The sequence below is a fragment of the Manihot esculenta genome, chromosome 11 (genome assembly GCF_001659605.2).
Source record: "Manihot esculenta cultivar AM560-2 chromosome 11, M.esculenta_v8, whole genome shotgun sequence".
Classification (NCBI taxonomy): domain Eukaryota; kingdom Viridiplantae; phylum Streptophyta; class Magnoliopsida; order Malpighiales; family Euphorbiaceae; genus Manihot; species Manihot esculenta.
The window spans coordinates 6,715,969-6,842,780 of record NC_035171.2 but is presented as its reverse complement, the minus strand read 5'-3'; the positions used below and the strand labels follow the sequence as shown (position 1 = coordinate 6,842,780).

The 126,812-nt window shown below is 39.5% G+C and overlaps 7 protein-coding genes and 1 pseudogene across 8 annotated transcripts; 5 read left to right on the top strand and 3 right to left on the bottom strand.

Annotated features, from left to right (window-relative positions):
• Window positions 1-742: 742 nt before the first annotated feature.
• LOC110626955 lies at window positions 743-1,323 on the bottom strand. Its single transcript, XM_021773155.2, has 2 exons — window positions 1,077-1,323; window positions 743-994 (listed from the first exon to the last, which is right to left on the bottom strand). The coding sequence occupies exons 1-2, from the start codon at window positions 1,234-1,236 to the stop codon at window positions 765-767; spliced, it is 390 nt and encodes a 129-aa protein (XP_021628847.1). The 5' UTR covers window positions 1,237-1,323; the 3' UTR covers window positions 743-764.
• Window positions 1,324-5,284: 3,961 nt separating this feature from the next.
• LOC122725001 lies at window positions 5,285-6,824 on the top strand. The gene is made up of 3 exons (XM_043961397.1): window positions 5,285-5,570; window positions 5,653-6,037; window positions 6,122-6,824. The coding sequence occupies exons 1-3, from the start codon at window positions 5,285-5,287 to the stop codon at window positions 6,822-6,824; spliced, it is 1,374 nt and encodes a 457-aa protein (XP_043817332.1).
• A 2,110-nt stretch (window positions 6,825-8,934) lies between these two features.
• LOC122725000 lies at window positions 8,935-10,590 on the top strand. Its single transcript, XM_043961396.1, has 5 exons — window positions 8,935-9,240; window positions 9,347-9,466; window positions 9,540-9,674; window positions 9,943-10,005; window positions 10,126-10,590. Exons 1-5 carry the CDS (start codon window positions 8,935-8,937, stop codon window positions 10,588-10,590), a joined length of 1,089 nt encoding a protein of 362 aa, XP_043817331.1.
• Window positions 10,591-49,199: 38,609 nt separating this feature from the next.
• LOC122724999 lies at window positions 49,200-79,360 on the top strand. The gene is made up of 2 exons (XM_043961395.1): window positions 49,200-49,905; window positions 78,387-79,360. The coding sequence occupies exons 1-2, from the start codon at window positions 49,200-49,202 to the stop codon at window positions 79,358-79,360; spliced, it is 1,680 nt and encodes a 559-aa protein (XP_043817330.1).
• A 63-nt stretch (window positions 79,361-79,423) lies between these two features.
• Window positions 79,424-82,611, top strand: LOC122724998. Its single transcript, XM_043961394.1, has 8 exons — window positions 79,424-79,747; window positions 79,834-80,464; window positions 80,550-80,684; window positions 80,775-81,268; window positions 81,347-81,473; window positions 81,559-81,852; window positions 81,942-82,046; window positions 82,132-82,611. Exons 1-8 carry the CDS (start codon window positions 79,551-79,553, stop codon window positions 82,609-82,611), a joined length of 2,463 nt encoding a protein of 820 aa, XP_043817329.1. The 5' UTR covers window positions 79,424-79,550.
• Window positions 82,612-83,498: 887 nt separating this feature from the next.
• Window positions 83,499-87,126, bottom strand: LOC110625556 (annotated as a pseudogene).
• On the bottom strand, window positions 86,777-92,614 carry LOC110627183 (phospholipase D alpha 1). 2 transcript variants are annotated; one of them, XM_021773453.2, is made up of 4 exons: window positions 92,360-92,614; window positions 91,838-91,937; window positions 88,702-90,601; window positions 86,777-87,559 (listed from the first exon to the last, which is right to left on the bottom strand). In XM_021773453.2, the coding sequence occupies exons 2-4, from the start codon at window positions 91,928-91,930 to the stop codon at window positions 87,126-87,128; spliced, it is 2,427 nt and encodes an 808-aa protein (XP_021629145.1). In that variant the 5' UTR covers window positions 91,931-91,937; window positions 92,360-92,614; the 3' UTR covers window positions 86,777-87,125. The 2 variants fall into 2 exon arrangements, with proteins under 2 accessions (XP_021629145.1, XP_021629146.1); XM_021773454.2 differs by lacking the exon at window positions 92,360-92,614 and adding an exon at window positions 92,257-92,309.
• A 21,499-nt stretch (window positions 92,615-114,113) lies between these two features.
• LOC110625505 (ethylene-responsive transcription factor WIN1) lies at window positions 114,114-114,787 on the top strand. The gene is made up of 2 exons (XM_021771121.1): window positions 114,114-114,193; window positions 114,277-114,787. Exons 1-2 carry the CDS (start codon window positions 114,114-114,116, stop codon window positions 114,785-114,787), a joined length of 591 nt encoding a protein of 196 aa, XP_021626813.1.
• The last annotated feature ends 12,025 nt before the right edge of the window (window positions 114,788-126,812 follow it).

Below are 126,812 nucleotides of genomic sequence, written 5' to 3'. Positions count from 1 at the left end.
TAATAAAAAATGGAAGAAAAATTAAATATATTTATTTTTCATTGTTTGGAAGGAGATAAAATAGAAAGAAAATAGTGATATATTTATAAATTTACCATTACACTTTCCATTTTTTTATTGTTTAAGTAGGGGTGTATATGTAAATTTAAAATAAAATTACATTTTTTTCTTTATTTTCACTCTAAAAGCAAAAAAAAAAAATATTATTATATTATTATTTCTCTGTTTGGATGTTTAGAAAAAAAAAAAAAAAAGCAAAGCAGTTTTTTAATAGTAAAATATCTTTTTTTTTCTTTTATTTATTATTAAAATAAATTATTATAAAAATAAAAATCTAATTTCATTAAATTATTATTCATTTTATGGAGGAAGTTGCTTGAGGGTGTCACGTAATATTTTCCTTACTTATTTTCTCTCTCTCTCTTTTATTTTCCTTCTTCCCAAACAAGTGAGGTTAGAAAATATTTTTATTTTTTTTCCTTATTTTTCACCAAGCCATAATAAATATGTGGAATTGACTTTTCTTTCAAAAATAATAATATGCAGAACTTAATATTTTCAAAATTTGGACATCCACCAACCAAAAATAATATTATCAGTGGAAAAAAAATAAAAAATAAAAAGAATAATTCAAGGCTGAAATTCCACCAAAAAAAAACCTGAGCAGAGCACTTTGCCCAAATTTTCCATTAAAAAAAAATCATAATTTGGACAAAGCTCTAATATTTACACCCTTTAAAAAAAAAAAAATGAAAATTATTAGCTTAACATGAACATTCCATTCTGTGTAATCGATCCCTCAAAATTCCATTGTAGAGAGCAATTCTATTGGGTGGGATTTCGTTTCTGCAGATTCTATCACTTCTTGTAATTGAATTCTCCTTCTTCTTCTCCCTTCTGTATTCTTCTCCGTTCCCTTTCGTATCCTTCACATTCTCTGCAAATTTCACTCTTTTCTTCTTCTTCTTCTTCTTGCTGTCCCTTTTCTTCCCCTCTGCAAACAACAAACAAGAGCAATAAATCTCTGCAAAAGAGAAAGAAGCCGAGAAAATTAAAATCAAAGAAAAGCCAGGTACCTGAACATAAGCAAGAGCGTAGATTTTGAACAGGAGATTGCGACTCTTGATTCCTGGAAGTCTTATGCTTAGAAAAAGCAAGAAACAGAACAGTGCTTGAAACCACCATGGCAGTGGCTAAGATAACAGATTGAGAGTTTAAGCTGAGAATAGAAGACATGGTTTCCGTTCAAGTGGAATGGAAGAATCCAGATCAACAGCACAGGGAAATTCACTTGGGTTGGTTGGTTAAGCTGTACAGGGATTCACCATTATATATAGAGAGAATTAGCAGACGTGATAAATTAATTTTATAATTATTATTTTAAATATTTATAGTAAATTACATAAAATTAAATTAAATAGTTTATATAAATGCTTTTTTTTAATTAAAGAGATATTTAAAAAAAAAAAAAGAAAAGAAAAAAGGGAGGGGTGAATTCAATTATATTTATCCTAAACAAGAAGTTGGTCGGATGGTAAAATTCAATCATTCCATGAATCAGCTCATACGTGTAGAAGCAGAATAGTTTTGTGTGGCAACCACGTGTCCAATCAATCATTTGTGTTAATGAAGTTGGCAGTCAACACGTGTCCTCTACACAATACTAGACGTTAGGGGAACATACTCATGCTCGCCAAGTGTCCTTTCTTCCTCTTCTTTTTTTGTTTTCTCTTTTAATGTCAAATAACATTCATATTTTTAATTTAGAATTATAACAAATATTTCTTTTCCCTTCAAATAACTTTCTATTCCATTAAGAATAATTTTAACTTTAATGTATTATCATGCATGAAAATTATTTTTATTTTTAAATTAAAAATTAAAGATAAAAAAATAGAATCTAAACTCTTTTCTATTTATTTAAATATAAATTTATCATTAAATTAAATTTATGAATGTAAAAATTATTTTCATTATGCGTTGTTAAATTTATCATTAAATTTTATTAATTAAACAAAAATTATTGAATTAAATTTTAATAAAGTAATAATTATATTATTATATTTTACATTTTTGATAGGTCATATACCTACCAACTTAATGTCCTTAACCTTCGAAAACAAAAAACTTAATGTCCTTAACTTGGAGCACATCATGCCATCTAAATTTCCAATAAGGTTAGTTTAATACAAATTCAATTTTTATATGAAAATAAATTTAATAAACGTTAAACTAAGTAATATATTGAAATTTAAACATTGAATTTCATATTATTTTTAGAAAGATTTACTATTTAGTCTCTGAATATTACTATTATTAATAAGTCAATTTCTTATATTTTTAAAAATTTATTAAAACATTTTTATCTTTTCTATCCATCAATGAAACAGTTTTTTCGTTCTTTTTTCCATTAAAAATAAATAAAAAATAAGAGAGAATTTTTAAATTTAATTTTGCCCTTAAATAAAATCTCTTATTTAGTTTTTAAATATTATTATTATTAGCAAGTCAATCTATATATTTTCAAAAATATATTAAAACGTTCTTATCTTTCCCCATATCTATTAAAATGTCTTTATCGTTTCTTTCCGTCAATGAAATAGCCTCTCTTTCCTCCTCTTCTTCCTCCTCAAAAAAAGAAAAAAAAAAAAAGAAGAAGATGATAATGAAGGAGAAGAAGAAGGAGAAGAAGAAGAAGAAGAAGAAGAATCACATTCTCCTCCTCCTTAAAGAAGAATAATAAGAAGAAAAAGAAGAAAAAGAAAAAGAAAAACTAAAGAAGAAGAAGAGGAGGAAGAACCGATGAAGAAGATGAAGAAAGAGGAGCACTACAAAAATTTATCGGAATAGTAACGAAAAATAGTAACGGAAAATTTCTGTTACTGATTAGTAACGGATTAATAACGGATATCATGTAAAGAACAACAATAGTAACAGATTAAATAATCCGTTATTAATCCGTTACTAAATTCTGTAACGGATACATATTTGTTACAGAATTGGTTCAATGGGCCCAAAATTAGTAACGGATGAACAAATCTGTTACTAAATTGTTTTCTATTCAGTTATTTAGTAACGGATAAACTATCTGTTACAGAAGTTAAATTTAGTAACGGATGTGTCCATTACTAAAATTGAAATCCCTAATATATGGAATCATGTATTTTCCCTTTCTCAATCACACAAATTGACTTCTCCTTTCCCGGCATTTGAACAAAATTTTCCAAAACCTTTCTTCCCGCTGTCAACGACGTTGCTGCGTCCGCTGGTGGTGGCTGCTTCTTCTATTTCCGCCACCGCTCCCTCTGGTCGTCGTCGTTGCTTCCGTCGGTCCAGTCCGTCTGCCATTCGGTGCTGCTCCTCGTCCTCAGTCACGCCGCTGCTGCGTCCACTGGTAGTGGTTGGTTCTTCTTTTTCCTCCGCTGCTCCCTTTGGTCATCGTTGCTGCATCATCTAATTCTCATCGGCGCATCCGCTGGTCCAGTCCTTCTGATGTCCGGTGCTGCTCCTCATCTTCAATCACGCCTCTGCTGATTTTTGCCTCATCCGCTGGTCCAGTCACTACATGTTTGAATTAATTTTGAGATTGTGATTTCAAATGCTCTCTTTTTTGTGTAAATTATTGAAATGGGTTGTTGAATTTTATTGATATGTTAATGTGAGATTATTGAAATGAGTTGTTAAATTTTTTTGTGTGATTATAATGTTTTGTTTTCTTGCTGTTTGCTATTTTCATTATTCCTTGTTGTGCATTCTTGTTGTGAATTTTTCATCAAGTGAATTTATTTGCACTCTTTCTGTTTAATGCTTTGGATGGTTGGTTGGTCTTTGTTGTGGCTGTTTTTCGTGATTCCAGTAGCTTTTGAAGAAAATCCATAAAACTGATAACTAGAAGAAATATTAAGGTCTTCTGAAATTAAATATAGAAGAATGATATTTTGAGCAATATGTCTTTCATTAAAAATTCTAAAAGCTAAATTAAAATTTAAAAAATTCGACACAATGATAAGTTACTCCATAATTGAATTAAATTTTCAATGATTATTCCAAATATTGAAAAAAAAAACTCGATTTCCAATTCATTAAATATTTTGAACTTTTCTTTTTCTGGTGGGATGTTGAAATAATTGTCATGTTTAAAGGATTTCTTGAAATCTTGTGTAAAGTATCTCTTGGAATCTTTTTAAAATGAGTGTTTAAACCATTCTGATAAAAAAAATGAAATTTTAATTTTTCTTTGAGTGAAATGTATTAAGGTTCCGGAAACAAATATTTTCTCAAAAACAAACTTATTTTTTAATTTTTAATTTTAATTTAAAAATAAAATATATTAATAAATTAATATATAGATGTGTTAATAAAATTGTCAAAAGTACAGAAAATGACTCTTTTTAAAAAGAAGTCATTTTCCTTAAAATAGTTAATTTTTTCTTTCACCAGAAAAATATTTTCCATTAACTAATTTTTTTGAATGTTTCGAATCTTAGGAAATGTGAAAAATATTTTTTTGGAAGATGTTTTATGTGAAACAAATGGATGCTAAATGTTCAATTCATATTCTGTGACACAACGTTGTATGAACATTTGAAGACCGATGGTAACTGTAAAGACTTAAATTGACTAATTTGGGTAAGTTTGATGTCGGTCATTGTCTCGACTGAATGTTTATTTTGGAGGTGCTGATAACAAGGCTTATGGTCACCTCTTCCTTAAATTTAAAAATATTTCATGGTAGTTACATTTTATTTTCACTTGATTATTTAGATGAAGTGTAGTCAAATGAACTCAAAGTATATCAGACTTGGTAGATTTTCCTGGTTTTGTAGTGACAAAAGTTTAATCAAATGGACACAAGGTATATTGAACTTTGTAGATTTTCCTAGTCTGGTTGAGTTGAAGGGAGCTTCTCTTTGTCTTCGTCAACTTTCAAATTGATAGTCATTTTCTTTGGTTGGATGAATTAATTGATATAGTCATCCTTCAATAACTTAGATTGTGATTGAAATTCAATATGCAAAAATGATCCGCCCATGACACAAAAATAAACCATATATAGCAGAACCACCACAGATCTCCCAATTAGATCAATAACTCTTAGCTTCTGTTTCACTCCTTTAAAAAAGGCTTCTCCTTTCTCATTTTCTTAGCAGATTTCCGGATGAAATTATTTTTTTTTTCAAATTATATTACTTAAATACAAGTACATATCAATTTAGTTCTTTTTAGATGAGGATGTCGTTTTGACCGTTATGACCAACTCTTTTCTAGGTACAATAGGTACAATATGCATTCTGATAGAGGTTGGATGTATGCAAGACTAAAAGATGGTCTACTAAATCCTTTATTCCTTGAAGGATTAAATGAATTCATATCAGCTGCCAAACAGTTTCCAGACTGTTTGAATGGAGAACTAATTAGGTGTCCATGTAATCGATTTAAGTGCCAAAATCGCAGTTTTGAAGATGAGAATACAGTTAGGTTTCATCTAATGAAATATGGGTTTGTTAGAGACTATTATGTATGGTATTTGCATGGCGAAATTCAAAACTACAATGTGATCCATAAAAGAAGTAATGATTTGACTGACAACACTTTGCAATGTGGAATATCAACATGGTGAGTTCTCTAATGCTTATGAGCAACTAGTTGCAGATGCAGCAGAGCCTAGTTTCTCCCCATCAATAAGTAATGAGCCTTCAAACCAATCTATTCAAAGATTGTATGACATGTTGGCAGCTGCTAATCAGGAATTGTGGCCAGGTTGTGAAAATCATTTGCAACTGTCAGCTGTGGCAAGGATATTGAATATCAAATCTGAACATCATTTGTCTGAACGTTGCTTTGACAATATTTGTCAATTCATCAAAGAAATTTTACCTATTGATAATTTATTTACTGATAATTTCTACTCTACAAAGAAATTACTTGAAGGCTTGGGATTACCAATTCAGAAGATTCATAGTTGCTTAAATGATTGTATGATTTATTGGGGTGAGGATAATGAATTGCTCAGGTGTAAGGTGTGTGATCATCCGAGGTACAAATGATTGCGAGATGGCCAGAGCTCTAGTAAAACCCAAGTTGCTTATAGTAAAATGTATTACATGCCAATCACACCTAGACTACAAAGGTTGTACGCATCTAATGCTACAGCTAAGGATATGACTTGGCATGCCACTCATGGGACTGATGATGATTTAATGCATCATCCATCTGATTCGAATGCATGGAAAGCTTTTGATAACAATTGGCCTCATTTCAGTGCTGAGAAACGTAATGTCCGTCTAGGACTGTGTACCGATGGTTTTCAACCCTTTGGACAATCTGGTCAGCAATATTCATCATGGCCCGTCATATTGACACCGTACAAATTACCTCCATGGTTATGCATGAAAGGTGAGTATATGTTTCTCACTATACTTGTCCCAGGGCCTAGAAATCCAAAAGATAAGTTGGATGTGTACTTGCAACTCCTAGTAACTAAGCTGAAAGATTTATGGGAGAATGGAGTTGAAACATATGATGCATTCAATAAAGAAAATTTCAACTTGCGAGCTGCTTTAATGTGGACTATAAGTGATTTTCCTGCTTATGCAATGTTATCTGGATGGAGCACTGCAGGACGGACCGCTTGTCCTTATTGCATGGAAGATAGTGATGCGTTCACATTGACAAGAGGAGGTAAGCAATCATGGTTTGATAATCATCGTAAATTTTTACCTCCTAGCCATTCTTTTAGAAGAAACAAAACATCTTTTAGGAAGAATGTATCTGTTACTAAGAAAGCTAAACCACCAATTTTCGGTGAAGAATTACTGAAATAGATTGACGAATTGGGGTTTAAGAGAGTTATAGATGAAGATGCAGCTGAAATAAATTCCCGTCTATCAAAGTAATGCGGTTGGCGAAAAAAAAGTATCTTTTGGGATTTACCGTATTTGAAAAGTAATTTAATTCGGCACAATCTTGATGTAATGCACATTGAGAAAAATTTCTTTGAAAATATAATTAACACTATAATGAGTGTTGAGGGAAAGACAAAGGATAATGCTAAGTCAAGGGTGGACCTCAATGTGATCTGCGTTCGGCCAGAGTTGGAAATGGATCAAGTCACTGGGAGATATCCCAAAACTTGTTATACTCTAGATAAGCAAAGTAAGCAAGTGTTATGTGATTGGCTGAAAAATCTCAAGTTTCCCGATGGATATGTTTCCAATATGGGGCGATGTATTGATATGAAGAAGCTGAAGATGTTTGGGATGAAGAGTCATGACTGTCATGTTTTCATGCAGCGGATTATGCCAATTGCATTTCGTGAGTTGCTTCCTTTAAATGTTTGGCAGCCCTTAACAGAGTTGAGTAATTTTTTTAGGGAATTAACATCTACCGCAATAAGTGAGAGTAATATGTTGCAGTTGCATGGTGAAATTCCTTTGATCATATGTAAGTTTGAGCGTGTTTTCCCTCCAAACTTCTTTGATTGTATGGAACACCTCCCCGTCCATCTAGCATATGAAGCATGGCTAGCAGGTCCAGTGCAATATCGGTGGATGTATCCTTTTGAACGGTAAGTTCTTTTAATTTCACTTTAATTAAGTTATTTAATAATGTTTACTAATGTTGGTCATATATTTTATAGATATCTGCGACGGCTTAAGAATAATATCAAAAATAAAGTTAGAGTCGAGGGATCAATATGTAATGCGCACCTAGTAGAAGAAGCAACTTCATTTTGTGCGCATTACTTTGAGCCGTATATCCAAACTAGACATCGAAAAGTGCCAAGGAATGTTGACATTTCAGAAAGTAATGAAAATTATGAAGGTAATCTATCAATTTTCATGCAGTCCGGTCGACCAATAGGAAAAGGGACAACCAGATACCTTATGGAGGATGAGTATAAAGCAGCACAAATGTACATATTATTAAATTGTCCAGAAGTGAAATCCTACATTGAGTAAGTTATCGTAAATAAGTAATTTATATATTATTTTTTAAATTACTTTATCTAATTAAGTTGAGGTTTTTCCAGCATTTACATTGATCAACTGCACTCAAAAGATTCGTTAATCAATGATTCTCAGATTGACATCAAATTGGAGAGTGAATTTGCTATATGGTTCAACAACTTTGCTCATGATTCGTGCAGCAATATATCCAACAAGTTTATCATATCGCTTGCAAAGGGACCATTACGAAGTGTGACATCATACAATGGATATAAGTTTCAATCAAAGTCATACTGTGCAAGTAGAGCAACTATGAACAGTGGGGTGTGTATTAAGGGGTCAAATTACAGTAGCGAAGAGAGCAATTACTATGGACAATTGCTTGAAGTTATACGTTTGGAGTATCCAGGTCTTCCAATCCAGCGAGTTGTACTTTTTAAATGCAATTGGTTTGACCCCACTCCAAATGTAGGCACAAAGGTCCATAGTAAATATAAACTTATCGATGTAAATCATAAACGATCATTTAATAGATACGAGCCTTTTGTGCTGGGAGTACAAGCAATACAAGTGATATACACACCATATCCTAGCCTAAAGCGAGATAAAATTGAATGGTGGGCTACTGTAAAAGTTAAAGCACGTTCTGTAATTCAACTTCCAACACAAGAAAATACACAACCTGCTGAAGAACTATTTCAACAAGATGAAATGGAACACACTGCCATTATTAGAGAAATTGATGATTCAATACAACAATTAAATGATCCAACTGGTGATGTTATTGAAATTGATGATGGTGAAGAAAATGATGAAGATGAAACTATAATAGCAACAAAAGCAGATGATGATGATGATGATAATAATAATGATGACTTAGATGTAGATAGTGAATAGAAGGTATAACATAATTGATATCTATTTTTACTCTCAGTTATTAAATATGTTAACTATATGTGATTTGTTTAATGTAAATTTGTATAGGATGAGAGGACGAGGACGAGGACGTGGATCTTCATCACGGGGTCGAGGAGACCATGGCAGGGGTAGTGTCCACACAAGTGAATCAGAAAATGTCAATCAAGATTTGGTACAAGACACTGCTTTGATTCCTAGACCACCCCAGAGTGAGAGATCCACACGGGGTGCTGCATCATCCACTCCTGCTTTAGTTCACACATTTGCTACTGCCTCAACTTCCATAGGTTTGCCACCTATTGCATCTATTCCTACATCTGCATCTGCTTCTGGTAGTTGTGGACCTACAGGACACAGACCATATATTTCCTTGGTAAACTCAGTGTGAGTAAAATTTATAAGTATTTGTAACTATGCACATCATTTTTATGCTTATTTCAAAATAATTATTTTGTCAATTATTCCTTTACAACATGCAGCCTTCTGATCCGATTGCTAGGCGGATTACCTTGATCTTCAAGGAAAAGTTAGTAGCAGATGGCTTTTGTTGGAAAAATGTACTAGAAGAGGTTAAAGAATTCTATTGGCAAGAATTTAAGGTAATACAAATTTTACAGTACATGTGATTATTTTTACTATGCATTATTTGTCACTAAATGCGAGTAATTACAGAAATACTTCTTATGGGAGAAGGCAATAGAGCAACTTATGAAGATAGCTTGGAGGAAAAAAGCTGTTGAGCGGTATCGTAGCCTTATGTGTAGCGTAAGGAATGGGAAGGAGAAGAGGCTATCACTGACAGAAGGAGTAATAGATGCATGGCAATCCGCTTGGAGAGCAACTGAGTATAAAGAGAAATGCAAAAAATTCTCAAATAACAGAAAGAGTGAAACAGATGGGTAAGGCACTGGCCCATCAAGATATTGTGGAGGATCCATATCTCAGTATAGGCATCAACAACAGATGGTGTATATTATTTATTTTCACTTAAATTTTTTCAAATACTTTAAATTTTATCCAATTTGTTGTGAATTTATATTGAAGCATGTTATTACTATTTATATTTTACTTGCAGCGCGAAAGACTAGGCAGAGATCCTCTACCTCATGAGTTATTGAGGCTACTCATAAGAAGAAGGGTACCTCAGAGTTTGTTGATGCACGCTCAAAGGCCATTCATGTGAGAAATTAAATAAATTTATAGTAAATTATTTGATTTGTAGTTTATACTGTTATATCACATGGTTTTTTTTTTTAAGGACCGCTTTCTGACTTTGAAAGAGCAAGCATCACAAACAGATAATGATAGTAGTCAGGCATCCCGCATTGATGAGGCTCAGTTATACTTTGAGGCAGTAGGTGGAGAGAAAAAAAGAAGGGTGTACGGTCTTGGATCACAGGCTTTAGTTTTCTTCCCAAACAAGACTTCTGCTAGTACATCCTTCACATCAGCTCAGCAAAATCAGGATCTTCAAGATGAAATGGCTGATCTCAGACGCAAGCTACAGGAGCATGAGGATAATGAACAAGTATTACGTGAGCAAAATGTGCAGATTACCTCTGAGCTCTCACAGGTGAAGGATTTACTTATGCAGCTTGTGAGTCAAAGGCAAGGCAACCAGCCTTCAGCTCCCGATGAGGGAACTTCTTCACAGCCTCCTGATCAAGCAGATGAAGCTAATGATGAAGACGAGGACGAGGACGAGAACACTACACATTTATAGTTTCTTTTTTCATTAAACATATGTACTAGGATAATAAATAATTTGTTAATTTTTTTAGTTTAAAATTACACAACTTGATGCTTGGATATATGTTTGATTTGATTTACATAATATATGATATTGGATTTGAGTTCATTCATGATATGTATGACATTTGATTTTTACATTTTGTTATTGAGATAAGATGTAATAGGTGAGTGTATTTACATGTTAAATTGTCTGATTAGATTATATAATTTATAATATTTTATTGTAATTTTATAAATAGTAACGGATTAAGTTGTTACTGATCTGTTAAAAATAGTAACGGATTAATAACGGAAAAATCTGTTATTACCTTTTCACAATTAGTAATGGATTTCTATAACAGAAAAATCCATTACTAAAAAAATTCATTATTAAAATCAACTAAAAGGAAACTAAATTTAGTAACGGATTTTCCGTTACAAATCCGTTACTAATTTAGTAACGGATTAGAAAATCCGTTACTAATTTAGTAACGGATTAGAAAATCCGTTACTAATGTATTAGTAACGAGGTTCACTGTAACGGAAAATTTTCGTTACAAAATAGTTTTAGTAACGGATTTTTAATAATTAGTAATGGAAATTTCCGTTACTAATCCGATAAATTTTTATAGTGGAGTAGGAGGAAAAGAATGAGATAATTTGGTCTTTTGCTATATTTTTAACGGTAGAAATAAACAGAAGGACTATTTTATTGACGGAGAGAAAAGATAAGAACGTTTTAATGGCAATATTCAGAGACTAAATTGTAAATCTCTCTTATTTTTATCGCTCTCCATTTAAAATAAAATAATTTATATGAGTTTAATTTAATAAATATAAAAAAATTATTAAATTATGTAATTCATTTATTTTTTTTAATGATATATCAAACGAAGTTCAATTTTTTTTTTTTTTTAGGGCTAGAATCCCTGAAGAGATAGCACAAACAAAGGCATTTATCCTGAGGCACAAAACTGAACACTTGTACAAAGAATTGCCCCTAAGTTTCATCCAGTAATGAAATGTCATTTTACCTCACCTTATAAAATATGCCAGCATGGGAAAATACTAGATTTAGAGATTCTTCCAATTCGTTACCTATCTGCGGTGTGATTCACAGCCAACTGCCAACATGCTTGCTCACAATCGAATCAACAGGACATGTGAGCCGCTTCAAGTGAAACCCATGTAGAAACGTAACTAATTTAGGCATTTCCTTACGATTATTAAGAAAGGTGTTCCAAGGGAAATTGTGAGAAGTGCACAAAGTTCCATTATGTTGTAAGGATAGGAGGGAGCACTACAAGAATCCAACGGATCACTAACGGACTTCACCAACGGATTGAAGTCCGTTAGTGATACTAACGGATTCACCAACGGATTGAAGTCCGTTAGTGATACTGACGGTTAATTCTAACGGAAAATTTTAATCGTATTGTCTACCAACGGATGGAACCATCCGTTAGAAATCCGTTAGTGAAATATTAACGGACACTTTTCCCGTTAGAAATCCGTAAGTGAATTTTTGGAGCCAAATACAAAGACCTAAATGAAATCCCTAAATCCTTTGCTTGTAAAATCAAAATCAAAATCACTATGAAATCTAAACTTGCCTCTAACTTCTCGGTCGTTCACTGTCGCCGGCATCCATCGTCCGGCGCCATCAACAGTTCGCCGCCATCCACCGTCGACAAGTGCGCCCTTTCTCGGCATCACTGTCCACGTGCTCACTGAAATTTGAACTTGCGTCCAATGGAACGGTCGTTCACTGCCGCAGGCATCCAACGTCCGCCGCCATCAAAGGTTCGCCGCCATCTATTTCAAATTTCCCACTCCACGATTTCAAATTTCCTCGAGAAAACTTGTTCTTTATTGGAAAACTATTTGCTTCGATTTCTTTATCTATTTCCTCGAGAAATCTGAACCTGCACCAGCTCAAGGAAAACTTTTTTTTTCCAAGAAAAAAGAAAAGCTCATGGAAAAATAGATTGATTGTGGATTTTTGCTATAAAAAAAATGCATGCCCAGGTTGTTGGAAATATTGTAAAGCATGAAGATGGGTATTATTTTTTTTTTTTAATGTCTTATGCGTGCAAGATGGCTGATATTACACAGGAAGGAGTTTCATGTAAGACTTAGAAGAATGCCTCTGAAATTTGCGGCTGCTTTTGCTGTGTTCATTTAAAATATATTTTTGAAACATCTTTGGACTGTAAAAGTAGGGGAATTTTTTTTTCCTGTAGTTTCTGGGACAAAATTCATGGTAAAATGAATTTTAATTTTAATATGTATTTAATTTATGTCAAGAAGATCCTATGTGCATCAGGACCATGCTTATGGTAATCTCCTAAAGCACTTAGTTTTACCTGATGATCTCGGTACCTGTTTTTGCTGCTTCTGCAAATTCTAATGTCATTAGTGAAATATGTTAGATTGTAGTGTGGCAAGATATATCTTGTATTCTTTGGGTGAGATGTGCCATCATAGAATTCAATTCTCAAATATTTCTCAAGGTTGGTATAAAGGCTTTGATATAGAGAAAATTGCTGGTGGATAGATTAATGCCTCTTCAAAATTGTTGAGTGCTTGAGTAAGATATTATTACCATCAAAAGCAAGCAGAAGCAATTCCAAGCAAATGTAGATTAATGTGTTCGTGACCAGAAATTCACCAGTGTGGAAGATTGAGGACGTTGAAGTTATACCAGATAAGAAAGTGAGAATAAGACATGGGATTAGGATGACATGAGGATGGGAAAGGGTAGAGCAGCTCTGGATACTCTTGAAGATGTAGCCCTATACTAAATAGAATAGAGGAAATAGATCCATATTACCAACTAACTATTATGGGATTAGTACTTAAGTTGATATTTGTTGACAGAGTACTAAGTAAATGCAAATATTTTTCAGATACTGCAGATAGTATTTAGTTATGTTGAAATTTGTTGCTACCATAGTAAGTAGAAGCAAATATTTTTCAAATAGTGCAATGTATACTTTTGGGGAACAGATAATGTATAGGAAAAAAAAGAGAGAAAATTCTTTGGTATGACTTCTTATTGTTCATCATTAATTACATGATGCTGACCATCCTACATATAAATTATTTGGTTTAGATTGAGGCATCGGGAAAGCTACATTGCGGAAGATGTTAAGTTTCTGACTTTCTGTTCTCCAGAAGTTACTAATGTTGTTTTCCTGCAGTGGTAGAAGATATATACAGATGAAGACAGCCGCTGCCCTCCATGGACGCAATATATTTCATCCAACCAACTAAAGAGAAGTAATATACATACTTTTGGTTGACTGTCATTCATTCTCTTGTGCTTCTAATCCTGTCCCATTGTAGTAAATAGTAATTAAGGCCTTTGCTTTTCTTGCCTCTTGCTTTTATCACAAAAAAAATCAAAAGTAATAGTATGCTACAGACTAAATTAATTATTTTCTTAAAAGAACAGAAGTATGGAATTTTTCCTTTAAAATTTTGACTAAAAAACTACAGATTTGTATTCTTTTTTTTATGATTTGCATGCTTATACTTTTAGCGAAGCAGTACAAAAGAGTGTGGTTCTATAGTTGAAAATAGATTTTGCATACCCCCATTTGCTTCCCCATAAAAAAGAAAGGAATAAAAAGAAGTAATTGAAGTTAATTTGCTTTGTGGCAATAAGGAGTCCCTGAACTCCATTAGCATAAATATTCTTAGTTTTATATTGAATCATTAGCAGGTCCTCAGGTATTATCCGAGTATTTGACTTATGGAATTATTTTACAATAGCTGGACTTCACACATCTTCATCTCCAGGCAGTTGATTAAAATCTTCAAATAGACCTTTTGGATTGATAAACATGATACCTTAATCTTTATGGCATTTTCTCTCACAATTTTTGCTATGTTTGCATGATAGGATTACAAATGAACTTCATAACTTCATGGATTACATGGTCTGTTTTGATCCATATTTTTCTTCTTGTTCCTTTTTGTCAACCATTTCTGCCCCGCCCTCTCCCACCCCTCTCTTGCTTATTGCTACCTGTTTGAATTTATAGCATTTGGATGAAACTGATATGTTGTGCGTATCCTATAATTCAGGTCTGAGCATTGTGGTTGCTAGGCTACTTTGATCAGCCAAGTTTCAAGTCTGAGCTCGAAACCCAGATTCCTACTACTTTTGGTAAGCTAGCCACTTGAGCCAATGGACATTTAAAAATCTTGTTGTAACGACCCGAAAATCGGACCGCTACCGGCGCTAGGATCCAGGTCGGCTTAAGGCCGCCGGGACCCGTAGCAAGCCTGACATGCAACCTGCAAACCTGATTTAATCCCATACATGATCAACAACATACATAAAAATTTTAAACTTTTCTTTCATTCATACACCAACTCAACCTGTGCATGCACTGTACATAAACATAATCATAATCATGACCCCTCTGTGGGATCTCATCAATGCCCCAATGGGCGATACATCATACGTCGAGTTGGTTTACATAATCATCATAAAACATCTAAGATCATGTATTAAAAGGGATACCTTACACATAAAGTCAAGCACAATCTCTAATCCTCAATATCATTACATGACTAAAACTGTACCTTCACATAACATTAATACATTTATCATGTCCACACTATCTATTACATACACATGACTTCATTACTCTTGCGGACCTCCTGGTCTACCCTGTACCTGCAAACCTGGGGAATTTGGGAGAAGGGTGAGCTACTAGAGCCCAGTGAGCAGAATAATAAAACATTCAAAACATATGCTAATATGGAATGCATCACATCACAGCTAATCACATCAAGGATGAACTTGTCACCAATAGCCCTCTACATGGTCCTACTGTGCCAGAACGTAGAATGGGTCCTGGTCCTTCCCTTACATAGCATAACATAACAGTCCAACTGTGCCAGAACGTAGAATGGGTCCTGGTCTTTCCCTTACATAGTGCCAGCGAACGTAGAATGGGTCCCACTGGTCTTACATTCCGTACCGTACATATCTCATCGTCATATCATAGATCGAGGGCTATGGATCATCCAACATTCATCCACATCAACATTTAAATATGAAATGCAACATATTCGTGAATTCTAATGCAAACAACCTAAATCATCACATGGCATTCATGATGCATGAACATGCTCAAAACTTTACAACTGATTTGCTTTAAAACGTAAAGATTTATTCCACTCACCTCTGGATAGCTCTGACTAGACACTGGAGCAGTTGACTCACTGCTGGGGTCCTCGGGTCCGAACCTACACAGGTGGACTCAAATGAGGGACCAAACAACTAGAACATAACTCTAAAAACATCCCCCAAAAACCCCCTAAAACATCATGAAACAATCATAGGAAAACATGCAAGAAAGGGCTGGACAGGGCACTTTCGGCGGCAGGTTCGGCGGCCGAAAGTCCCTCCAGAGCCGAAAGTCAGGCAGGTTCGGCGGCACCTTCGGCGGCCGAAACTCCCAGACAGAGGCAAAACTCATGCATGTTCGGCGGCACTTTCGGCGGCCGAAACTCCCAGATAGAGACGAAAGTCCTCTTTCGGGGGCAAGCTTCGGCAGCCGAAAGGCTGGCCTCCCATGTAATACCCGGCTCGAGTCCGGCATCGGAATTCTGGTAGTCCGGTGGACTCTTGGGTGTCGGAACCCTCGAGAAGGGTCATACATATGTTTTCTTATGAATTTTGACTTGTTTTAAGGTTTTAAGTATAAAGGAAAATGAGTTTTGAACGAAAAGAGCCAAGGGAGAAAATGGCAAGTTCGGCCGCCGAAGGTGACTTTCGGCCGCCGAACCTTGCATGGTTTCGGATTCACGTTTGGCCGCCGAAGGTGGTCTGGCCAGCCACCTATAAAAGGGCGCCAAGTCGGTGGAAGGATGATATTTTGCTTCCATCTTCAGCCAGAGGTGAGTCCAACACCATCCCTAGTTGACTTTCATGATCTTGCTCAAATCTTGTAAGGTTTTGAAGAGTTTTCATGTGTTTTTGAAGGTTTTGAGAGTTTTGAGCAAAAGAACCAAGTTTTGAAGTTTGGAGAGTTGTGAGGAGATTTTTCCATATCTCCACGTTAGGATCACTTGATCTTTTGTTTGGAAGAGGTAAGTCAAGATCCAGAACCTCTTTGACTGATTTTTGAAGGTTTTATGGGAGTTGTATGGATAGTATGCATGAATAGGGTTTTGGTTGAGGTTTTGCATGATTTTGTGTTTAAGCATGTTTCAGTGTTGTTTGATATGTTTCTTGGGGTTATAAGTGAGTTTTAGGCCCTTTTATGCATATTTTATGGTATGTGCTAGTTGGGAGTAGTTGATATGCATGTTGGGTAAGTTTTGGGTTGAGTTTTGCATGAAGCAGAGCATGGCTCTGCCCATTGGGCAAAGTCAGGTTCGGCTGCCGAAGGAAGGTTCGGCCGCCGAACCCCTTGTGGAGGCAGTTTCGGCTGCCAAAGCTTGCCCCCGAAGGCTAGGCTTTCGGTTGAGAAAAGGAGCTTTCGGCCGCCGAAAGAGGGAGTTCGGCCACCGAAAGTGCTTGAGTTTCATCTCTGGACGAGACCTTTGGCCGCCGAAGGTGCCGCCGAACATGCATGAGTTTCGTCTCTGGAGAGGGGTTTCGGCCGGCGAACCTGCAGCCAAAAGTGCCCTGTCCAGCTTTCTATTGCATGTTTTTATGTGATTGTTTGGGGATCTTTTAGAGGGTTTTTGGAGAGTTTATTAGAGATGTTCTTGAGTTAGTTGGTCCCTCATTTGAGTCCACCTGTGTAGGTACGGACCACAGGAACCCCAGAGAGCAGCAGTGAGCACTATGTAAAAACCTGCAGAGTCAGCCAGAGGTGAGTGGAACTTCTACTTTTTAAAATGCTTTTAGCATGCTTCATGCATCATGATGATTATAGTAGGTTGATTGCACTAGTGTCACGAATATGGCGCATTGCATTGCATCATACGATGTATATGATGAGATGGATAGACCAAGGCGACCCCAATAGCCCTAGTTTTGTGTAAGACCTGGCCGGGCCAAGCAGCCTTCTGTAGGTAAGACCTGGCTAGGCCAGGCAGCAGATTATCGTAAGACCTGGCTGGGCCAGGCAGCAGATTATCGTAAGACCTGGCTGGGCCAGGCGAGCAGAGTTTGTAAGACCTGGCCGGGCCAGGCAACTTGAGGTTGTAAGACCTGGCTAGGCCAGGCATCCTCCCAGTGTTTGTGCTGTGATGTCTGTCCTTGAGATGGTGGTCATGTCTGTCTTTGAGATGAAATGTTTGTGCTGTGATGCATTCCATGAGATCATATTTTAATACCATGTTTTATAGTTCTACTCATTGGGCTTGTATAGCTCATCCCTCTCCCCTAACCCCAGTTGTGCAGGTTCAGAGTCCAGAGGGAGTCCAGCAGGGTATGGAAGAAGAAGAGTGCTGTAATAGCTAGTGTGGACATGTAATGGAAAGAGATAGTGTACAGTGTATAGACTAGTGCTTGACTTATAAGAGTTGTTATCCCTTTGTGTATGTACATGATCAGTTTATGTTTACATATTTTCCTTGTATGTTTATGAGAAAACCAGGGTTAACAGTATGAGTTTTATCCGCCTAGAGCAATGAGGAGCTCTAATAGGGATTGTGATAGAACAGAGATAGTGCATGCACAGGTTAAGCCTTGGACTGAAGAAACTTTTATGTTTTTACAGAAAATGTATGATCATGTATGGGATGTCATAGGTACACAGACAGTATAGCAGGCTTACTACGGGTCCCGACGACCTTAAGTCGATCTGGATCCTAGTGCCGGTAGCAGTTCGGTTTCCGGGCTGTTACAGATTGGTATTAGAGCCCTAGGTTCACATGATCGGACCTATAGAGATAGAGTTGGGCTCATAGAGGTTTAGTTGGTCAAGCACAATAGGAAAACATGTCCACTAGGATAGGATGAGTCCTGTCTTTAGGATGCTGTGGAATGCCATGATTTATGCATGTGCATTATTTCTATGTGATGTGTGCTTATGTGCTCTGTTATGTGTTGTTTTCCAGAGAGTTAAGATGCGAGGAACTCGTCGATCTACAAGATTGACTGGAGTCCCACCTGAAAGTGAGGGTATAGCTGCTCGTCCACCTGCATTGCCAAGGGCAAGATCTCATAGGTCAAGCAGGGAAGGAACGTCACAAGACCCTAGAAGGTCTTCTGACGAGAGCAGAAGAGGAGTAGGCAGAGGGGGAAGGTCAGAAGAGGAAAGAGTTGCTGTGGAGGGTGATCAGAGTAGAGATGAAAGCATGGGTGTAGGAAGGTCAGAAGAAGGCATGGGGGAGTCCCAGGGAGGCGCACAGGCCTCGGGGTTTGGCTATCCACCCTTTCCACAGGGCCCAGGGTATCCGATGGGAGGCACGTCGGATTACTCCAGCTTCGCCCCATATCCACCCTATATGCCATATATGCCCTATCCTTCCTTCTATCCACCATATCACATGTATCCACCCCCACCTTTTCATCCAAGTCCAGCACAGCCTGAAGCAAGAGAAACAGTACCTCCACCACCACCACCTGAACCAGTAGCCCATGTTGCGGAAGCACAACAACCCAGTTCTTCAGGGGGAAACAAAGTGAAGATGACGGAGTATTTAAAGTTGGATGCTCCTAAATTAACACGCGAGATGATCCCTTTGAGTATCTCAGTGCAGTCAGAATGATAACAAGTGAGTTGGGAGCAGAGGATAGCAGAGCCATTGAGATGGCAGGGTTCACATTAAAGTGCAAGAAAGCCAAAGACTGGTTCAAGAATTATGTGGACCCTAGACTTGACAGTATGACATGGGAAGAGTTCGCCAACGAATTTGCTGGGTGGGCTTTTCCTGACAGTTCCAGGGAGCTTAAGGTAGTAGAGTTTGAGCAGTTGAGACAGATCGACGAGATGAGCGTGGATGAATACACATATAAGTTCCTGGAATTGTTACCATACGTGGGTCAGGCGTATGATTCGGATCAGAAGAAAGCAAAGAGGTATGCCGCGAGGCTACACCCTAGGTATTTCTCCTTGATCCTCCACGCAGAGAAAGAGAGTTTCCACTCGATTGTGGATGTTGCTAGAAAGATGGAGGCCAGTGCCGTAATCTAGGGAGTAGTCAAGCAACCAAAGGCATAGTCTTTTGGTGCTAAACCAGTTTCCTCCTCACAGAGTACAAGAAGTGTGAGCAAGAAGAGATGGGATAAACTCAGAGGAAAAAAGGGGCAAGTTCTGGAGCAGGATTAAGTCGGGTCTGGGAATGAGTAGTGGCTCCAGCTCTGGCGCAGATGTTCCAGTGTGCAAGAGGTGTGGAAGACAGCACAGAGGAGCGTGTCAGTTGGGATCTACAGCCTGCTATAGATGTGGGCAGGAGGGACATTATGCACGGGAATGTCCTCAGGCAACTTTGGTTCCACCATCCCAGCAGATGACCTCAGGCAGTGTAGCACAGCCAGCAGCTTCAGCCGTACCACCAAGCAGTGGCAGAGGTAGAGGAAGAGGGGCAGCCTCTTCATCAGGGATGGGTTCCCGAGGTGCAGGTCCGTCAGCCCCAGCACCGATTTTCACCATGACTCAGCAGGAGGCAGACACTTCGAACACAGTGGTGCCAGGTAATCTCCTCATTGGGTGTTCAGAGGTCTATGCTTTGATGGACCCCGGTGCTTCTCACTCTTTCATTTCTTCTAGAGCCGCAGAGCGATTGGGTCTGATAGTCTCCGAGTTAGAGTGTCCTCTGTGGGTTAGTGGACCCAAATGTGATCCATCTTTGGCAGAGTCAGTCTGTCGGTTCAGTCCAGTGTGCATAGAGAGTAGATACCTTCCAGCTGACCTTGTGGTTCTAGAGTTGACAGATTTTGATGTCATTCTAGGGATGGACTGGTTATCTATGTATGTAACGACCCGGAAATCCGACCCGTTACCGGCGCTAGGATCCAGATCGGCTTAAGGCCGCCGGGACCCGTAGCAAGCCTACATACCTCCTGTAAACCTGTGGAATCCCATACATAACAACATATACATGATCTGTAAAAATTTTTCTTTTCTCTTATCCAAGCAAAACCTGTGCATGCACAAAATCATACATAAACCCCACACTGGAGTCCTCATCAAATACTCCAATGGGGTATCATCATCATACATATCAGCTTGGATAATCATGGTCATTAACATCATTACTCATTAAACATTCTGTACATAATGGGGATTCACACACCTCTAGGTCAAGCACTACTATAATCCTCAATACATCATCAAATCATTCATTACATTACATTACATGGTCATAAATACTCATTACATCATGTTCATGTCCACTACTATCTATCACAACATACATGACTTAACTTCACTCTAGCCGACTTCCTGATCTATCCTGTACCTGCAACTCTGGGGATAAAGGGAGTGGGGTGAGCTACTAGAGCCCAGTGAGCAGAATAATAAAACATCAATTTAAATCATGCTTTCATGTATGCGCCATAACACAAACATTTCACAACAAGGATGAACTTGTCACCATTTAGCCCCTATCTTTCTTACTTATACATGCCGGGGGCGTAGAGCCGTAGCAGGCACACCCGGACTTCCATAATCTATCATAGTGCCAGGGGCGTAGAGCCGTTGTAACAGCCCGGACGTGAACCCCGGCACTGTTACCGCTCACAGCCCGAGACCTTCCTCTGGGCCCAGCCACTGTGAGCAGCTCTTAACATCCCTTCACCCTCACGGGTTCCAGGCAGGATTTGTCCCTCGGGGGAGCCATTACGGCCCGCCCTAGCCCGAGTGGATTTGGCCCAATTCCTTCCTCTGGGAATTAGGTCGCCTCCCCCACTGCTCGAACCCTTGACCTCCCACTTTAAGGGAATAGTCTGGTGAGAGTGAGTACCAGTTGTTCCATGTAACAGCCCGGACGTGAACCCCGGCACTGTTACCGCTCACAGCCCGAGACCTTCCTCTGGGCCCAGCCACTGTGAGCAGCTCTTAACATCCCTTCACCCTCACGGGTTCCAGGCAGGATTTGTCCCTCGGGGGAGCCATTACGGCCCGCCCTAGCCCGAGTGGATTTGGCCCAATTCCTTCCTCTGGGAATTAGGTCGCCTCCCCCACTGCTCGAACCCTTGACCTCCCACTTTAAGGGAATAGTCTGGTGAGAGTGAGTACCAGTTGTTCCATTGGAACAATTGGTACTCACTCTCACCAGACTATTCCCTTAAAGTGGGAGGTCAAGGGTTCGAGCAGTGGGGGAGGCGACCTAATTCCCAGAGGAAGGAATTGGGCCAAATCCACTCGGGCTAGGGCGGGCCGTAATGGCTCCCCCGAGGGACAAATCCTGCCTGGAACCCGTGAGGGTGAAGGGATGTTAAGAGCTGCTCACAGTGGCTGGGCCCAGAGGAAGGTCTCGGGCTGTGAGCGGTAACAGTGCCGGGGTTCACGTCCGGGCATTGGAACAATTGGTACTCACTCTCACCAGACTATTCCCTTAAAGTGGGAGGTCAAGGGTTCGAGCAGTGGGGGAGGCGACCTAATTCCCAGAGGAAGGAATTGGGCCAAATCCACTCGGGCTAGGGCGGGCCGTAATGGCTCCCCCGAGGGACAAATCCTGCCTGGAACCCGTGAGGGTGAAGGGATGTTAAGAGCTGCTCACAGTGGCTGGGCCCAGAGGAAGGTCTCGGGCTGTGAGCGGTAACAGTGCCGGGGTTCACGTCCGGGCTGTTACATAAAAAGGCGCCTTTTTATATGTAACAGCCCGGACGTGAACCCCGGCACTGTTACCGCTCACAGCCCGAGACCTTCCTCAATAAGCTTGTAGAACTCCTTCACCACTGGTCTCCTCTCTGTTGCGATGTGGGATAGACTGCCTAGTGACTTCCGGCTAAGGCGAATGTCGTGGCAGACGCTCTAAGCCGGAAGTCACTAGGCAGTCTATCCCACATCGCAACAGAGAGGAGACCAGTGGTGAAGGAGTTCTACAAGCTTATTGAGGAAGGTCTCGGGCTGTGAGCGGTAACAGTGCCGGGGTTCACGTCCGGGCTGTTACAGCCGTAGCAGGCACACCTGGACTCACATAGGCTATCATGACATACAAGGGCTAATGGATCATTCAACATTCATCCACATCAACAACAAAGTATGCAATGCGACATATTCGTGAATTCTAATGCAAACAACCTAATATATCTCATGGCATTCATGATGCGTGAGTCATGCTAAAACATTTCATTAATTTGCTTTAAAACTTAAAGTTTATTCCACTCACCTCTGGCTAGCTCTGAAGAGGCTCTGAAGCAGCTGGCTCACTGCTGGGGGTCTCGGTTCCTCGGGTCCGAACCTACACAGGTGGACTCAAATGAGGGACCAAACATACATGAACATGACTCTAAAATACTCCCCAAAAACCCCCTAAAACATCCTGAAAACATCACATGAAAACATGCAAGAAATGGCTGAACAGGGCACTTTCGGCGGCAGGTTCGACGGCCGAAAGTCCCTCTGCAGCCGAAAGTCATGCAGGTTCGGCGGCACTTTCGGCGGCCGAACCTCCCAGACAGAGACGAAACTTGAGTTTCGGGGGCAGGCTTCGGCAGCCGAAACTGCCTCCACAAGGGGGTTCGGCGGCCGAAAGTCACTTCGGCGGCCGAACCTGAGTTTCTGCCGAAGGGCAGAAACTTGGCTCCCTTGTGTCCAAAGCCTCCAAAACGCCTCAAAACATGCATAAACTTGTTTCTACACATGCATACACATCATACATCACACCTAGGGGTCTCAAACTATAATATACCCCAACTACAACACTTCAAACAACACATTTCCAACATACATTGTTCAAATCACAACATAAACCTAACAACAAGCCTAAACATGCATTCTACCCCATCAACTTGCATAAAACTTTCATAAAACATAACAGAAGCATAGATCGAAGCTTACCTCTTGAAGATCGAGAGGAAGAACGACCCTAGCTCGGAAAATGGAGGGATTTAGCTCCAAGACTTCCAAGTTCCAAAACTTGTTTCAAAAGCTTAAATCTTCAAAACCAAGGGAAAACAAGTGAAAATCTTGAAAGATTTAGAGGAAGAACATCAAAAATGGGTGAGGGGCGGCGGAAAGCTCACCTTGGCCGAAAATGGGGAAAAACTCGCCCGTTTTCGGCTAAGGGACCCTTTTATAGTGGCTGGCCAGGCCACGTTCGGGGGCCGAATGTGCCTCCGCATGCATGCCATGTTCGGCGGCCGAACCTGGACTTCCCTCACTCATGCTTTCGGGCGCCTAAAGTCCCTCCGAAAGCATGCATGTTCGGCGGCCGATCTTTGGAGTTCGGCGGCCGAACCTGGGTTTTCCTCCAAGGATTTTCCATGCAAAATCTCATTTAATTTCTTACTTAAAAACATGAAATACATGAAAACATTTCATAAAATCATAGTTTTACCCTTCTAGAGGTTTCCGACATCCGAGGTCCCACCGGACGGTAGGGATCCCGACACCGGAGTCTAGCCGGGTATTACATTCTCCCCCCCTTAAGAACATTCGTCCCCGAATGTTCCTCAACTAACATACAAAGCATGGCATCAATCATAACATACAACATAGCATACAATATATCATTCATGCAACACATAGAACAACTAACACTCACCTCAAAACAGATGGGGGTATTGCTGGAGCATAGACTCCCGTGTCTCCCAGGTGCATTCTTCAATATTGTGGTGGTTCCAAAGGACTTTCACCATCGGGATTTCCTTGTTCCTCAGCTTTCTGATCTGAGTGTCTAGGATCCTCACTGGCTGTTCTACATAGGTGAGATCCTCTTGGATCTCTACATCAGGCTCACTAAGAACCTTGCTCGGATCTGACACGTACTTCCGTATCAGAGAAACATGGAAAACCGGATGAATTCTCTCCATCGAAGCAGGCAAGTCTAGCTTGTACGACACATTACCGACCCTCTGAAGCACCTCGAAAGGACCGATGTACCGTGGAGCTAACTTACCCTTCTTCCCGAACCGAACCACTCCTTTCATAGGAGACACCTTGAGCAAAACCAAATCCCCCTCCTGAAACTCTAGCTGTCTTCTGCGGATATCTGCATAACTCTTCTGCCGACTAGCAGCAGTCTTGATCCTCTCTCTGATTATGGGTACCACCCTGCTGGTAAGCTCTACTAACTCCGGACCCGCAAGAGTCCTCTCTCCTACTTCCTCCCAGCAGATAGGTGATCTGCACTTTCTCCCATACAAAGCTTCATATGGAGCCATCCCTATGCTAGCATGATAGCTGTTATTGTAGGCAAACTCCACCAAAGGTAGATGCTGCCTCCAAGAACCGCCAAAATCTAGCACACACATTCTGAGCATATCCTCTATTGTCTGGATGGTCCTCTTTGATTGTCCGTCTGTCTGTGGGTGGAAGGCAGTACTGAAGTCTAATCTGGTACCCATAGCGTTCTGCAGACTCCGCCAAAACCTGGAGGTGAACTGGGGCCCTCTATCTGACACTATAGATACCGGGATCCCATGCAGTCTGACAATCTCATCTACGTACACCTGCGCCAACTTGTCCACAGAGTAACCACTCCTGACAGGGATGAAGTGAGCAGATTTGGTGAGTCTGTCCACAATCACCCATATGGAGTCCAATCTGTTGGACGTCGCCGGTAACCCCACTACGAAGTCCATAGCTATATTCTCTCATTTCCACTCTGGAATCGGTAGTGGATTCAACATTCCAGCCGGCTTCTGATGCTCTAGTTTCACCCTCTGACATACATCGCAGGCTGACACGAACAGTGCCACGTCCTTCTTCATAGCTGGCCACCAATACACTCTCTTCAGATCCTGATACATCTTGGTGGCTCCAGGGTGAACACTGTACATGGTATTATGGGCTTCCCCCATAATATCTCCCTTCAGACCAATGTCATCTGGCACACATAATCTGTTCCCGTAGCGGAGGATCCCCTTATCATCAAACTTGAACTCATTACTCTGGCCTGACTGAACCGTTCTGGCTATCCTGACCAACTCTGGGTCCTCATGCTGTTTCTGAGCTACCTGCTCCAGAAACACGGGTGTCACTCTCATCTGAGCCACTAAGGCACCTGTGCCAGACAACTCCAACTGTAATCCCTCACTCATAAGTCTGTGGAACTCCTTCACCACCGGCCTCCTCTCTGCTGAAATGTGGGATAGACTGCCGAGTGATTTCCGGCTTAGGGCGTCTGCCACAACATTCGCCTTACCCGGATGGTACTGAATCTTGCAATCATAGTCACTCAACAGCTCTACCCATCTCCTCTGCCTCAAATTCAAATCTCTCTGACTCAAGATGTGCTGCAGGCTCTTATGATCTGTGAAGATCTCACATTTTACCCCATAGAGGTAATGCCTCCACATCTTGAGTGCAAAGATGACTGCTGCCATCTCAAGATCGTGTGTGGGGTAATTCAGCTCATGCTTCTTCAGCTGCCTAGAAGCATAAGCGATCACCCTCTCATTTTGCATTAGCACACAACCCAGTCCCACACGGGACGCATCATAATATACTGAGAAGTCATCATCACTTTTTGGCAGAGCTAACACCGGTGCTGAAGTCAACCTCCTCTTAAGCTCCTCAAAGCTTTCCTCACACTGATCGGTCCATATGAACTTCTGATTCTTCTTTGTCAATTTGGTCATAGGAGCAGCAATCTTTGAGAAGTCCTGAACGAACCTCCTGTAGTAACCTGCTAAACCCAGAAAACTCTTGATCTCGGTCACTGTGGTGGGTCTAGGCCAGTTAGCTACAGCCTCTACCTTCTTGGGGTCTACTTCAATACCCTGATCTGACACAATGTGCCCCAAGAATGAAATGCTCCTAAGCCAAAACTCACACTTGGAGAACTTGGCATACAAGCCATGCTCTCTCAAGGTCTGCAAAACTGTCCTCAGGTGATGGGCATGCTCCTCTGCATTTCTGGAATACACTAAGATATCATCTATGAAGACAATAACGAAGTGATCCAGATACTGACTGAATACTCTGTTCATGAGGTCCATGAATGCTGCAGGGGCGTTGGTCAACCCAAACGGCATCACAAGGAACTCATAGTGCCCATACCTGGTCCTGAAAGCTGTCTTCGGTACATCTTCATTCCTTATCCTCAACTGATGGTAACCTGATCTCAGATCTATTTTGGAGAAACAACCTGCTCCTGCTAGCTGGTCGAATAGATCGTCGATCCTCGGCAAAGGGTACTTGTTCTTGGTAGTGACCTTGTTCAACTGTCTGTAGTCGATACAAAGTCTGAGGGATCCATCCTTCTTCCTCACGAACAAAACCGGAGCACCCCAAGGTGAAGTACTCGGTCGGATGAAACCCTTATCTACCAGCTCTTGCAACTGTTCCTTCAGTTCTTTCAATTCAGCTGGTGCCATCCTGTAGGGAGGGATAGAGATCGGTCTGGTACCAGGCATTAACTCAATTTCGAACTCTATCTCCCTAGCAGGTGGTAACCCTGGCAGCTCGTCTGGGAAAACATCTAAGAACTCACTCACCACAGGCACTGAGGCGGGCTCTCTGACATGACTATCTAACTCCCTCACATGAGCTAGAAACCCCTGACATCCCCTCCTAAGCAACCTACGAGCCTGAAGAGCTGAGATCAGACCTCTAGGTGTACCCCTCTTGTCTCCTCTGAAGACGACCTCTGACCCATCCTGATCTCTGAATTTGACTACCTTGTCTCTACAGTTGACAGGAGCGGTTGTCGAAGCCGGTCAAAAATAACCTTCTAGGTTACCTACAAATACAACTGTAGACAGTGGTGAAGGATCGTATCCACAGAGAATTGATTACCTATTTATTTATCTTAATCAAGACCAATCAAACCAATTGAAAGCACAAGTGAAAGCAAGTGATTGCAAATAGAACAAAAGTAAAGTGCAAGGAAAGTAAAAAGGGGGGTTTTGAGATGATTTGGTTAACAACTAATGAAAGCAATTAAAACAATAAGTAATCTTAAAATAGGAGAGAAATCAATATGAAAAAGGTCTAGTTGAAGATATGGATCCACTTTGGTTGTTTGGGTTGATCACTGAAACATGGTAATCTTGATTAACTCAATAGGTTGGTTATGGGGGTGGAAGACGCTTCTCACCACCATGTCTTTCCTTATGAATAAATTGATTAGGGAACGTCCTCTAACCAATTACTAATTAACAAATTGCCAAGGAACGTCCTTGGGCCATAGGCATCAAAACAATTGCCAATTGCATGAAGAACAAGAAAGATCCAAACCCTAACTACTCAAACGTATGAGATGGTGTTAGATCATGCAATTCTTGGTTTTTACACCAAGTGTTCTATGGACAGAATATTTCCAGCAATTACGGACTAACAAATATCCTAATCCAACAATCAATTAACTTTGCAATCAAGAATCAAGTGGCCAATTTGATCAAAACAACAAAGCAATCTTAGAATTAAGCATCAATTGCATGAATATTGAATATAATCAAAGACAAAAGTTTCTGTTCAGATCTCACAACCCTTTAAACAACCTTAGTTTCAACCAAACTTCAACTAGAATAAGGGTTTCAGCCACTCATGGCTGAACCAAATAGAAAATAAAAGAAAAGAGAGCAAAAGATGAAGAACTAGGGTGAGAGAGGCCTTGGAAGAGGCTGCCGATTCTTTTAGGGGAAAAAACTTCTCTTCTTGTCTTCTTGAAGCCTTTAAATATGTCTTGAGAGGTTGCCTAGGGTTTCATGGAAGTCCAGGAGACTTTTAGAGGCTGTCCAAAGTGTCCTTGGTGTTGCATGTGCCTTGTTTGTGCACGAGTGAAGGCAAAAACGAGTTGCATGTGATTAAAGGCAAGTGGGGGCACTTTGGTCTTTTTACTTGCTGCCCAAGGTCTTCAAGATGCTGTACATTAAGTCCAAGAGATTTCCCATGCACTAATCAGGAAGATGGAGCCTTCTTAGGAAACTTGAATGAAGTGGGAAAGATGTGATCTTTGGATTTGGTTCATTTAATGAGCTAAATCTTTGAGATCCAATAATTAAATGTGAATCTTGAAGATTTGGATCTCAAGATACTTCCCTTAATTGGCTCCTCAAATATGGCAACTTGGGATATGGCTTCTTGAATAAGGAAGGAATGCATTAGAGCGCATTTTCGGCTGCCTAAATTGAGTTTCGGAGGCTGGACTTCGGTTCTGGTCTGAAGGTTCGGCGGCCTAAGGTTGGAGTTCGGCGGCCGAAGGAGGTCGACTTTCGTCTCTGGAGCCAATGTTCGGCGGCCGAAGGTGCCGCCGAAGGTGGGTTTTCCAGATTTTGCACTTTTGAGCGTTTTTAAGAGCATTTTCTCTTGAATGTCCCTTTTCACCTAATATCTGCAAAACATGATTAAAACCACAAAATTAGGTAGAAAAGATGTAAATAGACACCAAGAATATCATGATAATATGGGCTAATTTATGCTCTATCAAATACCCCCACACTTAAGCTTTTGCTTGTCCTCAAGCAAACAAACATAGTCAAATAAGTTTTCTTTGCTACTTGATCCTTATTTCCACTTTAAGCTCTTACTCAAGACACTTATGTTGAAGCATTGTAGTGAAGAGTATGTGCATGAAGATTACTTACCTCTTTTCCTTGATTCCCTTTGCTTACCATGGCTAGGATTTGTTTTCCTCAAGAGAGATCATGCATATTATTGTTAAGACTTTTTCCAGCTCTTGGTGTGACTTGCCCTTACCTTGAAGTACTTTATTCAGGCTTTTGCACTTTAGATCTTGCTTGGAAAGGTCACCAACCTATTTTTGATGTAACTTTTTGATATTTCAGTTGGTCACCTATCCAAGTGGCTAGTAGCCTTGTTCTTAGTCTTTTGACCATTGGAACAGTTTTTGAATTTGTGCTTTTGAGGGCTTTGCCTTTGCTGAATTTTCTTTCTCTCAATGACTTGGGCAAATCAACACCTATTGCTAAGCAAGTCATATTAAGTTCATTCACACAAATTCAGATTTTTCTCATCAATTGAGGGTCATCAATATGTTTTTCACCATGGCAAACTCAAAGATTCAATTCAAAAGGCACTTCTCAAACATGAACACAACCCACTGCAAGTGATTCAATATAAGTTTAAAGAGTTATAACATCAATGGGGTCAAGGAAAGAAAAGACTCATCCAACATAGTTCATAAGTTTGAGTAGAGCAAAACAAAAAGAAGAAGGATGGTTGTGGTTGTGTGTGTTTTATTGAAAGCAAAAACAAATTAAAATTCAACTGTGGCTAATTATCTTAAAATTGAAAGGAAAAAGAAAAATTTTTGCAATCTGAAAGCATGAGAAAATCGTAGAAGAGAAAGGAGGGAGGAGAAGAAGAAAAGAAGAAGAAAAGAAGAGAGGAGAGGAGATATGCACCCCCACACTTAAATCATGCATTGTCCTCAATGTATAAGAAACATAAAAGAACAAAGGACACTGAGTACTTCCCTGGGTGTGGTGTGCATGGCATGATCACTTTAGGCAGAAGGAGATTGTAGTGGAATCTCCTCCACTACTTGTACTGCGAATCCTTCAAAGTATGGTTTCAGACGATGCCCATTTACCTTGAAGATTTTTCCAGTTTCTATGCTTCGGATGTCAACAGCTCCATGTGGGTGGGCATGCTCCACAATGAATGGTCCAATCCATCTAGACCTTAGCTTTCCTGGAAATAGTTTTAAACGAGAGTCAAAGAGTAGAACTTTATCACCAACCTCAAATTGTTTTCTTGAAAGGTGACTGTCATGGAAGGTCTTGGTCTTTGCTTTGTAGTTCCAAGAGTTTTCATATGCATCTCGTCTTATTTCCTCAAGCTCTTGCAGTTGCAACTTGCGATGGTGTCCAGCCTCTTTTAGATCCATGTTGCAATTTTTCACAGCCCAATATGCCTTGTGTTCAAGCTCAACTGGAAGGTGGCAAGCTTTCCCATAAACCAGTCTATAAGGAGACATACCTATGGGGGTCTTGTAGGCTGTTCTGTAGGCCCATAAAGCATCCTCTAATCTTGAACTCCAATCCTTTCGGTTGGGAGAAACTGTCTTTTCAAGGATGGCTTTGATTTCTCTGTTGGACACTTCAGCTTGTCCATTTGTTTGAGGGTGGTAGGCTGTGGATGTTCTATGAATCACATTGTGCTTTTTGAGAAGATGTTCCACTACCTTATTGCAAAAGTGAGTCCCTCGATCACTGATGATTGCCTTTGGTACTCCATGTCTGGCAAAGATGTTGGTTTTCACAAAGTCAACTACTGCTTTGGCATCATCAGTCTTTGTTGCTCTAGCTTCCACCCATTTGGATACATAATCCACTGCAAGGATGATGTAGGTGTACCCAAAGGATGGTGGGAATGGGCCCATGAAGTCTATGCCCCATACATCAAATACCTCACAGACCATGATGGGATTCTGTGGCATTTGATTCCTCTTGCTCAGATTTCCAGTTTGTTGACACCTAGCACAAGATCTGCAAAACAGAAAAGCATCTCGAAACAAAGTGGGCCAAAATAGGCCACTTTCAAGTATCTTATGGGCAGTCTTTCTTGGGCCAAAGTGTCCACCACAACTGTAGGGGTGACAAAAAGCAAGCACAGAAGCTATCTCTTGATCTGGGATGCATCTTCTTATCATTTGGTCAGCACAATGTTTCCACAAATATGGCTCATCCCAAACATAGTACTTAGCATCTTTTTTTATCTTGTCTTTAGTGTGCTTTGGCATGTCAGAGGGCAAGTTACCTGTAGCCAAGTAGTTTACCATGTCTGCATACCATGGTTCATCAGTTTGAGCAAGGAAGATTTGTTCAAGGAGGTCATCCTTTGATTCTTCAGATTTAGAAGGGGGTTGCAAGGGAGATTTGGAGGAACTTGCTTGCGATGGAGGCTGCTGTGAAAGGTTCGGCGGCCGAAAAGGTTCTGGGTTCGGCGGCCGAATGTCTTCAAGTTTCGGAATGAGCTGCGGCGATGGATTCGGCTTCCGCAAGTCTTCTAAGTTCGGCGGCCGAAAGATGTTCGGCAGTCGAAGTGCGTCTTCTGTTTGCGCATTGTGTTTCTGAAGTGGTGCATCAGAATGCGATGATTGAAGCTCAGTGGAGTTCGGCGGCCGAAAGTGGTCTATGTTCGGCGGCCGAATGTCTTCTGTCTGTGCAACCTCAATTTGCTGAATGCTGCAGACAGTTTCTTTTAGTTTCAGATTTTCAATCCTGCAAAGGTCATCATCTAAAACAGAGTCTTGATTTTCATTAAACACATCTTGGCTCAAACAATCAATAATATCAAGACCATAAACAGGGGACATATCATGTGGATATTTCATGGCATCATAGACATTGTACTTAATTACTTCTCCTTCAAATTCCATGGTAAGAGTACCATCATGCACATCAATTTTAGTTCTAGCAGTACTCAAGAAAGGACGCCCAAGAAGAATGTCAGAACTAGTATTGCAACTATCTTCCTTAGTATCAATCACATAAAAATCAGCAGGAAAGACAAGTTCATCTACTTGTACTAACACATCTTCAAGAACACCTATGGGGTATACCACAGATCTATCAACTAGTTGAATCACAACTCTTGTTTCTTTTAAAGCACATGCATTAAGAGATTTATAGATGGAGAGAGGCATGACATTGATAGATGCACCAAGATCACACATGGCTTTCTTGATACCAACGTTCCCAATTTTGCAAGAGATAGCAAACATACCTTTGTCCTTGCATTTGGTAGGGAGTTCTCTTTTAATAACAGCAGTAACTACCTCACCTACACTTACTTTCTCTCTTTCAGCAAGCTTCCTTCTATTTGTGCAAAGCTCCTTCAGAAATTTAGCGTACCTGGGAATCTGCTTAACAGCATCTAGCAGAGGTATATTGATTTGCACTTTTCTGAAAGTGTCAAGAATCTCCTTTTCTTCTTTTTCTTTTTGTGTTCTTTCAAATCTCTTGGGAAAAGGAGGAGGAACGTGGAAACTTACTTTGGGATCAGTCTTGTGCGCATGAGGTGGCTCAGATTGAGATGGAGAGGCTTCAGGTGGACTTGGTTCTTTTTCTTGCTCATGATCAGTATCTTGAAGCTCTTTGCCACTTCTCAAGGTAATAGCACTAACATTCTGTCTGGGGTTGGTTTCAGTTTGAGAAGGGAGCTTACCTTGGGATTGCAGTTGGCCTATAGAGGTGGCCATTTGGCTTAGGTTTTGTTGCACACCTTGCATTGATGTGGTCATCTGGCCTAGGTCTTGTCGTACGCCTTGCATGGTGTTCACCATTGTTTCCATCATTGTTTGCATGATCTTTTCAAGGTTCTGATTAGGATTTGAGGGTGCTGGTTGGGCTTGATTTTTTTGGTAGCTTTGGTAGTTCTGATCACTGTTGCTCTTTCCATAGCTAAAATTGGGGTGATCTTTCCAACCTGGATTGTATGTATTGGAGTATGGATCATATCTAGGTTGGTTGTTGTACCTTCCCATTGCATTGACTTGGTGGTGATCTTCTTGGAGAGTAGGACATTGATCAGTGGGGTGTCCTACATGGAAGCAGATCTCACATGGCCTAGGAGGCTGAGGTGCTTGATTTTGTTGAGCTTGGCCAAGGGCGATCTTTTCCATAAGAGAAGTTAGTTTTGAAAGTTGAAATTCAACAGAGGATGTTCTTACCTCATAGATTCCTCTTTGCGCTTGCCCCTCTTCTTCATATTGCTTGGATGAAGCTGCAAGATTGAATATTAGTTCCTTCATCTCCCTAGGTGTCTTGTCTAGGATGGATCCTCCACAAGCTACATTTATGAGTTTCCTTTCTGATGGAATCAAGCCTCCATAGAAGAACTGAATGAGGGCTTTGTCTGACATATCATGTTGTGGACAACCTGTACATAGTCTTTCAAACCTTTCCCAATAATCATATAAGTCCTCAGTTGGTTTTTGCCTTATGCTAGTGATTTCTCTTATTATGCCAATTGATTTAGATGGTGGGAAGTACTTGTCCAAAAAGGCTTGGACCATATCATCCCAAGAAGTTATAGATCCAGGTGGCAAATAAAATAACCAATCCTTAGCATGGTCATCTAATGAGAAAGGAAAAGCTCTTAGTTTAACATGATCTTCAGAGATCCCTTGAGGTCCCATGGATGAGCAAATAATTTTAAATTCTTTTAAGTGCTTATGTGGATTTTCATTTTGCAAACCTCTAAATTTAGGAAGATGATGAATCAAACCTGATTTCAGTTCAAAGGGAACTGCAAGAGGTGGATAGGTGATGCAAAGTGGAGCATAATCACCTATAGGAGTTGCTAACTCCCTCATGGTTCTTTCCCTTTGTGCTTGTGGCCTATTTGCTGGATTTTCTTGAATTATCTGGCCTTGGACAGCATGTCCATCATGGGCAGCAGCTGGTGCTTGAGGTTCTGCCATTGGTGCGCAACTTGGTTGCTGGAGTGCAGGACTTTCGGCGGCCGAATGTTGGTGAGTTTCGACGGCCGAAGGTTGGGCAGAATGTTCTGCAGGTGCAGAAACTTGCTTTCCAAGCCTTCTAAGAGTGCGTTCAATTTCTGGATCAAAGGGCAGAGTGTCCCTACTTTCAGATCTGGTCATGTAAGAAGAAATAAACAAGTAAAATCAATTCCCCGGCAACGGCGCCAATTTTTGACAGGAGCGGTTGTCGAAGCCGGTCAAAAATAACCTTCTAGGTTACCTACAAATACAATTGTAGACAGTGGTGAAGGATCGTATCCACAGAGAATTGATTACCTATTTATTTATCTTAATCAAGACCAATCAAACCAATTGAAAGCACAAGTGAAAGCAAGTGATTGCAAATAGAACAAAAGTAAAGTGCAAGGAAAGTAAAAAGGGGGGTTTTGAGATGATTTGGTTAACAACTAATGAAAGCAATTAAAACAGTAAGTAATCTTAAAATAGGAGAGAAATCAATATGAAAAAGGTCTAGTTGAAGATATGGATCCACTTTGGTTGTTTGGGTTGATCACTGAAACATGGTAATCTTGATTAACTCAATAGGTTGGTTATGGGGGTGGAAGACGCTTCTCACCACCATGTCTTTCCTTATGAATAAATTGATTAGGGAACGTCCTCTAACCAATTACTAATTAACAAATTGCCAAGGAACGTCCTTGGGCCATAGGCATCAAAACAATTGCCAATTGCATGAAGAACAAGAAAGATCCAAACCCTAACTACTCAAACGTATGAGATGGTGTTAGATCATGCAATTCTTGGTTTTTACACCAAGTGTTCTATGGACAGAATATTTCCAGCAATTACGGACTAACAAATATCCTAATCCAACAATCAATTAACTTTGCAATCAAGAATCAAGTGGCCAATTTGATCAAAACAACAAAGCAATCTTAGAATTAAGCATCAATTGCATGAATATTGAATATAATCAAAGACAAAAGTTTCTGTTCAGATCTCACAACCCTTTAAACAACCTTAGTTTCAACCAAACTTCAACTAGAATAAGGGTTTCAGCCACTCATGGCTGAACCAAATAGAAAATAAAAGAAAAGAGAGCAAAAGATGAAGAACTAGGGTGAGAGAGGCCTTGGAAGAGGCTGCCGATTCTTTTAGGGGAAAAAACTTCTCTTCTTGTCTTCTTGAAGCCTTTAAATATGTCTTGAGAGGTTGCCTAGGGTTTCATGGAAGTCCAGGAGACTTTTAGAGGCTGTCCAAAGTGTCCTTGGTGTTGCATGTGCCTTGTTTGTGCACGAGTGAAGGCAAAAACGAGTTGCATGTGATTAAAGGCAAGTGGGGGCACTTTGGTCTTTTTACTTGCTGCCCAAGGTCTTCAAGATGCTGTACATTAAGTCCAAGAGATTTCCCATGCACTAATCAGGAAGATGGAGCCTTCTTAGGAAACTTGAATGAAGTGGGAAAGATGTGATCTTTGGATTTGGTTCATTTAATGAGCTAAATCTTTGAGATCCAATAATTAAATGTGAATCTTGAAGATTTGGATCTCAAGATACTTCCCTTAATTGGCTCCTCAAATATGGCAACTTGGGATATGGCTTCTTGAATAAGGAAGGAATGCATTAGAGCGCATTTTCGGCTGCCTAAATTGAGTTTCGGAGGCTGGACTTCGGTTCTGGTCTGAAGGTTCGGCGGCCTAAGGTTGGAGTTCGGCGGCCGAAGGAGGTCGACTTTCGTCTCTGGAGCCAATGTTCGGCGGCCGAAGGTGCCGCCGAAGGTGGGTTTTCCAGATTTTGCACTTTTGAGCGTTTTTAAGAGCATTTTCTCTTGAATGTCCCTTTTCACCTAATATCTGCAAAACATGATTAAAACCACAAAATTAGGTAGAAAAGATGTAAATAGACACCAAGAATATCATGATAATATGGGCTAATTTATGCTCTATCAACAGTCCAAGGTAGCACCATGGGTAGATAACCAATCCATCCCTAGAATGACGTCAAAATCTGTCAAATCTAGAACCACGAGGTCGGCGGAAAGGCATCTTCCCTCTATGAAAACTGGACTACATTGGCAGACTGCCTCTGCCACTGACGGGTCACACTTGGGTCCACTGACCCATAGGGGACACTCTAACCCAGAGACCATCAATCCTACCCTCTCCACGACTCTCGGAGCAATGAAAGAATGAGATGCACCCGGGTCCATTAAGGCATACACATCAGAACAACCAATGATGAGATTACCTGCCACCACGGTGTTGGATGTGTTGGCCTCCTGCTGAGTCATAGTGAAGATCCGTGCCGGAGCTGATGGACCTTCACCTCTGTATCCTGCTGATGAAGAGGCTGACCCTCTCCCTCTGCCTCTGCCACTGGCCTGTGTTGCGGCTGGAGCTACTGGCTGCACCACACTGCCGGAGGCTGTCTGCTGAGACAATGCTGCAAAGGCTGCTCTAGGACAATCTCGAGCCAAATGACCCGCCTGTCCGCATCTGAAACATGTGTTTGTCCCTGCCAGACATACTCCCTTGTGTGGTCTCCCACATCTCATACATGCTGTAACCTCTGCGCCAGAGCTTGAGCCACTGCCTAAACCCAGACCTGACTTGATCTTGTTCCAGAACTTATTCTTCTTAGATTTTCTGTGGCCTCTGTCCCACTTCTTACTGCCTGCAACTGCTGCACTCAGAGAAGAAGAGTCTAACCTTTCCCCACCTGGGGTCTTGGAACCAGAAGACTGTGCCACTAACTGTTTTACCTTCCCCTCAACGATAGCACTAGCCTCCATTCTCCTAGCCATATCCACTATGGCATGGAAACTCTCCCTCTCTGCTGACTGTATCAAAGAGGAATACCTGGAGTGCAGCCTCATAATATATCTCCTTGACTTCTTTTGATCTGTGTCCAAATTCTGCCCAGCATATGGCAACAACTCCAGGAACCTGTCTGTGTACTCCTCCACACTCATCTGTTCAGTCTGCCTCAACTGTTCGAATTCTATCATCTTCTGCTCTCTAGAGCTCTCAGGGAAAGCCCATCCTGCAAACTCATTTGCGAACTCCTCCCAGGACATACTGTCCGCTCTCGGGTCCACATAGTTCTTAAACCAACCACGTGCCTTCTTGCACTCCAGTGTGAACCCAGCCATCCGAATGGCTCTACTGTCATCAGCCCCTATCTCATCTGTAATAGTCTTGACCCTGCTCAGATACTCAAATGGGTCATCGCCTGCTCTGTACTGAGGAGCACCCAACTTCATGTAATCGGTCATCTTGACCTTGCTCCCTCCAGATGAGGTAGGTTTGGGTACTTGTGTTTCCGGGACAGTAGGTACTGGTGGTGGTGGAGGTGCAACATCCCCTGGGGTAGGGTTTGCTGTACTGGTATAGGGAGGTGGAGGTGGGTACATGGGGTACTGAGAGTATGGTGGGTAGTAAGGTGGGTATGGCATATGTGGAGGATAAGGGCTAAAACTGGGGTAATCCGATGTACCTCCCATCGAATACCCTGGATGGTGTGAATAGGGTGGGTAGTGATGTGGCTGGACATAACTCGAGGCCTGAGTGCCTCCTTCTGATTCTCCCATGCCCTCTTCCGGCATGTTCACACCGAGACTGCCATCCCTCCTCTGATCTACTTCCATATCCTCAGACATTCCTCCCTGCACTGTTCCCCTTGCTGATCTGCTTCTACCCAGATCCAAAGACCTTCTAGGGTCTCTAGCTACTCTGTCTCTGTTGGACCTACTGGACATTGCCCTAGGCAATGCTGGAGGACGGGCATCAGCGCCCTCGTCCTGAGGTGGCACTCCAGTCAATCGTGCAGATCGACGAGTTCCTCTCATTCTATCTTCTGAAAAACAGCACATAGTATAAGCAATCATTAGCATCATATGGTTCATGTGGAAACACATGAACCCTCATCACATACATAGAATCACATCATAGCATTTATGCACATACATATCATCATGGCATATCATATCATCATATAGACAGGACTCTACATCCTATCCTAGTGGACATGATTTTCCTAGTGTGCTTGACCTTCTAGAACATCTATGAGCCCGACATACTAGGTCCGACCATATGAACCTAGGGCTCTGATACCACTCTGTAACGACCCGGAAATCCGACCCGTTACCGGCGCTAGGATCCAGATCGGCTTAAGGCCGCCGGGACCCGTAGCAAGCCTACATACCTCCTGTAAACCTGTGGAATCCCATACATAACAACATATACATGATCTGTAAAAATTTTTCTTTTCTCTTATCCAAGCAAAACCTGTGCATGCACAAAATCTGTGCATGCACAAAATCATACATAAACCCCACACTGGAGTCCTCATCAAATACTCCAATGGGGTATCATCATCATACATATCAGCTTGGATAATCATGGTCATTAACATCATTACTCATTAAACATTCTGTACATAATGGGGATTCACACACCTCTAGGTCAAGCACTACTATAATCCTCAATACATCATCAAATCATTCATTACATTACATTACATGGTCATAAATACTCATTACATCATGTTCATGTCCACTACTATCTATCACAACATACATGACTTAACTTCACTCTAGCCGACTTCCTGATCTATCCTGTACCTGCAACTCTGGGGATAAAGGGAGTGGGGTGAGCTACTAGAGCCCAGTGAGCAGAATAATAAAACATCAATTTAAATCATGCTTTCATGTATGCGCCATAACACAAACATTTCACAACAAGGATGAACTTGTCACCATTTAGCCCCTATCTTTCTTACTTATACATGCCGGGGGCGTAGAGCCGTAGCAGGCACACCCGGACTTCCATAATCTGTCATAGTGCCAGGGGCGTAGAGCCGTAGCAGGCACACCTGGACTCACATAGGCTATCATGACATACAAGGGCTAATGGATCATTCAACATTCATCCACATCAACAACAAAGTATGCAATGCGACATATTCGTGAATTCTAATGCAAACAACCTAATATATCTCATGGCATTCATGATGCGTGAGTCATGCTAAAACATTTCATTAATTTGCTTTAAAACTTAAAGTTTATTCCACTCACCTCTGGCTAGCTCTGAAGAGGCTCTGAAGCAGCTGGCTCACTGCTGGGGGTCTCGGTTCCTCGGGTCCGAACCTACACAGGTGGACTCAAATGAGGGACCAAACATACATGAACATGACTCTAAAATACTCCCCAAAAACCCCCTAAAACATCCTGAAAACATCACATGAAAACATGCAAGAAATGGCTGAACAGGGCACTTTCGGCGGCAGGTTCGGCGGCCGAAAGCCCCTCTGCAGCCGAAAGTCATGCAGGTTCGGCGGCACTTTCGGCGGCCGAACCTCCCAGACAGAGACGAAACTTGAGTTTCGGGGGCAGGCTTCGGCAGCCGAAACTGCCTCCACAAGGGGGTTCGGCGGCCGAAAGTCACTTCGGCGGCCGAACCTGAGTTTCTGCCGAAGGGCAGAAACTTGGCTCCCTTGTGTCCAAAGCCTCCAAAACGCCTCAAAACATGCATAAACTTGTTTCTACACATGCATACACATCATACATCACACCTAGGGGTCTCAAACTATAATATACCCCAACTACAACACTTCAAACAACACATTTCCAACATACATTGTTCAAATCACAACATAAACCTAACAACAAGCCTAAACATGCATTCTACCCCATCAACTTGCATAAAACTTTCATAAAACATAACAGAAGCATAGATCGAAGCTTACCTCTTGAAGATCGAGAGGAAGAACGACCCTAGCTCGGAAAATGGAGGGATTTAGCTCGGAAAATGGAGGGATTTAGCTCCAAGACTTCCAAGTTCCAAAACTTGTTTCAAAAGCTTAAATCTTCAAAACCAAGGGAAAACAAGTGAAAATCTTGAAAGATTTAGAGGAAAAACATCAAAAATGGGTGAGGGGCGGCGGAAAGCTCACCTTGGCCGAAAATGGGGAAAAACTCGCCCGTTTTCGGCTAAGGGACCCTTTTATAGTGGCTGGCCAGGCCACGTTCGGGGGCCGAATGTGCCTCCGCATGCATGCCATGTTCGGCGGCCGAACATGAGGTTCGGCCGCCGAACCTGGACTTCCCTCACTCATGCTTTCGGGCGCCTAAAGTCCCTCCGAAAGCATGCATGTTCGGCGGCCGATCTTTGGAGTTCGGCGGCCGAACCTGGGTTTTCCTCCAAGGATTTTCCATGCAAAATCTCATTTAATTTCTTACTTAAAAACATGAAATACATGAAAACATTTCATAAAATCATAGTTTTACCCTTCTAGAGGTTTCCGACATCCGAGGTCCCACCGGACGGTAGGGATCCCGACACCGGAGTCTAGCCGGGTATTACAATGTACAATGCTACCTTGAACTGCAGGGACAAGGTAGTCAGTTTCAGAGACCAGGATGGGTCAGAGTGTGTCTTCAGAGGAGATAGGAGGGGGACACCTAGGGGTTTGATATCAGCCCTCCAGGCTTGTAGAATGTTGAGAAAGGGTTGTCAGGGGTTCCTAGCTCATGTGAGAGAGCTAGACAGTCAGGTTAGGGAACCGTCCTCAGTTCCAGTTGTTAGTGAGTTCCCAGATGTGTTTCCTGAAGAGCTTCCAGGACTACCACCTGTAAGGGAAATAGAGTTCGAGATAGAGTTGATGCCTGGTTCGAGACCGATCTCTATTACTCCTTACAGGATGGCGCCAGCAGAGTTAAAAGAATTGAAAGAACAGTTGTAGGATTTGGTAGATAAGGGTTTCATCCGGCTGAGTACCTCACCTTGGGGTGCTCCAGTACTCTTTGTCAGGAAAAAGGATGGACCTCTGCGACTTTGTGTCGACTATAGGCAGTTGAACAAGGTCACTACCAAGAACAAGTATCCTCTACCCAGGATCGATGATCTATTCTACCAGTTAGCAGGAGCAGGTTGTTTCTCGCAGATAGATCTGAGGTCCGGATACCATCAGTTGCGAATCAGGGAAGAGGATGTACCTAAGACAGCTTTCAGGACCAGATATGGGCATTATGAGTTCCTAGTAATGCTGTTCGGGTTAACTAACGCCCCTGCAGCATTCATGGATCTCATGAACCGAGTTTTCAGAGAGTACCTGGATCACTTTGTGATTGTCTTTATAGATGATATCTTAGTGTACTCCAGGGATGCAGAGGAGCATGCCCAGCATTTGAGGATAATCTTGCAGACTTTGAGAGAGCATGGCTTGTATGCCAAGTTCTCCAAATGCGAGTTCTGGCTGAGGAGCATTTCTTTCTTGGGGCATGTAGTATCAGATGAAGGTATAGCAGTGGACCCTAAGAAGGTAGAGGCGGTAGCCAACTGGCCTACACCCACGACAGTCACAGAGATCAAGAGTTTCCTAGGTTTGGCAGGCTACTATCGGAGGTTCGTTCAGGACTTCTCGAAGATAGCTGCTCCGATAACCAGATTGACCAGAAAGAACCAGAAGTTCGTATGGTCAGAGGAATGTGATGAGAGTTTTGAAGAGCTGAAGAGACGGTTGACTTCAGCACCGGTGTTAGCTCTGCCGATTAGTGATGAAGACTTCACAGTGTTCTGTGATGCATCCCGAGTGGGATTAGGTTGTGTGTTAATGCAGAAAGACAGAGTGATAGCTTATGCTTCTAGACAGTTGAAGAAGCACGAGCTGAACTACCCGACACACGATCTTGAGATGGCAGCGGTTATCTTTGCACTCAAGATGTGGAGGCATTACCTCTATGGGGTAAAGTGTGAAATCTACACAGATCATAAAAGCCTGCAGCACATCTTGAGCCAGAGAGAGCTAAATTTGAGGCAGAGACGGTGGGTAGAGTTGCTCAGTGATTATGATTGCAAGATTCAATACCATCCGGGTAAGGCTAATGTGGTAGCTGATGCCTTAAGCCGGAAGTCACTCGGCAGTTTATCCCACATTACAGCAGAGAGGAGGCCGGTGGTGAAGGATTTCTACAAGCTCAGAGAGGAAGGGCTACAGTTGCAGTTATCTGGTACAGGTGCTTTGCTTGCACAGATGAGAGTTACACCTGTGTTTCTAGAGCAAGTTGCTCTGAAACAGCACGAGGACCCTGAGTTAGTCAAGATTGCCAGGACTGTTCAGTCTGGCAACAGTGCAGAGTTTAGATTTGACAGTGAGGGGATTCTTCGCCATGGTAAGAGATTATGTGTACCAGATGACGCCAGTTTGAAGGAAGACATTATGAGGGAAGCTCATAATGCAAGATATAGCATTCACCCTGGAGCCACCAAAATGTATCAAGATTTGAGAAAGGTGTATTGGTGGCCAGCAATGAAGAAAGAGGTGGCACAGTTCGTGTCAGGCTGCGAGACGTATCAAAGGGTGAAGTTAGAGCACCAGAAGCCGGCTGGAATGCTTAACCCACTGTCGATTCCAGAGTGGAAATGGGAGAATATAGCGATGGATTTTGTAGTGGGGTTACCGGCGATGTCTAACAGACTAGACTCCATATGGGTGATTGTCGATCGATTGACTAAATCTGCTCACTTCATTTCAGTCAGGAGCAACTATTCTGTGGACAAGTTAGCGCAGGTGTATGTGGACGAGATAGTCAAGCTGCATGGAGTTCCTGTGTCGATTGTATCAGATAGAGGACCTCAGTTCACCTCCAGGTTTTGGCGGAGTCTGCAAACTGCTATGGGCACAAGATTGGATTTCAATACTACTTTTCATCCGCAAACAGACGGTCAGTCAGAGAGGACCATCCAAACTATTGAAGATATGTTGAGACTGTGTGTGTTAGACTTTGGCGGTTCTTGGAGGCAGCATCTACCTCTGGTGGAGTTTGCCTACAACAACAGCCATCATGCTAGCATAGGGATGGCCCCTTATGAAGCTCTGTATGAAAGGAAGTGCAGAACACCTGTTTGCTGGGAAGAGGTAGGAGAGAAGGCTCTTGCAGGGCCAGAGTTAGTGGAGATTACCAGCAAGTTGGTGCCTATCATCAGAGAGAGGATCAGAACAGTTGTAAGCAGACAGAAAAGCTATGCAGACATCCGTAGGAAGCAGATAGAGTTCCAGGATGGGGATATGGTATTGCTAAAGGTGTCTCCGATGAAAGGAGTGGTTCGATTTGGAAAGAAGGGAAAACTAGCTCCACGGTACATTGGTCCCTTTGAGATTTTGCAGAGGATCGGGAATGTGTCGTATAAGCTGGATTTACCTGCTTCTATGGAACGAATTCACCCGGTATTCCATGTTTCTATGTTGAGGAAGTTTGTGTCAGATCCAGAGAAGATTCTCAGTGAACCTGAGATAGAGATCCTTGGGGATCTCACTTATGAAGAGCAGCCAGTACGGATCTTGGACACCCAGATCAGAAAACTAAGAAACAAGGAGATACCAATGGTGAAAGTCCTATGGAACCACCACAACGTAGAAGAGTGCACTTGGCAGACACGGGAGTCCATGCTCCAGCAATACCCATATCTGTTTTAAGGTTCGTTTTTCCCCTTTTCTATGTGTATATGTGTTTAATTATGTGTAGTTGTTTGAAGCACATTCGAGGACGAATGTTCTTAAGGGGGGAAGAATGTAATACCCGGCTCGAGTCCGGCATCGGAATTCTGGTAGTCCGGTGGACTCTTGGGTGTCGGAACCCTCGAGAAGGGTCATACATATGTTTTCTGATGAATTTTGACTTGTTTTAAGGTTTTAAGTATAAAGGAAAATGAGTTTTGAACGAAAAAAGCCAAGGGAGAAAATGGCAAGTTCGGCCGTCGAAGGTGACTTTCGGCCGCCGAACCTTGCATGGTTTCGGATTCATGTTTGGCCGCCGAAGGTGGTCTGGCCAGCCACCTATAAAAGGGCGCCAAGTCGGTGGAAGGATGATATTTTGCTTCCATCTTCAGCCAGAGGTGAGTCCAACACCCTCCCTAGTTGACTTTCATGATCTTGCTCAAATCTTGTAAGGTTTTGAAGAGTTTTCATGTGTTTTTGAAGGGTTTGAGAGTTTTGAGCAAAAGAACCAAGTTTTGAAGTTTGGAGAGTTATGAGGAGATTTTTCCATATCTCCACGTTAGGATCACTTGATCTTTTGTTTGGAAGATGTAAGTCAAGATCCAGAACCTCTTTGACTGATTTTTGAAGGTTTTATGGGAGTTGTATGGATAGTATGCATGAATAGGGTTTTGGTTGAGGTTTTGCATGATTTTGTGTTTAAGCATGTTTCAGTGTTGTTTGATATGTTTCTTGGGGTTATAAGTGAGTTTTAGGCCCTTTTATGCATATTTTATGGTATGTGCTAATTGGGAGTAGTTGATATGCATGTTGGGTAAGCTTTGGGTTGAGTTTTGCATGAAGCAGAGCATGGCTCTGCCCATTGGGCAAAGTCAGGTTCGGCCGCCGAAGGAAGGTTCGGCCGCCGAACCCCTTGTGGAGGCAGTTTCGGCTGCCAAAGCTTGCCCCCGAAAGCTAGGCTTTCAGTTGAGAAAAGGGGCTTTCGGCCGCCGAAAGAGGGAGTTCGGCCGCCGAAAGTGCTTGAGTTTCGTCTCTGGACGAGACCTTCAGCCGCCGAAGGTGCCGCCGAACATGCATGAGTTTCGTCTCTGGAGACGGGTTTCGGCCGCCGAACCTGCAGCCGAAAGTGCCCTGTCCAGCTTTCTATTGCATGTTTTTATGTGATTGTTTGGGGATCTTTTAGAGGGTTTTTGGAGAGTTTATTAGAGATGTTCTTGAGTTAGTTGGTCCCTCATTTGAGTCCACCTGTGTAGGTATGGACCAGAGGAACCCCAGAGAGCAGCAGTGAGCACTGTGTAAAAACCTGCAGAGTCAGCCAGAGGTGAGTGGAACTTCTACTTTTTAAAATGCTTTTAGCATGCTTCATGCATCATGATGATTATAGTAGGTTGATTGCACTAGTGTCACGAATATGGCGCATTGCATTGCATCATACGATGTATATGATGAGATGGATAGACTAAGGCGACCCCAATAGCCCTAGCTTTGTGTAAGACCTGGCCGGGCCAGGCAGCCTTCTGTAGGTAAGACCTGGCTAGGCCAGGCAGCAGATTATCGTAAGACCTGGCTGGGCCAGGCGAGCAGAGTTTGTAAGACCTGGCCGGGCCAGGCAACTTGAGGTTGTAAGACCTGGCTAGGCCAGGCATCCTCCCAGTGGGAATTTTGGTGGTCATGTCTGTCCTTGAGATGAAATGTTTGTGCTGTGATGCATTCCATGAGATCATATTTTAATACCATGTTTTACAGTTCTACTCATTGGGCTTGTATAGCTCATCCCTCTCCCCTAACCCCAGTTGTGCAGGTTCAGAGTCCAGAGGGAGTCCAGCAGGGTATGGAAGAAGAAGAGTGTTGTAATAGCTAGTGTGGACATGTAATGGAAAGAGATAGTGTACAGTGTATAGACTAGTGCTTGACTTATAAGAGTTGTTATCCCTTTGTGTATGTACATGATCAGTTTATGTTTACATATTTTCCTTGTATGTTTATGAGAAAACCAGGGTTAACAGTATGAGTTTTATCCGCCTAGAGCAATGAGGAGCTCTAATAGGGATTGTGATAGAACAGAGATAGTGCATGCACAGGTTAAGCCTTGGAGTGAAGAAACTTTTATGTTTTTACAGAAAATGTATGATCATGTATGGGATGTCACAGGTACACAGACAGTATAGCAGGCTTACTACGGGTCCCGGCGACCTTAAGTCGATCTGGATCCTAGTGCCGGTAGCAGTTCGGTTTCCGGGCTGTTACATCCCAGGCAGGTTCGGCGGCCGAAAGTCCTTCGGCTGCCGAACCTGGTTTTTGCCAAAGGGCAGAAACTTGGTTCCTCATGCATTTTTTGCCTCCCAAAATCATTCAACATGCATAAACCTATTCTACAACAATCCCAATCATACACAAGCAAGCATACAAGCTCCTAGGGGCTTTAAAACCATCAAAACCCCAACTACAACACATCAACAACTCACATTGCTCAAAAATGCAACATAAACTCATAAATCTAACCATAAGCTTAAACATGTATTCTACCCCATAGATCTACTTAAAACTTACTTAAAACATGCAATGGGCTTAAAATCGACTCTTACCTCGTGGAGATCGAGAGAGAGACGACCTAATCTCGGAGATGGGAGGGTTGAGTATCCTTGAACCTCAAAGCTCCAAAACTTGCTCAAAACTTGAAATTCTTCAAAACAAAGCAAAAACTCATGAAAATCTTGAAAGATCTGAAGGAAGAACTCAAAGATTGGTGAGGGACGGCGGAGAGCTCACCTTGGCCGACAATGGGGAGAAAAGCTCGCCCGTTTTCGGCTAAGGGACCCTTTTATAGTGGCTAACCAGGCCACGTTCGGGGGCCGAACGTGCCTCCGCATGCATGCCATGTTCGGCGGCCGAACTTGAGGTTCGGCGGCCGAACCTGGACTTCCCTCACTTATGCTTTCGGGGCCTAAAAGCGCTCCCGAAGGCATGCATGTTCGGCGGCCGAACTTGAGGTTCGGCGGCCGAACCTAGGTTTTCCTCCAAGGTTGTTTTCATGCAAAAACTCATTTCCTTTTTACTTAAAATCATGGAACACATGAAAACATTTTATGAAAACATGTTTCTACACTTCTAGAGGCTTCCGACATCCGAGATTCCACCGGACGGTAGTAATTTCGATACCGGAGTCTAGCCGGGTATTACACTTGTGTCACTGGAAATTGCACCTGCTGGTGCACTTGGCAAGTGCACCAGCAGGTGCACTGGTTGGTGCACCAGCAGGTGCACTTGGCATTGCACCTGCTGGTGCACTTGGCAAGTGCACCAGCAGGTGCACTTCAAAGTGCACCTGGTGCACTGGAAATTGCACCTACTGGTGCACTGGCAAGTGCACGAGCAGGTGCACTTCAAATTGCACCAGCTTGCACCTGCTGGTGCACTTTTTCGGCTAAGGGACCCTTTTATAGTGGCTGGCCAGGCCACGTTCGGGGGCCGAACGTGCCTCCGCATGCATGCCATGTTCGGCGGCCGAACTTCCTTCACTTATGCTTTTGGGGCCTAAAAGCACTCCCGAAGGCATGCATGTTCGGCGGCCGAACTTGAGGTTCGGCGGCCGAACCTGGGTTTTCCTCCAAGGTTGTTTTCATGCAAAAACTCATTTCCTTTTTACTTAAAATCATGGAACACATGAAAACATTTTATGAAAACATGTTTCTACCCTTCTAGAGGCTTCCGACATCCGAGATTCTACCGGACGGTAGGAATTTCGATACCGGAGTCTAGTTGGGTATTACACTTGTGTCACTGGAAATTGCACCTGCTGGTGCACTTGGCAAGTGCACCAGCAGGTGCACTGGTTGGTGCACCAGCAGGTGCACTTGGCATTGCACCTGCTGGTGCACTTGGCAAGTGCACCAGCAGGTGCACTTCAAAGTGCACTTGGTGCACCTGGCCAGGTGCACCAGCAGGTGCACCTGGCCAGGTGCACCAGCAGGTGCACCTGGCCAAGTGCACCAGCAGGTGCACTGGAAATTGCACCTGCTGGTGCACTGGCAAGTGCACCAGCAGGTGCACTGGCAAGTGCACCAGCAGGTGCATTGGAAATTGCACCTGCTGGTGCACTGGCAAGTGCACCAGCAGGTGCATTGGAAATTGCACCTGCTGGTGCACTGGCAAGTGCACCAGCAGGTGCACTTCAAATTGCACAAGCTTGCACCTGCTGGTGCACTTTTTCGGCTAAGGGACCCTTTTATAGTGGCTGGCCAGGCCACGTTTGGGGGCCGAACGTGCCTCCGCATGCATGCCATGTTCGGCGGCCGAACTTGAGGTTCGGCGGCCGAACCTGGACTTCCCTCACTTATGCTTTCGGGGCCTAAAAGCTCTCCCGAAGGCATGCATGTTCGGCGGCCGAACCTGGGTTTTCCTCCAAGGTTGTTTTCATGCAAAAACTCATTTCCTTTTTACTTAAAATCATGGAACACATGAAAACATTTTATGAAAACATGTTTCTACCCTTCTAGAGGCTTCCGACATCCGAGATTCCACCAGACGGTAGGAATTTCGATACCGGAGTCTAGCCGGGTATTACACTTGTGTCACTGGAAATTGCATCTGCTGGTGCACTGGAAATTGCACCTGCTGGTGCACTGGCAAGTGCACCAGCAGGTGCACTTCAAATTGCACCAGCTTGCACCTGCTGGTGCACTTGGCAAGTGCACCAGCAGGTGCACTGGAAATTGCACCTGCTGGTGCACTGGCAAGTGCACTGGCAAGTGCACCAACAGGTGCATTGGAAATTGCACCTGCTGGTGCACTGGCAAGTGCACGAGCAGGTGCACTGGAAATTGCACCTGCTGGTGCACTGGAAATTGCACCTGCTGGTGCACTTGCCAAGTGCACCAGCAGGTGCACTTCAAATTGCACCTGCTGGTGCACTTGCCAGTGCACCAGCAGGTGCAATTTCCAGCAAATTTATAAATAAATTCGGCCTCAAAGTCGTCTAAAAAAAGAGAAAATTTTCTTGATATTTATTGGATTTGAATTGATGTTCAATATTCACATGGAATGTCCCATTTATAAGTTTTCAAAGTTACTATAGAATTGAAAACTAATTGCATTGTGAAATTTGTTTGGTGCATGTGTTTGAATTTACACTTAGTGTGGTTGGATAGGTAGATATTCCAAACATGATGTACTTTTGATATGGATGAGGGCTGAATACATATACTGATTGCTATAATTTCTCATTAACAGCCTAACCAACCTGGTTATACTGCCCCGCCACCTCCCCCTCCAGTAGAAGATACTGCCATTGATATCAGGCAAGTTCAAATTTATGTTAATATTTTGTTCCAAAATGAATGTAGTTATCAGATTATCATTTAGATATAATGCACAATTGAATTGTTGGTTTTCAGGCTCTATTCGAAGATAGGGTTTATAAGTTTTATGTTTTCATATCAGCATATTTATTGTAGTTAATATGAATGCTGAAAGAAGTTGGATGTATGCCCGTCTCAGAGATGGTTTACTGAATCCCAGATATTTAGAGGGTATCAATGAATTTATAGAGAAGGCTAAGACCTGCACATAATATTTAAATGGCGATCAGATTCGCTGTCCTTGTAATCGATTTAAGTGCCAAAACCGTAGCTTTCAAGATGAAAATACAGTTAAATATCATTTAATGAAGCATGGTTTTGTGCAAAATTATCTTGTTTGGTATTTGCACGGTGAAACTGAAGTGCATGACGGATATGGTGATACAGATTTAGACATGTCTTATGGTTCTGACAGTGTTAATCACCCAAATTTCAATCGTTTTGAGGACATGGTCATGGATGCAACAAGCTATCATGTAATGCATAATGATACATATGAGATGCCAAACTCGGCTGCACAGAAACTGTATGATATGTTAAATGCATCTAAGCAACAACTATGGCCTGGATGTGAAACTCACTCCCAGTTATCAGCTGTTTCACGTTTACTAAATCTGAAGGCGGAACATCATTTCTCAGAACGGTGTTTTGATCAGATTTGTGAACTCATGAAGGAGATGTTACCGAGTGACAATGTCATGACGGACAGCTTTTACTCAACAAAGAGACTAGTCCGAGGATTAGGGCTTCCTGTACAAAAGATACACTGTTGTGTGAATGGTTGTATGATTTATTGGGAAAATGATAAAGAACTTACACGATGCAAATTTTGTGACCATGAAAGGTTCAAACGCCTGAAACACACCTTGGGGAAAGGGAAGAGTCAAATACCATACAAAAAGATGTATTACTTCCTCATTACACCATGTTTGCAAAGACTTTATGCATCGTGTGTTACAGCTAAGTATATGACTTGGCACAATGACCATGCAACTGAGGATGGGGTGATGCGTGATAGGCGGTTGTCGAAGCCGTCAAAAATAAACCTATTAAACAATCAACAATAAACTTGTAGATAGTGGCAATAGGGTCGAACCACAGGGAATTGACACCAATGATTTTCCTAATAATGACTAGGTCAAGTAAATAACAAGTAATTAAAAGAGGGGGGTTTTGATTTGATGATTAAAATTAAATAGCAAAAGAAAGCAATAATTTAAACAGATGAGAATTTCAATGAGAAAGAGATTCTAGCTGAAGTGTGAGTCTAATTCAGTTTGTTCAGAATTGATCATTGATTATTAAAGACTCCTATTTGATTTCAATAAATCAGTTTTGGTTGTGGAAGACGCTTCTCACAATCCAAATTCTTCCTTAGTTCTAGTTTGATTAGGAAACGTTCGCTAATCAAACACTAATCAACAAGTTGCCAAGGAACGTCCTTGGGGCATTGTAGCATCGAACAACTATTATGACTGCATTAAGACTTAGAAAAACCCAATTCTATCCTTGCCAACCGCGTGGTCAAGTTTAGATTATGCAACTTGATTAAATGTGTATTTGAACAACCTAAGCAATTACGGACCTAAATCATTCAAACAATATTACTTAAGCAATTTAAAAGCAATGGGCCCTTATTGATTCTAAAAGCAAAGTAATAATTATGGAAAAGATCAGTTTGCATAAATATTGAAACAAACAAGATTTCAACAATGGAGTATTAAACCTCCCAATTCATCACAAATCTGAATATTCTCAACTTCAACTAGAAAAGAAGGAGTTTAGCCACTCATGGTGGACTAAATACACAAAAAGATGAAAAGAAAAGAAAAAAAGGAAGATGCTGGAGAGTTTCTGGTGAGTTGAGTTGCTGATCCAAAGATCCCTTTGCTGGTTTTGAGGCTCTCTTTTTATAGCTGCAGAATTTCTCTCCATCTAGGGTTTTGAAATCCCTCTTTGATTTGGTGTTTGACTCCTCTTTTGATGTTGATTTTAATTGCAATTGGAATTCCTTGGATGAGAGACTCTTTCGTGGCTCTTGGTTTTGTGTTGGAAGTGATTGGATTGGATTTGGACTTCTGAAAATTCGGATTTCTGTTTTCTGCCCAAATTCCCGCTCTGCTGTCAGTTTCTGTTGTGAAAGTGATTTGCCCGGTGATTTGACCAGTTTCTTCAAGTGATTGGGCAAATCACTGACCAGATCGCTTCTCTGTGAGTCAGTCCTCTATGTCTCTGCGAGTGATTTGGCCAGTGATCTTTGAGTTTCTTGGGCAAATTACTGCCCATATCACTGCTGTCTGTTGCCTCCGGGTTTCTGCTTTAGCTTGATCTGGGCAGTGATTGGAGCAGTTTAGCTGGTGATCTTGGGCAAATCACTGGGCAAATCATCCTTCTGTACTTTTTCTGCACTTTTTCTCCCATTTTCTAATTTCTTCCTTTTCTGTAAAAACAAGATAAAAACCATAAATTAAACTAAAAAATGTGTAAATAAGCAACAATAATTATGATAAAAATGTGGCTAATTTATGCTTGATCAAATACCCCCACACCTAGCTTTTTGCTTGTCCTCAAGCAACAAATAACTTAGTTAATCAAATTCCTTTTTCCTTTGAGCCTAAGTACCACTTAATCAGCCCTCCCTAGACTCCTAAGCTGAAGTATCACAGTATAGAGTACATGCACCAAGGTCGTCCTCTCCTTTCCTTGTTTCCTTTCACCTACCATGGTCAAGAGAAAGGTTTTTGACTCAATCGTGCTTATTCCTTTATGTTAGGTTTAATGCAACCCCTAGGAGTGACTTGCCACCTTCTCTCTTTCTCCTTTTTATTTAATTTTTATTTTTATTTTCAGCAGCACTTATTCTTATCCTTGCCTGAAAAAGTCACTAACCTTTTTACGCGATTGTGTACATGGGTGATACACCCCCGGTTACTCAGTTAGTCACTTGTTCAAGTGGCTACTAGCTCTGTTCATAGTCTAGACCATCGAAACTTATTTGCTTGAAAAAGTTACTGACCTTTTTACGCGATTGTGTACATGGGTGATACACCCCCGGTTACTCAGTCAGTTACTTCTCCAAGTGGCTATTAGGCTCAGTTCATAGTCTTAGACCATTGGAACAAGTTTGTGATTTGTGCTTTGTGCTGGTTTGTCATGATAGTTTGGGCAAATCAGCTCATAGGGAGTTACACTAGCTTTTTATTTGCATGTATTTTTATTTTTATTTCCCTTGACCACAACAAATTTAAGGATTCAATTCAAGTAAAGAACTTCCTAAGTGAAGGTAACATACTGTGAATGATTCAATTTAGGCTTAAAGGGGTGGCAAATCAATGGGGTCATGAGATAAGGAAACTCTTTTAACCTTGTTATCTATGTTGAGTAGAGCAAAAACCAAGACAAAATTCTGTGTGTGTGTGCTAAAAGTGTGAAAAAAATTATGGTGTGTGCAAAAAGGGGTAAGAATAATGTAAAAAGAAACAAAAAGAAACAATAAGAAACAAATAGAAATCAAAAGATGGTGTGATCAGTGAATAAATACTCTCCAGTACCCCCACACCTATCCCAAATATTGTCCTCAATGTTTGAATATATATATATAGAGAAATGAAGGAGAAAAGGGAAAGGGACTTCCTGGCCTGTGGGTGATTTGACCAGTGACTTGGGCAAGCACTGGGCAAATCACTGGGCAGATCGCTATCTGTCACGGTGCTGGGGCAGAAAATGGTCCACCAGCAGGTCCAACAAGTGCTCCATCCTTTGCATTCGGTCCTCAATCCTACTGAGACGAGCCTCTACTGTCTGGTTGGGGGCTTCGTCTTCTGGTGGCTGAGGAGCATCCTGCTGGGGTCTGCTGGAAGTGTATTTGTTGGTTCTTGCCCTGTTTCCTGTGTTGTCCCATCTGTAGGGGCTGCTGTGGAGGGGTGTCCCGCGCTTCGTCATCACTGTCGGAGGGGATGGGTCTCGGCAGCCCTAGTTTCTTTCACATGAACGGTCCGCCGGTGGCCTTCATCTTAATTCTTACCATTGTGGTCTTGAGTTTGCCGGTGGGTGAGTGGTGGGTCAGAGAGGAGAAATCTTGAAGAAGAAGAGATAAAAACAGTAGATAGCGTAAAAAGTAAAAGAGTAAAAGAAAAGAACTACTTAAAGTGATTTGGGTATGTGAACTGCCCTGATCATTTAATGCTGGCCCTCTGGATTCTTGACAGGGTGATTTGACCAGTGATTTGGATAAGCAGTGGGCAAATCACTTGGCCAGACCGCTTCTCCTTTGCAGTTGCTGGGCTGGTACTGTTCACGCCCTTTTCTGATGATGTGCTTGATTTTGCGATTGGACCGGTGATCTTGGTCAAATTATCTGGGCAATTGGGCAAATCACTGCCCCGATCACTTGTGACTATGGTATATTCAGTCGATTTGCCCGGCGATTTGGGCAAGCAGTGGGCAAATCACTGGACAAATCACTACATCTGGGCTGCCTCCCAGTAGCGCCCAGTTTTCTGTCTTGGGCTGGACTTCAGTGTCTTGCTCAGCAGTCTTGGGAAGGGGGATCCAAGGGAACCTCCTCCACAACATGGACAATAAAACCTTCATAGAATCTCTTCAAACGATGCCCATTAACCTTGAAAACCTTGCTTGTTTGTGGACTCCGTATGTCAATAGCTTCATGTGCTGTATCCTGTCTCTGATTCTGGTGAGATGAGCCTCCACCGAATGGTCTTGAGGTGCCTTTTATGTCTTCCAAGGTCCACCCAATTGCTTTTTTGTGCTTCTTTAACACATCAATGAGCTTTTCCTCTTCTTCTTGGCTGAGCTGGTTAGAAATAATGACTGGAAGTGAATTTCCAGCTCCCAAGTAGGCATATTTGAGGTGGCTTGGCAATGGTTTCAGTTCTAGTGCTGATTTCTGCTGTTTGCTGTCTGATTTGGGCAGATTATCTGGTGGTCTGGGCAAATCACTTTCTGTCAAGTCTGTCTGCTCCAGTGATTTGGTTTGTGATTTGAGCAGATTATCTGGTGGTCTGGGCAAATCACTGGGCAAATCACCCACATCCAGCAAGTTACAGCAGTCTGCTGTTTTTTCTGCTTCAGTGATGTTGCTGTCCACTTCTCCTTTCCTGCAAAGACCTTCATAAAGTAAGTTTTCTTGATCAAAATAAAAAATTTCTTGACTTAAATCATCAATAACATCAAGGCCACAAACAGGAGAAACATCATTGGGGAATTTCATGGCATCATAAACATTAAATTTGATAACTTCCCCTTCAAACTCCATAGTCAATGTGCCATCATGCACATCAATTTTTGTTCTTGCTGTGCTCAAGAATGGTCTCCCAAGTAAGATATCAGAGGTGATGTTGCCTTTATCCTCCTCCATGTCAATCACATAAAAATCAGCTGGGAAGACTAGTTGGTCAACTTGTACCAACACATCTTCTAGCACTCCCTTGGGATGGACGACGGATCGGTCAGCCAATTGGATCACAATACTGGTGCCTTTGAGTGTACCTGCATTCAACAAGTTAAAAATGGAAAGTGGCATGACATTTATTGAAGCTCCAAGGTCACACATGGCCTTCTTTATTCCCACATTGCCTATCTTGAATGAAACTGCGAACATCCCTCTATCCTTGCATTTGGTTGGAAGTTTCCTTTGGATTACAGCTGAAACACACTCCCCCACACTTACCTTTTCACGTTCAGCAAGTTTCCTTCGGTTGGTGCATAGCTCTTTGAGAAACTTGGCATACCTTGGAATTTGCTTTACAGCATCAAGTAGGGGAATGTTGATTTCCACCTTGCGGAGTGTCTCCAATATCTCTTTTTCCTCTTTCTCCTTTTGGGACTTTGCAAATCTCTTTGGGAAGGGAGGAGGTATCTTGAATTTTTCTGCTGGTTGCTGTTTCTGCCTTTGACTGGATTCTGCCTTCTCTGGTGATTTGGGCAAATCACTTTCTGCCTTCTCTGGTGGTTTGGGCAGATCACTATTGGACAGCTCAGTTTGACCAGCGATCGGGTCAGTTTCTACTAGTGAACTGGGCAAATCACTGCCCTGATCACTTTCTGGCAGAATTTCTTCCATGCCCTGTTTTTGCAATTTTTCAGCCCTATTGTCTTGCAACTCCTTTCCACTCCTTAATGTGATGGCGCTAACATTTTGTCTTGGATTTATCTCAGTTTGGGAAGGTGGCTTTCCTTGTGATTCAATTTTGTTCAAGGAAAGCCATTTGCCCCATTTGTTTCTCAAGATTCTGCACAGTATTTGCCAAATTTTTCACAATCTCTTCAAGAGATGCATTGGAATTCTAAGGTGCAGCTTGAGCTTGATTCCTTTGCTGGTAGCTTGGATATTGATTTCCCCTTGCATAACTGACATTTGGATGGTCCCTCCAGCCTGGATTATAAGTATTTGCATAAGGATCATACCTTCTTTGCCCATTGAAGCCTCCAACAGCATTGACTTGCTGGTCCTCCTCTTGAAGGGAAGGACATAGATCAGTTGGGTGATTGTTGGCACATATTCCACATGTCTTGGGCTGCTGAATCTGCTGGACTTGTTGGGTTTGACTCACAACAAGGCTACGGACAGCATTGGTGAGTTCAGAAAGTTGGGATGATAAAGTGGAATTACTCACCTCATTTACATTCCTTGTTGGCAGCTCTTGGTCTCCAAATTGTTGAGAAGCTGCAGCCATGGAGGAAATTAAGTCCCTCATCTCTCGAGGTGATTTTTTTTCAATTGTTCCTCCACAGGCTGCGTCAATAAATTTTCTCTCTGAGGGTAGCAAACCTCCATAGAAGTACTCAATGAGAGATTGGTCAGAAATATCATGCCGAGGGCAGCTTGTGCACAACTTTTTGAACCTCTCCCAGTACTCATACAAGCCTTCAGAGTGCTTTTGCTTTATGCCACTTATTTCCCGACGGATGCCTATAGCTTTTGAGGTTGGAAAGAATTTTCTCAAGAATGCTCTTACCATATCAGCCCATGATGTGATGGATCCGGGTGGCAAGTAGAATAGCCATTCTTTGGCATAGTCTTCAAGGGAAAAAGGGAAGGCTCTAAGCTTTATATCGTCTTCTGGAATGCCTTGGGGTCTCATGGTTGAGCACACAACATGGAATGCCTTCAAATGCTTGTGAGGATCTTCATTCTCTAGGCCTCTGAATTTAGGAAGGAGATGAATCAGACCTGTCCTTTGTAACGACCCGAAAATCGGACCGCTACCGGCGCTAGGATTCAGATCGGCTTAAGGCCGCCGGGACCCGTAGCAAGCCTGACACATAACCTGTAAACCTGTATAATCCCATACATGATCAACAACATGCATAAAAATTTAAACTTTTCTTTCATTCGCTTCTCATACACCAAACTCAACCTGTGCATGCACTAAAAACATAATCATACACTTGACCCCTCTGTGGGATCCATCAATGCCCCAATGGGCGATATACATGCGTTGAGTTGGCTAACATCTGTATCATCAAATGTCTAAGATCATGCATCAACAAGGGATTACAATACACATAGGGTCAAGCACATCTATAACCTCAATATACCTCATTACATAACATACCGAAATCTCTTACATTACATCATAGTACAATTGTCATGTCCACAATCTAACTATTACATAAACATACTTCAAAACTCTGGTTAACCTCCTGGTCTACCCTGTACCTGCACACCTGGGGTTAGGGGAGAGGGGTGAGCTACAAAGCCCAGTGAGCAGAATAGTGAAATCATATATTTAAAAATCTCGTGCCATTATGAAATGCAACACATCACAACAAATCACATCTCGGATGGTATTGTCACCAATAGTCCTCTACATAGTCCAACTGTGCCGGGACGTAGAATGGGTACAACCGGTCTTTCCCTTATCATAACATATCATAACATACCAATGTGCCAGGGACGTAGAATGGGTACAACCTGGACTTTCTCTTACATCGTGCCAGGGACGTAGAATGGGTACAACCTGGACTTCCATACCATATCATGCCGTAACATCATCATGCCATATGAGGACTAAAGGATCATCCAATAACCAATCCACATCAACATCATAAATGCAATGCAACATATTCGTGAATACTAATGCAAACAACCTACTATATCTCATGGCATTCATGATGCATGGATCATGCTCAAAATTCATATTTCATTTATTTTAAAACTTAAATTTTATTCCACTCACCTCTGGCTAGCTCTGATAAACTCTGTAGCAGCTGGCTCACTGTTGGGGTCCTCGGTTCCTCGGATCCGAACCTACACAGGTGGACTCCAATGAGGGACCAAACATACATAAACACAACCCTAATATACTCCCCAAAAACCCCCCTAAAACACCATGGAATAATCATAGAAAAACATGCAAGAAATGGCTGGACAGGGCACTTTCGGCGGCAGGTTCGGCGGCCGAAAGTCCCTCCAGAGCCAAAAGTCAGGCAGGTTCGGCGGCACCTTCGGCGGCCGAAACTCCCAGACAGAGGCGAAACTCATGCATGTTCGGCGGCACCTTCGGCGACCGAAAGTCCCAGACAGAGACGAAAGTCTCTTTTCGGGGGCAACTTCGGCAGCCGAAAGGCCTGCCTCCCCAGCCATGTTCGGCGGCCAAAAGCTCCTTCGGCTGCCGAATCTGGTTTCTGCCAAAGGGCAGAAACTTGGCTCCCTAATGCATTTATGCCTCCAAAACTAACCAATCATGCATAAACTTGTTCTAAAACATGCATACACACCATACATCACACCTAGGGGTCTCAAACTATCAAATACCCCAACTACAACACTTCAAACATGCCACATTGTTCAAAAACATAACATTTGCTTAAAAACTCATACAACCCTATACATGCCATTCTACCCCATAAAACAACTTAAAACTTACTTAAAACATACAATGAGCTTAAGATCGGCTCTTACCTCTTGAAGATCGAGAGAGAGACGACCTAAACTCGGAGATCCAAGCAAATGAGCTCCTGAGTTCCCAAAGCTCCAAAACTTGTCTTAAATGCTCAAAACTTGCAATGAGAGGTGAAAACTCAAGAAAAATGGAGGAGATTTGGAGAAAGAACACAAGATCTGGGGAGAGGGAGGTCGGAAGCTAGCTGTGGCCGAAAATGGGAGAAAGCTCGCCCATTTCGGCTAAGTGACCCTTTTATAGGTGGCTGGCCAGGCCACGTTCGGGGGCCGAAAGTGCTTCCGCATGCATGCCATGTTCGGCGGCCGAACTTGACTTTCGGCTACCGAATCTAGACTTCCCTCACTCATGCTTTCGGGGGCCTAACGTGCCTCCAAAACGCATGCATGTTCGGCGGCCGAACTTGACTTTCGGCGGCCGAACCTGGGTTTTCCTCCAAGGACTTTTCATGCAAAACTCATTTAATTTTCATACTTAAAACCATGAAATACCTTAAAACATTTTATGAAAACATGTTTCTACCCTACTAGAGGCTTCCGACATCCGAGATTCCACCGGACGGTAGGAATTCCGATACCGGAGTCTAGCCGGGTATTACATTCTCCCCCCCTTAAGAACATTCGTCCCCGAATGTACCTCAACTAGCACATAACATGGCATAAAACATAACATACATACATAGCACATAAACACAAAGAGATCCAACCTTAAAAGAGATGAGGGTACTGCTGGAGCATAGACTCCCGTGTCTCCCAAGTGCATTCTTCCAAATTGTGGTGGTTCCACAGGACTTTCACCATCGGGATTTCCTTGTTTCTTAACTTTCTGATCTGGGTGTCTAGGATCCGTACTGGCTGTTCAACATAAGTGAGATCCTCTTGGACCTCCACATCAGGCTCACTAAGAACCTTGCTCGGATCTGACACAAACTTCCTCAACATTGAAACATGGAAAACCGGATGGATTCTTTCCATTGAAGCAGGTAAATCCAGCTTGTACGACACATTCCCAATCTTTTGCAAGATTTCAAAGGGTCCGATGTATCGTGGGGCTAGTTTACCTTTCTTCCTGAAGTGAACCACTCCCTTCATTGGAGACACCTTGAGCAATACCAGATCCCCCTCCTGAAACTCTAACTGTCTCCTGCGGACGTCTGCATAGCTCTTCTGTCTGCTTGCAGCAGTCTTGATTCTTTCTCTGATTATGGGTACCACCCTGCTGGTGATCTCTACTAGCTCAGGCCCTGCTAAGGCCTTTTCTCCAACTTCCTCCCAGCACACAGGTGATCTGCACTTCCTTCCGTACAAAGCTTCATATGGAGCCATCCCGATGCTAGCATGATGGCTGTTGTTGTAGGCAAACTCCACCAAAGGTAGATGCTGCCTCCAAGAACCGCCAAAGTCCAGCACACACATTCTGAGCATATCTTCGATAGTCTGGATGGTCCTTTCTGACTGTCCATCAGTCTGGGGGTGGAAGGCAGTACTGAAATCCAACCTGGTACCCATGGCGTTCTGCAGACTCCGCCAAAACCTGGAGGTGAACTGGGGCCCTCTATCTGACACTATCGAAACAGGAACCCCATGCAGCCTGACGATCTCATCCACATATACCTGCGCCAACTTGTCTACAGAGTAGCCACTCCTGACAGGAATGAAGTGAGCAGATTTGGTGAGTCTGTCCACAATCACCCATATGGAGTCCACTCTGTTGGACGCCGCCGGTAACCCCACTACGAAATCCATAGCTATGTTTTCCCATTTCCATTCTGGAATAGGTAGCGGGTTAAGCATTCCAGCCGGCTTCTGATGTTCCAGCTTCATCCTCTGACACACTTCGCAGGCTGACACGAACTGTGCCACTTCTTTCTTCATAGCTGGCCACCAATAAACCTTCTTTAGATCTTGATACATCTTGGTGGCTCCGGGGTGAACGCTGTATCTTGCATTATGAGCCTCTCTCATAATGTCTCCTTTTAGCCCTATGTCATCTGGTACACATAGTCTGCTCCCATAGCGGAGGATCCCCTTGCTGTCGAATCTGAACTCACTAACATTGCCTGATTGAACAGTCCTGGCAATCTTCACTAACTCCGGGTCCTCATGCTATTTCTGAGCCACCTGCTCCAGAAACACGGGTGCTACTCTCATCTGGGCCACCAAGGTACCAGTACCAGACAACTCCATCTGTAGACCTTCCTCAATAAGCTTGTAGAACTCCTTCACCACCGGCCTCCTCTCTGCCGATATGTGGGATAAACTGCCTAGTGACTTCCGGCTTAGGGCGTCTGCCACGACATTCGCCTTACTCGGATGATACTGAATCTTGCAATCATAGTCACTCAGCAGCTCCACCCATCTCCTCTGTCTCAAGTTCAAATCTCTTTGACTCAGGATGTACTGCAGGCTTTTATGATCTGTGAAGATCTCACATTTTACCCCGTAGAGGTAGTGCCTCCACATCTTGAGTGCAAAGATCACTGCTGCCATCTCCAGGTCGTGTGTGGGGTAATTCAACTCATGCTTCTTCAGCTGCCTAGAAACATAAGCAATCACCCTCTCATTCTGCATCAGTACACAACCCAGTCCCACACGGGACGCATCACAAAAGACTGTAAAGTCTTCATCACCAGATGGCAGAGCTAAAACTGATGCTGAAGTCAACCTCTTCTTAAGCTCTTCAAAACTCTCTTCGCACTGGTCGGTCCACAGAAACTTCTGATTCTTCCTGGTTAGTCTGGTCAGAGGAGCTGCTATCTTTGAGAAGTCCTGAACGAACCTCCTGTAGTAACCTGCCAAACCCAAGAAACTTCTAATCTCTGTCACTGAAGTGGGTCTAGGCCAGTTAGCCACAGTTTCTGTCTTCTTGGGGTCCACCTCAATCCCATTCTCTGACACTATATGCCCCAAGAACGAAATGCTCCTCAGCCAGAATTCACATTTAGAGAACTTGGCATACAAGCCATGTTCCCTCAAGGTCTGCAAGACCAACCGCAGATGATGGGCATGCTCCTCTGCATTCCTGGAATACACTAGGATATCATCTATGAAGACAATAACAAAGTGATCCAGGTATTGACTAAACACTCTATTCATGAGATCCATGAATGCTGCAGGGGCGTTGGTTAACCCGAACGGCATTACAAGGAACTCAAAATGCCCATATCTGGTCCTGAAAGCTGTCTTTGGCACATCTTCTTCTCTTATCCTTAGCTGATGGTACCCCGATCTCAGATCTATTTTGGAGAAACAACCTGCTCCTGCTAACTGGTCGAATAGATCATCGATCCTTGGCAAAGGGTACCTATTCTTGGTAGTGACTTTGTTCAACTGCCTGTAGTCGATACAAAGTCTGAGGGACCCATCCTTCTTTCTCACAAACAAGACCGGAGCACCCCAAGGTGAGGTACTCTGTCGGATGAAGCCCTTCTCTACCAGCTCTTGCAACTGCTCTTTCAACTCCTTTAACTCGGCTGGAGCCATCCTGTAGGGAGGGATAGAGATCGGTCTAGTTCCAGGCACCAACTCTATCTCGAACTCTATCTCCCTAGCAGGTGGTAAACCTGGAAGCTCATCCGGAAAAACATCCTGAAACTCTCTGACAACTGGCACCGAGGCCGGCTCCCTGACCTGACTGTCTAGCTCTCTCACATGAGCTAAGTACCCCTGACATCCCTTCCTAAGCAACCTACGAGCCTGAAGAGCTGATATCAGACCTCTAGGCGTGCCCCTCTTGTCTCCTCTGAAGACGACCTCTGACCCGTTCTGATCTCTGAACCTGACTACCTTGTCCCTGCAGTCCAAGGTAGCACCATGGGTAGATAGCCAATCCATCCCTAGAATGACGTCAAAGTCTGTCAAATCTAGAACCACAAGGTCGGCGGAGAGGCATCTTCCCTCAACAAAAACTGGACTGTACTGGCAGACTGACACTGCCACCGACGGGTCACACTTGGGTCCACTGACCTATAGGGGACACTCTAACCCAGAGACTATCAGACCCAACCTCTCAACGGCTCTCGGAGCAATAAATGAATGAGATGCACCCGGGTCCATTAATGCATACACATCAGAACACCCAATGACGAGATTACCTGACACCACGGTGTTGGATGTGTTAGCCTCCTGCTGAGTCATGGTGAAGATCCTGGCTGGAGCTGATGGACCTTCACCTCGGGAACCAGAAGAAGAGGCTGCCCCTCTCCCTCTACCTCTGCCACTGCCCTGAGTTGTGGCTGGAACTACTGGCTATGCCACACTACCAGAAGCTGTCTGCTGGGGCTGGTCCATAAAAGGCGCTCTAGGACACTCCCGAGCTATGTGTCCCTCCTGTCTACATCTGAAACATGTATTAGTCCCAGCTCGACACACTCCCCTGTGCGGTCTTCCACATCTCTGGCATTCTGTACCATCTGAGCCTGAGCTCGAGCCACCGCCAAATCCCAGACCGGATTTCAGCTTGTTCCAAAACTTATTCTTCTTCGGCTTCCTGGTGGTGTTATCCCACCTCTTCTTTCCTGAGCTCTAAGAAGAGAAACCTGGTCCTCCTCTGTCTGGGGTCTTAACCCCTGAAGACTGGGTCACTGACTGCTTCACTGAGCCCTCAACTATAGCACTTGCTTCCATTCTTCGAGCCATATCCACCATAGTGTGGAAACTTTCTCTCTTAGCTGACTGAATCAACGAGGAGTACCTGGAATGCAGCTTCATAACATACCTCTTGGCTTTCTTCGTATCTGTATCTAGAGCTTGCCCTGAAAAAGGCAATAGCTCCAAGAATTTATCTGTGAACTCCTCTACACCCATATGCTCTGACTGCCTCAGTTGCTCAAACTCAATCATCTTCAGTTCTCTAGAACTGTCTGGAAAAGCCCATCCAGCGAACTCATTCGCAAATTCTTCCCATGTCATACCGTCTAGTCTCGGGTCCACATAACACTTGAACCATTCCCGTGCCTTCTTGCACTTTAAAGTGAACCCTGCCATCTGAATGGCCCTGCTGTCACTTGCCCCTAGCTCATCAGTTATTGTCTTCACCACTCTCAGATACTCAAAGGGGTCATCCCCTGACTTGTATTTGGGAGCATCTAGCTTGAGGTAATCTGTCATCTTTACCTTGCTCCCATCAGCTGAGCTAGGTCTAGGAGGTTGAGTAACTGGGGCTGCTGGTTCTGTAGGTGGTGGAGGTGGAGGTGCAGCATTCCCCGAGGTGGGGTTTGCCGGGTTTGGATAGAAGGGTGAGGGTGGATAAGCTGGGTACTGTGTGTAAGGTGGATAGAAAGGTGGATAGGGCATGTAGGTAGGGTAGGGGTTAAAGCTGGAAAAATCCGATGTGCCTCCCATCGGATACCCTGAACCCTGTGGAAAGGGTGGATAATGGGGTGGAAAACCATACCCCGAGGCCTGAACGCCTCCCTGAGACTCCCCTGTCCCTTCTTCCTCCATGCTCACATCCAGGTTCCCATCCCTCCTCTGATCCTCTTCCATAACCTCCCTCACATCTGAAGAACTTCCTCCTCTATCAGTCCCCCTTCTGCTAGCATCAAAAGACCTTCTAGGGTCCCTTGACACTCTTTCTCTGTTGGCTCTACAAGACATTGCCCTAGGCAATGTGGGAGGACGGGCGCTCGTGCCCTCATCCTCAGGTGGCACTCCAGTCAATCGTGCAGATCGACGAGTTCCTCTCATCCTATTTTCTGAAAGACAGTACACATCAAGCAAGCATTAGCATCATATGGTTCATGTGGGCACACATGAACCCTCATCACAATCATATCATAGCATCAATGCACATGTATATAATCATGGCATTTCACATCATCATGCAAGACAGGACTCCACATCCTATCCTAGTGGACATGATCTTCCTATTGTGCTTGACCTTCTATAACATCTATGAGCCCGACACTCTAGGTCCGATCCTATGAACCTAGGGCTCTGATACCATTCTGTAACGACCCGAAAATCGGACCGCTACCGGTGCTAGGATCCAGATCGGCTTAAGGCCGCCGGGACCCGTAGCAAGCCTGACACATAACCTGTAAACCTGTATAATCCCATACATGATCAACAACATGCATAAAAATTTAAACTTTTCTTTCATTCGCTTCTCATACACCAAACTCAACCTGTGCATGCACTAAAAACATAATCATACACTTGACCCCTCTGTGGGATCCATCAATGCCCCAATGGACGATATACATGCGTTGAGTTGGCTAACATCTGTATCATCAAATGTCTAAGATCATGCATCAACAAGGGATTACAATACACATAGGGTCAAGCACATCTATAACCTCAATATACCTCATTACATAACATACTGAAATCTCTTACATTACATCATAGTACAATTGTCATGTCCACAATCTAACTATTACATAAACATACTTCAAAACTCTGGCTAACCTCCTGGTCTACCCTGTACCTGCACACCTGGGGTTAGGGGAGAGGGGTGAGCTACAAAGCCCAGTGAGCAGAATAGTGAAATCATATATTTAAAAATCTCGTGCCATTATGAAATGCAACACATCACAACAAATCACATCTCGGATGGTATTGTCACCAATAGTCCTCTACATAGTCCAACTGTGCCGGGACATAGAATGGGTACAACCGGTCTTTCCCTTATCATAACATATCATAACATACCAATGTGCCAGGGACGTAGAATGGGTACAACCTGAACTTTCTCTTACATCGTGCCAGGGACGTAAAATGGGTACAACCTGGACTTCCATACCATATCATGCCGTAACATCATCATGCCATATGAGGACTAAAGGATCATCCAATAACCAATCCACATCAACATCATAAATGCAATGCAACATATTCGTGAATACTAATGCAAACAACCTACTATATCTCATGGCATTCATGATGCATGGATCATGCTCAAAATTCATATTTCATTTATTTTAAAACTTAAATTTTATTCCACTCACCTCTGGCTAGCTCTGATAAACTCTGTAGCAGCTGGCTCACTGTTGGGGTCCTCGGTTCCTCGGGTCCGAACCTACACAGGTGGACTCCAATGAGGGACCAAACATACATAAACACAACCCTAATATACTCCCCAAAAACCCCCTAAAACACCATGGAATAATCATAGAAAAACATGCAAGAAATGGCTGGACAGGGCACTTTCGGCGGCAGGTTCGGCGGCCGAAAGTCCCTCCAGAGCCGAAAGTCAGGCAGGTTCGGCGGCACCTTCGGTGGCCGAAACTCCCAGACAGAGGCGAAACTCATGCATATTCGGCGGCACCTTCGGCGGCCGAAAGTCCCAGACAGAGACGAAAGTCTCTTTTCGGGGGCAACTTCGGCAGCCGAAAGGCCTGCCTCCCCAGCCATGTTCGGCGGCCGAAAGCTCCTTCGGCTGCCGAACCTGGTTTCTGCCAAAGGGCAGAAACTTGGCTCCCTAATGCATTTATGCCTCCAAAACTAACCAATCATGCATAAACTTGTTCTAAAACATGCATACACACCATACATCACACCTAGGGGTCTCAAACTATCAAATACCCCAACTACAACACTTCAAACATGCCACATTGTTCAAAAACATAACATTTGCTTAAAAACTCATACAACCCTATACATGCCATTCTACCCCATAAAACAACTTAAAACTTACTTAAAACATACAATGAGCTTAAGATCGGCTCTTACCTCTTGAAGATCGAGAGAGAGACGACCTAAACTCGGAGATCCAAGCAAATGAGCTCCTGAGTTCCCAAAGCTCCAAAACTTGTCTTAAATGCTCAAAACTTGCAATGAGAGGTGAAAACTCAAGAAAAATGGAGGAGATTTGGAGAAAGAACACAAGATCTGAGGAGAGGGAGGTCGGAAGCTAGCTGTGGCCGAAAATGGGAGAAAGCTCGCCCATTTCGGCTAAGTGACCCTTTTATAGGTGGCTGGTCAGGCCACGTTCGGGGGCCGAAAGTGCTTCCGCATGCATGCCATGTTCGGCGGCCGAACTTGACTTTCGGCGGCCGAATCTGGACTTCCCTCACTCATGCTTTCGGGGGCCTAACGTGCCTCCAAAACGCATGCATGTTCGGCGGCCGAACTTGACTTTCGGCGGCCGAACCTGGGTTTTCCTCCAAGGACTTTTCATGCAAAACTCATTTAATTTTCATACTTAAAACCATGAAATACCTTAAAACATTTTATGAAAACATGTTTCTACCCTACTAGAGGCTTCCGACATCCGAGATTCCACCGGACGGTAGGAATTCCGATACCGGAGTCTAGCCGGGTATTACATCCTTAGCTCGAATGGTGCTGTCAATAGGGGATATTCAATGCATAAGGGTGCTTGATCTCCTGCTTGTTCAGCTAACTCTCCAAGAGTTCTCTCCCGTGGCTGTGGTGCTTGGATGGGCATGTTTCTTGCTTGATTTTCAGCTTCTACATGTGCAACAGGTGGTGCTGCCATTGCTGGATTTTCTGCCATGACCAGAAATTCAGTTTCCGGTAAAAATTCTGCTGTAGCAGGTGCGGTGGTGGAAGTTTCTGCTGGTGCAGAAATTTCTTCAGCAGGGGCAGTAGGTGGTCTGTGAGATGGTGTTGTTGATGAAGATGGTCTTGAGGCTTGGTTCCTCAAATTTGCTTGCTTCCTTAAGCTCTTTGCAGTTTTTTCAATCTCTGGGTCGTAAAGAAGACTGTCTTTACGGCCAGACCTGGTCATAAAGGGAAAATACATTAGTTAGATCAATTCCCCGGCAACGGCGCCAATTTTTGATAGGCGGTTGTCGAAGCCGTCAAAAATAAACCTATTAAACAATCAACAATAAACTTGTAGATAGTGGCAATAGGGTCGAACCACAGGGAATTGACACCAATGATTTTCCTAATAATGACTAGGTCAAGTAAATAACAAGTAATTAAAAGAAGGGGGTTTTGATTTGATGATTAAAATTAAATAGCAAAAGAAAGCAATAATTTAAATAGATGAGAATTTCAATGAGAAAGAGATTCTAGCTGAAGTGTGAGTCTAATTCAGTTTGTTCAGAATTGATCATTGATTATTAAAGACTCCTATTTGATTTCAATAAATCAGTTTTGGTTGTGGAAGACGCTTCTCACAATCCAAATTCTTCCTTAGTTCTAGTTTGATTAGGAAACGTTCGCTAATCAAACACTAATCAACAAGTTGCCAAGGAACGTCCTTGGGGCATTGTAGCATCGAACAACTGTTGACTGCATTAAGACTTAGAAAAACCCAATTCTATCCTTGCCAACCGCGTGGTCAAGTTTAGATTATGCAACTTGATTAAATGTGTATTTGAACAACCTAAGCAATTACGGACCTAAATCATTCAAACAATATTACTTAAGCAATTTAAAAGCAATGGGCCCTTATTGATTCTAAAAGCAAAATAATAATTATGGAAAAGATCAGTTTGCATAAATATTGAAACAAACAAGAGTTCAACAATGGAGTATTAAACCTCCCAATTCATCACAAATCTGAATATTCTCAACTTCAACTAGAAAAGAAGGAGTTTAGCCACTCATGGTGGACTAAATACACAAAAAGATGAAAAGAAAAGAAAAAAAGGAAGATGCTGGAAAGTTTCTGGTGAGTTGAGTTGCTGATCCAAAGATCCCTTTGCTGGTTTTGAGGCTCTCTTTTTATAGCTGCAGAATTTCTCTCCATCTAGGGTTTTGAAATCCCTCTTTGATTTGGTGTTTGACTCCTCTTTTGATGTTGATTTTAATTGCAATTGGAATTCCTTGGATGAGAGACTCTTTCGTGGCTCTTGGTTTTGTGTTGGAAGTGATTGGATTGGATTTGGACTTCTGAAAATTCGGATTTCTGTTTTCTGCCCAAATTCCCGCTCTGCTGTCAGTTTCTGTTGTGAAAGTGATTTGCCCGATGATTTGACCAGTTTCTTCAAGTGATTGGGCAAATCACTGACCAGATCGCTTCTCTGTGAGTCAGTCCTCTATGTCTCTGCGAGTGATTTGGCCAGTGATCTTCGAGTTTCTTGGGCAAATCACTGCCCATATCACTGCTGTCTGTTGCCTCCGGGTTTCTGCTTTAGTTTGATCTGGGCAGTGATTGGAGCAGTTTAGCTGGTGATCTTGGGCAAATCACTGGGCAAATCATCCTTCTGTACTTTTTCTGCACTTTTTCTCCCATTTTCTAATTTCTTCCTTTTCTGTAAAAACAAGATAAAAACCATAAATTAAACTAAAAAATGTGTAAATAAGCAACAATAATTATGATAAAAATGTGGCTAATTTATGCTTGATCAATGTGCCACTGTTCAAATGCTCTTGCTTGGAAGCATTTCAACCAAACTCATCCAACCTTCGCACTGGAGGCCCGAAATGTCAGACTTGGCCTTTGCACTGATGGATTTCAACCATTCGGTCAATCTGGGCAACAGTATTTGTAACGACCCGGAAATCCGACCCGTTACCGGCGCTAGGATCCAGTTCGGCTTAAGGCCGCCGGGACCCGTAGCAAGCCAAGCATACCTCCTGTAACCTGTAATATCCCATACATGATCAACATACATAAAACTGTAAACTTTTTCTTTCTTTTTCCAAGCTTAACCTGAACATGTGCAAATCTAATAACATAACCACCACTGGAGTCCTCATCAAATGCTCCAATGGGGTATTTCATCATTCGATAAGCTTGGACTATCAAATACATCATAAAAACATTTCTATAGATCATGTACCAAGGGGATAACCATAAACATAGGGTCAAGCACATACTAATCCTCAATCATCATTATCATTACATATCATAACTATACATTACTCATTACATCATATTCATGTCCACTATTATCTATTACAACATACAAGGCTTGACTTCACTCTAGCCGACTTCTTGATCTATCCTGTACCTGCAACTCTGGGGATAAAGGGAGTGGGGTGAGCTACTAGAGCCCAGTGAGCAGAAACTAAAAATATTTGTTTTAATTCCCCCATTTTTAGGTATATTATTATTCCTTTTATTATTATTATTATCATTTAACTTTTTCTTATTCATGCTTTCATGTATGCGCCATAACACAAACATTTCACAACAAGGATGAACTTGTCACCATATAGCCCCAATCTTTCTTACTCATACATGCCGGGGGCGTAGAGCCGTAGCAGGCACACCCGGACTTTCATAATCAGTCATAGTGCCAGGGGCGTAGAGCCGTAGCAGGCACACCTGGACTCACATAGGCTATCATGACATACAAGGGCTAATGGATCATTCAATATTCATCCACATCAACAACAAAGTATGCAATGCAACATATTCGTGAATTCTAATGCATACAACCTAATATTGCATAGCATAATGATGCATGGGCAATGCTTTATGATTCATTCATTTATTCCTTTACTTTAAAGTTTAAGGGGTTGTTCCACTCACCTGGTAACTGAAGCTTTACAACGAACTCTGAACGACTATCTCACAACCGGGGGTCTCGGTTCCTCGGGTCCGAACCTACACAGGTGGACTCAAATGAGGCACCAAACATACATGAACATGACTCCAAAATACTCCCCAAAGACCCCCTAAAACATCCTGAAAACATCACATGAAAACATGCAAGAAATGGCTGAACAGGGCACTTTCGGCGGCAGGTTCGGCGGCCGAAAGTCCCTCTGCAGCCGAAAGTCATGCAGGTTCGGCGGCACTTTCGGCGGCCGAACCTCCCAGACAGAGACGAAACTTGAGTTTCGGGGGCAGGCTTCGGCAGCCGAAACTGCCTCCACAAGGGGGTTCGGCGGCCGAAAGTCACTTCGGCGGCCGAACCTGAGTTTCTGCCGAAGGGCAGAAACTTGGCTCCCCTGTGTCCACAGCCTCCAAAACACCTCAAAACATGCATAAACTTGTTTCTACACATGCATACACATCATACATCACACCTAGGGGTCTCAAACTATAATATACCCCATCTACAATACTTCAAACACACAAACATCAACATACATTATACCCATAAACATACATATAACCTAAACATGCATTCTACCCCATCAACTTGCATAAAACTTTCATAAAACATAAAAGAAGCATAGATCGAAGCTTACCTCTTGAAGATCTAGAGGAAGAACGACCCTAGCTCGGAAAATGGAGGGATTTAGCTCCAAGATTTCCAAGCTCCAAACTTGCTTAAAAACACTCAAAAACTTTTGTGGAACCTTAAAACTCAAAGAAAATGGTGGGGATTGAAGGAAAAACACAAGATTTGGGAAAGGGAGGTCGGAAGCTCGCTGAGGTCGAAAATGGGAGAAAACTCTCCCATTTCGGCTAAGTGCCCCTTTTATAGGTGGCTGGCCAGGCCACGTTCGGGGGCCGAAAGTGCCTCCGCATGCATGCAAGGTTCGGCGGCCGAACTTGGAGTTCGGCGGCCGAACCTGCATTTCCCTTACTCAGAACTTTCGGGCGCCTAAAGTCCCTCCGAAAGCATGCATGTTCGGCAGCCGAACTTGACTTTCGGCGGCCGAACCTGGGTTTTCCTCCAAAGACTTTTCATGCAAAAACTCATTTAATTTCTTACTTAAAAACATGAAATACATGAAAACATTTCATAAAATCATAGTTTTACCCTTCTAGAGGTTTCCGACATCCGAGGTCCCACCGGACGGTAGGGATTCCGATACCGGAGTCTAGCCGGGTATTACATTCTCCCCCCCTTAAGAACATTCGTCCCCGAATGTTCCTCAACTAACATACAAAGCATGGCATCATTCATAACATACAACATAGCATACAACATATCATACATGCAACACATAGAACAACTAACACTCACCTCAAAACAGATGGGGGTACTGCTGGAGCATAGACTCCCGTGTCTCCCAGGTGCATTCTTCAATATTGTGGTGGTTCCAAAGGACTTTCACCATCGGGATTTCCTTGTTCCTCAGCTTTCTGATCTGAGTGTCTAGGATCCGCACTGGCTGTTCTACATAGGTGAGATCCTCATGGATCTCCACATCAGGCTCACTAAGAACCTTGCTCGGATCTGACACGTATTTCCTTAACAGAGAAACATGAAAAACCGGATGGATTCTCTCCATCGAAGCAGGCAAGTCTAGCTTGTACGACACATTACCGACCCTCTGAAGCACCTCGAAAGGGCCGATGTACCGTGGAGCTAACTTACCCTTCTTCCCGAACCGAACCACTCCTTTCATAGGAGACACCTTGAGCAAAACCAAATCCCCCTCCTGAAACTCTAGCTGTCTTCTGCGGATATCTGCATAACTCTTTTGCCGACTAGCAGCAATCCTGATCCTCTCTCTGATTATGGGTACCACCCTGCTGGTAAGCTCTACTAACTCCGGACCCGCAAGAGTCCTCTCTCCTACTTCCTCCCAGCAGATAGGTGATCTGCACTTCCTCCCATACAAAGCTTCATATGGAGCCATCCCTATGCTAGCATGATAGCTGTTATTGTAGGCAAACTCCACCAAAGGTAGATGCTGCCTCCAAGAACCGCCAAAATCTAGCACACACATTCTGAGCATATCCTCTATTGTCTGGATGGTCCTCTCTGACTGTCCGTCTGTCTGTGGGTGGAAGGCAGTACTGAAGTCTAATCTGGTACCCATAGCGTTCTGCAGACTCCGCCAAAACCTGGAGGTGAACTGGGGCCCTCTATCTGACACTATAGATACCGGGACCCCATGCAGTCTGACAATCTCATCTACGTACACCTGCGCCAACTTGTCCACAGAGTAACCACTCCTGACAGGGATGAAGTGAGCAGATTTGGTGAGTCTGTCCACAATCACCCATATGGAGTCCAATCTGTTGGACGTCGCCGGTAACCCCACTACGAAGTCCATAGCTATATTCTCCCATTTCCACTCTGGAATCGGTAGTGGATTCAACATTCCAGCCGGCTTCTGATGCTCCAGTTTCACCCTCTGACACACATCGCAGGCTGACACGAATAGTGCCACGTCCTTCTTCATAGCTGGCCACCAATACACTCTCTTCAAATCCTGATACATCTTGGTGGCTCCAGGGTGAACACTATACCTGGTATTATGGGCTTCCCCCATAATATCTCCCTTCAGACCAATGTCATCTGGCACACATAATCTGTTCCCGTAGCGGAGGATCCCCTTATCATCAAACTTGAACTCATTACTCTGGCCTGACTGAACCGTTCTGGCTATCCTGACCAACTCTGGGTCCTCATGCTGTTTCTGAGCTACCTGCTCCAGAAACACGGGTGTCACTCTCATCTGAGCCACTAAGGCACCTGTGCCAGACAACTCCAACTGTAATCCCTCACTCATAAGTCTGTGGAACTCCTTCACCACCGGCCTCCTCTCTGCTGAAATGTGGGATAGACTGCCGAGTGATTTCCAGCTTAGGGCGTCTGCCACAACATTCGCCTTACCCGGATGGTACTGAATCTTGCAATCATAGTCACTCAACAGCTCTACCCATCTCCTCTGCCTCATGTTCAGTTCTCTCTGACTCAGGATGTACTGCAGGCTCTTATGATCTGTGAAGATCTCACACTTTACCCCATAAAGGTAATGCCTCCACATCTTGAGTGCAAAGATCACTGCTGCCATCTCTAGGTCATGTGTGGGGTAATTCAGCTCATGCTTCTTCAGCTGCCTAGAAGCATAAGCGATCACCCTCTCATTTTGCATTAGCACACAACCCAGTCCCACACGGGACGCATCACAATATACTGAGAAGTCATCATCACTTTTTGGCAGAGCTAACACCGGTGCTGAAGTCAACCTCCTCTTAAGCTCCTCAAAGCTTTCCTCACACTGATCGGTCCATATGAACTTCTGATTCTTCTTTGTCAATTTGGTCATAGGAGCAGCAATCTTTGAGAAGTCCTGAACGAACCTCCTGTAGTAACCTGCTAAACCCAGAAAACTCTTGATCTCGGTCACTGTGGTGGGTCTAGGCCAGTTAGCTACAGCCTCTACCTTCTTGGGGTCTACTTCAATACCCTGTTCTGACACAATGTGCCCCAAGAATGATATGCTCCTAAGCCAAAACTCACACTTGGAGAACTTGGCATACAAGCCATGCTCTCTCAAGGTCTGCAAAACTGTCCTCAGGTGATGGGCATGCTCCTCTGCATTTCGGGAATACACTAAGATATCATCTATGAAGACAATAACGAAGTGATCCAGATACTGACTGAATACTCTGTTCATGAGGTCCATGAATGCTGCAGGGGCGTTGGTCAGCCCAAACGGCATCACAAGGAACTCATAGTGCCCATACCTGGTCCTGAAAGCTGTCTTCGGTACATCTTCATTCCTTATCCTCAACTGATGGTACCCTGATCTCAGATCTATTTTGGAGAAACAACTTGCTCCTGCTAGCTGGTCGAATAGATCGTCGATCCTCGACAACGGGTACTTGTTCTTGGTAGTGACCTTGTTCAACTGTCTGTAGTCGATACAAAGTCTGAGGGATCCATCCTTCTTCCTCACAAACAAAACCGGAGCACCCCAAGGTGAAGTACTCGGTCGGATGAAACCCTTATCTACCAGCTCTTGCAACTGTTCTTTCAGTTCTTTCAATTCAGCTGGTGCCATCCTGTAGGGAGGGATAGAGATCGGTCTGGTACCAGGCATTAACTCAATCTCGAACTCTATCTCCCTAGCAGGTGGTAACCCTGGCAGCTCGTCTGGGAAAACATCTAAGAACTCACTCACCACAGGCACTGAGGCGGGCTCTCTGACATGACTATCTAACTCTCTCACATGAGCTAGAAACCCCTGACATCCCCTCCTGAGCAACCTACGAGCCTGAAGAGCTGAGATCAGACCTCTAGGTGTACCCCTCTTGTCTCCTCTGAAGACGACCTCTGACCCATCCTGATCTCTGAATCTGACTACCTTGTCTCTACAGTCCAAGGTAGCACCATGGGTCGATAACCAATCCATCCCTAGAATGACGTCAAAATCTGTCAAATCTAGAACCACGAGGTCGGCGGAAAGGCATCTTCCCTCTATGAAAACTGGACTACATTGGCAGACTGCCTCTGCCACTGACGGGTCACACTTGGGTCCACTGACCCATAGGGGACACTCTAACCCAGAGACCATCAATCCTACCCTCTCCACGACTCTCGGAGCAATAAAAGAATGAGATGCACCCGGGTCCATTAAGGCATACACATCAGAACAACCAACGATGAGATTACCTGCCACCACGGTGTTGGATGTGCTGGCCTCCTGCTGAGTCATAGTGAAGATCCGTGCCGGAGCTGATGGACCTTCACCTCTGTATCCTGCTGATGAAGAGGCTGACCCTCTCTCCCTGCCTCTGCCACTGGCCTGTGTTGCGGTTGGAGCTACTGGCTGCACCACACTGCCGGAGGCTGTCTGCTGAGACGGTGCTGCAAAGGCTGCTCTAGGACAGTCTCGAGCCAAATGACCCGCCTGTCCGCATCTGAAACATGTGTTTGTCCCTGCCAGACATACTCCTTTGTGTGGTCTCCCACATCTCATACATGCTGTAACCTCTGCGCCAGAGCTTGAGCCACTGCCTAAACCCAGACCTGACTTGATCTTGTTCCAGAACTTATTCTTCTTAGATTTTCTGTGACCTCTGTCCCACTTCTTATTGCCTGCAACTGCTGTACTCAGAGAAGAAGAGTCTAACCTTTCCCCACCTGGGGTCTTGGAACCAGAAGACTGTGCCACTGACTGTTTTACCTTCCCCTCAACGATAGCACTAGCCTCCATTCTCCTAGCCATATCCACTATGGCATGGAAACTCTCCCTCTCTGCTGACTGTACCAAAGAGGAATACCTGGAGTGCAGCCTCATAATATATCTACTTGACTTCTTTTGATCTGTGTCCAAATTCAGCCCAGCATATGGCAGCAACTCCAGGAACCTGTCTGTGTACTCCTCCACACTCATCTGATCAGTCTGCCTCAACTGCTCGAATTCTATCATCTTCTGCTCCCTAGAGCTCTCAGGGAAAGCCCATCCTGCAAACTCATTTGCGAACTCCTCCCAGGACATACTGTCCGCTCTCGAGTTCACATAGTTCTTAAACCAACTACGTGCCTTCTTGCACTCCAGTGTGAACCCAGCCATCTGTATGGCTCTACTATCATCAGCCCCTATCTCATCTGTAATAGTCTTGACCCTGCTCAGATACTCAAATGGGTCATCACCTGCTCTGTACTGAGGAGCACCCAACTTCAAGTAATCGGTCATCTTGACCTTGCTCCCTCTAGATGAGGTAGGCTTGGGTACTTGTGTTTCCGGGACAGTAGGTACTGGTGGTGGTGGAGGCGCAACATCCCCTGGGGTAGGGTTTGCTGTACTGGTATAGGGAGGTGGAGGTGGGTACATGGGGTACTGAGAGTATGGTGGGTAGTAAGGTGGGTATGGCATATGTGGAGGATAAGGACTAAAACTGGGGTTATCCGATGTACCTCCCATCGAATACCCTGGATGGTGTGAATAGGGTGGGTAGTGATGTGGCTGGACATAACTCGAGGCCTGAGTGCCTCCTTCTGATTCTCCCATGCCCTCTTCCGGCATGCTCACACCAAGATTGCCATCCCTCCTCTGATCCACTTCCATATCCTCAGACATTCCTCCCTGCACTGTTCCTCTTACTGATCCGCTTCTACCCAGATCCAAAGACCTTCTAGGGTCTCTAGCTACTCTGTCTCTGTTGGACCTACTGGACATTGCCCTAGGCAAAGCTGAAGGACGGGCATCAGCGCCCTCGTTCTGAGGTGGCACTCCAGTCAATCGTGCAGATCGACGAGTTCCTCTCATTCTATCTTCTGAAAAAACAGCACATAGCATAAACAATCATTAGCATCATATGGTTCATGTGGAAACACATGAACCCTCATCACATACATAGCATCATATCATAGCATTTATGCACATGCATATCATCATGGCATATCATATCATCATATAGACAGAACTCTACATCCTATCCTAGTGGACATGATTTTCCTAGTGTGCTTGACCTTCTAAAACATCTATGAGCCCGACACTCTAGGTCCGACCATATGAACCTAGGGCTCTGATACCACTCTGTAACGACCCGGAAATCCGACCCGTTACCGGCGCTAGGATCCAGTTCGGCTTAAGGCCGCCGGGACCCGTAGCAAGCCAAGCATACCTCCTGTAACCTGTAATATCCCATACATGATCAACATACATAAAACTGTAAACTTTTTCTTTCTTTTTCCAAGCTTAACCTGAACATGTGCAAATCTAATAACATAACCACCACTGGAGTCCTCATCAAATGCTCCAATGGGGTATTTCATCATTCGATAAGCTTGGACTATCAAATACATCATAAAAACATTTCTATAGATCATGTACCAAGGGGATAACCATAAACATAGGGTCAAGCACATACTAATCCTCAATCATCATTATCATTACATATCATAACTATACATTACTCATTACATCATATTCATGTCCACTATTATCTATTACAACATACAAGGCTTGACTTCACTCTAGCCGACTTCTTGATCTATCCTGTACCTGCAACTCTGGGGATAAAGGGAGTGGGGTGAGCTACTAGAGCCCAGTGAGCAGAAACTAAAAATATTTGTTTTAATTCCCCCATTTTTAGGTATATTATTATTCCTTTTATTATTATTATTATCATTTAACTTTTTCTTATTCATGCTTTCATGTATGCGCCATAACACAAACATTTCACAACAAGGATGAACTTGTCACCATATAGCCCCAATCTTTCTTACTCATACATGCCGGGGGCGTAGAGCCGTAGCAGGCACACCCGGACTTTCATAATCAGTCATAGTGCCAGGGGCGTAGAGCCGTAGCAGGCACACCTGGACTCACATAGGCTATCATGACATACAAGGGCTAATGGATCATTCAATATTCATCCACATCAACAACAAAGTATGCAATGCAACATATTCGTGAATTCTAATGCATACAACCTAATATTGCATAGCATAATGATGCATGGGCAATGCTTTATGATTCATTCATTTATTCCTTTACTTTAAAGTTTAAGGGGTTGTTCCACTCACCTGGTAACTGAAGCTTTACAACGAACTCTGAACGACTATCTCACAACCGGGGGTCTCGGTTCCTCGGGTCCGAACCTACACAGGTGGACTCAAATGAGGCACCAAACATACATGAACATGACTCCAAAATACTCCCCAAAGACCCCCTAAAACATCCTGAAAACATCACATGAAAACATGCAAGAAATGGCTGAACAGGGCACTTTCGGCGGCAGGTTCGGCGGCCGAAAGTCCCTCTGCAGCCGAAAGTCATGCAGGTTCGGCGGCACTTTCGGCGGCCGAACCTCCCAGACAGAGACGAAACTTGAGTTTCGGGGGCAGGCTTCGGCAGCCGAAACTGCCTCCACAAGGGGGTTCGGCGGCCGAAAGTCACTTCGGCGGCCGAACCTGAGTTTCTGCCGAAGGGCAGAAACTTGGCTCCCCTGTGTCCACAGCCTCCAAAACACCTCAAAACATGCATAAACTTATTTCTACACATGCATACACATCATACATCACACCTAGGGGTCTCAAACTATAATATACCCCATCTACAACACTTCAAACACACAAACATCAACATACATTATACCCATAAACATACATATAACCTAAACATGCATTCTACCCCATCAACTTGCATAAAACTTTCATAAAACATAAAAGAAGCATAGATCGAAGCTTACCTCTTGAAGATCTAGAGGAAGAACGACCCTAGCTCGGAAAATGGAGGGATTTAGCTCCAAGATTTCCAAGCTCCAAACTTGCTTAAAAACACTCAAAAACTTTTGTGGAACCTTAAAACTCAAAGAAAATGGTGGGGATTGAAGGAAAAACACAAGATTTGGGAAAGGGAGGTCGGAAGCTCGCTGAGGTCGAAAATGGGAGAAAACTCTCCCATTTCGGCTAAGTGCCCCTTTTATAGGTGGCTGGCCAGGCCACGTTCGGGGGCCGAAAGTGCCTCCGCATGCATGCAAGGTTCGGCGGCCGAACTTGGAGTTCGGCGGCCGAACCTGCATTTCCCTTACTCAGAACTTTCGGGCGCCTAAAGTCCCTCCGAAAGCATGCATGTTCGGCGGCCGAACTTGACTTTCGGCGGCCGAACCTGGGTTTTCCTCCAAAGACTTTTCATGCAAAAACTCATTTAATTTCTTACTTAAAAACATGAAATACATGAAAACATTTCATAAAATCATAGTTTTACCCTTCTAGAGGTTTCCGACATCCGAGGTCCCACCGGACGGTAGGGATTCCGATACCGGAGTCTAGCCGGGTATTACAGTATTCTTCATGGCCAGTAATACTAACTCCATACAATTTGCCACCAGGTATGTGTATGAAAGATGAGTACATGTTCCTGACAATAATAATACCTGGTCCCAAGAATTCGAAAGAGAAGCTTGATGTGTACATGCAGCCATTAGTGCAAAAATTGAAAGAACTTTGGGCAATTGGTGTGAATACTTACGATGCTTTCCAGTAGAACAATTTTACTATGCGTGCTGCATTAATTTGGAATATAAGTGACTTCCCTGCTTATTCAATGCTCTCAGGGTGGAGCACAGCAGGACGCACTGCATGTCCCTACTGTATGGAAAACACAGATGCATTTACATTACGAAGGGGGGGTAAACAAACATGGTTTGACAGTCATCGGAAGTTCTTGCCTGACGACCACCCTTTCCGTCAAAACAAGACATCTTTTATTAAAAACAAATGTGTATTGAAGTCACCGCCGCCAATTAGAACTGGGGAATACTTGCTAAAAGAAATTGAGCAAATTGGGTTGAGGCGGGTTATAGCCATTGATAGTCATGAAATAAATTGTCGGCTTTCAAAGAGAACTGGTTGGCGTAAGCGGAGCATATTATGGGATTTTCCATATTGGTCTTCAAATATGATTCGCCACAATCTTGATGTAATGCACATTGAAAAGAATGTATTTGAAAATATTTTCAATACAGTTATGAATGTGGAGGGGAAGACAAAAGACAATATAAAATCAAGGGAAGATTTAAATGAAATTTGCAGGAGACCAGAATTGAAGAAAGATCCAATTAGCCGGAAATATCCAAAAGCATGTTATTGTTTGGATAACCAATCGAAGATGATACTGTGTGATTGGCTTAAAACACTCAAATTCCCTGACGGATATGTTTCCAATCTAGGGAGATGTGTTGATAGTCGGAAGCTTAGACTTTTTGGTATGAAAAGCCACGACTGTCATGTTTTCATGCAACAAATTCTTTCTATAGCTCTCAGAGAGTTCTTACCAAATAATGTTTGGCAACCAATAACAGAGCTTAGCAATTTCTTTAGAGAACTCACCTCAACTACACTTACTAATGGGGACATGCAACGGTTAAATGAACAAATTCCTGTGATCCTTTGTAAGCTTGAACGAGTTTTTCCTCCAAGTCTATTTGATTCAATGGAACATTTACTAGTACACCTTGCATATGAGGCATTAATTGCAGGACCAGTACAATATCGGTGGATGTACCCATTTGAGAGGTACACGTACTAATTATTTACTCGCACTCCTTAGCATGATGAATTACTTAGTATACATATAATTTTTGTTTCCACACACTAGGTACTTGAGAAAGTTAAAGAACAATGTTAAAAATAAAGCAAGGGTTGAAGGTTCAATATGCAATGCTTACTTGGTAGAAGAAGCAAGTGCATTTTCTGCTCATTACTTTGAAGCACATGTAATGACCAGACATCGAAAGGTTCCACGCAACTTGCATGAATTTGTCTCTGATGATGACATACCGGGTAAATTAAGCATATTCAAATGCACAGGTAGAACTATCGGAAAAGGAAAATCCAGATATATGACTGAAGATGAAATCCAAGCTGCTCAAACATATATTCTATTAAATTGTCCAGAGGTTAAAACATATATTGAGTAAGTATTGGTAGTTATACTGATAGTGTAATACCTCTTATATTGTACATTATTGTTAAACATTACTTGTTTCTTTGTATGTATAGCATTTATGTGGAGCGAGTAAAGTCGACACAACCAAATATCACAGATGCAGCTGTTGATGAAAAACTAGAGAGAGACTTTGTCAAATGGTTTTACAAGTATGCCCATGAATTGCCAAACAATGTACAAAATCAGCTTATACAAGATGTGGCAAAGGGACCACTCAGAAGTGTCACCACTTTTAATGGGTATTGTGTTAATGGATGTAAATTCAACACAATCAATGGAAGTTCAAGTAGTAACTCAATGAATTTTGGTGTATGTATAAAAGGGAGTAATTACAGTTCTGAAGAGAGTGACTACTATGGACAGTTGGTCGAGGTGTTACGATTGGAGTATCCAGGGCTACCAATTAAGCGGACTGTACTTTTCAAATTTGACTGGTTTGATCCAACACCAAGTACGGGCACCAAGGTACATAGACAGTATAGAATTATTGATATTAACAATAAGCGTAGATACAGTAAGTACGAGCCATTTGTATTGGCCTCTCAGGCAACACAAGTCGTTTATGCTTCATACCCGAGCAAGCGTCGTGACAAAAATGATTGGTGGGCTGTGATGAAAGTTAAAGGTAGACCCATTGTTGAAGTATCTCAAACGTCTTCAAAGACATATGAAGATTATGCTGAAGTAAATATCGATGATATTAATCAACAACACTGCCTGAATGATCCTAGCGGAAGAATGACTGAGATTCATGATGACGTTTCGATAGAGGAAGACGAATTTCTTAGTGACCCTGATTCTGATGCAAATGCAGACGGTGATAATGAGTACAATTCATATGAATCAGACTAAATTCATCTATATACTAAAGAAGTTTGGAGTTGTATATTTCATTTATTACTCAGTGAGTACCTTAATACATTTGTATATATTTAATATAATGTTTATGAACTTTATATTATTTTTGACAATGACATTTTTTGTTTATTCACAGATGAGGGGACGTGGAAGGGTTAGCAAGCCCAGAGGACCGGTTCAACTTCCTGCAAGTGCAAGTCAAGAGGACGCAAATACAGATGACGGACAAGAGCATGAGGCGCATATACCACGGCCACCGACGGGACTTGGGGATACGAAACTTCAGATATGGGTACCACTTGCATCCAGTGTACAGCCATCTCATAGAGATCGATCATATACACCAGTTCCACCATCTGCCGATGCACAGCTTCCCCGTCCCCTTCCACCACCTCACCGTCACAGTTTACATCCTCACCACCCTACTGCAGCTCCACGACCAGCGGTATCACATATACATTCACCTCATTTTGCATCCCCTTCTGGTACTGCATCCGCTAGAGGGACAGGATCTGCATCAGCATCTACTCCATCATCTACTCTTGCATCTGCTCCAGCATCAGCTGCATCGACCACTGCTGTAGGCGGAACACAGTCATTCCGACAGACTATTTCACTCATTAACAACAAGTAATAATTAATTGTTTATTAATTTACATTATTTTAAATGTTACCATTTACTTACTCAAAATTATCTTGTTCATGTAGTTTGCATCCGTCGGAGATGTGCAGCCGCAGGATAACTCTGATAGTGAAAGAAAGATTGGTCGAGGAAGGCCACTGTTGGAAGACTGTGCCCAATGAAACCAAGGAGTTTTATTGGCAGGAATTCAAGGTGAAGCATAATTATTTTAGCAGTTTGTCATCTATTTATGAACTGTTTAATTACTATCTACTCATAAAATGTAATCTTTTTGCAGAAATACTTCCTATGGGACCAAGCAATTGACAGCTTGGTAAAAATTGCCTGGCAGAAAAAGGCAGCTGAGCGATACAGGGGCTTAATGTGGGAAATCCGGAAAGGGAAGGCGAAGAATCTTGCAACCCCTGATTCTGTTTTGAGGAAGTGGCAGGAAACTTGGAACACTTCTGAATACAAAGAGAAGTGTGAGAAGTTTTCTGCCAATAGGCGCAGTGAGGCTGGAGGTTCAGGATCTGGCATTTCCAGGCACGCATGCGGTTCTGTTTCACAGTACACCCACCAGCGGAGGATGGTATTTGTTAAAACTTTTATTTTATAATTATCTTCTTATAAATATTTTGGTTCGATAACAAATGCTACAATTCTTATAATTGGTAACAGAGGGAAAGACTAGGCAGAGAACCACATCCTCATGAGCTTTTTGAGACCACACATAAGAGAAAGGGAACGGAGGAGTTTGTTGATGCGAGATCAAAAGCTATTTATGTAAGTTCATCTTAAATGTAGTTATTAACAATTTTGATTGACTTAAATTGTTTTACTTATATGTTACTTTAAATTTATAATGCAGGATAAATACGTACAACTGAAGGAGGCTGCTACACATCAACAGGAGGGAAGCAATGAGCCGACGCCCATAAATGAGGCCCAACTGTACTACGAAGCGGTTGGCGGACAGAAAAAGAGTCGAGTTTATGGGTTAGGGTCCCAGGCCTCAGCATATTTTCATGAGCCATCTCATTGTTCTGCATCATACACGTCTGCACCCCCAGTGGATCCTCCTACAATTGAAACAATGAACAGGATGCAGAATAAAATTGATCGGCTAGAGACAGAGAATAGTCAAATTACCACAAGGCTGGACAAGTTGCAGACGATTATGCATAGGATGATAGCACAACAGGGTATTGGGACATCCACTCAGACATCTGGTCCTACGGCACCTCCAGCTCCGTCTCCACAGCAGCATCGTGATGATGCTCCTGTCATTGGTGATCATCATACAGATAGTGATGATGATACAGATGATGAGCTAGCTAGTTTAGTTTAGTATGTACATTTTGTTATGACCAGTTGATAATTTTTATTTCAAAATATAATTGTAGTACAAATTCTTTACGTTTTTAATATATTTTAATGAGTAATTTAGTTTTGTCCGTTTATAGTATTATTATTATATGAATATACAAATGGATGTATATGAATGTACAGGGTACAGGTACAGATGCATGTATATGAGTGTACAGGATACAGATGGATGTGGATGTATATAAATGTGGATGTGGATGTATATGAATGTACAGGGTACAGATGTATATGTATAGGGGTAGAGGTGTGCAATTCTGTCATTTTTATTCACTAACGGATTAGTAACCAAACATCCGTCACTGTCACCAACGGAAAATTCCGTTGGTGATCCGTCACTGTCACCAATGGAAAATTCCGTTGGTGATCCGTCACTGTCACCAACGGAAAATTCCGTTGGTGATCCGTCACTGTCACTAACGGGTACAAATTTCCGTTAGTAAATTATTTACCAACGAGGATTTTCCTGACGGATTTAATCCGTCACAGATCCGTTAGTGAAAAAGATCACTAACGGATCTTCAACGCTCACCAACGGAAATTTCCGTTGGTGATTTTGCAAAATCTTGTAGTGGAGGTAATCAGATTTGGCACCTAGAACTCGTGCCTTGGTGTCGGGGAAGAATTCTTTTCCAGGAAGCTTTGTCACACATACTTCATTAGCAATCCCAACAGGATAAAGGAGCAAATGACCAGGTAAGTCATGTTCAACTGTCTCGCTTGAATATAGATCCCAATATTTGTCTGCAATCTGGTTCACCTTCCTTGCACACTCCTCACTTTCTGGAAATACAAAGGCATCATCAAGCATCCCAAGGTGTTCATACCATAACGCCATACCGAAGCCATGACCTAACCTCGTGCTGGCTGTCTAGTTGATAAGTGATATGGTTGATAAGCTCCCATGGTTGATATGGTTCCAAGGCCGAAAAATATCAGGTAGTTTAGAGGATCCTCCTCAATACCCTTCGCTTTTAGAGCCTGAACAACATCTTTATACATCATTTCCATTGTCCTCTACTGCCACTCTAATATTGCCTGAACTGATCCAGTCTCTGGGATACCCTCTGGCCACACTGGGACCACAATATACACAGTGAACCTCTCCCAAGCCTCAATCTTGCTAACTATCTTAAGTGAAAGTTCCTTTGGTATTACATGCAATGCATTAATATCTTCAGGCTTAATGCCATCAGGAGCCCATCCAAATGAACTTCCAAGGAAATATTGGTTTTCAATATATATAAAATTCTTTGCCCTTCGAATGGCATGGATATTAGCATCTTGAATGCTTCTGTCAATGATATTATCCTTCCCACTTACAGGCCCAGCTGTGGCAGCATCTTCAGGAATCGCAGGGAAACCAAATGCAGCCCCACCATCAATGGATCTAAACAACTGGACGTTCCATGTCTCATAGTCATCAGGGTACATAACTGGAGATGGAGGGATGATTATATTTTCCAGTTGTCTCAGCTGAACAAGCAGATCTTTACCTCCTTGCTTTCTCCATCTCTGCTCAAAATTAAACAAGACATCCCAAGCAATAGGTCCTTCAAGTTTGGAATGGATATCATGCCAAGGTTCTCTTGGACCAACCTTTTCAATTGAAGCACCAGCAAAATAGGGCTGATGGAAATCATCATGGTGTGCTGTGTCCAATGTCCTGAAAAGAGAATGAAATGGGGAGTCATATCTCCCATCTCATAGGTGAATACCCCCCACAAAACTAACAATTCTCCTCCTCTGGGTATGTCCATTTGGTAATGCACTGTCCACCGCCACAATTTTCTGGTGATGCGTGAACATGGTAGAAATTTCTGTATCCTGAACTATGCTTCCTGCATCTTAGGATTTCGGGGACGTAAGACACAATGTACATCCGTAGTTTGGAAGTAACGTTCAGTTTCTTCATCATGAGTGGCCATCTTTCCCTCATTCTCCAATAAACCAACCGACGTTCTGTCATTCCAAACAAGCATAAGAACCCTAACACCTTGACTTGCCTTCTTTCAGCTCACCAAGAGTGATCTCTCCTCCTGGCTTTGGCCTCCTTGAATCCCTTAACAAGCTAATTTTAGTATAAACAGACCAGCCAGTGATATAGATCAAGTGTGTCGCATTCCTCTTCCTCTATTTTTTCTCCCTCCCCCTCTTCAACTTCTTCTCCTTCTTCTAATACCTTTCTTATCTACTCTGTTATTATCATTCTTCTATTTCTCCCCCCTCTTTCTTCTTCTTGTTGTCCCTTCTTTTCCCCTCTGCAAGAGCAAAATAAATCTCTGCCAAATAGAAATAAACCAGGAAATAAAAGAGAGAAAAGAAACAACTTGAACATAAACAAGAAGGAAGATTTAGAAGGAAAGAGTAAGAATCATGAGGGAAGATTTTATGCTTAGAAAAAGCAAGAAAAAGGACATTGCTAGAAACCACCATGCAGTAGCTACGACAACAGATTGGGAGTTTAAGCTTAGAGTAGAAGACATGCCTCCCTTTCAAATCAGCTTGAAGAATCTAGATCAACAGCGCAGGGAATTGTGTTGGGTTGGTTAAGTTATATATATTCCCGATAGTCCGATACTTTTATTTGTTGCCGGATCAAATGTTTATATCCTTAATTGTATAGTTGAAACTTATAAAATTATTAAGTTATTCTTTTAAATATATTTCAAATTATTATTTATTTTTTATTAATAATTTTATAATAATAATTTATTTTAATTTTATTATAAATAAAATTATTATCGATCAATTTTTCTTAAACTTATTAAATATATTTACTATTTAATTATTATTTAAAAAAATTTATTAAATATATTAATTATAAAATATTAAAAAATAATTTAAAATAATATTTAATATAATATAATTTAAAAATATAAAAAATAATAAAATAATTTTTTTTTAAAATATTTTGTCTAAATTAACTTTCAAGCATATATTAACATTTAGAGTCAATTTAAAAAAAAATAATAATATATGAATTAAATTAGAATTTAATTGTCTAATTTATCTTAATTAAATGTCCAAAATAATTTATGTGAAATTATAAATTCGAGTCTCTATTCTCTAAGTATTAAAAAATTTAAAATTTTTAATTTTATTGTAATTTTATTTTAAAATTTTAAATTATTATTAATTTTACTTTAAATTGACATGATAGGTATCAACTGATATAATAATTTTATTAATTGTTAACTGTTTAAATAATGATAAGATATAATTAAAATAATTTTAAAAAATTAAAATTTAATTGACATAAAATTAAAATTTAATTGGCATATAAGAAAAAAAAATTTCATCATTAATTCTATTTTTTTTTATTAATAATATACTGAGAAGTTGGCACTCTGAGCGCCAGGATAAAAATTTAATCATTCCATCGATATACTCGTACGTGTGGAAGCATAATAGTTTTATATGGCAAACACGTGTGCAATCAATCATTTCTGTAAATCAAGTGGGCAGTCAAATAAGATACTATACAAGTTAGGGAAACATACTCATCATTCACGCTCGCCAAGTTTCGTCTCGAAATTTTGGTTGAAAAAAAAAATTTTGGTTCTCCCTCTCTGTGAACCATTAGATGTTCAAACCATTTTTTTATTTTGTTGAAAAAAAAACATTTTTTTTTATTTTTTAAATAAAAAAAGGGAAATTATCCGTCAAATAATAGTCTTACCCTTTTCAGGTAATATAAACTCAATTTTAATAAATCAGATTTAAATATTTAATTTCAAAATTATTATATTTATTTTCATATAAACTTGTGGTTTTCATAGTCTCACCCTTTTCTAGGAGGGAGTGGAACTTAATCGGAAGGGAGATTGAAAACCAATTTCAGACATCTTTTACAGAATTTTTTTTTTGTTTATTTTTCCTTTAACAGGGCTCTTTCCTGGAATGCCTGAAGAGATGGCACAGTTAAAGGCACTTTCCTTAGGCAGGAAACTGGACACTTGTAGAAAGAATTGCCCTTAAGGTTCATCCATTAATGAAACCTCATTTTACTACTCCTTGCAGAAAATATGGTGTGATTCACAGCCAACAGGACACGGGAGCCGCTTCAAGTGAAAACCATAGAGAAAAGTAACTAACAAATTTCCTTATGCTTATTAAAAAAGATGTTCCAGAGGAAATTGTACAAACTCTACCCCATACTAATAGTAATTAACAACAACACAGTTTAGCTCCATGGCTAACAGTAATGAACAATCAACACAGTTAAGCTCCATGGAGACATAACCATACAACATTTTTTAAAAAATATAAAAATACAAAGGCTTGAAGTTCAAATTAGTCAACAACTCATCACACCACAGCATTAACACATCCACAGAAAACATGATATGAACGTCATGGCAGGCAGCAAAACAGATCAGGCAGCATCGTAAAAACAAGATTTATTCTTTTCTATAACTAGTACCATTGACCAGATGATGAAGCTGGCTATTGTTTGAGAAGTGCACAGAGTTACCATTATGTTGTAAGGATAGGAGGGAGGTAATCAGATCTGGCACCTAGAATTCGCGCCTTTGTGTCTGGGAAGAATTCCGTTCCAGGAAGCTCTGTCACATCTCCTTCACTAGCAATCCCAACAGGATAGCGGAGCAAATGCCCAGGTAAGTCATGTTCAAGTGTCTCACTTGAATATAGATCCCAATATTTGTCTGCAATCTGGTTCACCTTCCTTACACACTCCTCACTTTCTGGAAATAGGAAGGTATCATCAAGCATCCCAAGGTGTTCATACCATAAAGCCATACGGAAGCCATGAACTTGACCTCGTGCAGGCTGTCTGGTTGACAACTGATACGGTTGATAAGCTCCCATGGCTATTTCCGAGTCCCTTGCACCATCCATTGATCTTTGGTTGATATTAGCAGACCCAATTATTATGTATTCATCATCAACTGCAAAATCCATGGGTTAAATTCATGAGGTCACAATATCAAAGAATGCAAGTGTCACAATACAAGATAGAAACAAAATAGGCAAAATATATATTGACACCCCTGTACTATTTCATATTAGCCCATTAAAAACCCAAACTAAAATTACAACCTATTGAACACCTAAACTCACAAAAGTCATAACAATTAAACACAAATTAACTATATTATTAATAAATTATCAAATTGTCCCAATACAAGATGAAACAAAACATAAATATTCATATATGAATGAAATTAAAGTTTACATTGTTAACCAATTAAAATTGAAAATACAAATGTGGTTTAATTTCATTTCTAAAAGTTCTTCAATTTCAGTGTTTCAATAAAATTGAAAATTATGCACAGAAATCTTAAGAGCTAAACAATTTTAGTACAGAAGAAATTAAGAGATGAAAAATATAACCAGATAAGTACTAAAATGTAAATTTCAAAAATGTCTTGAATTTAATTGTATTATTTAAAGAATTAATAGTAAAGTAATAGTCAGAGTAGCAATATTATAGGCGGTGGCAGTTGGACTGATTTTGGTGGTGTTGGAGTTGATTGTGGTGGTTAAAATAGTGACAGTTGAGATTGTAGTTATCAATCGTGATAGTGGTAATGATAATAGATGATTGTGCTGGTAATTCTGGTCGTACATCTAATAGCACTTAAGAGAGATAGTTATTGAGGTAAATACACATCATGATGGTTCTGGAGTGATACATGTGGTAGTAGCAAATGATAGCCACAATGTTGATGATCTTGGAATAGTGATGGTACTGTTGGTGACAATGAAAATAATTCTGTAACGGCAGTACTATTGGAATAAGGCAAAGAAGCAAGCCGTGATGGTAATCAATAGGAGACTTAACTTTAACACATTGAGCAGAATTAATATACGCAAAACAGATTAAATGATGTATTTCTAGTGCTGACAAGAAAAAAATAAGCCATTGAATGCACTTCAAAGAGCTATAAAAAAGAAATTAAAAATAAACTCCCCCAAAAGATTAATTGGACCAGAAAGAACCAGAAAGAACCAGAAAATAAGAAAGGGCTGCTGGTGGGAGAAAGAAAGGAGAAAAATTGCCCAGCATAAAGTTGACATAGACACTTACCAATCATCATCTTGGCATGAACATAAATCATGAAGCGCCGAGCCTCCTGAGCTCTCATATAATCTGAATCAGCCTCTGGTCTTTCTGAAGGTTCATATTCACCGCTCTTCTTCACTTCGCGGTTCCCAAGGCAGAAAAATGTCAAGTAGTTCCGAGGATCCTCCTCGATGCCCTTCGCTTGAAGAGCCTGAATAACATCTTTATACATCATTTCCATTGTCCTCTTCTGCCAATCTAGTATTGCCTGAACTGATCCACTTTCTGGGATACCCTCTGGCCACATTGGGACCACAACGTACACAGTGAACCTCTCCCCAGCCTCAATCTTGCTAACTATCTTAAGTGAAAGTTCCTTTGGGATTACATGTAATGCATTAATATCTTCAGGCTTAATACCATCAGGAGCCCAACCAAATGAACTTCCAAGGAAATATTGATTTTCAATATAAATGAAATCCTTTGCCCTTCGGATGGCATGGATATATGCATCTTGAATGCTCCTGTCAATGATGTTATCCTTCCCACTGACAAGCCCAGCTCTGGCAGCTTCTTCAGGAGTCTCCGGGAAACCAAATGCAGCCCCACCATCAATGGATCTAAACAACTGGACATTCCATGTCTCATAATCATCAGGGTATACAACTGGAGATGGGGGGATGATGATATCTTCCAGTTCTCTCAGCTGAACAAGCAGATCTTTACCTCCTTGCTTTCTCCATCTCTGCTCAAAATTGAACAAGACATCCCAAGCAATAGGTCCTTCAAGTTTGGAATGGATATCATGCCAAGGTTCTCTGGGACCACCTTTTTCAATTGAAGCACCAGCAAAGTTGGGCTGATGGAAATCATCATGGTGTGCTGTATCCAATGTCCTGAAAAGAGAATGAAATGGGGAATCATATCTCCCATCACATAGGTCAATACCCCCCACAAAACTAACAATTCTCCTCCTCTGGGTATCTCCATTTGGTAATGCACTGTCCACCACCACAATTTTCTGGTGATGCGTGAACATGGTAGAAATTTGTAGATCCTGAATTATGCTTCCACCATCATCAGGATTTCGGGGACATAAGACACAATTTACATCAGTATTTTGGAAGTAATGTTCAGTTTCTTCATCATGAGTGGCCATCAGTCCATCCTTCTTCAATAAACCAACAGAGGTTCTGTCATCCCAAACAAGCATAAGAACCCTAACACCTTCGCTTGCCTTCTTCTTAAGCAGCTCACCAAGAGTGATGTCTCCTCCTGGCTTTGGCCTTCTTGAATCCCTTACCAAGCTAATTTCAGTATAAACAGACCAGCCAGTGATATAGATAAAGTGTTTCGCATTCGTAATCGCATCAAATACATCTTCCCAACATCTGTGGGGCTCATAGTATTTTCCTCCAGCAAGAGGAATTTTAGGAACAAATTTATCTGGAACATGAGCATCCTGGTATAGAGAAACCTTACATCCTTGTCTCTGTGAGTAGAATGTATACGGTACCCCAGGATATTTTGGACTCCTGATACCCCGGCCCCAGTTGGGATCCTTGCTAACATCAAAGTATTGCAGCTTCACATGGATCTTAGGACCACCACGTACAGGGTTCTTGTCTGTGTCCAAAATCTCAACCCATCTATCTATCTCTTCCCCATCTAGGAGCTCTTCAACTGGTACATATGCTCTTCCAATTAAGGTTGCACCAATGGGATTATCATCCTTGATTGTGAATATGACATTTGAAGCCAGATGTGCACAGTATATGTGAAAAGACTCGTACCACCTGGGGTTTGTTTGTTCATTTTCAAGAATTCTGGTCCTCCCAACTCTAGCCTTTTCTAGGTCAATAGTTGCATAGAGTTTACTGATCCCTTTGCCAAAACCAACTTTCTCCTCGATGTTTCCAATGAGCTAGAATAAAGATTCTTCAATCAGATAATTGGAGGGGAAAAATTATATATATATAAAGATGAAATTATGATAACATCAAAGAACTGCATATTAGACAAGAGAGTTGCAAAGCAATATCTATCACTAGGAACAAATAATACAGCTTTGAATGCCTAGTTGAGCAAAATCCTTCTCCTACTGTTTTTCTTGATATGCGTCCTTGAGAGAACCTACTCTAAACATGTCGCAAGAGAAGAGCACATTAGCAAAGGCGTATGAAAGTGCACATACCCAGTAATTTGATAGAGACCAGAAAGATCTTTTCCATCACTCCAGTGAAAGTCCCAAACAAAAACAAAATTTGGTGAGAAAGAAGCCTTCAGGATTGCTATAAAGGTGGAAATTGCGGGGAGAAAATTAAAGTGAATGTTGTGATTATAAGCATAACATTTCAAAATTATCTGCATCCAAAATTAGAGCAAAAAGCTCTCTACTCTCATAAGAAGATTACTTTCTGAGGGACACCTCCAAAATCCATTCCCTTATGTTTTTAATTTTCAGAAAGAAATATACCCTTTATCCAAAAAATTTAAACAAAGCCACTCTTGACATTAAACTTTACATGTTCCATGATTACCTAAAAATCTCAAACCGCATCAGGCATGTGATAACACAGAATATAAATTTTCCATCTCAAAACAGAAAACATTTGCTCTAGAAGAAAATCACAATTAACAATTCATTACGATCAGAACACTAACAAAGTGCTTCATAGAAAATCCACGAAACAACTCCCATAAATCAATCTAAATGGAAAACTAAATTCATTAATTGTTGAGATATTATCTACACCGACTACATTAACCCATAGTTGATTTATTTGCTTCCAAATGAATAACTGCCTACGGATATCTTGGTTAAAAAGAAAAAATCTAACAAGATCATCACCCAGCGAAAAAGCAATGGCTTTTCTGAAATAAAAGACACACTATTACTCCTAACTCCTATTATCAATGTTAGAAAGAAAACATCTATGCCCACAGCATATATATCAGTGGAGATCACTGCAGATGAACTTGACTAAACTATTCCCATTACTCAATTTATAAGCTGAAGTTTCATTTTTTTTTATATAAAAAAAGTATTAAAGGGGAAAAAAAAGAATTAGAATCATTATCAAAATGGATCAAGTGAAATCAGATCCAAGAAGGGGAAAAATATTAAGAGAAATAGAGAAATATAAACTTATAAAGATACCTGGCGGAGGAAGTTGGGCCCACCCCCGCTATGAAGCTTATCCACCTCATAGATCGTTGCATGTAAAGTCCCGTGCAACAATATCTGCGCCATCTCTCACCTGTAACCAAAGCAAAAACAGTGAAATGGTGAATTATACACTCGTGTGCTTGTGGTGTGTCTGTGAGAGCCTAAGCAGAAGAGATCATTAAAAAGAAGATCACTCAGTTTGTTTGCTGTTCTGGGAGAACAATTTAATCACCAAATCAAAACTTCTTTAAAAAGTAAAGCAAAAAGAAGGGAAACAGCCTTTAAAAAAGGATGATCAAACTTTTAATCAGAAAAAGAAAAAGGGAGAGAAAAGAAGCAAACATCAAAAGTACCAAAAAAATCAAAAAAATATGAAAGAGATTGAAAGGGGAATATTCATCAGAACTTACAACTGCTTGGCAATTGAAGTAATCATCAAGAAAAAATGAAAAGCTGAGAAGAAAAATAAACTAGAGATCACAGAAAATAGAAGAAAAGAGGAAGAAAACAAACTTGGAGCAAGAAAACTGAAAGATCTGAGACTGAGAGTGGAGAGAAGACCGAAGCAGACTCCCTGTGACCTTTATCCGATCTTATCTCCGCTTGTATCTGCAAATATAAATACACAAAAATACAGAGAGAGAAGATGGAGAGTAGAGAATGTGAACAGAAGTGAAGAAGAGAGAGCGAGTGATTCAGATATTAGCTCAAAAGCCCGAGATTAGCTGAGACAGCGGCCCACTCGCGAATTTTGCTTAATTATTTTATTTTCTGGTTCTTTTTTTAATCGTTTAATCCATTTTTGTAATTGCTTAATTCGTTTTTTTTTTTTTTTTAATCAAAGTAAAGATATTTCACTGCTGGCTAAGTTTTTGGACGCTGCCCCCACGTTTGTTGTTTCTTCATTTTCGCAATCATGCCCGTTCTGATTAATCATTTATATTTTTAAATGAACATAAAAAATTTATATATAAGTCTTAAAAATCGATTAGTAATTATTAAATTATTATTGATTGTTATTTATTTAAAAATTATTTTTTATATATATTTAATTATATAAACTAAATTATAAATAAATAAATAAAGTTGAACCGCAGTTTATATGATCAAATTTAATTTATTAATTTTTAAAGGAAGTTTATAATTTAATTTTTGAATATTATCATTAGTAACAAATAAGTTTATGTAATTTTAAAAATCTATCAAAATATACTTATTTTTTCTTTTCATCAACGAAATAGTCTTTCTGTTTTATTTTTTGTTAAAATTAGATACATGAAGAGAGAAAAAAATTTTAAAATTCAATTTTATCCTCAAATAAAACTCCTTATTTAGTCCTTAGATATTACTATTATTAATAAATCAGTCTCTACATTTTCAAAAATCTATTAAAACGTTTTTATTTTTTTCTATATCTATTAAAACGTTTTTATCATTTTTTTCCGTCAATGAAATAATCCCTATCTTTTCTCATATCTATTAAAACGTTCTTATCATTTTTTTTCGTCGCGAAATAGTCTCTTTCTATCAACGAAATCTTCCCTTCCTATATTTTTAGAAATATATTAAAATATTCTTATCTTTTCTCATATATATTAAAACATCATTATCATTTCTTTTTATCAACGAAATAATCCATATCTTTTTTCACATCTATTAAAACGTTCTTATCGTTTTTTTCTGTCAACGAAATAGTCCCTCATCCTCCCCCTCCTCCTCAAAAAAGAAGAAGAAGATAGTGATGATGAATGAAGAAAAAAAAAAAGAAAAAGAAGAAGGAGAAGGAGAAGAAGAAGAAGAAGAAGAAGAAGAAGAAGAAGAAGAAGAAGCAGAAGAAGCAAAAGCGGTAGAAGAAGAAGAAGAAGATGAAGCAGAAGCAGGAAGAATTGAAGAAGAAAAAGGAGGAGGAGGAGGAGGAGAAAAAAAAAGGAGTAATTTGGTCTTTTTACTATATTTTTAACGGAAAAAATAGATAGAATGACTATTTCATTGACGAAAAGAAAAAATAAGGACGTTTTAATAGATTTTTAAAAATACAGAGACTGACTTGTTAATAATGACAATATTCAGAGATTAAATTATAAATCTTCCTTTTTTTTAAATTGTAAAAATTAAATATATAACTTTTAAAAATTTAAAAATTACTGTTTAGATATACATTAGTACTAAGAAAAGCTAGTAGAGTCAGAAAAAAGAAATCCAACAAAGCTAGTAGCGTCAGAAAAACAAAAAGAAATCCAACATAAAGCTCAAATTCTTGAAATCTAAAAATTTAACTCGGATTGAACTGTGGTTGAGAAACAGGAAGAGTAATAGCACTGCTTTAGAAAACTCACCTTTTTAGATAAAGATCCATCAAAAATTCCATTAACAATGGGCAAGACCATATATTCACATAGTAAAGAATAAAATAAAAGGTATAACAGATTTTCAAAGTCCTAAAGAAAGATCTAGTACTAAAAACATGAATCCGCTAAATTAATTGGTATTCACATGAATCTCACCACCACTAATAATTAACATATTTAATTATATTAAGATCTAATAAAAATTTTGATTTAACTGAATCGAATTAAATTAGAATTAAAATTATATTATTTACCTAATAAAACAACCAGCATTGCACTCAACCATATCTTCGTTCTCACTCGTCAATTCGTCACCGCTAGCTTACGCGATTCTCTCCTCTGTCCTCTCCTCCTTTCAAATCTCAATCATCTTCTCTCATCACATTTCTATTTCCAAGCCGTCATAGATTTATCTAGGAGTGAGCAGTATTCGGTTCAAATTGAAAAAATTAATCGAACTGAACCCATTTAAAATTTTGATTCGGTTTTTATATATTTCGATTCGATTCGATTCAATTTTTAATTTCAGAAATTTCGATTTTTTCGGTTTAGTTCGATTTTGATCAGAAAAAACCGAAAAAACCGAACCGAACCGATTAGTGATAATAATATATTTTTTTAATAATATAGAGAAATTAAATCATATTAAAATTAAAATATTTTAATTAAATTTTAAAATATTAAAAATAAAGTGTAAAAAATAAAAAAATTATTAAAAATCGAAACCGATCAAACCGATCAAATCGAACCGAATCGAACTGAATCAGACCGGTTCGGTTCGGTTTCTGACCAAAATCGATTCGATTTTTATAAACACTAAAATTTCGATTTTTAATTTATTCAGATCGGTTCGATTTTAAACCGAACAGATCGAATGCTCACCCCTAGACTATCTCCGAAATTAAGTTGCTTTGTTGGTTCATTGTCGGTGGTCACGCTCCAGTCCTCTGTGGATTGCCGTTAAAGAAGATCTGTTGTCTCATCTCTTTACTAGTTCAACCCATATTGGTGTCATTGTTGTCGCGGTATGCTCTCGCTCGTTACACTCTTCTCAAAGTCAAATTTTGCTGTCAAAATTAAGTGACTCTTCTTGTTTCTTTTTTTTCAGTTTTGATATTAAAATTTATTATGTTATAAATATTATATATTTATATAATTCAGTAATTATGTTTTAATTTTGAGAATATAGATTATAAATGTGTTTGTGTAATTGTATATTTGTCATATATAAAAACTCAAAAATCAGTTTAATCAATTGAATTTTTATTTTTATTCAATTCGATTTCAAAAATTACCTTTAATTTAATTTTTAATTATTTTAATTTAATTTTAAATTCGGATGAAATGAGATTTAAAGACTAAGTAAATCACAGTAAAAGAGAGATATTAAATATGCAGATACAAATATATTAATTTTTAACATTATAAATAATTGTTTTCATTAAAATATTTGGTACCACTTTGTATTTTTATTTTGAAAATATAATCTTAATTTATTGAAAAAATAAAATTTTCTGATTAGTCTAACCATTTTTAATATCATTTGTTGACTATTTAAAAACATGGAAGAATTTTAGTACTAGAAAGTTAAAAAATGTGTTCAACAATTATTTGCATTAACGTGATATTTTCGGTTTAAATATTAATGTATACTTAATAAGAAAATATTAAAAAATAATGAATCAAGTGCAGCTAACTGATTTTTTAATTATAAATATGAATTATAAAAGATTTAATTTACTTTTATATTTTTATAATTTTAATATAATTAAACATGTCATTTATTAGTTTCATCGTTAAGAAAACATGAAAATTTTTTTTAGATTTATACTCGATAGGGAAAAATCTTTTAAAAGTTATTATTAAACATGTAATAATGACATAAATTTCTTGGATAAATATAGAAATATCACCTATACACTAATGAAAAAAACATATTATAATGAAAAATTATTTCTTTTATTTAATAATCTACGTCACTAATAATTTATTTATAAAAAAATACATTTACAATAAAAATATTTCAAAAATTTTGATTTGTTGTTTAATGAAAGGAGCTAGATGCTGGATAAATAAAATTTCTATTTTAAATTTATGAGTAGAAAAAATTTTATTATAGAAACAAAAGTGCATGTTGTTTGTATGGAAGCTATTAAGAGATGGTCACATTTTAATAATTGTTTTTCAGTGGATAGTATTGGTATTGGAGGTGGATTATCTCTTATGTGGTCTGGAAATATTTCTTTACAGGTTATTGATTTTTCTTTAAATTTTTTGGAGTGTACCGTTAGGGTTGAGGTTGACAGTCGGAGGTTCATTGGTTTTTATGGTTTTCCTGAGGCTACAAGGAGGCATTCCTCTTGGAACTTACTTAGAGCCCTTGCTGCTTGTAGCCAGCTTCCCTGGTTATGCTGTGGGGATTTTAATGACATTGTTTCTCACAGTGAGAAATTGGGTGGCCTTTCTCGCCCAAATTATCTTATTTCGGGTTTTCATGAGGCGTTAAGTAATGATGGTCTTATGGATTTGGGCTCCTCCTTTACTTATACCTATAGGAAGGACACTGATCATTGCATGAGAGAGAAGCTTGATCGTGCTTGCTCAATGGTTTCTTGGTCTAACTGTTTTTAGGATGCAGTATGTACTGTACTTATGTCTCCTACATCAGATCATAATCCCATTTTAGTCGAAACATCGAGGAGTCAAAAGGAGGTGGCTGCTAGACATTTTCAGTTTGATAACTCTTGGCTGGCTGATTTGTCTCTGAAGGATGTTGTAGCTCAATCCTGGTCTGATGGTGCTCAGTTGCCTTTTCTGGAACAGCGGTGCAAAACGTTCAATGGTGGGGTAAAAATTGGAAAAAATTTGCTAGGTTCAAAAAGAAACAATTAAAAAGCATGTACAAAACGAGCATCATACTTTAGGTTCTGCAGAAATTGGGTGGTTAAAGGAAGTGTGGAATTCGATTTTGGAGGAGGAGAATATTCGGTTAAAACAATAAGCAAAAGCTTTCTTGTTTCAGCATGGGGATTAGAATACGAAATTTTTTCACAACACTGTTAAAAGTCACAGGTGCAAAAATAAAATTACAAAACTTACATGTGCTGATGGTTCAATTACTATAGATGAGGAGGTTATGTTTTCTCTCATTCGTGACTATTTGAAGTCTTGTTTCAAGGGTCTAATTTAGATTGTTCAGAGGTGTTGACATTGGTTCAGAGGCAGATTGATGATTCTGATAGTTTGGAGCTTACGGCGGATTTCAATGATGAGGAGTTCAAAGAGGCTCTTTTTCAAATGGATCCTAACAAGGCTCCGAGGGTTGATGGTTTGAATCCTGCTTTCTTTCAGCAGTACTGGAATATTATGGGGACTAATATTTTTTATGCTTGCAGATCATGGCTTGCTCAAGGTACTTTTCTTGCTTCTTTAGTTGATACTTTAATAGTGCTAATTCCAAAAGTCCAAGACCCTTTGTTTGTTAAGGATTATCACCCTATAGTCTTATGTAATATTCTGTATAAAATATTTTCAAAGGCTCTTGTGAACAGGTTGAAAAGATTCTTGCATAAAATCATTTTTTTGAATCGATCGGCTTTTGTTCTGGGTCGGTTAATTATTAATAATTTTATTATGGCTTTTGAAACTATTCATGGGATGAGATAGAGATCACGAAGTTCTTTGGGCAATTGTGCCTAGAAGATCAATATTGCCAAGGCCTATGATAGGGTAAATTAGGATTACATATGTATTGTGCTAAATACTTTGGGTTTCTCTCCGATTTGGGTCCGGTGGATGCAGATGTGTTTCAAAAATATTAATTATTTGATTGCGATTAATGGGAAGGAAGTTGGCCCAGTTATTCCTAGCAGGAGGTTAGGCAGGGTGACCCAATTTCACCTTACTTGTTTTTTTATTGTGGCTGAGGGATTGTCTTTACTGTTTCAAGATAGAGAGCCTAGAAGTGTTATTCATGGATGTCAGGCTAAAGCAGGATGTCTGCATATTTCCCATCTATTTTTACACTGTCAACACCGATAGAGAGCCTAGAGGTGTTATTCATAGGTAGAAGAAGGAGACAGGTGATCATAAGACAAAAAATTAGCAACAGAATAGATAGATTTACACTGTCGTTTACCTTTACGAAGACTAATGGGGAGGTCAAGGTCAGTCGGTGGTAGATCCGATGGCGAAGAAGATTCTGGTGTAGAACATGTATCATCAGGTACTGGTCTCCGAGAGTAAATTTAAACAACTGACGGGTTAACAGAGGTTGAGTATTAGGAGAAATGTTACCATCAGATTGTGCAGCAGAAGGCATACTCGAAGGGGTCCCACCATCAGATATGATTCTATAGATGAGTCACTCATCATCATCCTCTTGATCAGGAGAGATTTGTGAAACAGGATAAAAATGAACTTTCTCGGAAAATACTACATCTGTTGAGACCAGATACTTGTTGAGGTCTGGAGAGTAACACCGATACCCCTTTTGAAGGCGAGAATATCCCAAGAAACACACTTCAAAGCTTTAGAATCAAGTTTAGTCACATGAGGTCTGACATCCCAAACATAGCAAGTACTGCCAAACAATCGTGGTTCGAGAGAAAATAATAGCTTCTTAGGAAAGAGGACATTATAAGGAGTATTACCATTTAGTACTGCGGAGGGCATGCGATTAATGAGAAAGCATGCAGTAGAGACAGCATCAGCCCAAAATTGTTTAGGAACTTGCATTTGAAATAATAGAGCTCTAGCAGTCTTAAGAAGATGTCGTTCTTTCTTTCATCTACCCCATTTTGAGCGGGTGTATTAACACATGACGATTGGTGAAGAATACTATGTTGAGTCATATAAGCTTGGAATGATTCTGACATATATTCTTTAGCATTGTCGCTTCGCAAAATTTTCACAGAAACATTAAATTGAGTCTTGATTTTAGCACAAAAGGCAGAAAAATGAGAAAAAACTTCTGAACGATGCTTCATAAAATAAATCCAAGTCATTCTAGAGTAATTATCCACAAAAGTGATGAAATATCTGAATCTAGTCTTAGATCCAACCGGACATGGGCCTCAAATATCTAAATGAACTAATTCAAAAGCAAACTCAGCTCGTTTATTGACTATAGGACTTAAAGAGATTCGATGATATTTTGCAAAATGACATGACTCACATTCCAGTAAAGATACCTCATGAAATTGAAGGTATATATAACTTCTTCAAAACCGGTAAAAAAGAGTGTCCCAACCGACAATGTGCTTCAAACGGAGACACGACATTGGAGCAGGCAACTGGCTGAGGCACCCATGCATTTAAAATGTAGAGACCCCAGATACATGTCCTTTACCAATAATCTGCTTCGTCACAAGATCCTGAATGAGACAATGATCAGGAAAAAAGGAAACACAACAATTTAGGTCTTTGATAAGTTTACTCATAGAGATTAAATTAAAGGCAATATTAGGTAAACTTAACACAGATGATAAGGTAATAGAAGGAGTAGGTTTAACAGTCCTAGAACCCTCAACATTATAGGTTGACCCATCAACTATAATAACAGGAGACGGTGCTTTATGAGATTGAAAGCTAGTAAAAATATGAGGATTATCTGTCATGTGATTTGTGGCACCAGAATCAATGACCCATTTATACGAAGAGAAAATAAGATATGTTTTACCTATCTTAGTAGCTACTGAAGATGTTGGGATAATTTTAATAATATGAGTCTTATTATCAAAAACCATTTCAACCAAAACTCTATACTCCTTTACCTTCAAACTAATTAAAGGAAGATAACCCAACACCCAAACAACAAACGAACCACAGATCTGACAAGCAAGTTGCAAGACAATTTCGGCGTCCTCTCTAGGTGGACAATGAGAGACAAATATTACCTTAAATGGGTAATACAAAAGAACAGGAGTCCTAAGTCTCCAAAAGTTTTAAAACTTGACAAGAGAGAAAAAATTAAATCTCTACGAGAATGACTCTGATACCATGTAGAAATATAATATTTTGTTATATTTCACAATAGAGATTACAACATATTTATACATGAGAGACGGTATCTAAATAGGAAGGAAAATCAAGCCTATGATTATACAATCCCTGAGATTAAGTAACTAACACATCTATCAATATTTATTTTCTATATTAACATATTTACTTCCTATATAACCTGTAACAAGGGCAATTTGTGAACTATGGTAAATTTGGAATTATGTTCAGTCCGAATGTGCAGAATGTGGATCGTAATGCTATTTTTGGTATACTTGGCATGAATCCTCCTTTAGGGAATAGCAACTACTTGGGACTGCCATCTCTGATTGGGCGTAGCAAAACATAAATTTTCTCTTTCATTAAGGAAAGGTTTGGAAATAGTTGAGTAGCTGAAACAACTGTTTCCTATCTAGAGCAGGTAGGGAGGTTTTGATTAAAGCCGTACTCCAGGCTATACTTGTATATTGTATGAATGTGCTTTTGCTCCCTATTGCAACTTTTCATGAAATACAAGTGATGATGAACAAATACTGGTGAGGTGGAGGTAAAGAAAATTACAGAGGCATTAACAGGCTCTCGTGGGATCGCATGTGTTGTGCTAAAAGTGATGGTGGTACGGGTTTTAAAGACTTGCGATGTTTCAACATAGCTTTATTGGGGAAACAAGGTTGGAGACCTATGGTTATCAATAATACTCTTCTTTATGTGCTCAAAGCAAAATACTTTCCTAGGAGGGACTTCTTATCCGCTGAGTTGAGTTTCAATTACAGCTTTATTCGGAAGAGTATTCTAACCTCAAAACAGTTGTTGTTATAGGGTGCAAGATGGAGAGTTGGTGATAATAGAAACATTTATGTGAATAGGGACCCATGGATTGACTTTTTATCTTATGAAGGCCTCTCAGACATTAATGATACTATGCGTGTTTGTGATTTATTTGTATTTGAGGAACGACAGTGGAACGTGAATAAGTTGATGCGTTTGTTTAGTGTTAATGATTTGAGAGACATTCTTCGAGTTCCTTTGAGTTTAGTGGCTAAACCGGATATCTTGTTGTGGCAATTTGATAGACATGATTTATATACAGTGAAATCTGCTTATCATGTAGCATTGAATTTGTATAGAGGACAACAGGCCTTGAATGGTTCTATGGGTTGGAAAGGGATTTGGAATTTGGATGTGCCTCCTAAGATTAGTGATTTTATTTGGAGAATCTGGTGAAGTGTCCTACCATCTAAGGATAATCTAGTTAGGAGTGGGTGAATGTGGATTCTAAGTGCTTGTTTTGTGATGAGGACGAGAGCATTAATCATATATTGCTAGATTGTGTTTTTGCAGAGGAGTTATGGAGGCTAGCTGGTACTATTTTGTCTAACAATATTTCTTCATTTTAAGGCCTTTTTAATGATGTTTATGAGGGCTTGGGACGTGATTGAGCTACACACATCTTTGTGCATGCGTGGAAATTATGGTAAGTCAGAAATGATTTTTTATGGTCAAATATTTTCTCTATTCTGCAGCAAATTCATATAGCAGCAAACAAATATTATTGTGAATACAAAGAGTTCAAGCAGCCTCGCCGAAATGTTGTCCAGTATGCTTTTTCAATATCCAACAATCTAGCTATAGTTTCAGTTACATCACCATCAATATTGAAATAGTTTACGTTTGCAGATGGATTAGTTTTTGCTCAAAAAGATTTTTCTTCTTATTTGAAGTGCTGTTTGAGAATGTGAAGGATGTTTTTACAATGGATATAACAAGTTTTGTTGAAGTGCCGACAATTCAGCCATTTCGAAAGTAATGCCTTAATTATGTTAAATATTACTTTCCATTCTCTTGTTGTGTTATTACTAACAACCAAACACTTTTCTTTACTTTAAACTTTTTATCTTATTTTTTAATATTTATCCTACAATATTTAATATTAGTTTTTACTGAAAATGCAAAAAATGTGTTTCATCTTATGATTCAATTTAACTATTATATTCCCAATTGTGTGTCTTATCGAAAAAGGTTAGCCTTCATATTATTTTAATTGAATATTCAAAGGTGTTTAGCTTATGATTCAAAATATTAATATTTGAAATTTGTTGCTGCCCTCTCAATAATATTATCTTTAATCATTAAATTTATATTATTTCAGTAAGAGTGTAGTAGGTGCTACCATTGCTCTCGATACTTTTTGTACCCGTAAGATTAAGGAAATTTCCTTTGATTGTTTTGGCAATCAGAAGAAGCTTCCTCAATTTGTCTCAAAACATAGATAGAAAAAGCTGTGCAATTGGATTTTGGAAGATCATCGGTGCTTCAAACATGAGATACGTATTTTAAATACATTTATTGCATGTGGTCACAAATAATATTATGATTTATATTAATAATCAATTATTTCAAAAATTGTTACAAAATTTTTTATTTCAAAATAAATATTAATAATCAATTATTAATTATTAAAGGATTAACGAGTTAAAATAGTCATATTAATTAAAAATTATATAAATTATTAACCTATTAATTTTAAAAATTAATTCAAAATTATTTTTTTTTGAATTTGCTAAAATATTTCATTTACAATAGAGAGCACGTGACCTAGTTGGTGCATGTCCACATTGTCACGGTTTCAGATTTTAGCAATCACCTAAAACTGTGCGGTATTTGATTTGAATACTTTTCAAGTCCGCTTTCAGGATCATTTGATATTTATAGACTCGAGAGATAAGAACTAAACATGAAAATTCATAAACAGACTATTTATTTTATTCCAGTAGCAAAATAGTAATTATACATTATCATCGACACAACTATTACAATAATTCTCACTTTCCTTATAAATAGGGGACGGTTAAGTAGTAAAGGCACAACTTAGGAACTCTATAGACTTACGGTAGCCAACTGAGTCCAGCTCTTCTTGGTAGTCAACTAGTCACCCTTAAAGAGTCTTAGAAACAATTAGGTTTGGAGCAGAGCGGACATCAACATGTCTCATATGACACTTCTTAAAATAAATACATGAAAATAAATTACAATAAATTGTCACAGCCTTTTATCTCCCAACTATTTTCTACTAATTTATCTCAATATTGCTTTCTAAGAATTTCAATGTTGAAAAATTATTATTTTGGTCCCTGAAAACTCTATGACCCTAACACAGTGCAGTTCAGTTGTTTTCTTATAAAAAATTATACGAAAAAGTGGTGATGATATAATAAATTAATAAAAAAAAAGTAATTGTATAAAAACAATTATTTTTTATGTAAAAAATTTTCATTAATTAATTATCATATCTTTAAAATATTTCACTTCATATAATGCAACTATAATCTAATTAAACCTATTATAACATTAAGATTTTTTAAAAACTTTTAACCTAATTATGTTTCAGAAATAACATTTTAATATATATAGCCTTTTAGTTTTGTCCTTCTAACGTTAAAGGGTTTTAAACGTCTTTTTTAACATCCATTCATTTTTTTTGTTTCGTCAAATAAAACTCTAAGTTTACCTATAAGTTAAAATAATTCCTAAACAAATAAAATATTAATGATATTATATAATAATCATTCAAAATAAATGATAAGTTATAATCATAAGATAGAGTCACATAATAAGAGTATGACAAAGTGGTATACGATCTTACCCATAAAAAAAAAAGACTCAGACACCCGACTTTTCATCAAGACTCGCCTTTTTTAAAGAGATCGAGTTCTCGCATAAAGTTATCGTTAGCAGCCACAATCCAACAAACCCTTGTTAAGTCGGTAATCGCAGGATCTCTGTCTAAATAGCAGGCGAGATTCTCTATCAATTAACCGGCCACATTATCGCTGGATTTCAAATAAATACTATATTAACTACATCCTCTTACAGTATAAAAGTCAAGATTATAGAGATAAAGGTACGTAATTCTTACACAACTTCATTTGAGTTCTAAGCATCAGTTTAGTGACTTAAGCGTTAGAGTGGCTGCCGTAAGCGCCAACCACCTCACATTCTCTATCTTGCAGATTTAAACAATCACAATAGAGCTCTGTTTTTCGGCTGCATCATTTGGTTTCGCTGTCCGAAATCTATTGAATTCTCTATGTTCATTTGGATTAAAATTGGTCTCTTATCACCTTTTCTCTTAAAAAGAAACCTCTTTTTTCTCTCTCGAAATGACTGACAATTCACGAGCTTCTACTAAGGTTGCTACCAATGAAAACGCTATCATTTCTTCCACTCTTGGCAGTAGACAAAACACATTCTCTATGATCAATGAAGAAGATCTCAACAATCTCAACATTAAGCAGATACTCCAATACGTCAGAAGGTTGCATGATATTTTCGAGCAATGCAAAGCTCGAGAGGAGGCATCGGTCATGGCTCTCAGGGGAAGGGAGGAAGCCTCCGATAATACCTTAAGGACTCGGACAGAGGCAATCCAGACGCGGTCCAAAGGGAAAGACAAGTTCGAGAAATGAGAGCCATCAGACGACGCTCTGAAGAATGTCGAATGGAAGCCGGCATGGGCTGCTTAAAGTTACCGGGAAGGATAGGAAAGGACAAAAGGATGAGCTAAAAACAAGAATAAAAGTTGAAGAAGCAAGGATATGAGGAAGACTACAAAAATTATTCAGTCTTTTGAGAAAGAAATGACCGAGGTAAGTACAAGAATTACACTCCCCTTAATGACTCACGGACACATATTTTCGTGTGGATCAAGAAAAATGACAAGAAAGTTAGATGGCCTCCTAAACTCATTCCTAAGAAAGCTGAAAGGTGAGATAAAACCAAGTACTGCTGTTTTTATGAAGACTACGGATATATAATGGAGAAGTGTTGGCCGCTAAAAGATGAGATCGAGAGATTAATAAGAGACAACACACTTTAAAAATTCATCAAAAAGAGTAGAAAATATAGGAGGCTCAAGCCCAAGGTAATAACTCCCAAAACCACCCCTGACAATGAACCTGTGGGGGTTATTCATATAATTGCAGGAGGATCGAGTGTTAATAGGGGCGACAATAAGGAGAATGTCACAAATATTCAGCTCCTGAGTTAAACTTTGAGTTTTAAAATTGGTCAAGATAGACGACCAAGTCTTTTATTTTATCCTTAAAAGAACATTTGTGATTTATAGGAATGTAATAAATAAAACTATGATGTGTTCTTCAAATCTTTTTTATCAGGAACATTGGATGAGAGCTTGAAGGCAAAAGCAATGCCACAAGGCAGGAATTCGCCAGGTCATCTGGGTGTTAGTCCCACTGAAAGGCCACAAGGCAGTTTCAGCCAAGCCATAATTCGGATGTTGGGCAGTGGAAACAAAAAAATCAAGGCCATAAAGCAATCGCCGAGCTATCCGAGCGTTGGACCTACTAAACAAAAGTCTTAAGGCAATCGTCAAGCCATCCGAGCATTAGACCGTGGAAATAAAAACTCATCAAAGGCCATAAGACAGTCCCAGTCAAGCCATAATTCAGACGTTGGATTGTGCAAACAAAAGTATCTCATGCCAAGCCACAAGGCGAATTCCGCCAGGTCAGAAGACCGAGCATCCCCACTAAAAGGCCATAATGCAGTTTCAACCAGGTCATAATTGGGGTGTTGGACCGTGGAATCAAAGGCATTCATGCCATGCCACAAGGCAGGTTTTGCCAGGTCAGAAGACTTGGTGTTGTTCCCACAAAAAAAAAAAGCATTTATTGCAGGCCATAAGACGGGTTCTGCCAGGCCACAATCCAAGCATCGGTCCCACTAATCAAGACTACAAGGCGGGTTCCGCCAGGCCAGGCCACAATCCGAGCATTGGTCCCACCAATTAAGGCCACAAGGCAGGTTTTGCCAAGCCAAGTCATAGGATTGGTTTTGCCAGGCCACAATTCGGGCATCGGTCCCACCAATCAAGACCATAAGGCAAGTTCCGCTAGGCCATCCGAGTGTGAGTCTCACTAAAAGGCCACAAGGCCATCCAGGCACCAATCCCTCATAATAAGGCATCTCATGGTAGACCACAAGACAAGTTCCGTCAAGCCATCTAGGCATCGGACCCATTAAAAGACCACAAGGCCATTCAGACATTAGACCCGCATAACAAGGAATTTTATGCCAAGGGCATAAGGTAAGCATTAGCCAGGCCACACAACCAGACGTTAGCCCCGCTTCACAAAAAGTTTAAGGCATTTCGTGCCCAAGCCACAAGGCAGTTTCTGTCACCATAATTCGAGTGTTAGTCCAGCTAAACAAGGCATTTTAGGTCAGGACCAAAAGACAAGTGTTAGCCAGGACGACCAATTGGGTGTTAGCCCCATCTCATAGAAAGTCTCCCAAGCATTTTTCATTGCTCTTATAATTACTCCCGGAAATCCAAAACATTTTGAAGAGGAGGAAGGCCCATTGTAAGTGGACGATACTTTTTGATGATCGACGAAAGCAGGACAGGCTGCTAAGTGATCAAATGAAGTTTGCCAAGATCTCGTAAGGGCTAAAAAATACTCGGAAGCTCGGCAGGATTGGAAAATGCATGGAAGCCTGACAGGGTTGCCTAAGAGCTCGTCAGGACTACATAGTGCCCGGGAGCTCGTTAAGGCTAGTTGGGGTTAAGAAAATACCCGAAGCTCACCAGGGCTGAAAAATGCCTGGAAGATCGCCAAAGCTGGTTGGGGCTAGAGAAAACTCGAAACTCGTCAATGACTTACTACATCACTCAGATCAATGACTTACTACATCACTCAGATCAATTTTAGCCAGGCACCGGACAAGATCTTAGACCGGGTTGGTCAGCATAGCGAGTAAGAAGAAAATAAGGATAGTACGTGTTCAGCCCGATAGAAACTTAGTTCGACGGATTAAACTAAGACAACATGTTTCCATTCAGGACAGTTGGTATGATTTACATTTTAGGACCGTGACACATTTCGCGATCATGCTACTAAAAGGGTATCTACAAGGCTAACAACCGGGCGTTAGTCCTGGTTAATAAAATTCTTAAGACATTATCGTGATTGGATGTTAAGTTCGGGTTGTTATCTTTAAATTATTTAATAAGTACAAGGCAATTATCATTTATGGTAGGAGCAGGCAAAGCGAGACGAGAATGGAAGGCCAATCCAAATAAGCCATATACCCCAAATCATGAAGATAACTGTCACCTTCAAATCTAAAAAATCGAAAACCAGCGGAGGATTTTTGATATTATACAATAATAATCTAAAGTAAGTCATGCATTGTCACCATAAGACAGGGCCACATGGTAAGAGTCTGATAAGACAGTACACGGTCTTACCTATAGAAAGGAAGACCCAATCACCCAGCTCTTCGTCAAGACTCGTCCTTTTCTGAAAAAATTGAATTCTCGCATAAAGTTACCATTAACAGACACAACCCAACGAACCTCGTTACGCTGGTAATCATGGGATCCCCGTCCGAATAGCCGGCAAGATCTCCTATCAATTAATCGGCCACATCATCGCCCAAAAAATACTATATTAACTCCATACTCTTACAGTATCATAGCCAACGATTAGAGAGATAAATGTACACAATTTTTACACAACTACATTTGAGTTCTAAACATTACGATTCTCTTGCCCTATTTTTCAGTTTATCAACTTGAGTATGAGAGTAGCTGTCGTAGACGCCAACCACCTCACATTTTTTGTCTTGCAGATTTAACCAATCACAGCACAATTTTATTTTTCGACTATATTAATTATTTTGCTAATAAAAATATAATTTTAAATATAAATTTTATTTTTTATTTTTAATTAAAATAAAAATAAAATGTAAAACACTATAATACAAATATTGAATAATTTTTAATATTTAAAATTGCAAAATTAATTATTAAAAAGTAACATTTCTATAAAAAAATAATTAGATTGAAACTTATTTCAACTTAAGTATAAAGTTTAAAATTTAATTTGATAAAGAAAATAAATTAAAGTTGTTAAGAGTTTAATAAAAAATTCAGTAGGCTACTAGCTCTTTTTTATTTTTCCTCCTTTCTAAGGATCTAGCTTAGTTAATACTAACATATAACATATTTTTTTAATTTAAAATGTTTTCTTAGCATAATTTATCTAAAAAATAAAACAAAAGAAAAGTCCGCGTCCAGCTAACCTTACCTTACCATCATTGCCCGGCATTATATGATTAAATAAACTAGTATTGTGCAGACATCTGTGAAGCAACACGTGTACGAGGCTTCGTGTCGAAATGGGTCCCAGGAAGCATTTGCCGACAGGAGCTGTGGTCAGTGGCCTGATCCATCGGTCTATAGGACAGGATGAGTTCCCATCACGGGCGTTGATGGGATTAAATGAGAGGTTCAGTGGATAAGGATGGCCCACCTCATACATCACCATCACTGCAATTGACTACCCAAAATAAGAACTTTTGATAAAATTATTAGAGAAAATTATAAAAAAATATAATACGATTCACTAATTTTTATTTTATAATTTATAATTTAATTTATATTAAAATATTATTTATAATATTATATCATTAATAAATAATTATAATTATTAATAAATAATTATAATTTTTAATATTATCAAAAAAATATTAACATGTTAAAATAAAATTATTAATTAAAATATAAAAATTTAAAAGAGTATTATGTGATTTTATTTATTTTTATTTTAAAATTTATAATTTGGAGGATTTTATTTGTTGAAATGGGCTCATCTTTTGGGACAGGGCGTCCTTCTGGAGTTGTTATTCTCAGCCCATCTTTTGGGACAGGTCTCCTGCTGATGTTGGTATTCTCGCCCCATGTTACAAAAGACAGCCTTAAAAGCGGGGGGAGAATTTGATCGAATTGAATTGAATTAAATAAATTAAAAATTAAAATTTTAAAATTTATAATTATTAAATTAAATTAATTTTAATTAAAAATTAATTTAAATTAATTTAATTTGATTTAATTTTATTAATTTAAATTTTTAATATTTTTTATATTTTATTTTTAAAATTTTAAAATTTAATTAAAATATTTTAATTTTAATAAAATTTAATTATTTTTTTCAATTTTTTTATGATAAAAATCAAATCGAATCGAAATAATTAAAATTTTTAAAATTAAAAATTAAATCAAAATAAATAAAATATCAAACTGAATTTTTAAATTAATTCGATTCAATTAATTTTTTCGGTTTAAATGAAAACAGTAACGCATGAATGCCATTCATGGCTAAAATCTAGCCTAGATTACAGATTTTTGGGTTTTTGCATATCCTGTTACTATATAATAATATAAATCTATTTTCAAAAAATTCATTTATTATATACTGATGCCATTAACAATAAACATGAAGAAGCTATAACAAAATAACGTTATGCTTGAAATTCTGAAAAATTTCACCTTCTTTTTCCCAAATTTAATGCAGTCATTTGATTAAAAAGAAAATTGTATTATCAATTTTTCTAACAAATTCATTAAATACAGTTGTTTAATGTTAATTTTACATGGATAAAATAATAAATTATTTTAATATTATATTAAAATGGTTACCCATGTAAAATCAATATTAAAAATGCTATTTTAATAAATTTTAATTAGTGAAATATCAAACTTGTTAGTAGAGAGGAGTATTTCATTTAAATAAAAAAAATTGATCAAATCGAATTAATTTAAAAATTCGGTTTAATTTTTTATTTATTTCAGTTCAATTCGGTTCAATTTTTAATTTTAAAAATTTCAATTATTTCCGTTCAATTCGATTTTGATAAAAAAATTAAAAATTAAATCGAACCGATTAGTGATAATATTATATTATTTTCAATAATATAAAGAGATTAACATATTAAAATTAAAATATTCTAATTAAATTTTAAAATATTAAAAATAAAAATAAAGTGTAAAAAATAAAAAATTTATTAAAAATTCAAACTAATCGAATTGAATCGAATTAAATTAATTTAATTCGATTTGATTTTTAATAAAAATTGATTCAGTTTGATTTTTATAAATATTAAAATTTATAGAAATTGATTCAATTCGATTTTGATAAATATTAAAATTTTAATTTTTAATTTATTCGATTCGATTTTATATCAAACTGATTGAATGGTTACCCTGTTCTAAAATCCATCGTATCATATGCTCAATTGAGAAAAAGATTAAACTATATTTTTTTTTTACAAGATTCTCACTCTAAATATTAGCCTCATATAATATTCATTCAATCGAGGTAACGCTTGTAGCATTTTTACAGTTTAGCCCACTGAAAACCGTATATTATTTGAATTTGGAAGTTTATTGTTCGATTCTCTTTTCTTACCCCTATAATTTGAAATAAAAAAAAAAATTATCCTATCATATATTTTATTCATTAAATTAATAGAAAAGGGATTAAAATTTTGTTTTATTATATAAAATAAAACTTGAAGAAAGTATCGACTATACATGAATGTATACCCACCTAGTAAATCATAGATAAAAGAGTTAAATAGCAAAAAAAAAAAATTATACACTTTTACTTTTGTTACAATTATATTTTATATATTTTTTTATCAATTAAACTCTTATTTTTTAAAATTATTTTAATTGTATTCTATCGTTATTTGTATCGTTAATTTAACGAAATTATCGTATCACTCATTACATCAATACTACATTAGCATAATAAGCAAATTTTAAAATAAAATTAATAATAATTTAAAATTTTAAGTTAAAATTACAATAAAACTAAAAATATAAAAAAAATTTATAATTATTTTTTCTATTAATATTTTTTAAAAAAAAACAAAGAGGAACAGAGAATTAAATCTATAACGTTGGATGAATTATATACGTTTTTTAGCCTCTTAAATAAGTGGTTTGACAATCAAATATTTAATCTATATATTATTAATTATTTTAAAATTTATTCTAAATATTAGTATAATTTAGAAAGAGCGACTGATTAATATTATATTTGATAGTTAAAAAAATAATTTAAAAAAATAATTTTATTATTTTTTATATTTTTAAGTTGAATATGTTAAAAATTATTTTAAATTATTTTTAATATTTCATAATTAATGTATTTAATAAAATTATTTTCTTAACGATAATTTTAAAAGTAATATTAAATAATAAGCATATTAAATAGATTCAAGAAAAATTGATTGATAATAATTATTATCAAAATAAGATCAAGATAAATTATTATTATAAAATTATTAATAAAAATAAAAATATAAAAAATAATATAAAAAATAATTTTTAAATATATTTAATAATAAAAATAATATCTTGATAATTTTATAAGTTTCTAACTACACAGGTTACAGTACAAAGCATTTAGTCATACATTAAAAATATATAATTTAATAGACAAAAAATAAAAATATTGAGTGAAATTGCAATAAAAATAAATTACATAGATTTTTTTGCAATTAATTTTAAATTTTACTTATATGGCTTAATAACGTGGCATTAACGTGAAGAGTGACGTGACAATTTTGTTAATTTCTAACGATACAAGTGACGATGGAGTCCATTTAGAGTAATTTTAAAAGGTTAAGATTTAATTAGAAAAAATATATAAAATATAATTATAATAAAATTAAAAATACAGATTTTTTTGCAATAAACTCTATATAAAATAATAATTTAAGTTAAAAATATGGTATTATCCAAAATCATATTTTATAGTATCTATTTTTTTAGTTAACTAGGTGTATTCATAATTTATCTAAATGGAATTTGCTTTCAAAAAAGAAAAAAACTATCTAAATGGAAAAAAAAAGTTTGTAAAACATAATTATCTAGCATATACAAATTACGTGGGTTTATCACTTTGCCACCCTAAGCTTTCTTCGTGTCATTAAGTGGTAGAAACTCAAAAGAATAAGCTATGAATCTCTGTGGATTTTGTTTACAGAGTAATTCAAACTCGCAATCAGACTAGGTTATTGAAGTGGTCCTCTTTTGCATAATGGACATGCATGCACGTTGAGTGTTAAATGCATGGAGCTGTTACTTTCTTAATTTCATTTACCATTTCAAAACAAGCATGCAACGTCTTCGATTCTTTGCATTAAACAACTTATTACTCTTGCTTCCAATATACAACTACTTGTGTGGTTCTCAACTGCAATGAGTTATTGTTGTTGATTAAGGTTCTGGTTTTCTTTTGTAAGAAGATGATTTTCTTTTGTAAGGTTCTGGTTTTCTTTTGTAAGAAGATAATTTTCTTCATGTGAAAGAGGTTTGTGTTTTGGCAGAAGAAGCTGAAAGTGTAGACATTTATGATACGCTTTAGCTTTGCCCGCCAACTTTTCTGCTTATATTTCAATGTGTATCATTATATGATAATGAATGATAATGTCAACTTTGCATGTAATTATTTTTATTATTGATCCCATAAAAAATAATTATTGTTATTTATTATATAATGTAGAAATCTTAAAATTGTCATTTCTCATTATAGTTTAATAATAACATTCACATATTATTTTGGTTTTAAATTATGTTTTACTCTTTTTTTTCTTTTAATTAAATAATAACTAACTTGATACCTTTACATACCGGCAAAATGTGAGATAATATTTTTTTTTAAATATAGAAAAAGGTAAAATATCTTTATAAATAAAATTATATATCGAAATTATTTATGATCATTAATATAAAACTCTACGGATATTAAATCTTGAAATTTTAAATATATAAATGGTAGACAACATGAAAAAAATACAGATTTTCAACCTACTAATACAAATAAAAATGCTAAGTAATTCTTTGTTTAAGAAGTTAAGAGTAAAAATTTATTAATATACAAATATTTTGGCGTAAAAATCAATTTTTGATGCAATAGAGATTCAAGTCAAAATCAAACCTATGAGAAGAGTTTTAAACTCAACAAATCGTTTTTATTCAAAAAATCCCCATCACGTTTTTTGATATGGTAATTATATCCGTTCAAGTTTATTGAATTTGAATAATTAAATTATGCCTTAAACTTAAATTTTAAACTAAAATAAATAAACCCAATATTTGAATAATATAAAATAATTTAAAATTAAGTTATTTAAGTATGTCGATGCAAATAAAGTTTATATGTAAAAATAACGGTCTAAAAGTTTATGTAATAAAGATTAAAGCCAAAGCCAAACATTGGAGAAGAGTTTCAAACTCAACAAATCATTTTTCATTCAAAAAATCTCCCTATCACGTTTTTGGGATATAATAGTTATATCTACTCAAGTTTATTGAATCTAGACAATTAGATTAGGCCATAAATTTGGATCTTATACTAAAATAAATAAACTCAATATTTAAATAATATTAAAGCAGCCCAAAATTAAATTATTTAAATATGTCAATGCAAATAAAGTTCATATATAAAAATATACTTGGTGGCCGTACAAAAGTTTATTCTTTGAACTTTAAATAATTGATTAAATATGAGTTGAATCCAGTTTAATTTGATTAGATAGAAATTCTATTGGGTTTTAATGCATTTTCAACTTCTATTTTCTCTAATATTATATTAATATAAATTTAAAGTGAGTTTTTAAACTTTTTTACTCTTAATTTTGTAATTGATCAATTCTTCCTTTGATCATTTTCTCTTAGTATCCATGCTTGTACTCACACCAATTATATTGTCTTTTTTTTTTCTACTATGACATTAAAATTCTAATTAATATAGCAAACAAAGTGATAACATCCTAAGTATATTTTATGGCAATTACCTCTGAAATAAAACAGAAAATAACTCATAAGATGGTCAGATGCAATCGTACAATAATTGAATTAAAAAAAATTGAATGTTATTAACTATTTTGATCAAATTTACAAAATTTTAAATACTAGAAAAAAAGCTAGATACCCTTTTGCATGTGAATTTCCCATCAACAACAGCATATATACGTACACAACCCTAGCAGTCTCTTGTAGTTTCCCTCTCTCAAGAAAATATATAGTAGTCAGGAATAGCAACATGGTACAATCTAAGAAGTTCAGAGGTGTCAGGCAGCGACGCTGGGGCTCATGGGTCTCTGAGATTCGTCATCCGTTACTGTACATCTCTCTCTATATATATCTGTATATAATGGAGGTATCATTTCGTATTGATTAATTAACTTTTGTCGTTTGTGACACAGGAAAAGAAGGGTGTGGCTGGGAACTTTTGAGTCGGCTGAAGCGGCAGCTAGAGCATACGATGAAGCAGCAGTTTTAATGTGTGGCCGGAATGCCAAAACAAACTTCCCTGTGGTCACAGATAAACAAGGCTATGACGACAAGTCTTCTTTCTCATCGTCTCCTGCTCCTTCCACTGCTACTGCTACTACTCGTCTGTCTTCCTTGCTTAGTGCCAAACTTCGCAAGCCTTGCAAATCTCTATCTCCTTCTCTTACTTGCCTAAGGCTTGACACTGAGAGTTGCCATATTGGAGTATGGCAAAAGCGTGCAGGGCCACGTTCAGATTCCAATTGGGTTACGATTGTTGAGCTTGGAAAGAAGGGTCAACGAGCTCAGGAGCCTAAATTTCCAGGGTCGTTGGAGACGCCACAAGTAATGGTAGGACAAGAAGTCGGTGGTGGTGGTGGTGGTTTAGATGAGGAGAAGAGGATTGCATTGGAGATGATAGAGGAACTGCTCAATAGTAACTGAACTTGGCTATGATGAACTCTTCATGTGGCTCCAAAGACATTGGAGCTATTGCATGTGAACTCATAACATATGAATTTATATATTAGAACAAGTTTTTAGGTTTTTAGATGGTATTGCATCAACTAGATAAATCTTCCTTAATTAGAATGTGACCTAAAATTAGTCTACTAGATAGGAATAATCATCACAAGCCATGTAAACCTTTTTTAACTTTGCTGGAAAGAAGAAAAGAAAAGAAAAGAAAATTTTTTCTGTTGATATCCTTTACTACAAAAATGTAAGTGTGCATCTTGACATTTTTTATACATTCCACAAAATTCATTAAAGCTGGAATAGAAGTAATATGATGAGTTTCAGAACTTTGAGCAAAAAAAATCCCAAGCTTTTGGAGCTTTGAATAGGCCATGTGATGGAGATATTGAAGAAAATTGTCAAGAGATATTACCATATGTACTTCAGTTTAATTGAATACTTGCAAGGAAATGGTGACAAGCCATTCATGACAAGAAGTGGGGACTGTTCCTGGTTGGTGGCCTATCATCAGTTCCCTTCAATTAATTGACATTCAAGTTTTGTTTCTTCGATTCGATTCATGGATATGCTGCTTTAGTTTTTTTTTTTTTTGGAATAATTGGTATCATCAGTCTATTGAATTGAAATTAAATATTTATTCACACTAAATAAAATGGTCTCGGTGAATATTTATTTCATTCGTAAATTTTCTTAATAGTTATTGGTTAGGAATTTCTTGTCACACCCATTTAATTAATAGGTAGCATATATATGGTTTTTGTTTGTTTTAAAACTTAATTTTCTAAACTTTACTTAGTTAGATGCACAAGTTAAGTTATACCTTTGTAGGTAGAATTTTTTATTGTTGTGGTGTATTACAAAATATTTATAATTGATGTTGCTTTAAATTTTTTCGCAGGTATAAATTATTTAAAATAGATTTACAAACTAAAAATATATCGGATAGTTGATTGTGCAATCTCTTTGATATGTATATCAGTAATGTATCTCTAAACAATTATTCTTGAAAGTGGTTTAGATCACAATAGCATATTTAATAGCGCTGTGCAATCGGTCGGTTCGGTTTTGAACCGAATCGAATTGATAAAACTGAAAATTAAATTGTTAAAATTTTAAAAATCGAAAAAATCGATTATGAATATATAATCGAACCGATAAAAATCAGTTCGGTTCGATTCAATTCAATTCAAACCGAAATCTGCAAAGGAATCATTAGTTTTCGTAAATTAAATAGCAATAAATTTCTATAGCACCAACCACTGAAATTGCTAAATATCTACAGAAAAAGCTTAAAATTTATACATTGAACCTAATTTTACAATACCATACAAGAATAAAAAAAAAAAAAAAGAAACTCCACATTTAAAATGAGGAGGAAACTAAAAATGTTATTTAAATACATTTTAACTTCACATTTGAAAATCAGACCATTTGGGTCCTACCGTTGTTCCTTTTTTCCTACTCTGTCTTGTCTCTTTTGCGCGCTCTCAGCAGAGCGAAGATGCCGCCGTGATGCTTAAACTCAGAGATAGCCTCGGCAATCCGTCAAATTTAGGATGGTCTGGGTCTGACCCATGTAGCAACTGGGCCATGTGGGCAACGAAACTCAGCAAATCAATCAGGAGGAGGGAAAGAGATCGATAGGGAATGATTCGTGACTCTGTTCAGCAGATCGACGGGAAAGAAGACACTGAAAGAGGACAGACGATCGACGGTCAACGACGACACTCAGCAAATCGACGGAAAAGAGATTGATGGTCAACAGTTGATGAGAAAGAGATTGACGATCGACGTGAAAGAGAAAGAGATTAATGGGATTTGATGATTGATTTGTTAGGGATTCGACTATGAGAGGGTGGAGAGACCAGGGGAAGAATCGGGAGAACAAGGGTTCGGGGGGAATCAGGAGATTGGAGAATGTGGAGAACGCCTGGGGCCGAAAGGGATGGAGGGGGTTGGAGTGCTGGTTTGGGTACGAGAGGCCAGGGCTCGAGCTTGGGCTCGGGCTTGGGCTCGAGCTTGGGCTCGGGCTTGGGCTCGGGCTTGGGCTTGGGCCTAGCCATTAAATCGATTTTTTTTATTTGATCGGTTATTTAACATATTTAAACTGAATCGAATAAAAAACCGAATAATTTTATATATTAATCGAACTAAACCGACCGTTCTGATTAACCGAACTGATAAATCGAAATCAACCGGTTCAGTTCGGTTTTTCAGTTTAGACTGAAATATGCTCTCCCTAATATTTAGGATTCTTTAAGAATTATTTTTTGATCCTTAACTATTTGCGTTTTACCCCAAGTCCTTTTTTTACAGGAAATTTCCTACTCCTTATGGAAGTTAGAGTCCTGATTGGAGTGAGTTTTGTGGTAGTGGCTCTTGGCTTTAGGAGCCAATGTAATGGGATTTGGCTTTTGGTACTGAAACAAGTGGCATACGGCACAACACGAAATTCAGCACCGTGTGGATTTGGTAGTCGGTGTCAAATCCCGCGTGATTTGGCTCCGAGTGCCAAATCCTGAGGCTTCGACCTGCGAGATGTTAGAAATTTTTGAGCTTTATCTTGAATGCTTTTATTTGAGCGTTCCGCAGATTTTTAGTTTCAAGTTTATTATATATAAAAATAGAAAAAGATGAAAATAATAAGACTTTATTATGTTTTGTTAATTATAATTTTATTATTTTTAAAATTTTTTAATTATTTTAATATTTTATTTAAATTCAAATTAATTGAATAAATCTCTTTAACATTTAAATTATAATTAATTAAATTTTATCATAAAAAATTCTCTTAATATTTAAATTATTTGTATTGAAATTTTATCATAAGTTAAATTAATTTAAAAAAATAATTCAATTTTTGTATTTAAAATTTTAATTTAATTATTTAATTATATTATTAGTCTATTTAAATTTAAGTTACTTGAATAAATTTTTGGTTAAACTTTATTCATACAAGATATTTTTTAATATTTAAATTTTATTTATTGAAATTTTACTGTAAGTTAAATTATATTTTTTAAAAAATAATAAATTAAAAAATTCATATATAAAAAAATAAATATAAATATTTTCTCCATTCTATAAATTTTTATTTATTTTATTTTTTTACACGTATTAAAAAATATAATTTTTTATTGTTTTTTAATTATATCCATATTAAATATATTAAACTTTAAATACATTAAATTTTATTAAGAAATATTTTTAAAAAATTCTTAAAAATAAAATAAAATAAAATAAAATTATAATAGTTAATTTATATATTATTATGGTCTAATAATAATTTTAGAATAATAAAAAAATGATAAAAATTATGAGATAAAGAAAATAGTTTATATCGATAATTAAAATTTTTTATGATATATTATATTAAAAATAAAATAATAATTTTAATATTGATTTAATTGAATTATTATTATTAATAAAATTATATTTTTTATTATTTTTTGTTTTATATATAATTTATATAATATATAAAAATGAGAGAAAGTAAATAATAAAATTGTTTAAAATACTCATAATTATATTTATTATAAATTATTTTTATTTTAATTAATTAAAAAATAATAAATAATATTTACTATTATTTATTTTTTAAATTTAATTATAAAATATTATTATGCTCATAAATAATATGAATTGTTTAATAATACATATATATATATATATATATATATTAGTGATATTTAGTTTATTTTTTAAATTTTATTAAAATTATTAAAATAAATAAATTTATAACAAGTAAAAATACGTGCTAAAAAAATTAATATATATAATAGTAGAAAGGACGCACGGAGTAGCGAAATTTCCTAAAATACTCATAATTGCATGTATTAATTAGAATTTTTCTTTTTATTTTGATTGGTTATAAAATAGTGTAGGGATTTAATTTAAATATTATTTTATTTGGTTGGTTAAATAACTTTCTTTTATTAAATCTAAATTAGCTAAATAATTCTTTTAATACTTCAATTATATTTTAATTAAAATTTGTATTACAATCTAAAGCGAAAAAGAAATTAATGCAGAAAAAACCATTAATTAAAATAAATCTTAATGTTGCCAGAAAGACAGTGTCTTTAGTAATAGTCCAAAAAATTCATTGCTAATAGTACGATTAAGATGAAAATAAATTAATTGCTAAAGATTTTAGACACAAGAAATCCATGGCTAATTTTTTTTTTTAAAGAAAACAAATCCATTACTAAGAATAATAATCAATTAAATAAAAAGAAATATTATCCCTGTAATATCCGGCTAGACTCCGGTATCGGAATTCCTACCGTCCGGTGGAATCTCGGATGTCGGAAGCTCCTAGTAGGGTAGAATCATGTTTTTATAAAATGTTTTAAGGTATTTCATGGTTTTAAATAAAATGGAAATGAGTTTTTTTTTTCATAAAAACAACCTTGGAGGAAAACTCAGGTTCGGCCGCCGAACCTCAGGTTCGGCCGCCGAATATGCATGCCTTCGGGAGCGCCTTTAGGCCCCCGAAAGCATAAGTGAGGAAGTCCAGGTTCGGCCGCCGAACCTCAAGTTCGGCCACCGAACATGGCATGCATGCGGAGGCACATTCGGCCCCCGAACGTGACCTGGCCAGCCACTATAAAAGGGTCCCTTAGCCGAAAATGGGCGAGCTTTCTCCCCATTTCCGGCCAAGGTGAGCTCTCCGCCGCCCCTCACCGATCTTGAGTTCTTTCCTTCCCATCTTACTCGATTTTCATGAGTTTTTACTTGGTTTTGAAGATTTTCAAGATTTGAGCAAAGTTTTGGAGCTTTGAGGTTAAAGAACTCAAAACCTCCCACCTCCGAGTTTAGGACGTCTCTCCCTCGATCTACAAGAGGTAAGAGCCGATCTTAAGCTCATTTTATGTTTTAAGTAAGTTTTATGCAAGATCTATGGGTAGAATGCATGTTTAGCTCATAGTTAGGTTTATGGGTTTTATATGTGTTTTTGAGCAATGTGAGTTGCTTGTGTGTTGTAGTTGGGGTTTTTGATGGTTTGATGCCCCTAGGAGCTTGTATGCTTGCTTGTGAATGCTTGGGAATGTTGTAGAATATGTTTATGCATGATTGGTTAGTTTTGGAGGCATAAATGCATAAGGGAGCCAAGTTTCTGCCCTTTGGCAGAAACCAGGTTCGGCAGCCGAAGGAACTTTCGGCCGCCGAACATGGCTGGGGAGGCAGGCCTTTCGGCTGCCGAAGTTGCCCCCGAAAGGAGACTTTCGTCTCTGTCTGGGACTTTCGGCCGCCGAAGGTGCCGCCGAACTTGCCTGACTTTCGGCTCTGGAGGGACTTTCGGCCGCCGAACCTGCCGCCGAAAGTGCCCTGTCCAGCCTTTTCTTGCATGTTTCTCTATGATTATTCTATGATGTTTTAGGGGGTTTTTGGGGGATAGTTTAGAGTTATATTCACGTATGTTTGGTCCCTCATTTGAGTCCACCTGTGTAGGTTCGGACCCGAGGAACCGAGGACCCCCGCAGTGAGTCTGTTGCCCCAGTGTCTGGTCAGAGCTATCCAGAGGTGAGTGGAATAACTTATTATGTTTTAAAGCAAAGAATGAACTTTTAGCATGTTTCATGCATCATGAATGCCATGTGATGAATTAGGTTGCTTGCATTAGAATTCACGAATATGTTGCATTGCATATTTTTATGTTGATGTGGATGAATGTTGGATGATCCATAGCCCTCGATCTATGATATGACGATGTGATATGTACGGTATGGAAAGTAAGACCAGTGGGACCCATTCTACGTTCGCTGGCACTATGTAAGAGAAAGACCAGGACCCATTCTACGTTCTGGCACAGTTGGACACTGTTATGTTATGATATGTAAGGGAAAGACCAGGACCCATTCTACGTTCTGGCACAGTTGGACCATGTAGAGGGCTATTGGTGACAAGTTCATCCTTGATGTGATTAGCTGTGATGTGATGCATTCCATGATCCATATGATTTAAATGTTTTTATTATTCTGCTCACTGGACTCTAGTAGCTCACCCCTCTCCCCTTTCTTTCCCAGGATTGCAGGTACAGGGTAGAGCAGGAAGTTTACAAGAGTAATAAAGTCTTGTGTATGTAATAGATAGTGTGGACATGATAATTGTATTAATGATATGTAAGAGTACAGTTTCAGTCATGTAATGATATTGAGGGTTAGATATTGTGCTTGACATTGTGTATGAGATATCCCTTTTATTACATGATCAAAAATGTTTTATTATGTTCATGAAAGCCAACTCATCTTATGATGTATCGCCCATTGGGGCATTGATGAGATCCCACAGATGGATCATGATTATGATTATGAGTATGTTCAGGTTGAGTTGGATGTATGAAAGAAAAGTTTTAAATTTTTATGTATGTTGTGATCATGTATGGGATTAAACAGGTTTTCAGGTTGCAAGTTAGGCTTGCTACGGGTCTTGGCGGCCTTAAGCCGACCCGGATCCTAGCGCCGGTAGCGGTCCGATTTTCGGGTCGTTACAATCCCAAATATGGTCATATAGTATAGAAAAAGGAGGCTCTAATAAGAGTATACACTCCTTTGTCTCCAAATCCATATAACAACAATGTTAGGCCTTTAATTTAATAACCTAACACAATCTGGAATAATAATCCCAATATCTGAAAAGTCTATAGAACTAGAGTTCAGATGAAATAATAAAGTCTGAGAATCAGTAAAAATACAACTTGAATCAAGAAAATTATTTTGTAGCCAACCAAGAGTATTTCTAAGTGCAAGTGCTTCAATTAGAAGGGGACTTAGAAAACGATCTAGAAAACCAGAAATACCACCTTGAAACCGTCCTTCTTGATTTTCAAGTACCACTCCATAACCTCCATAACCAAACTCTTGAAAAATAGCACCATCAGTGAAAACTCTTGATCTTCAAGTACCACTCCATAACCTCCATAACCAATCTCTTAAAAAATAGCACCATTAGTGAAAGCTTGCCATTGGACCTCGTCCGAATTAGTTGTTGAAACAGAAGTGATAACAGGCCACCTATGAAGAGAAGTTGTTGGACCATGAATAGCAACAACTGAAAAATTGAAGACTCATTGAATCGTTGTTGATGGTGCTGTAACGATTGCCTTGTGATACCTCTTCCCAATTATGAACCAATCTTTCAATTGGAGTAGTTAACCAATAAAGATTAATGTCAATGTTGTTGCTAAAGGCAATTGTTACGACTTTTTCAAATTGTACATGTTGTAGCCACTACCCTCCGAATGAATATTTCATTTTTGGCGGGTAAAACCTGCATGAAAAATTATTAAAATTTGAGAAATTATTGTGCAGCTCTTGACCCATAAATCTCTAAACATCTCTCACTTTAATACACTTAAACAATATATGGTCTCTATCTTCCTCACCATCACACCACCCACATGTTCTATCAACCATCATCCCTCTGTAACAGCCCGGAAACCGAACTGCCACTGGCACTAGGATCCAGATCGACTTAAGGTCGCCGGGACCCGTAGTAAGCCTGCTATCCTGTCTGTATACCTGTGAAATCCCATACATGATCATACATTTGCTGTAAAAATATAAAACTTTTCTTCCTTCCAAGGCTTAACCTGTGCATGCACTCTCTCTGTTCTCTCCTAATCCTTACTAGAGCTCCTCATGGCTCTAGGCGGATCAAACTCAGAATGTTAAGCCTGGTTTTGCTCATAAACATACAACAATAAAGAAACATACATAAACTGATCATGTGACTCCTCAAAGAGATGACAATTCTTATAAGTCAAGCACCATTCTATACACTATACATATACATTTACATGTCCACACTAGCTATTACACTACTCTGTACTCTTCCTGTCCCCTGCTGAATTCTCTCTGACCTCTGAACCTGCACAACTGGAGTTAGGGGAGAGGGATGAGCTACTATAGCCCAGTGAGTAGAATAGTAATAAATTAGTAGGTGATAAAACATGCTCTCATGGAATGCATCACATCATCACATCACCTCGGCCGGACGGATCAAAACTCCCTCTATCTCATCTGGGGTACCGGAGTACCATGTGCCTGGTCCCCGTAGGGCTGTTCCAGGTCTTTGTGCCTGGTCCCCGTAGGGCTGTTCCAGGTCTTTCCTCTGAGGGCTAATGAATCCTCACGAAGTCCGTGCCGTCTCACATAAGCAATGTACAAGGAGCCATGCCAAGTAGAAGGATACATGCAATGCGTCATATTCGTGTACTCTAATGCACTCACCCTATTGCATAGTCATGATGCATGAAGCATGATAAAATATTCAGTTGTCATCTTAAAACAAGTTAAGTTCCACTCACCTGTAGTTATTTCTGAACTGACTCTGCAGGATCTGACACTGGACTCACTGCTGACTTCCCTGATTCCTCTGGTCCGTACCTACACAGGTGGACTCAAATGAGGGACCAAACTCACTCACGACTATCTCTAAGAAACTCCCCAAAACCCCTCTAAACAAGCCTAAAACCATCACATAAAACATGCAAAAGAAAGCTGGACAGGGCACTTTCGGCGGCAGGTTCGGCGGCCGAAACCCCTCTCCAGAGACGAAACTCATGCATGTTCGGCGGCACCTTTGGCAGCCGAAGGTCTCGTCCAGAGACGAAACTCACACCCTTTCGGCGGCCGAACTCCCTCTTTCGGCGGCCGAAAGTCCCTGTCTAAATCGAAAGCCTAGCTTTCGGGGGCAACCTTTGGCAGCCGAAACTGCCTCCACAAGGGGTTCGGCGGCCGAACCTTCCTTCGACGGCCGAACCTGGGTTTGCCCGAAGGGCAGAACCCTGCTCTGTTTCATGCAAACTTTGCCCAAAAACCTACAAACATGCATATCAACTACTCCCAACGAGTATAGACACATATATATGCACAAGGGGTCTAAAACTACCCTAAAACCCCAAACAAACATAGCACATAACACTTAAACATGTTTGAACACCACAAATCACCAAAAACCTCACCTAAACCTAAACATGCATACTACCCATACAAACTTCATAAAACCTTTCAAAATCATCAAAGGATCTTCACGTACCTCTTACACAACTTGAGGATGAAGGATCCTAACGTGGAGATATGAAGAAAAGCTCTTCCAAAGCTCCAAGCTTCAACACTTGGTTCTTTTGCTCAAAACCTTCATAAGTCACCAAAACTCTTAAAACTCTTGAAAGATTTGATGAAAATCATGGAAAACATGAAAGTCAACGTGGGAGAGGCTGAAACTCACCTCTGGCTGCAAGTGGAGGAGGAGAAATAACCTCCTTCCACCGACCCTTGGCCCTTTTATAGGTGGCTGGCCAGACCACCTTCGGCAGCCGAACGTGAAGCCGAAACCATGCAATGTTCGGCGGCCGAAAGTGACCTTCGGCGGCCGATCCTTTGCATTTCTCCTTGTTGCTTTTCTTTCAAAACTCAAGTCTTTTAACACTTCAAAACATGAAAACAAGTAAAAATACCTTGGAAAACATATGTAGTACCCTTCTCGAGGGTTCCGACACCCGAGATTCCACCGGACGACAGGAATGCCAATGCCGGACTCGAGCCGGGTATTACACCCTCTCTCTCCTAACTTCACTCTAGTTGGTAACAAACCCCTCAACATTCTCTACATAAACTCTCTATATTTAGGTGGAATTCCTATATGCCAAATTGTTTTCCATAACTCACTCACTAATCGCTCTTCACCCTATTCAAATTTTTGAGAGCTAAATAATAACTCGTTTTGACACTGCATACCCCTTATTTCTCATAATGCCATATAATCTTATCCTCACACTCACCAACCCCAAAGGAGTATTCAAAATGTGTCCAATATCTTTCGCACTAAAAAGCTCTATAACCTTACTCGCATCCCACTCCCTCCTCTCACTCACAATAAGATCCTTCACCTTCAAATTTGGTTCAAAAAATAAGTAATCATCATCAGCAACAAAACTATCATTCTTTGGAATCCAAGGGTTTGTACTAGCCAAAATTTTCTCTTTGTTATCAACCCTCCATCTATAGCCATTGTTTAATATATCCCTAGCAAGCAACACACTCTTCCAAGTAAAGCTAGGATTACTACGTAGCGTAGCCTTTAAAAAATTACCATTGTAAAAATATTTACCTTTGAGAATGCGAAATAAAAGAGTGTTGGATTTAGACATTAATTGTCATCCCTACTTCCCTAGTAAAGCAATATTAAAACAACGCTAGTCACTAAAACCCATACCCCCATCCTTCTTACTACTACACATACGGTCCCAAGATAGCCAATGAACACCTCTATCATTAGATTTCCACCAAAAAGTATTCATCATTTTTTGTAACTCATCACAAAATAAAATAGAAAGGAGAAAAACATCATACAATATGATGGTATAGCTTGAGCAATTGATTTAATGAGGATCTCCTTACCTACTCTAGACAAAAGCTTACTTTTCCAAGAATTAATTCTACCCCAAAGCCCCTCTTTTATATAATTGAAGACCTGCTTCTTATTTTTTCCCACAAGAGAAGGTAAACCCAAATATCTTCCCTTGACCAAAGAATCATGAACTCCCAACAACCCTGAAATACCTTCTTTCTTTGATTCAGCCACCATAGGGCTAAACATTAAAGCTGATTTCTGAAAATTAATTGCTTGACCAGCAGCTTCCTCATAAGTCTTTAATAACTTTTTAACATGCCGCTTTCACGTTCATTAGCCCTAAAAAAGAAAAATGAGTCATCCGCAAAAAGGAGATGGAAAACTCTAGGGCATCTACTACCTGCTCTGCAACCATGAATCCGACCTCTCAATTCTGCCTCCTCAAACAACAAGGACAGTTCTTTCGAACACATAAGAAATAAATATGGGGAAAGTGGATGCCCTTGCCTTAAACCTCTCTCTAGTTTAATAGGCCCCACAATAGCACCATTACAAGTCATGGAATAGTTAACAGTAGTAACATACAACATCATCCACTCAATCCATTTAGCTGAAAAGTTCATGGCCCTCATCATGTTTTCTAGAAACGACAATCTAATTCTATCATAAGTTTTAGATATGTCAATTTTAAGAGCTACTGACCCCTCTCCACCCAATCTTTCTCTCTTCATCCCATACAATAACTCAAAGGCAACAAGCACATTATTCTGAATAAATCTTCTTGGAATAAATGCAGACTGACTACTGGAAATAATGCTATTAAGCACTCTTTTTAATCTATTGGCCAAAACTTTAGTAAGAATTTTGTAAAGAACATTGCACAAAGCAATAGGTCGAAAGTCACAGATAGAATTAGGACTGGCCATCTTAAGGATTAAGACAACATGAATATCATTTAAGTGCTCAGGGAAAATACCTCTTTGAATCCATAATATGCAACTATCAGCTATATTTCTGTCCACAATATGCCAAAACTTCTGAAAAAATACTGGACTGAGACCATCTGGCCCCGATGATTTGTCCGGATGCATTTGGAATGCTGCAACTCGAAATTCCTCATCTGTAAAATCAGCCACTAAGTCTCTGCTATCATCACTCAAAATTCTCCTCCTCACTAATTTGGAAATTGTATCAGGCTTGTCATCTCCTTTCACAAACAAATCGGCAAAATAATTAGTAATTAATTCATGTAATTCTGTCCCATCTTCAAAATCTTCAACATTATTCCTTAGCCTCTCTATCTTAATATTAGCCTTCCTACCCTTGACATAAGCATGGTAAAATTTTGTATTTCTATCCCCATTATTCAACAAAAAAGTCTTTGCTTTTTGTCGAGCCTGAATATCTACAAATTCCAGCAAATGGTTTCATTCACATCTATAAGCAAGGTAATCAGAATTAGAAAGTGCGTTTTCCTCCTCTTCTAACAGTTTTTTGAATGATACGCTTCCTATCACGTCTATCTCTATTTTGTTGGACCCCCATCTACTCATCTCCTGCACATAATTATTTCATTTATCCAATATCTTAGCATTGAAAAACATAGTCCACCCTTTACGCACAACGTCTTCTA

What these genes read in the sequence shown, in the direction of transcription:
- LOC110625505 (XM_021771121.1), top strand. Translation starts at nt 114,114, where the DNA reads ATGGTACAATCTAAGAAGTTCAGAGGTGTCAGGCAGCGACGCTGGGGC. An exon ending in GAGATTCGTCATCCGTTACT is followed by an intron (nt 114,194 to 114,276) that starts GTACATCTCTCT and finishes TTTGTGACACAG; the next exon opens with GAAAAGAAGGGTGTGGCTGG.
- LOC110626955 (XM_021773155.2), bottom strand. Translation starts at nt 1,236, where the DNA reads ATGTCTTCTATTCTCAGCTTAAACTCTCAATCTGTTATCTTAGCCACT. An exon ending in ACGCTCTTGCTTATGTTCAG is followed by an intron (nt 995 to 1,076) that starts GTACCTGGCTTT and finishes TGTTGTTTGCAG; the next exon opens with AGGGGAAGAAAAGGGACAGC.
- LOC122725001 (XM_043961397.1), top strand. Translation starts at nt 5,285, where the DNA reads ATGCATTCTGATAGAGGTTGGATGTATGCAAGACTAAAAGATGGTCTA. An exon ending in CAATGTGATCCATAAAAGAA is followed by an intron (nt 5,571 to 5,652) that starts GTAATGATTTGA and finishes AACTAGTTGCAG; the next exon opens with ATGCAGCAGAGCCTAGTTTC. An exon ending in AAGGTGTGTGATCATCCGAG is followed by an intron (nt 6,038 to 6,121) that starts GTACAAATGATT and finishes AATCACACCTAG; the next exon opens with ACTACAAAGGTTGTACGCAT.
- LOC122724999 (XM_043961395.1), top strand. Translation starts at nt 49,200, where the DNA reads ATGAAGCATGGTTTTGTGCAAAATTATCTTGTTTGGTATTTGCACGGT. An exon ending in AACTGAGGATGGGGTGATGC is followed by an intron (nt 49,906 to 78,386) that starts GTGATAGGCGGT and finishes CAATGCTCTCAG; the next exon opens with GGTGGAGCACAGCAGGACGC.
- LOC122725000 (XM_043961396.1), top strand. Translation starts at nt 8,935, where the DNA reads ATGAGAGGACGAGGACGAGGACGTGGATCTTCATCACGGGGTCGAGGA. An exon ending in TCTATTGGCAAGAATTTAAG is followed by an intron (nt 9,467 to 9,539) that starts GTAATACAAATT and finishes GAGTAATTACAG; the next exon opens with AAATACTTCTTATGGGAGAA. An exon ending in GGCTACTCATAAGAAGAAGG is followed by an intron (nt 10,006 to 10,125) that starts GTACCTCAGAGT and finishes TTTTTTTTTAAG; the next exon opens with GACCGCTTTCTGACTTTGAA.
- LOC122724998 (XM_043961394.1), top strand. Translation starts at nt 79,551, where the DNA reads ATGACCAGACATCGAAAGGTTCCACGCAACTTGCATGAATTTGTCTCT. An exon ending in TATATTTCATTTATTACTCA is followed by an intron (nt 80,685 to 80,774) that starts GTGAGTACCTTA and finishes GTTTATTCACAG; the next exon opens with ATGAGGGGACGTGGAAGGGT. An exon ending in ACACCCACCAGCGGAGGATG is followed by an intron (nt 81,853 to 81,941) that starts GTATTTGTTAAA and finishes AATTGGTAACAG; the next exon opens with AGGGAAAGACTAGGCAGAGA.
- LOC110627183 (XM_021773453.2), bottom strand. Translation starts at nt 91,930, where the DNA reads ATGGCGCAGATATTGTTGCACGGGACTTTACATGCAACGATCTATGAG. An exon ending in GGCCCAACTTCCTCCGCCAG is followed by an intron (nt 90,602 to 91,837) that starts GTATCTTTATAA and finishes TCTTTATTCTAG; the next exon opens with CTCATTGGAAACATCGAGGA. An exon ending in TCATGCCAAGATGATGATTG is followed by an intron (nt 87,560 to 88,701) that starts GTAAGTGTCTAT and finishes TGGATTTTGCAG; the next exon opens with TTGATGATGAATACATAATA.